The sequence below is a fragment of the Ochotona curzoniae genome, unplaced genomic scaffold (assembly GCF_017591425.1).
Source record: "Ochotona curzoniae isolate NIBS_2020 unplaced genomic scaffold, NIBS_Ocur_1.0 scaffold_3554, whole genome shotgun sequence".
Classification (NCBI taxonomy): Eukaryota; Metazoa; Chordata; class Mammalia; order Lagomorpha; family Ochotonidae; genus Ochotona; species Ochotona curzoniae.
In genome coordinates this window covers 713677-856801 of record NW_024467111.1, presented here as the reverse complement: position 1 = coordinate 856801, position 143125 = coordinate 713677, and the positions used below count along the sequence as shown (strand labels likewise).

Genomic DNA, 143125 nt, shown 5'->3' with positions numbered 1-143125 from the left:
AATAAAACCAGCACACTGACTCCCCCTTCATGTAGGAATTTATTCTGAAGATGTGTCTCCTGGGGCTTGTATTGTGGTGTTAGGCCATTGCCTGAAACACCAGCATCCCGTATCAGAACACCAGCCTAGTCCCTATTGCTCTGGTCCAGCTCCCTGCTAATGTGCCTGGGGAAGCAGCAAGGAGTGATTCAAGCACTTAGGTCTCCGCCTCCCACATACCTGCTTCTGGCTGTGGCCTGGTCGAGTCCTCACTGTTACAGGCATTTGCAGAGTAAGCTAGTGCTGAAAGACTGTGAGTGTGTGTGTGTGTGAAATCTTTAAAGACACACCTCAAAATAGAAACATTCTAACCCATTTCTCCATGGCTTTTAATTACAAAGGTATAGGACAAACCCTCAAGTGCATCTGTAGGATTCCAGCTATACACACTGAGCAGGGCTGCATGTATGGGACACCAGCTGCACACACTGCGCAGGGCCGCATGTATGGGACACCAGCTGCACACGCTGTGCAGGGCTGCATGTATGGGACACCAGCTGCATACACTGCACAGGGCTGCGTCCACAGGACACCAGCTGCATACACTGCACAGGGCTGCGTCCACAGGACACCAGCTGCATACACTGCACAGGGCCGCGTCAACAGGACACCAGCTGCATACACTGCGCAGGGCTGCATGTATGGGACACCAGCTGCATACACTGAGCAGGGCTGCGTCCACAGGACACCAGCTGCACACACTGCGCAGGGCTGCGTCCACAGGACACCAGCTGCATACACTGCGCAGGGCTGCATGTATGGGACACCAGCTGCATACACTGAGCAGGGCTGCATGTATGGGACACCAGCTGCACACACTGCGCAGGGCTGCGTCCACAGGACACCAGCTGCACACACTGCGCAGGGCTGCGTCCACAGGACACCAGCTACATACACCACAGTGTGTATGCTGGACAAGGCTGGAAGATTACTAGTGAGTAAGATTTTCAGAAACTTAGTTTTAGTGAGAAGAGCTAAGGTACACAGGAATCATATAAATAAGCAACGATTATTTGTCATAACACATGCAAAGGTTGTTTTACCAAAAAAAGAGACAAACAAACAAACAAAAGCAGACAGGTAAACCAGAAACCTGAGCGGTTCTCTGTGGTGCTGGATCCAGGAGGCCGACCCAGGGCAGGATGGGCTTGTAAGTAGAGCTTGTCATGGATGTGACCATTGGACACTGTAACATCCCACCTCTTCAACAAATGAAACACAAGAACACAGCATGCTGAACGAGACCCTGTGGTTGTCCTGGGCAGTGGCTGGGGTGAATTCTGAAAAGATGGGGTGTACTGTAGGGTGGAGAGGATGACTAAACACATGAGGGCTGTGGAAGCCCGGCTTTGGCAACAGAAAAAAGGAGATGTAAATACCAACTTTATGTCTTAAGACCAGAATTGGGTTCAGCCATGGGGTTGGGGCAAAAGCAGCTTCCTGCAATGTGGCAACGGTGGGGGGTTGCCCCAGTCAGGCTAGACCCAGTGCTGGGGACTCAGGCCATGGTCACTGCCACGACATGGTGACGGAGTCCTAGAGTTTGGGCTCTGTCTCCTGGCTGCCTGACAGAGAACTCTGGGGTTTTTAGGCTATGTAATTGCTACCTAGGAACATCCATGGATAAGACCAGTGTGAATGTAGGTGAGGGATAAATTCTGGGAGATTCTCAGCAATGGTGTCATGGAACTTTCGGGCAAGGGTGGGGATTGAGACCTGGTGGTTTGGATGAGAGAGTCCATAAGATCTATTTGGGCTAGATTGATTCACCAGCCCACATGGGAATTCTGAGATGCGCTGTTAGCATAGAGCACACTGACTGCTACACACCAGTCCACATGAAAACTATGGATGGGGAGTTGCCTGGCAGAGCTAAGCGTCAGTACCTGACTGAGTGGTGGAACAGGGGACAGGTCACACTTGGCAGGGTCAAGATACTAACAAGCTCGCAACAGAACTAGGTCCAGGGACAGACTCTGTGATGGAAGGGTGGGCCAAACCCTGTGGAAATACAAGTCCCATGGTTAGCTCATGAGCTGGGGTGGTGATGGGCTGAGCTGAGTGTGATCACGGAACCTGCCATCACTTACAGGTAAAGGAGCCGACAACAGTCTGGGCAGCACAAAGCAGCAGCACCCAAATGTGCATCCTAAAACAGGATGTGAGCAGGCTAGACTGCAACTGAAAAGAGGACTACCAGGCAGGGCCACGCAAACTTTAACTCACAAGGAAAAACAGAAATCAGGATGGAGCACAGGTCATGCCAAACGAGGCTCTTACACCAACTAATCTACATGAGCTAGGGATACTAGGCCACAGCTTCGAAGGCAAAGGCTGAAGTAGGTGAAGGCCTAAGCCAACTGGGTCAGAGCACCATGGCATGCATGTAATCTAGGGCTGGGGATAGACTTTGTTGGGAAGCTGTGAGAGTACACCCTTGCTAGATTGGGGTTCCCATGGGAGAGTTCGGGGCCAAAGTGGGGGCTGAGTTCTACTCTGGATATGGCTACAATCTGCCTTGGCACAAGTGTGAACTGGGGCTGGGCACACCGAGCTGGGCTAGTGGCCAGCACCATCTGGTGCTCTGGAGAACCTGGGTAGATGTAGGACGCACTCGGCTGGGTCTCTGTCCCTACTGAGCCATGTGTGAGCAGTGTCTGGGTATGGATGAGCTTTGGCTGGGGTGAAACATCCAATAGTAAGAACTGGAGTAGATTGAGGGCCAGCAAGGGAAGACCACTGTTCCTACCAGGGTGGGAGGTGGACTAAGCAGGGCTGGCCCATGGACCCACCAGTATGAGCAAGATCTAGTGTAAGGAGAGTTTCTGATGGAGGAGCTTGGGAAACTCCTCTATTGGGACGCAGTCTCTATAGATGAGTGCAAGGACCATGATAGGGAGCAACCCAGACCAGGTCAGAGAAAGATATCCACTGGCATACATTTGGCATAGGTCTGGGGCAGACCAGGCTGAACCAGTTCACATCACCCACTGGCAAATCCGAGCACCAGAATAGAGTGTGGGTCAGGCCAGGTTCAATCGTGACATAAACCAGTGTACATTACAGAATGCCAAGGTGGGGTGAGCCATACCAGATGTGGCTATAGCGCTCAAACAGCACACATGGAGGAAGGGGACACAGCCAGCAAGGGGGAATGTGGGCTCCCCTGCTGGACAACCACTCCCACTGGAGAGTGTGAGTTGGGATGAGGGCAGACCAGACCAGGCAGGGCTACAACACCTGTGGGCCTCATGTGAGCTAGATCAGGGAAGGGCTAGGTTGGGGTTCACTGTTCTGACTGGTGCAAGCAAAAATTAGAATGGTTGAGGTTTGGTTGGGCTTTGCCGCAGCATCAGCTGGCAGAGGCTGGCACTGAGGGCTAAATCTGCCGAGTTAAACTCCAGAACCACCTGGAGAGTGCATAATCCGGGAATGGCAGTGGCCTAGTAGGGAGATTGTGTGTGTGCTTCCCTCTTGGGTTACCAACTCCCACTGGAGAGCACGAAAACCAGGACAGGGGCAAGGGATGGCTAGACAGAAAGGCACTGCCAGTATGCGTGTGGGCTGGATAGTAGCGCTGGTGAGGCTGAACTAGCTTCAATGCCCACTGACATGTATGAAAGCTAAATGGGATGTGGGACACACTGAACAAGCCTGCTATACATACTGGAATGCATGGGAACCAGGGTAGGGGGCAGGCCTGGTGGGGGTTATGGGGAGTCGCCCCAACTAGGCTGCAGCTCCTACTGGTTTGCATGAGGGCTGAGTATGAAGTGGGCAGGATCAGGCTGGACTGCAACACACATCAGTTTGCGTGGAAGACAGGGCTGGAAACAGAACTGACCCAGCAATTGAAACGACCAGCATATGCATAAGCTGATTGGAGCCACAGACGGTGCCAGACCCTATACTGGCAAGCACACACAAGAATCAGGTGTGAGATCACCTCAAATGAAGTTTCTTTGGAGATCCCTCCAACTGAACTGCTGATCTCAGAACCCCAACCATGAAGAGACTATGTCAGCCAGTGGATTCTGAATAGATTTCATCGTGCTTGGAATGGTGAGACTGGCAGCGATTTAGAACTGTTGAACTATCAAAACTGCTTGAGCAGGACTCTCAGGGCATGCCTCACATCGGGGACCTGGGATGGATGGGAGGCTGGGTGGGTCTTCTCTCTTTGTTTCTCCCCTGAGCCCAGATACAGGGAAAAATCATGATACTAGTGTGGAAACATGGTCTCACTTTCCTGTAGCCCTTGACCCTTTGTACCCTAATCAACTATGTAAGATTATTAAAAAAAAAAAAAAGTCCAGATGTCTGTCTGGGACCACTGACAAAGTTCAGAGGCCATAATGCCAAGGGGGCAGTGGGCACACCCCAACCAGATTCCAGCTTTTATTTAACTAACATGTTCCCATTCATATATTTGCATTTCATTTAAAAGCCAGGCACAAGCTGATAAGGTTTAAGCAGAGCTAGGATGAAAACTCGAGAAGTCTTACATGGGATGCTGGCATCCAGGTAACTGCTCTGCTAACCCCTGGCTCAGCTCCTGGTTTCTACCCGGAAACCTGGCAGCCTAGACTTGTCGGAGCAAAGGCTGGCTGTAGCCCTGGGTACACACAGGAGAGGCCGCTAGAACGAGGCTCAGAGATGCATGGGGCCATGTTAGAGGACCAGCCTGAGACCAACATGCATGTCCACTTACCTCACTCAGCATAGGTGCTGCTCCCTGCAGCACCAGGGATGCTGAGGAGGTGGTGGGCAGCAGGAGACACAAACCAGGTCACAAAAGACCTGGCGCCCGCGGGGACTGAGGCCTCTGCATGGCATGGTCCCAGGGGCTGATCCCACCAGCCACAGCCAGCTGGTTGCTCTGGCAGATCCTCCCTCCGTGTGCTCACTGCCACCTGTCTGGTTGGTGCTGACACCTCCTCCCTGCTCCCTGTCTATCTGCCATCAGACATCAGGGTGTCCTTTCAGCACTCAAACTTCAAGCCTCCTGCCTGCAGCACCCAGATGACAACCCCGGCCCCTGAGAGCCACCTCCCACTCTGCTCCAACTGCTCCCTGCCACCTGCTGCTGGCTCAGACCTTATCCCTGAGCTGATAGTTCAGGACCAGCATAGGGCTCGTGGCCCTTGGCCCAGTCCTCCCTGCCTCCCCTTTTTCCTCCCAGAGCAGCCCCCCGGAGACTGTTTTTGTCAGCGCCCTCTGGCGCCCATCTGACGCAGGAAGCAGAGTGCCGTGGGCCAGCCAGGGGACCGCCCCAGGAAAGGGGGCTTGGCACCAGGGCGGTCCTACCGGTTTGGGCACTAGTGCTGTCACGGTTGGGGTATAAGCACAGTCCTGTCTGCTCTCCGGGCCTCCGTTACTGCACCTGTGGAATGGAGTGCAGCACCTGTCTGGCAAGTGGATAACCCAAGCAGCCCTGAGGCTTCGCATGGAGTCAAACTGACAACCCCTGTGGCTCCTGTCACGGGCTGGCCTGAGTCCCTTAGCACTCCCTAACGGGTCCTTTCCCCCACACTGAACACAGAGCAGCTCCTCTCCCCGAGGATCCCTCCAGGCCTCGCTCTCCCATCCAAACGCAGTGGTCCCCAGGCCTTGTCTGCTGTCATTGCCTGGAGACACACCCAGAGCCCCGGCAGCCGCAGCAGGCTCTTAAGGCGGCACCTGTCCACTCTGCAAATCCTGCAGCACCCCCGCGGACACGGACCTTTCTCTGCTTCAGAAGCATCCGAAGGTCAGCCCTGTTGTCCCCATTTCATAGACGGGTTGACTGAGGTCCTCACAGGGTGGAGGCTGGCGAGCGTAGGGGAGGGTGTGCACGCCGCAGAGCGGGTTCTCCCACCAGGACGGCCGGGGCGGGTGTGCCCTACGCGGGTCCCTTTCTCGCCACCCTGAGTGCCCGCGCCCAGGCTCGCTGACCCGGGCGCATGCGGACGCGCCCCCGCGCCTCAAGCAACCCTCTGCAGCCTGCCGCTCCCAGCCCGGCCGCACCGACCACAACCTGCCCTCGACCCCCGCCGGCGGGCCGGCCCGGGAGGCGGCCATCCGCGCGCACCTGCGCCCCGGTCCAGCCCGCGCGTCCCCGCCAGCGGCCCGCATGCCCGCACCTCCGCTCCCGCCCTGGCCGTCGCCCGCAGCCGCCCCAGCGCCAGGCGTGCTGCCCGGCTCGCGCCTCACTCACCGGCTCCCGGCGCGCCCGAGCTCCCGGCCCGGCCCATGGGCAGTGCCCGCCGCGCCCTGCGAGCCGCGGACCCGGGGCGCTGCCCGCCGCCCGTGCGCTGGCGGCCCCGAGGAGGCGGCGCGGCGCCCCCTGGCGGCCGCACGGGCGAGCGCAGGCGAGAGGGGCGCGGGGTGGAGCGCGCGGCCCTCGCTCTGCCCGCGCCTCGCATGTCCCGGCCCTGCTCTCCGGCCCCTGCGCCGCTCCCAGGCCTCCTGGTCAGGGCGTCCATCTCTGCTCTCAGGACCCTGTTCGCGGCTCGCCTCCCCTTGGCCATATTCCACAGGCCAGATCCTGGAGGACTCTGCACCGCGCTGCGCCCGCCCAAGTTCTCGCCTGGCTTGCAGGCCAGCCCTGCCTCTCTTCCTTAGATCCTGGCCACTGTGCTGAGGCTGGTCCATGCCTGGCGTCCTGAGGCCACAGGGTGGGCGTCCAGAGGATGGGGAAGGATGCAGACACGCACACATGCACAGAGACGCACACACAGACACAAGCCCACATGTACCGACACACAGACACACTGATACACACACAGAGCAACAGACTCATAAGTCCATAAAAGCACACGCAGAAACAAAGATGCATGCACATACTCGCAAAGCACACACAACATACTGACACATATGTACCATGATATACGATAAGAAATACATGCACACACAGACAGTGCACACATACATAACGACAGAGACCCATGTTCACACACACGCACATAGACACGTGTACAGAGAAGTGCACGGGAACACACAACACACACTGCCTGGAGTGGGGTTGGGCGCCACCCTGAAGTCATCAGGCTGCTAGGACAGCAAGGAGTGCTTGCTTGTAAAAAGGAGGGCCCGGTGGGTTGGCACAATGGCATAGTAGGCTAAGCTTCCACCTGCGGTGCTGGCATCCCATGTGGGTGCCAGTTCAGGTTCCAACTGCTCCACTTCCCATCCAGCTCCCTGCTTAAGGCCTTGGAAAGCAGTGGGAGATGACTCAAGCCCCTGGGCCCTTGCACCCATGTGGGAGACCTGGAAGAGCTCCTGATTTCAGCATCCATCCCTGGCTGCCACAGTCATTTTGTGGGTGAACCAGTAGATGGAAGAGCTCTCTCAGTGTCTCCTTCTCTCTATAAATCTACCTTTCAAATACAAACAAAAATAAACATTAAAAAAAAACCCTAGCAAAAAGAAGGGAGGAGGTCTGAGCAGGCCTGGCTGCACAATGCCAGCATCCCAGGAGCCCCAGCATAGCATCCCTGTCCTCCACCTGCTGGTGAGACACAGCAGGAAACCCCATCTAAAAAAGCCTGAGTACAGGAATAACTAGACCGGGTGCATACCCTTGCCTCCCAGAGCTCCAGGTCCCTCAGGGACAGAATGGTCCAGCAGCCCTCAGGAAAAGGCGTGTCTGCCCGTTGGCTCCCAGGAAGAGCCTGCAGGTGTGAACGCAGGCTGGGAGACAGCAGCTCTGCAGGCTGGGGTTGGGAGAACTCCAGGGCTGGGGCTGGAGTGGTTTGTGCCAAGCATGCTGAAGATGGGGCTGCCCTATGCATGCCCTGAGGGCTGGTATTAAGTCCAGCACAGCTAGGGAGACTGAGGCCCCAAAGGAACAGATAACCTGCCTGCAGCTCCCATGTGGGCTGGGCAGCTAGGCAGGGCCAGAGCTTGGGTGCAGGGCTGAGGATGGAGCAGACAGCTGCCTGTAGCAATCATGTGGGCTGGGTGGGCTAGGCTGGGTAGCAAGGCAGCCGCACCTTGGGACAAGCCAGTGCCACAGGCTGGCTCCAATGAGGAGGACTTTTGAAACCAGGCCTGTGACTCAGGTGCAGGGGAGGGGAGGGAGGCATAGAGGCAGCAGAGGCAGGGGGTGGAGGATGTCCCAGGAGACAGACACTCCAGGTTCAGACTCTGGGGTCCTGTTGTAGGGGTACATCCCCAGTCCTGCCTCCACAGTCCTGGCCCTCAGCTCAGTCCTGCGGTGTCTTGCGGGACTGCTGCTGTTCCCAGGAGAGAGGTGGCTGCAGAAGAACCCTCATATCCGCTGCCTATCCTCTGTGGACATGCTGGGGCTGGGGCAGTACCTCCCACTACCCCCGTCCACGCCATCCTTTCTCTGCGGAGCCCATTTCTCCTGGCCAGTGGTGGGAGCCTTTGAGCCATATCTCCAGTTAAAACTGGATCAGTGAGGCAAAGCTGGGGGTTGTGGCTCTCATTGCTCCACTGTCCTTGGGCCTGGACAGAGTTCTCCAAAGTCATCAAAAGGGCAAAGTGCCAAGGGTCATTGCATGGCCCTGGGATGAGGCATAGGACCATGCCTCATGGAAATGTGCCTTTCCACATTTGCACAGGATGCAGAGAAACACGGTGAGAATGGCCTCTGTGGACAGGGTGTGTGTGCAGCTGTGCTCAGTGCATGTGCATGCAGTGTGAACACAGGTACTGTATGGTGTATGTGTGATGTGTGCATGTGGAGTATGGGGACATGCTGTGATATGGTGTGAGTATGCATGGGCATGTACATGTGTGTGTGCGGTGTGAGTTTGCAGTGTAGGGGCATGTTGTGGTATGGAGGTGTATGTGAATGAGGGCACACATGGTGTGTGTGTGTGTGTGTGTGTGTGTGTGTGTGTGTGGAGTGTAGGAAGCATGTTGTGGGTATGGGGGTGTACAGGCTGTATGCAGTGTGCATGTGGAATGTACAGGCATTTTGTGGTATGGAGGCGTATGTACCTGGGGGTGTACATGGTGCACGTGCAGCTTGTGTGTGTGTGGAGTGTAGGAGGTGTGTACATGCAGTGTGCAGTGTGTGCCTGTAGTGTGTAGGGGGCATGTTGTGGTGTGTGTGTGTGTGTGTGCATGGCATCATACATGGTGTGTGTGTGTGGAGTGTAGGGGTGTGTTGTGGTACAGGGGTGTAAGTGCATGGGTGTGTACATTCTGTGCGTGCATGCAGAATATAGAGAGCATGTTGTGGTGTGTGTGTGTGCACGGCATCATACATGGTGTGTGTGTGTGGAGTGTAGGGGTGTGTTGTGGTACAGGGGTGTATGTGCATGGGTGTGTACATTCTGTGCATGCAAGCAGAAAGTAGAGAGCATGTTGTGGTGTGTGTGTGCATGACATCATGCATGACGTGTGAAGTGTGTGTGTGTGGATGACATCATGCATGACGTGTGAAGTGTGTGTGTGTGGAGTATAGGGGTCGTGTTGCCATCTGTAGGTGTATGTGCATGTTGTGTGCACGGTGAGTGTAGTGTGTACATTTTTCATGTAGGCAGTGTGCACATGGTGTGTGCACGTGTGGAGTGTAAGAGCATGTGTTGTGGTATGGGGCTGTATGTGCACGGAGGTGCATGTGGTATGCGTGGTGTGTCTAGAGTGTAGGGAAATGTGGTGTGTGTGCACACGTGGTATACATCGTGTGTTCGGTGTGTGGTATGCAATGTAGGTGGCATGTTGTATGGGTGTGAATGAGTATGGATGTGTGCATGTGTGTGGTGTGTGCATGTGGATTATAGAAGGTGTATTTATGGGTGTGTACATGGTATGTGCAGAATGCACGTCCATGGTGTGTAACATGTATGTGTGCAGTGTATATGGTGAGGTGAGTGGTGTCAGTGTGGTTTGTGTGTGGGAAGTGTGTGTAGTGTCATGTTCATGTGTGTGATGTGCATGGTGTGAGTGTGTGTGCAGTGGGTATATGCTTTGAGTGTGGGACTGTGTAGTATATTGTAGTGTATGTGCAGTGTGTATGTAGTGTGTGTGGTGTACACATGTGTTATAAGTGTGTAGTATATGTGTAGTATGAGCTGTGTGTGTGCTGTGTCTGTGGGTCTGAGGTAAGTGTCTGTATTATATGTAAGTGTGTGACAGATGTGTATGTATTGTGTGTTGTGTACATGCGTGCAATGGATGTGAGAGTGTGTAGTATGCATAGTGTGAGTATGTGTAGTGTGTGAGCAGCATGTATGTGGTGTGTGTGTGTGCTGTAGATGTGTGTGAAGTGTATGTAGTGTGTATGGTGTGAGTACTTGTGCTGTGTGGTGTGAAGGAGGTCTCGGGCTAGGGACCTCCAGAAGCAGTGCTGAATGGAGGCCTGGGAGAGAGCAGGGAGAGTGAAGTGGGGTGGGAGGCATGGCCTGCACAGGTGGCAGCTGGGGTGGGAAGCCCTCAGGAAAGGGTGCAGTGGGTGACTCAGCACTCCCCTGCTGGTCAGAGAAGGCACCCCTGCACTCCAGGGTTTGGGGAGCCTGCGAGAAGGCTGAGCAGACCGCTTGGGTGTGAGAAACTCCCAGAGGCGAGATGTGAGCTCCACCCAGCACACACCCCATTGGGCAGATCTCTATGTGGTGCCAAGCTTGCCTGTCCCAGTGCACATTTGGAATGCCTGGTGTTTTGCGGCCCCATGTTAAAGTGCTCTCGGTCCACTCCTTCCACAGACAACACTCTGCCACAGTGATGGTGAGCTGGAGGGACCTGCGGGGTGGCAGCATCTGATGCCCCAGCCTGAGTGGGGCTGCGGCTACTGTGTGTGCCCCGGCGGGCAGAGCCGCTCCTTCTGTCACTGCTCACTGGTGCCAGCAGCCCAGCTGTTCCGTGGTTCAAAACTGGGTTCAGAGGATCTGAAATCTGAAGGCATGTAAACACCTCTGAGACCTGCTCCAGGGTGGGCCTGAGTGAGCACAGAGGCCCCTCCTGCTGCCCTCCTGGCACCTGCCACATGCGGGCAGGTGTCCTGTCCTGGTTAACAGATGTCAGTGTGCGTGGGAAACTGCCTGGGGCACCTGGGGAAAACAGTGCCGAGGCCTCGCCACAGGGACTGAGAGGCTTCCGCTCTGTATCAGGTGGCAGGCGACAAAGATGCAGGCTGAGGGTGGGCAGACTCTTCAAGAAATACTGGGTCTTCCCTCCATGGCAAAGTAACCCTGCAGGCGTGGTGAAGGTAAGGGTCTTGGTGGGGAGAGGGGCCAGAGTTGTTCAGCTGAGCACAGTGAACTTGCATGGATCCTTAAAGGAGGAGGAGAGAGGCAGACGGCAGAGGTGGGGATGTGGTGGTGAAGGCAGGAAAAGACCTTGCAGGATGGGGTCATGAGCCAAAGGATGTAGGTAACCTTCAGAGACAGACACTCCCACAGACCCAAGAAGGCCCAGGGCTTGCAGGAAGCCTGTTGGGCTTCTGACCTATGGAAGGAAAATGGCAACACTGTGTCGTGTTGAGCCTCCATGTTTATGACAGCAGCTGCATGAAACTGATATGGCAGGCTGGAAAGGAGGCCAGGTAACTTGTAAAGGCAGCTGCCAGTGCCAGGGGTCAGAACCCAGCCGGCTTCGTGCCAGGCTCCCTGGCTGTGGCTGAGGCAGATGGGAGGCTGGACTGCTGCCTGCCACAGAATCACTGGCCCAGCTGGGAGGGAGAGTTGTGACAGCCTTGCTGTGTCCACATGTCTCGATGCCTGAAGCCCCTGTTGAGATCTCCCTCTTGAGTGCTGGTGGGGGATCAGGAATTTGAACCTTGGGGCAGGTGACTGTGTGGTTCTGAGCCCAGTCACAAGTGGGATCCAGCACTACTGCTTTCCCAGCTAGCCCAGGGACAAGTGTGTGTAAGCTGAGGGAGGGAGGCACCTGTGCTCTGTGGGGCGAAGATGAGGATGATCCACACAGAGTGGTGCCTGGGCACTCCAACACAAGTGTGTTCCTGTGGATGCTGCACACAAGGAAGTCAGAGGAAGACAGAGGCTAAGGAAGACAGAGGCTGTGGTAGGCAGCGGCGTCGGGTCCTGTAGGGGTCTCTGGGGGAACTGGTGAGTTTCTGTTGGGCACACATGGGCATGCATGCAAAAGAGAGGGCAGGGCAGGCGTGGAGAGGAGAAGCTGTGAGTGGACTGCCAATTCCTGGGCAGAGACAAGGCCTACTTCCCAGGCTGCCATGCAGCCCCTCGCACAGGATCCGTCGTGGCTTGGTGCTCCACTGCGGCTCTCCTAGAATTCTTCATTGGACCTAAACATGTTTTCCAAGTGCAAGGGCATGCGCCAGTGGCAAAGGCATCCCATCTGTACATCCACTGCCATTGCTGCCATCCCACGGCATTTAAGGGCTTGCCATGTGTCAGTGTGAGAGATTTCACATCCACTGATTTGCTCCCCAAATGCCCACTGCAGACGGGCTGAGTCAGGCCAGAGCAAGAGGCAGGAATTTCATCCAGGTGTTACATACGGGCACAGGGGGCAGTTACTTAAGCCACACTTGCTGTTTCCCAGGGTCTGCAGTAGGAGGAAACTGGAATTAGGAGCCCCAGTCCAGTCCTCCATGTGCGATGTGGGTATTTTGACAGGTGTCCTAATTCCCAGGCCAGAAACCCTCACCAATTTTTTCTTTTTGTTACTTCATAGTCAGAGAGAGGAACACAGAGAGAGAGAGAGAGAGAGAGAGAGAGAGAGAGAGAGAGAGAGAGAGAGAGAGAGAGAAAGAGAAAGAGAAAGAAAGAGAGAGAGAGAGGGAGAGAGACAGAAATCCTCCATCTATTGGTCTACTCTCCAAAAGACTGCAATGAGCAGGGCTGGGCCAGGCTAAAGCCAGGAGCATGGGACTCCATATGGTTAGCAGAGACCCAGGTTATTTTCTGCAAATTAACAGGAAGCTGGATCATATGTGAGGGGTCAGGTGAGGTAGCGTAGTGTCTAAAGTCCTCACCTTGCATGCTCCAGGATTCATATGGGCACCAGTTCTAATCCCGGCTGTCAACTTCCCATCCAGCTCCCTGCCTGTGGCCTGGGAAAGCAATCAAGGACAGCCCAAAGCCTTGGGACCCTGCACCCATGTTGGAGACCTGGAGGAATTTCCTGGCTCATGGCTTTAAATTGGCTCAGCTCTCCCCTTTGAAGCCTCTTGCGGAGTGAACCAGCGAATGGAAGCTCTTTATCTCTCTCTCCTCTCCATAAATCTGCCATTTCAATAAAAATAAATAAATCATTTTTAAGTGGAACAGCCAGAACATGAATTGAACTCATGTGGGATGCTAATATTGTAGGCATCTTGACCCACTGTGCCACAACACTGACCCCAACACCAGCTCAACTTTAAATGTCACCGTCATGAAGTCTGTAAAATGCCTTCTTCCTTGTCAGTCGGCCAAGCTGAGCAAGATGTCCCAGGATGCTGGGAAGGGAAGATGGTGTTGCCCCTGCAGATTCCTGGGTCCTACCATTTAGCAGAAGGCAGAGGGAGGCAGAATAGCTGTACAGCACTGCCACTCTCCCACGTAAGCCCTGCCCTCCCCTGTGGCTCTGGGCCCCAGTGCCTGTGCCCCTGACCTGGGCTGGAGGAGGAAGAGGCGACTTCCCCCAAAGGCATTTGCTGGGGTTCTGGGAATGTCCCACGGAGTCTAGGCAAGTGGGCTGGGAGGGCATTGTGACACAGCCCTGTGCCAGGGCAAGCCAGGTGCCAAGTGCCAATGTGGGCCGGGCTGGAGAGCAGCGCGGGAGGATGGGAGGGGTGGAATGCTTCTTGAGCCTGGTGAGATGGGAATCCGTCGGGGACCCCCTGCAGCAGCCATCAGGCCATCATCCCTGAGGACCATAGCCCTCCCTTCCATGTTTCGGGGCTGTGCCTGACCCCAGGAGGTTCTAGAAGCAGATGAGGGGAGACATCTTCTCCTCCCTGTTCTGATGACAACACTGTCAGGGTCTGACTTGGCCCACTGGGTTCTGCTAGCATAGCTGGAATGCTGCCACAGAGGCCCCCACCAGCCAACCTGGCTCCATCCCTGTGTGGGGCGCTCCTGGGGGTCGCTCAGACCCGGGCAAGCCCAGCTGTGTCCCTTCACTCGCTACCACCAGGGGGCGATTGCCTCCCTAGTTCAGTTTCTTCTGTTTTCTTCCTTGCTGAGTGAGTCTTTCCTCAAGATCTACTCAAACAAGTTCCTACTTGCCTAAGGACGACTTCTTTCCTTGAAATGCCCGGTTTCTGCTTTGCTGACTGGCCCCTTCCTTGAGGGCTGCCTCTCCCCGGGAGTGGAGACCGAGAAACACGCCTCCACCATGGATGTCTGTGAAGCGCGGAGCTTTCCTGTCCTTTGCCTGCGGCTTCCGCTGCGGCAAGAAGAAAGCAAGGGAGATGGAGCGTAGAAGCAAGAGGGGAAAGGGGAGCAGAGCCCATGGCTCCTTCTTTAGCCCCGGGGAAGGGAAATTAGGAGATCTAAGGCTGAATACAGCTGACAAGCGTTGCAGTGCGGCCCTGGTGGCTTCAGTTTATGCACCAAGACTGAGGTTTGGACTTAGATGGTGGTTTTCCATTTCCTGTGAGCGGTCAGAAAAGTCGTGAGGTCTGTCAAAGTTTTGCGTAGGCTGCAAAGTTGCTTCCTAGTGGTATCCCACAGGCCCTGGTGCCCACACACATTCAAACACCTTAGGCAGCCCTAAGGGCTCAGTTCAGCTATTTTCCTTTCGAAAGGATCCTGTAGATTCGTTTTGAGTATGGATTTGAGTATGGTATTCACTTTAATTTTGAAAACAGCACACAGGAAAATTGCATGAAATCAACATGTTATTTAACATTTAGGGGAGTTGTTTCGGTCAGCTCAGGGTGCCAGAACAGGATTCCCAAAGCTGGATAACACCAGCTCACCTCCGCAGATCTGCTGACGGGTGGTCTGGGGTCAGGGGTCCAGCATAGCAGGGCTGTGGGGAGGTCCCTCTCACTGTGTGCTCACAGGGACTCTTCTCACTGTGTGCTTGGATCTCCCAATCTCCCACTCTCCTCCTCCTCTTATCAAGCGACAGTCTCAGAAGCCTACCTCAAGACCTCATCTTTTAAATACCACCTGTTGGGGTAAGGATTTTGCAAGGACACAGTTCTGTCGGTAGCAGCAGACAGAAATATAAAACCTCTCCCACTGTTAGGTCAAGGAAAACAAGGTGTGGACAACTTGTGGTCCTCTGCTTTCATTTGGCAGTTAAAAGGCAGTCCAGGGTTCCTCCAACAACCAGAAACTTTGGAAAAATAACTGTTTACAATTGTATTTTCGGGGCCAGCACTGTGGCAGTGGGTAAAGAAGTCACCTGCAGAGTTCTCGTACGGGCTGCAGTTCTAGTCCCAGCTGCTCCACTTCCAATCCAGTTCCTTGCTAGTATTTCTGGGAAGGAAGCAGAGGACAGCTCAAATGCTTGGGGCCCTACACCTGTGAGGGAGACCTAGAAATGATGAATATTTGAGGGTACAGAGATCCTTACCCTAATTTGAATGTTATGCAATGTTCACATCAGAACATTACACGGTAGCTCACACATGTGCACCATTATTGCATGTCAGTTTAATAAAAGCATCTAGAATCTTTTCTTTACATTATCTTGATCTATGAGACATATGGAATTACAAGATAAAAAATCAAGGGTATAGGGCACCGGCGTTTGGCAGTTCACATGTTGCTTGGGACACTCACCTCTCATGCTGGATTTGAGTCCCAAGTCTGTTGCTGATTCCAACGCACTGTTCATGTACCCCTTGAGAGGAGTTAGTGAAGGCACGAGGATCTGGGTGCCTGTCATCTGCAAGGAAGACCTGGATGGAGTTCCTAGATGCTGGCTTCTGCCGGGACAAACCCTGGCTGTGTGGACATCGAAAGAGCAAACCAAATAAGGAAAATAAGCTGTACACCCGCTGTTTGGTCTCTCCCTTAAGGACCGGGGATCCTGGGAATTTAATCATTTCAGTGCAACCTGCTGTATGTTATTGAAGAGAATGAATGCCAGTGAAAAATCAGGGAACAAAAAGAAGTCAGAGCAGCCAGGTTGGGACTGTGAAGTGGATTCCTGATGATTTTTCCATTGAGATCCTGTTGGATGAGCGGAAGGAACAGCAGCATTGTGGTGGAGAAGGGCTGTCCTGGGAAGCTTTCACAGGTATTTTTCTGATAAAATATTGGCTAATTTCTCAAAATACTATCTTAATAAACAGGTGTTATAATGCTTTGTCTCCCCCAAAAGTCAACAAGCAAGCTACCTTGAACATCTGCCAACACCTATTGCCATGATCTTGGCTCTTGATCATTCCATGTTTCCTTTGCCTGGACTGCTCCCACCTAGTAGTCACTGATTGGATTGCGTTTTGTCTTCCAGGATTGTGCTAGTATAGTTATGGTCCACCTCCTGTTAGAATTCTTGGAAGATATACTTTAGACTCTATTTTTTTAAAAAAATATTTTTATTTTTTAAATTTTATTTTATTATTATTATTATTACCATCATCATCATTTTATGATACAGTTCCATAGGCCCTAGGATTTCCCTTATCTGCTACCCAAATCCCTCCCCCTCACTGAGTTCCCCTGTATCTTTACTATAGTACAGTTCTTCATACACAGTCATATGTCCATCATTGCGGGCATGGACAATAGCAGAGAGTCCAGCATCCTATTGTCAAGATATAGTAAACAGTTTCACTGGGAATCCATTTTTAGTCTGGAAGTAGAGTTGCATATTGCATTGTATGCTTGCATCTGGATATTATCCATTACACAGTTACTATACTTTACCTTAATTGAAAAGCAACAACACAAAATCAACAACAGGAGGAAAAATACAAATTTACAACACCATGAAGTTAAATACCATGTTACTAGATATGATAGTCTCCATTACACAGTTACTATACATCCCCTTAAAAGAAAAGCCACAAAACAGAATCAATAGCAAGAAAAAAAAGAAATTAACAACAGCATGAAGTTAAATAATATGCTGCTGAATGACTAACGTGCCGCCGAAGAAATGTAAAAGAAAATCAAGAACCTTCTTGAAGAAAATGATGCTACTGTATGATTTATGAGACAGTGAAGAATTTAATCAGAAGAAAGTGTTTTGAAGAGATTAAACTAACAAAAAAATCCATGAGATATAGTTTCCAGTGATCTATGTTAGTGACATATGTCTCCTGTAGGCAACAAATAGAGGGGTTTTGTTTTTTAATCCAGTCTACACATCAATGATATTTGATTGATGAGTTTAAGCCATTTACATTCAGGATTAATATGAATGGGTGGTAATTTGGTCCCATCATTTTAGCAATGGGTTGTTCATTGATTCAGTCTTCTGTTGTCATTTTACTGGAATGGTCTTCTCATTTACCTTTGGTTTTGGTGGGCACTATTCCTTTTCTCTGTCAAGAGAATATCTTTAAGTATCTTTTGTAGGGCAGGTTTGGAAGAGGCATATTCTTTTAACTTTACTGAGGAAGAAGTTTATTTCATTTTCAAAGACAAAGGAAAGTTTTACTGGGTACATTATCCTGGGCCGACAATTTTTTTTCTTTTAGAACCTGGAATGTCACTCCATTCTCTTCTGGCCTGTGGAGTTTCCTATGAGAGGTCTCCTGTGAGTTTAATTGGCATTCCTTTATATGTCAGTTGATTTTTTTTTTTCACGTGCACATTTAAGGATGTTTTCCTTATGTTCGATTGAAGAAAGCTTGATTATCTTGTGTCTTGGAGAAGATCCCTTTTGGTCAAGCCTGCTGGGAGTTCTGTGTCCCTGCTGGATGTTGTTTTCTAAGTATTTTTCCAGATTAGGCAAATTTTCCCTTATTATTTTATTAAACATATTTGTAAACCCAGTTTCTCTTTCTGCACCTTTTGGGAATCCCATAACTCATATTTGGCCTTTTAATAGTGTCCTTCAATTCTTGAATACTTTTTTTAGTTTGACCCAGCACTGCTTCCAGCTTTTTGCTTGTTTACCTCTGGTGATAGGAAATATCTTCTAATTCTGAGAGTCTTTCTTCTGTTATCCTTCATTCTATTTTGGAGACTCTCCATTGTACTTTTCATTTGCTCCACTGTATTCTTCATTTCTGATATATCAGCTTTCATTTGATTCATTTCCAGTGTGACATATTCCTTCAATTCCTTGAATGCCTGCTTTATGTGCTTCTCTTTGTTGATAAGAAGCTTTATGACAAGTGTTTCGAATTATGTATCCCCCATTTTCTTGATGTCTTCCTAGGTTAACTCTGATGTTGGCAAAGGGTTTTGCTCCTTTTCAGGGGAGTCTTCAGTGATATTCATGTCTTCTTTTGCTCTTGGTCATTGTTCTTCTGGTTATCAGATTCTTCTCCTTGGGGCAAGTTGTGTCACCCACAGGTCTACAATTCGATTTATTGCAGTTGGTACATGGCTCTTTGTTTGCAGTCACTTTGTGCTACTCCCTCCAGAAAGTTCCAGGTCTGGGATTTTTTTGTTAGATTTCCACCATGGTCTCCACAGCCCCAGTTCCTGCCTGACCCTCTCCACCTCCTGTGATACCCTGTGCTGAGGCTGCACTGTTTTCTGCACAACCTTTCTCCCACTTCCAGTTGGACCAGGTTCCAGGACTAGGGAGACACCAGGAGTCCTATATATCCAGGTCGTTGTTGGTGGTAATCTTGCCAGAACCTGTTGGCCATTAGGTATGAGGGCCACATGGACCTATTTTGACTGGCACAATGCCATAGTCAGTATTATTTTCCTGTGGGAGCAGTGTAATGCACCGAGGTCAGTGCAAGTGCAGCTCACTGCTGTCCCTGCAGTCTCAAAGTCCTTGCCACACTGTAGAAAATGGCACCTGCTGTGCCACCACTAGAGTTCTTGATCTGCTGGCCATCAGGACTGAGGGCCATCTGGACCTGTCTTGGGTGGAACCTGTAGAATGCCACACTGTTGCAGTTCACTGAGCCACAAGTGAATTCATTCCCAGCTCAGTGCATGTGCAGCCCTGTCCTATAGCCCTTGCCTCCATAAGCAAAATGGCGCCCGATACAGCTCTAGGAGGCAGACTGGGTTGTGAAATCTACCCTGTTTCCCACACTGCCCATCTGCGGCCTGCCATTCTGTCTTTGCTCCTGGTCAAATCAAACAGACCAGCAGGATGAGCAGTTCTTTGTCTGGGTTCACCTCCTGAGCTCACAGTGAACGACCCTTCCCACCTTGTTGCTGGTGGAGTTCCAGCTGCCAGTGGAGTTCAGATCACCACTTGCTGAATGCGCTGGTATATCAGTCATTGTAACATCACACCATTGTGTATGCTGCTTTCCTGTGTCTGTCAGTGTCCAGGTACCCCTCTGCTGTTGTTCTGTCCTCTTCTATTTCCTGGAATGTGCCCTCTCTGCTTCACACTGGCTAATGTTTCTCCGTCCATTTAAACATATCCTTACCCTATTCTGCCATCTTGATTCTCCAGAAGATCTTATTTTAAAAGCAGAATTACACAGACACACACACACACACACACACACACACACACACACACACACACATATACACAGAGAGAGAGAGAGAGAGAGAGAGAGAGAGAGAGAGAGAGAGAGAGAGAAACAGACAGACAGAGAAACAGAGACCTTACAACTGTTTATTCACAACCCAAATGGCCATGATGGCCAGGGTTCGGTCAGGTCCATGTCAGGAACCTAGACCTCCAGCAGAGTCTCCTGTTGGGTGGCAGGGGCTCAAGCATCCTCTGCTGCTTTTCCAAGTACATTAGTGGGGAGCTGGATTAGGAACTGAACAGGGACTTGAATGGGATACTGACATCACAGGAGGAAGTTTTACCTGCAATGATTCCTGGTCTTAGGCTTCAGGATGCTGATCACAGTTGCTTAAAATTCCATGGAAAGCCCTGCTGTTATTTGTTGATCTTGTTTAGCAATTTTTCTATGCAGCAAATAGAATATCACTCTGCTTTTCCAGTCAGAATTCTGTGAGCTGAAGCAAGGGAAACTTCTGTGGCATTGGTAGCCATTGTTTCCATTGTTAATAATCAACCCTCAACTGGAATGAACAAGATTAAAGTTTTCCTTGGAAATCAGTGTGGACAGTCTACGACTTCCAGATTCATCTTAAGTATCAGCTTGCATTCTTAAATAAAGATACCCATTTCTAAATGGTTGACTTTTAAAAAATTTTTAATAAATTTATTATATTTTTGATGATGTTTACATAGTTGAGAAGGATATATTCCCATGTGGACCACTGATTAGGGCGGGAATGGTCAAGGAATAGGGGAAAGTGAATGAGACAATTGCTTTCAGTTATTTTCTTCCCGTAACTGGGGAGAGAAGGGAGAAAAGGGAAGGGGGCTGCTTCCAGCAGCCTAACTGCATCAGTACCTGGGAATGTGGAATAGCCATTCAATGTCATCCTAAGGTCCCCATTGTGGAGCATGCTCCAAGGATTCTGCTCAAGTGGTTTCAATAGTTCTGATGTCCTGTTAATTTCATTACTCCAAGGATGAGGAAATCTTTTCAAGGTTCATCGGCTGACATCGTCCACCTTAGAGTCTCTACTTGCCCAGATACTTGCTGTCAATGATTGGCTGGGAGAGTTGTCCAATATGTTCTGCCCTCTAGCCTTTTCTATGGTACTAGATGTCCTCTACAGGCCTCAATGAGCTGTCATGTCCCCTATGAGCATCTGGGCATGCTGTCCACTACACAGGCTCCAGCAACTGAGAAGATCCAGTTCTGATACGTTCACTCCATGGTCAGACCAGAGATCCTGTGCTTTTCCCCATGGTTGGAGCTTTGAGACCAGCAGTACAGTTGGGCAGGGGCCCCCAAAGAAACCTCACTTGAAGTGACCCCAGACCTGAGTCCTGCATGTGCCAACCAGCGTGGGCTCCATCTCAGTCCATCACCCACTTTAGCCTACAAATACACTGGTGGTTGCAGTTGCTGGGTCAGTTCTTTCCCCAGCCCCATCTCGTATGCAAACCAACCGATGCTGTGGCCCAGCATAACCCTGCCTAATACACACTCAGTTCTCAAGCATGCCAGAGGGAACTGCAGCCCAGTCAGAGCAATCTCAATGATCCCAAACAGACCTGCCCCCAGCTTCAATTCTTGCACAGAAGATCTTGCTCTCTGTCTCTGCTCCTCTGTATATCTGTCTTTCCAATAAAAATAAATGCATCTTTAAAAGAAAGGAAATTGGAAAGTAGTGACCCCTGGAAGTGTGTGACTGAATGAGGTGATAGGAGGGCCTCCCACCTGGATCTGAGTGGGTGTTGCTTAAACATGTGTGTTCAGCATGCCAAAATCCAGTGAGGCATCCTCCAGTAAACTTGTTTCAAAATTTCTTTTTTAAAAAAGAAATCATTTGTTTTCTGTTGGAAAGGCAGATTTCAGGGAGAAGGAAAGACAGAGAAAGATCTTCCATCCACTGCTTCAAACCCCAAGTGGCCACAATTGCCGGAGTCGAGCTAAATCCTGGCCTTGTAAATGCAGGAATTACAAATGGTACCCTGGCTGCTCCACTTCCCATCCAGCTCCCTGCTTGTGGCCTGGGAAAGCAGTGGAGGACAGCCCAAAGCCTTGGGACCCTGCACTTGCATGAGAGACCTGGAAGCTCCTGGCTTCGGGTCAGCTCAGCTCTGCCCATTGTGGCCACTGGGCGAGTGATCTGACAGAGGAAGACCTTTCTCTCCGTTTCTCCTTCTCTTTGTACATCTGCCTTTCCAATAAAAATAAATAAATCTTAAAAAAAGAGATGAGACTATACGTGAGGGTCAGGGCCAGCAGGGAGCACAGGGACTGGTGAAGGGCCAACTTTCTTGATCACTCCAAGGATGATTTCAGGATCTGTTGCAGACATGGATAGGACAGGAGATCAGCTCTGAAGAGCACAGCTGGCCAGTTAGGGGCCTTTATGTCAAAAGTAGAGATGCGGGCTGGGGCACCAACATGCCCAGCAGGTATGTCATGTGTTGATTCCACACTTTGCCCAGGAAGGAGGTCTGGAGACAGTTCAGAATGGTAACACTGGGGGCTTGTTTGACATATAATGGGTGATTTCTGGGGGGCTTCTATGGACCAGACTACCATACCAGAAGGTAACTGGGGGAGATGGGATAGGGTGGATTAGATGGGGCTAACTGGAGGACCTCCCTAGGTCAGATCAAGCCACAATCTGGTGCATACAAAGGCCGGGGTTGGGAGAAGAACAGGCTGGGCTTGGCCTCAGCACCTGCCAGCTTGTGTGAAAATCAGAGCTGGAGTGGGCTGCACTGCAGCACCTGCTGACACGTATGGGATCTAGGGCTGGGAGTGGATCTGGTAAGGGAACTTTGGAGACTCCCCTGCTAGACTAAAACACCCACTGGGTCATGCAAGACCTGGGATTAGTTGTGGGGGCTTGGCTGCAGCACCCACTGGCACGTGCATAAATTAGGGCTGAGGCTGACCTGGTAGGGGTTATTCAGGGTCATCCTGACTAGGCTACAGTACCCACTGGTGTTTATGAGAGCCAGATCTCAGAAGGCTGGCCTGGACTAAGCAACAACACTGGCTGGTTTATATGAGAGTCAGAGCTGGGGTGGAACTGGCCTGCTGGCTGCACCACTGGTATCTGTGCTGGCTGGTGCAGGGGCAAGTTGGGCCAGCATACATGAGAGTCAGGTCTGAGACCTTCCAGGTGAGGTTTCTTAGGGGACTCCCAACTGAACTGCTATGCTTGGTTCCTGATCTCAGGGAAATTAGACATGTGGCCCAACCCTGGAGCATATGTTGCATGGGTGGGCCTCCTCACTTGACACCTGTACAATAGAGAAAGTACCAAGTGACGCATGAAAGACAGGACAGCCACCTCATCTAAGCCAACAGAGAACTCTGAGCACCTCTTCAAAGGATGGAAAGGACAGGTTGAACAACACTCCAGGCCAGGTTTAACAGCACGCACCTAGGGCTGTGCATACACTAATGTAGACATGGACCGCTAAGGCGCCTTCGAAAGAATCATCTCTGGTGTAAGGAAGTTGACAACTCCTCAGAACAATTAATGACTCAAGTAACACCCTCAGAACATTCTTCCTCTTTTTGGAGTCTCTAAGGCAAGATTGAACGACTGTCTTCATCCCCTTGAGTTGATGTAGACTTGACAGCAAGCAGTGGTGGAACTCCCTCACCTCCTCCCTGCTGGACACAGGAGGGGAAACTGAAACATTTATGTCATTCACCTTCTCACCCACCCCTACCCTCTCCATTGTAATCAGGGGCTCACATAGCTCTGTTACATAGTAAATTTACAATAAATATTAAAATTTTATAATAAATATTGAAATTATAAATATTACAATAAATAGCAATATTTGTAAAAGTTGGAAACAAGTTAATGATATTAAAAAAAAAGAGGAAACAGAATCCCACAAATCTTGCACTACCACTTGACTGCACACTGCTTTGAATGGGGCTACTAGAGGAAGGGTCGAGGTGTGGAGGCTGTCTCAGGGTCCCCAGGTATCAGGGGCTCCAGAGTGCAGAGCACGCTGGCCACGGGATGGGAGCTATGCCTGCTGCCAGAGGTCTCCTGCACCCCTGCTCACAGCAGGGGCATCCCTGGATCAGCAGGGTAGGACATGCAGGGGAGATTCCCACCCAGAGCACTGGCCCACCCGGAAGAGAGACCCTAGCTGCATGCAGACCCAACTGAATGTCTCTCACGGTGGTTTCGTGGCATCCCTTAAATGCATTCGTCCCCTAAGCTGAAGGTGAACCGACCAAACCTTTGAATAAACTGTCCTGATTTCAGAACACTGGGAGGTCAGATGAGCTAAGGAAAGCTCCTGGGAGCTGCCATACCCTGAGGGCATGTGCCCTGCAGGGAACTGGAACTGCGCATGTTCTCTTTTGCTCTAAGAGAATCTCTGAGCATCACTCCCAGCTGCACAGCTCCCAAACCACGGTGCTAGCACCTTCTTGGCTCATGAGAGGGCTGAGTGCCCTTCTCAAAGGGCAGGTGGAAATGTGTGTATGTCAGAAGTCCACACAGAACGGAGTGGAGGCTGACCTACTTGGTTGTGACCACTCCCTTGCTAATTGCTCCAGGCTTGTGAGTTAACTCACTCTGGGAGCCCTCATCTAGTCTTGACAGAGCTAATCCATAAAGATATGAATTCATTAGGATGCCTCCCGTGACTTCACCATCTTTTACTGTATCCCCTTATGCAGATCTCCCCCAGTGTGGCACACTGGGAACCAAGCTTCCAGCATGTAAACTTTTGGGGGCAAACTGCAGTCACAGCACGGCCTCCTGCCTGGTACCACCGGCTGGTTTCATGGAAGGTAAGGGGACAGTGAAGATGTGACAACAGCAGACCCACGGACACAGCTGGTCTTTGGCTGCATTCTGGCAGGAAGGCTCATGAGGTGGAGCTCGGGAAAAAGCAGGAAGGTGGAACCAATGAGAGGGCTGCCTGGAGTCACAGCTTTCCGACTTCCATGCACATAGCTTCTTACCAATCAGACTGACACAGTTTCGCTCAGCCTTGCATCCCTGTTTGCCCAAAGGCTATGGTGAGGGTGGAGATAAGAAGCAAAGCTGGCGGACACCTCCTGCTCCTCTCAATTGAAATAAAGGAGCTTGTGGAACCAGGGCTAGGTGCAAGACTTCTTCCTTTCTCAACACCAACCAGAGGGTAGAGCAGAGAATGCTGCTGAAGGGCTCTCGTGGTCTCCAACTGATCCCCTCTGGGGCCTCATGGCAGACTAACACACCGCTGACTGGGTGGGCCACACTGGTTGAACAGATGCCAGCACGTGACTGCTGGGCCTGTCCTAGGGCTGAGTGTGGCCATCCAGGCTGTGACTGACTCATCAGCATAGTGTTTCAAGAGTACCCAGTGAGCACCGATTCTTGGTGAAGGAGGACAAGGTGGGTACCAGTAACTGCATCTCTGCACCAGGGGTGTGGATGGGCTTCAGGGTCAGTGTGACAAGGCTGTAAGAGCCCAGGCATCCTGGCAGGGAGTCAGCTAATGGAAGGCACACTGCTCATGCTGTATCTGGAACTCTCTGCTTCTGGGCCTGCTCACAATTGGTGTCTGAATTGGTGTGGCTCTGAGACTTGTTGGAAGAGCTTGGGGGTTGGAGGTAGAGAAAGGGAGATGTGGGGCTGACCTCTGTAATGTAATAAAAATGCCTCTGAAGACTTGTTTTTACTTTATCCACAGGATGCGCCTGGGTCCTGTGAGTATAGGTAGTGGGAGGCAGGTATCAGCTCAAGTGGACAAGACGCCTTGTAGAGTCAGAACAATAGTTCAGTGGGAAGGGAATCTTTTTGGGAAAACCAACTGAGTGGATGGGTGAGGAGCAGGTGGTGTTTCCAGGTCAGGGGGCAGGAACTAGAGAGCCTCTCTGTCTACTCCCACTTCCTGCAGGTATAAACAAACTGGGCTTTACAGAGCACTGACGGACACTAAGGCAGGCTGGGCATTTGGGAAGGAGAACACACTTCTGGAGAACCAGCTATTTACTTCGGATCCAATTGAAAGAGAATCCACTGCAAGGCTCAGCACAACACTGCTTTGCAAGAGATGCGTGCAGTTCTGCGTTTGCCAAAGTCCCTGCCATCAGCCTGCAACCTGCCACACTTCACATTCATGAAGCAGGAGTGAGTGAGGGATGTGCTTCCTTGATACTAAGTCCTGTATTTTCTTCTTCACATTAAACAAGAGCTCTAACTGGCCTCATGTGTGTAGAATGAACAGCAAGGCATGGGACCTCCTGCAGCCTGCTGTCCCACCTCAGCACATGAAGCATCAAGATGCTGCAGTTCACATCTGCTGGGGCCCAGAGTCCTCTCACGGCTCTTCCTAGGGGAAGAGCATGCTGCCACCTGGCTTCTCAAAGGACGAAGGATGAGGTAGGCGAGAACTGTGTGGCAGACGGCCACTCAAATCTGACACTGGGCCAGAACGTCTTCTCCCTGGGGCTGCAGCCTTCTTGCTGTTGCACAGTGGGATTAGACAATGAGATTCCAAATTTCCCTTCCAACTCTGAGATGCCAAGGCCAGGAAACAAGTCACTCTCACTCACCATGCCTGTGAGCCTCCAGGCCTTGGCAGCAGGGTAAGACTGAGGCATGTGCTACCAGACGCCAGTGGCAGGGACACATGGCTAACCACTCTGTTATGTTGCTACTGATTTTGTTGCCAACATGGGGCAGGTGTTGTGACAAAGAGGGTAAGGCCATTGCCTGCAATGCAGGCCTCCCTATGGATGCTGGTCTGAGTTCTGGCTGCTCCATTTCTGATCTTGTTCCTTGCTACAGGCCTGGGATAAGCAATCAAGCGTGACCCAAGTACTTGGGAGCCCTGCATTCATGTGGGAGCTCTAGAAGCAGCTGTTGGCTCCTGGCTTCAGTCAGGCCCACTTCTAGCTAATGCAGTCATTTGGGAGTGAATCAGTACACAGAAACTCATTCTATCTTTCCCTTTATCTCTCCCTTTCAAACAAATAATCTTTTTTTTAAAGATTTATTTTTATTATTATTTTTTAAATTGGAAAAGCGGATATACAGAGAGGAGAGACAGAGAGGAAGATCTTCCGTCCCATGATTCACTCCCCAAGTGAGCGCAACGGCCGATGCTATGCTGGTCCAAAGCCAGGAGCCTCTTCCGGATCTCCCATGTGGGTGCAGGGTCCCAGAGCTTTGGGCCATCCTCGACTGCATTCCCAGGCCACAGGCAGGGAGCTGGAAGGGAAGCAGGGCTGCCGGGATAGAACCGGCACCCATATGGGATCCCGGGCGTGCAAGGCAAGGACCTTAACCACTTGCGCCACCGCGCCAGGCCCAAACAAATAATCTTAAAAATAAGATCTTATTGTCAAAGGTAACCCTATTCCTCATTCCTGTTAGCAGCCAAATTCTTTGAGACGATTTGACTACACAATCCTTTTTTAATATGTGGACCTTACCCCACTTGAGCTGTACTTTACCATTTCAGTGAACCAATAAACTATATGTTACTGCTGTCCATCGTGCAATGAGAGGCCCTGCAGTGGCCAGGACATGGCCTGGATGCTGAATGTCCGTCTACCAACGGTCTGAAGAGATGGCACCTGGGAGGAGGCCCCAGGTCACTGGAGCGTGCCCTGGAAGGTAGTTGTCTAAGCTTGGCTTGAGCCCAGTTCTCGCTGCTTCCTGGGTGGCCTGAGATCTTTTCTCTGCATACATGCTGCCATTGCCATCTGCGACCCTCAGCAGACCGTGGCGCTCCTCATTTTGGAACTGAGCCTCCAAGACTGTGATGAAGTTAACTGCCTCAGGTGTTTTGTCGTCAAAACTGAAATCTGACTAATATATGCACAGGGCTGATCAAAGAAATGGGGCGCAAATCAATAGCACTACCACTTCCCGTCTCTGAGGACCTGTCAGAACAGACGTGACACTCATCCCCCTGGAGAGAGGAGGCAGAGCCTTTGGGGGCCCTGTCTGTAGCTGTGGTTTGAAGCACTGGACTTGCCCAAGTGCCCTGGGAGCAGAGGTGCAGCACACAGAGACCCAGCACCTGACCGTTGCCAGGCTACCTGACACAAGGGAAGACGGCCTAAGGGGATTCTCCTGGCTGACCCACAGGGAAAAACAACTACACAGGAACTCTGGGAATTCAATTTTGTAATTTCCCAGTTTTGGAGTCAAAATTTACTGCCACTACTTTTGGAAACTTAAAATCCAGGAATCTGCAGAATATTTTCATTGTGAGAACAATTTTTTCCCTTTCAATTTGAAAACATGCACTGATACTGGCTGAAATCCTAACGCTCTGAGATCTGCCTGTTTTCATGTGAAACATGTAATCAAACACGGTGAAACAGGAATACAGTCATCACAGAAAAACACTAGACATCTTACGCATTTCTCTTTAAAATGTAGTCTGTATTATTTTCACCAATCAAAACACACAATATATTATAAAACATTAGGCAATGTTACTTCTGAGATACGCAGTCTGAAAGATCACACCTGTATTTACTATCATGTGAAATACCAGAGCAGTTACATTAGAAGTCAACCAGACGCACTCATACATCATTATCATGACTGAACACAGCATGAAATCCGGATTTCAACAGGATTCCACTCTGCTTCACACGTGGACGTGGGCGTCAAGCCGGTCCGTGGAGGGTGCTCGCCTCTCGGCACTGGAGCCCTGCGTGTCGTGTCCCCAGCAGGAGCAGAGCTTGGTCTCCACGGGCAGACCCAGAGCCCGGTCCACGTGGCACAGTACCTCCAGCCCGTTCCACTCTGGCAGAGCTCTGTCCACTCTCCGGAACCAGGCATGGGGAGGTACTCCTTTCCTTCTGGACTGAAAATGAAGCCAACAAAAGGAAAAAAAAAAAAAAACCTAGTCCAAATGCCAGGATAATAATAAATCACCTGGTTTATAAAAATACATGTCCAAAATAGTTACTTCCAGGGTTGTGTACAATATAAATTACAAAAATAAAATAGAAAAGATGAAAAAGTTGAGTCCATTTTCAGCTTTTTCTCCCACCTCAGTACTCGTAACGCACCAGGACCTTGGCAGGTCTCGGCTCAGAAGGGAGGACCCTGAAACTGGGTGAGGTATTTCTACAGAGCTCTGTGGCCTGTCCCGGTGCACGCTCTTTCACCTGATGGAAACCCCGCTTTGACCATCATGGTTCCACCCAGAGCAGTGGGGTCTGTGGACGGGGGGGCCACCATACTCTGCTTCCTGGGACCTTCCTGGTAGTGGGACCTGGAGGAGCTCACTGGCAGCCTATGGCAGCTGGCACATCTTTAACACTCTCCCTTTTCTTTGTATCTCCTTTAAAAGACAGATTTAGTAAAGTTTTTTTAAAAAAACGAATGTGAACTGGAGTGAAAGCCATTGTAAAGTGTTGACAGTGGCACTTTTCTCACCTAGACCCTTAGGTGTACAAGGCTAAATAATCCTAAGCCAAAGAACAGGTGTTTCTCCCTCAATTCAAGTCAGTACTTTGTCTTTGTACTTGAGAGTGTCTCAAAGACACCATAAAAACTAATTATCACCACGCCATTTTTGTTCATCATGGGTTCCAGTTTCCAGTGACACGACCAACCAAGAAGGTAATTGGTGTTGATACAATTATGTGTTTTAGACCCAGCATAAAGTTTCTTCCTCCTTTAGAATACATTCTCTAAGACACTGACCATATAGCTTCAAATAAGTGAATACAAGATAATGAATCAGTAATGAAATAAGCTTGGGGGAGACACACCATGAGCACAGGCAGCGGACGTGAGCACCCTGACTCCACTTCTGCAGTGACACTTTCTACTCAGGATTGCAGTGCACCTTGAAAACTTGACAAGTTGTCACATCTGAAAGCATCAATTTCAGGTGAGCAGTTTTGAAATCAGACAACATTCCATGCTAACCACTCCCCTGAGAGTTCATCCTTCACAGCCCTCTGAGGAACATTCTAGGACATTCACAGGTTTTCCTGCCAAAAGGCAGCAGCAGCAGCAGCACACAGAACTCCCAACTCAGCCCTGCCCCGCAACAGACCAAAGGGGTGTTCATCTAGCTTTTCCCAGCAAAGATGAAAATGCCCAGTAAGAATGCGGGGTTAGCAAAGGGAAAAGCCGCCTGGTGGGCTCACCTTCTCCACCCTGAGTGACGGAAGTGAGCCACTCAGGCCAGTCTCTGGCAAGTCAATGACCATAACAAATGTCAGCAATTGTTTTGCAACATTTTACTCTAACATTAGGCCATGGATTTAGGAGTTTGTCCCGTAGCGAGACAGGCGTCATATGCTTCATAAAGAAGATGAAGTTATAGGTAGCATTTTAAATTAATAGCAAGTCCAGAAAGACCAAGAAAAAAGAAGTAAGGCAGGCAGGACTTCAAAGGTAAATATGCAGTAAGCAGCACCAAATGAGAGAGAACTTGATCATGCATGAAAGCTGGCCATACAGTCATCCTAGGCTGGACAACATGGAGGAGACCGTGTGGCCAGGAAGTATCCTGGCTCTAGCAGCAAGACATCTCAGCCCAAAGCATCACAATCTAAGAAATGCTGTGTGTTTTGTTTATTAAATAGATTCCATTATAATATTTCTGAAATACAAAAGATAGAATAAATCATACCATAAAATAGGGTAAAATAAGGTAATATGGTGCCCAATTAATATGCACAAACTTATGATTCTTTTCTGGATAGACATCCAACTATTTAAGATCAAGAGATAATTCTAGAAATAGCACTACCTGGCAGATTATTTGGCAATTAGATACTGATTTCCAAAGTGCTAGACGGGCAGGTCAGGCAGGCATTTGTCATCACATGCACAGAAGACCCAACAGTTACGGATGAATGCCACCACTGTTACTTACACCTTAAAAAAAGTCAGCTAGTCTAATTGCTCACCTGAAATGATTCTGAACAAAATTTCTAAAACTGTGGCTTGTACTTTCTTCTTCAGACATGATCTGCTTCATTTTATAATCTAAGCAGGCAATCCTAGGAGAACTGAGTAGGGGCAAGACATTGTGTTTCTTACATGCAGAACACGGAGTTTTCCTATTTGGTTCCATCAACCCCCAAGCATCTGGGGCCCAGGAAGCAAGAGTCCCTTCACTGATGACAAGTTTAACATTCCAGCTTTCATCGACAACCTTCCAGGGGTCCTGTCGAGGCATCGAGACTGCTGTCTGTGTCTGAGGCCAGTGTCTGTTCAGTGGACATGGACGAGATGTCATTGATAGATGATGACTGAGAAGGAGTGGCGTTGCTACTTACTGCTGCATCTGTGCTAAGAAAACCAAACAGAATAAAATCTGAGGCACGACATTGTTGCAGGTCCAGGTGAACAGGTTACAGCCTTCCCTGGCTCTGTCTTCAGCAGTTCCCAACCAAACTATTATCACAAACAAGGAATTAGTCAATCGTACATTCTGAACTTTGCCTGGAGTCTTTCTTGGGGCCCAGAATCCGAAATACTCCCAATTCTTTTCCTTTTCTTGACAGTGGTTAAACACACACACACACACACACACACACACACACACACACACACACACACACACACACACGGCTTTCAAACAGTTCACTGAAAATATGTACCCGGGTCTCCCACAGGGGTACAGGGTCTCAAGGCTTTGGGCCGTCCTCCACTGTTTTTCCAGGCCATTAGCAGAGAGCTGGATAAAAAGTGGAGCATCTAGGTTGGTCCCCATATGGGATCCCTGCACATGCAAGGTGAGAACTTGAGCTACTAGGCTACCATGCCAGGCCCTAAATAAATCTTTTTTTAAAATCCATGTATAAATTAAAAAAAAAAATTTTAAAGACTTTTTTTTACTTATTTGAAAGAGAATTACAGAGAGGGCGAGATAGAAATGGCCACTGGTTTACACCCTGAACAGTTGTAATGGCCACAGCTGGGTCAGGCCAAAGCCAGGAGATAGGAATTTCTTTTGTGTCTCCCATGTGGATAGAAGGGGTCCAAAGACTTGGGCCATCTTTTGCTGCTTTTCCCAGGTCATTAGCAGGAAGCTGGACAGGAAGTGGAGCAGCCAGAACTCAAACTAGTACCCATGGGGGATGCTAGCACTGCAGGCAGCAGTTTTACTCACTACACCACAATGTTGGCCCCTGGATTTAAAAAAATGCACCAAAATAGACTTCTCTTGATTAGATTTTCTGTGAACTCTTTAAATTACCCTTGCATGTAGTCATGTATTATCAACCTTAAAACAAATCTGGTTTCAAATTGGAACAAGCATCAAGTGTTGTCACAAATTTCAATTAGAACATTAGTTTTCTTCTAAGGAAAAATGCATCAACAATCCAAAAAAAAAAAAACATAACAACATTTTATGGGTGCCATTATTGTGGTGTAGTAGGTGAACTCGCCACCTGTGAAACTGGCATCCCACATGGGAACCCGTTCCAATCCTGGCTGCTCTGCCTCTGATCCAGCTCCCTGCTAAGGAATCCAGGAAAGCAGCAAAGGATGCCTCAAGTACATGGGCCTCTGTGGCCTTGTGGGATACCTGGATGAAGCTTCTGGCTCCTGGCTTAGACCTGGTACAGGCTTGGCAGTTGCAACCATTTGGGGAGTAAACCAGGGAATGTAAGATCTCTGTCTCTCTCCCTCTCTGTCTCTCAAATAAATAAATCTTTCAAAAAACCTTCTGGGGCCCGGCACGGTGGCGCAAGTGGTTAAAGGTCCTCGCCTTGCACGCCCGGGATCCCATATGGGCGCCGGTTCTAATCCCGGCAGCCCCCCTTCCCTTCCAGCTCCCTGCCTGTGGCCCGGGAAAGCAGTCGAAGACGGCCCAAAGCTTTGGGACCCTGCACCCGCGTGGGAGACCTGGAAGAGGCTCCTGGCTTCGGATCGGCATAGTATCGGCCCGTTGCGCTCACTTGGGGAGTGAATCATCGGATGGAAGATCTTCCTCTCTGTCTCTCCTCTCTGTATATTTGCCTTTCCAAAAAAAAAAATAATAAAAATAAATCTTTAAAAAAAAAAAAACCTTCTGCCATAAAAACTGCATAGAAGCAAACAAAAAAAAAATCAGTGATGTTTTACACAAATATTTCATAAATCTGGAAAACACATACTTTAACTTTTTAAAGCTAACAAAGCCATCTTATTTCCTACTATTCATATTTCAGTTTGGTCTGAGCAACAGCTAAGCATCTAGTCTCCCAGAGCTGTGATAAATTAACAACAAACACAAATCTGTGCTGTAGTTACGTAATGTCTAGATGCATGTCATGTTGAATATAATATTCAGAAAAAGAAGAGAATTATACAGTAGGTACTGTGTGTGGAATGTGTATGTGGGATGTGTGGGTGTGTGGTGTGTGTGGGTGTAATTTTTTTTTTTAAAGATTTATTTTTATTATTTTGTTTATTGGAAAGGCGGATATACAGAGAGGAGAGACAGAGAGGAAGATCTTCCGTCTGATGATTCACTCCCCAAGTGAGCGCAACGGCCGATGCTATGCCGATGTGTGGGTGTAATTTTAAGAGGAGTGATAAAATACATAGAACTGAAGAGTTTCACTTAACCAACAGGTAAGAAAATACAGATGCTGGTAATGTCCCTAACAGAGGTCTCTGACACCACAGACATCATTAGGCTTCTACCACATAAAGAATTATATGTACTCTTTTATAAAAAGAAAGCCAACCTCCATTTCACCTAGACCTGCATTTTTTTTTAACTGGATGGGACCAGGACAAGGGGTTGTTCATGTTGCAATGCAGTTGGCATCAGTGGTGACAAAGGTTCAGTGCCTGGCACGTCAGCAACACTGTCAACACCACCACTGGGACAAGCCACAGGGAGACTTTCACACAAAGGGCCCCCAACGTGAAGTTGGCCATGTCAGCATGTGACCCAGGACTGCCAGGTGGAGACGCTGAGGGGCAAAGCAGGCACTACATCATCCAATGAGCAGAGCAATCACCAACCTGAAGGCTGATCTTTCACAACACCATTCTTGCTTCTCTCTTCCCAATCCATGACTTCTTTGTAAATTAGCTCTTCAAACAGAAATGCAGGTAGAAACGTGCCGTTAGAGCCTCTGCTCTGCAAACAGCTTCAAATGGACCAGCCCCACCCCAAGTGCTCAGAGTGAGTGCTTTTAGTGGTGAGAGACAGCTGACTCAGTGGTAGGGTCTACTCAGTCTGAAACATCCACTTACAGCCAGCCAAAGATGCGGAGGGTGGGTGCACAGGTGGGCAGGTGGTTGGGACGGGGCAGGGAAGGAGACAAGAGTGGCTCCAACAGACATGACTCTGTACATCAGTCTTTGCTTGGCTTTCACTTTCATTTTCTTCAGTGTTCATTGGTAAGAACTGTAAGCTACCAAGGAAGCTATCAGGAGTTTCTAAAATACTAGGATTTATGAACCGACATTAGCACATTGCAAGCATGTCCTGAGGCTTAGGTGTGTGGCTGTAGGCACTGCCTAGCCACGGGTGTACATGCAGGAAGCTGGCTCTATTTGCAGGGCACCATCAGTGCTTCCGTGAGCTGGTGTGAATGAAAACCTGTCAGTTGGCCTCCTCACCGATGCTTAGGCTGCTGTAGTGTATTAATCTTGCCTGATAACAATACCTATTTGCATTTTTTAAAATCTGGAACTTTCCCCAAACTAGACTAGACTCTTCTGTGCAGAGTTCACATGAGCCACAGTCACACTTCCCATGTCAGCTTACAAACTGGAGTTCCCTTCACAATTCTAACACACTATCAGATAAGTGTGATACCATCAACTGAGTTTAGTTTACGAAGTAGTATCTGGTGACTTAAAGGTAGGTGAGGAAGCCTGCATCTTTCACAGATGAAACAAGCAGTAACGAGGCCATGTGCGTTCCTGTCTTACCCTCATTCACTTCTGTGCGGTAACAAGAGTGGCCCGGGGGATCCTGCCCTTCCCAAAGGGAAATGCCCCATGGGGCAGAACATGTTGGGGTTTTACCTTTCCACTCCTCAATGGCATGTTCTCTTTCCTCCAGCTGGGCATCATAGATCTGAGGTGGTGGCTAAAAAGCAGATTACAGGTAAAGTCAGCTGTTCAGCGTGCTGAGGCATCAGCAAGAGGCAAAACACTTGGAAAACTTCTCTATGGTACAGGTTTCTTTTCATTAAAAGTTCTGAAAGTGTGATATCGTATCAGTTTCAGAATCAAAATAATTAAGGAAGAACACAGCCCAAATTGAGCTATTAATAATAATCCTCTTAGTGATGGCAGGACCTCAGGATGTCCTAACAGCCTCTTCTGGTCTAATGTCCCTGTGCTGGGAACTCTGGGAGAGGCAGCTGTCCCTTGGACTTTTCCTCCTGGTACAACTCCCAAGTCTAATATGCAACTCACAAACAGAATGTCCCCCAAGTCTGCTCATAAACCAGATTCTTTTCCTACAAACAAATTTAAAATGATGCTGAAATCCATGGGTCATACTTGACAGCACGCAGTTAGTTAAGATTGCTGCAGGGTTGTACTTTACTGACAACTAACGGTCACCCAGGCCAGTGCTGCCATGGACAATACACATGAGCACTACGCTTACGGAACTGTCCCAGCAGGGGGAATGGGGACATGGTTACCCATTTGACCTCCAGCAAATGACTCAGCCTTCCTGAAGAGGATATAACTTGAGGCCACACACAGGGTTGAGCACAGAAAAGATGCTGAACAAAGGACAGCTTTGATCAACTCTTGACCAAAACTCTTGCCACCTGTGATAGCACTACTGTGCAGTACACTGCCTGGTGACACGATGGTTGTCTGAGTTTGTGTTCATGTGTGCCTCCTCAACAGTGCACTGCCCAACAACCCTCTTTTCAGAACACAGCCCTGTTGCTAAGCACCCTGCATCAGAATTAGGGGGTCAGATGCCCACATTCATGAAGGCAATTCTGGCCCCACAAAAGAATGTTCTTATTCTGATGAGACTTGTCACTCTCAAGAGGTGGAAGATTGCAGTGAGTGAGAGGCCTGCATGCCCTCCCCAAGTCAACACTCACCGCTTCAGCCTCGGCAGGGTCGTACCAGACAGTGATGTACGGGTGGCGCAAAGCCTCGTCCACAGAGATCCGCTTGTCGGGGTCAATCACTAACATTTTTGATAACAGATCTCGTGCTTGACTCGCTAGGGTGAAAATAAAAAAAAGCACACAATGAAGAAATCAACACGATTGCACACTCGGAACAGACATATTAACTGAAGAAACAGGACAGAAACAGGACAGGCCCTAAAACTTAAGGAAAATCCAAGCAGCTATTGGGCTTTCTAATGTGTTTCTATGCCTCTGATGCTGTAAGGGGAGGAGGAACCTGTACCCCAAGACCAGTGTTTGCGGGGAGGCTGAGAAACCACGGCAGGGTGTGTGGCAAGAGCTCAGGTGACACTACCACGGGTGTGGGTTCGAAGTGTGAAATCAGAACAGACTTTTAAAACCACACATGAAACTCATATTCCCACAAGATAAACACTTCACCATGTGTCTGCTTGGCCTAGCTGTTGTGCAATATTAATAATACATTAAAAAATCTAGATATAAAATAGGAAAAAGCCAACAAGTTCATAATTAAAATATAGGGTCACCCAGGTTTTGGCAATTAAAATTCACAACTTGCATGGGTAAGGGAAAGCTGGCAGCTTCTCTGACTAACGCATTGTTTACTTTGCTGTGGATGAAAACAAATCTGCTTTTCCTGACACGGACATTTCATTGAAGGGCATTAGTGGATAGGGAAGGCCTTTTTACTGAACAACCATCACAGATTCTGACCCTACAATCTGGATTCCAATTTTATGTGTACTTGAAAGCGCTGTGGGTTTCCAGTGCTGTGATGGGTGGCTTCAGAAGCTTTCAGATGAGTGTGAACACTGGGGACAGCTCTGCCAGGTTGGCAGCCGTCTTTGCACAGTGCTTCATGTGCCCGGTTTCCAGCCCACATGTGACTCTCTTCTGGGGTGTCAGCTTATTTCACCTGCCAACATTCACTTTTGGAATGGACACACATGTACAAATGAAAGCTTTTCTTGGATTTCACATGCAAATTTAAGAAAAAGAGGTATCTTACTTTTTATTTTGTCTCGTTCTGATTCTGATGGGAATATCCAATCTGGAAAGAGTTCTTCAAACTTGATTCCAGGGTACTTTGGTCTGTTCTCCACATAATTCCTCACAGTTGGCTGAAGCTTCTTCATGAACTCTGCGGATGGTGTTCCTAGCTGCTCAATCACTTTGTTCCACTGATCAATATCTATGAGCTCTCTTCAGGAAAATACAACTGAAATGCTTCACATTCAAGTTACACTAAGTAGTACTATCTGAAGGAGTACTTAAATTACATTTACATCAACAAGGAACTAACAGGGCCACCCCACTGGGTCAGCAGAAGCACTTTAAATGGTGTTCAAATAAGGCTTGTTTCTAGGTTAAATTATTTTAAAATTCATCTATGCTATATATTCTTTTACATATTATCATCAGTTTGGTGAATCAGCACCACTATGTCTATATGCCTTTCCATTCTAGTTCAAAATAAACTTGTAACTAAGAGTACCTAAAGCAGAAATAAGTAAACACTTGACACTGAGATCAGTTTCTGGAATTTGAGGAAGATCTCAGCTCTCTGAAGTGGAGAACTCAGAGGCAATGGAGAGAATCTCGCTGACACCCTCAGTTGACAGCTGGGCCTTGGCCCCACGAGGACAATGAGAACAGCTGCAGGGCCAGCTCTGGCCTTGGGGAGTCCTCTGCCACATTCCTTCCTGTACCTGGCTGGGACAGAGCAAGTTGAGCTCTGAGAAGCCACTCTGTTTTACCTGGCTTTCACCCACCACACCCTCTGTGGGCAAGGCCTGGGCAGCCTGTCTACTTCCTTTCAAACTGCAGACTCAGCTACACACTGAGCATTCACAAGGAACACAGCGAGTTAGTGTGCCAAGAGGTCAGCTTCCCTACGTGTACTATGTAGATCTCGGCAGCTGTGCCTCTTTCACAGGGTGCCTGCAAAGCTTGGGATGGCCAGAATGGTGACCAAGGAAAGTGATACTGAAACTGTAAGCTATCAGAGGAAGCATGAGAATAGCAGTTAAAAAGTGACAGTGGTCTGTCTTAGAAATGAGCTCATGCTGCAGCGAGGTAGGTAGCCCAGGTGGGCTCAGGTGCCTGACCTCTGCTATTTCTGAATGGTGGGCTTCCAGGCTGTGCCGGGAATGGGCTCCAGGCATTCCCATCACTGGTGGATCCTCCTGACTTTTTTTCATACACATTACTGGATCAGAGGCATGCCTTCCTTCTGTCCTGTGGAAGCTAGTTTGCACCTTTCCCTCTCTCCTTAGCCGTTCCACACCTCTTCCCCACTCAGTCCCGGGCGTCCCTCAGACCTGCCCTGGGGAGCTGGCTGGGCGCAGCTCACCTCCCACCTCTCAGGCACCCCCGGCTCCTGCTTGCTATCACTACATCCTTTATCCCTCAGAGTTGTCTAGATTCTGGTATCTCTAGTTCTGTCTTAAACATATTCTTCTCAGGCTTTCTCCCTGACTCCAGGAAACCCAGGCCCATCAGGCTCACCAGAGCCACGGTCACATCCAGTGCTCACTTCCTGAGTGCTGGCTTGTTGATCCTCAGTGCTCCCCTCCTCTGTCTGCAGGCACTAGCTTCCAGCCTCATGGCTTCAAGGCTGTCGGCAGACTGATGACCCCACACTTCTCTCTTTACCTCTATCTCCTGAATTCCACACTTGAGTTTTCTAACAGAAATCTCAAAATCCTAGTGGACTCTGAGGGCTGCCCTCCTCACCAGCATGCCTGCAGCTTGGTGTGGCTCCCACATCCACTCTACCTCAGAACAAGGTGAGGCCTGGTCAGCTTAGGAGCCTAATGATGGCAGCTGACCGAGTGTCTGCTGGAGTAATGAATGCCAGGATGCAGGAGGGGAAGGACACTTGGACGAGCCCGGTGGACCTTCTGGGTATGCACAGACCCCACTGCAGTGTCATGCCAGGGCTCTGCTCCGTAAGAAACCCAAGGTTCCAAGCAGCGCTGGACTCCTCAGAATGTGCGCTGCCACCAGGGCTAAGTGTCCATGCTGGGGCACAGGAAACTGCAAGTAAGCCTTTGAGAACACTTGACTTAATTTCCGTAAGTTTCAATATGTATTTGAAAATTGTGAAATTTTCTTTAGAAAACAGGGTAGCTCTCTATGCGAGTTTTGATAATAACATTTCGTAATTTTATATAAAAAGCATTATTTACTGATGATGTGTTAAATGTGAAGGAGAAATTTCAGATCACTGATATGTACCAAAAAGAATGTATATTCTCCACTTTTGTACTTATTGAACATTCCTTAATTACTATAATAAAAAAGAGTATAAAGTGAGTAAGAATTAAGACAAACGAAGGAAGTTTAGTTTTAAATTACTAGCCTACTATAACTTTCCCCTTTTTAAACTGAGTTTACTTGATTTTTATTACAAAACAAATACTTATGGAAATTTTCCAGAAAATGTATTAGTACAAAACAAAATGCTATATTTATCTTCACATGTAATCTATGAGTAGGATATGGAAAATATAAAATAAATGCAATGTCAGCAATAAAAAATTTTTCATTCCAAGTTTGTGCTGTGAAGAATTCATAAGAAAATGACTTTCAAGATGAAAATCACTTTCAAGAAGTATATGTAAGCACTGACTACAGAGCTTGCCTTGTATTCAAAGCAGCCACACCTGCCAAGAGAAGTGCTACTTCAGCTTTCAGAGCGAAACAGAAAATCAAAACCAACAGAAACATGACGTGGTCAGAACACAGGTGGGAAAAGGGCTGGGAGCGAGGCATGCGAGGGAAGGATGCTGGACATGCAAGACGGATGCCTGGATGAGAAGGGGCTCTCCTGGCCTCTGTGTCGTCTGTTCTCCCTCGCGCATCACGAACACGACTTGCTGGCCGCAGTATGAGCTAATCTTTGCAGCTTGTATTGATTTAACTTTCCCAGCGTGTCACAACTAGTATTTCTATGAAGTATCAGCAGGATAACAAGCAAGTACTTAACACACTGTTTCTCCCCAAATTCCCATTTTAAGCTTTTCTTTCAGGTCTTAGGTAGTGTATTTCAGTTCTTACACTAGGGGAAAACCTTTTAATATGAACTGACAACTAAAAAATAGTCTGTTAAATGAAATCACGCAAGCATATTAACTCACTAGATAACACCTCTCCTAGTTAAACAAACGAAATGAACTAAATGAAACAGCATTTTCATTTTTAAGTATATGAATGTACATATCAGTGAATAATTTACTTTGCATAAATTTCCAGCTAGTTGAAACATAAAATTAGGATATAATATAAGTGGCTAACATAACTCTAAATCCAACAGAATCATCATAGGTAGTCAAGTGAAAAAGAAAACGCAAAGTGAAACCACTTGTTTTGTGACACTAATTTAGCAACATGCAGTCTGGAAGATGACATTTTTCTTTGGCGCACTCCTGTAAGCAGGTGAGACCACGCTGCCACTGGCATCTACACAAAGCATGGCCGGGGCCAGGGTCCCGGGAAGGATACGATCAGTGCCTTGGAAAATCACACAACCTTTCACCAGCTCTCCCATGATGCAACCCACTGACCAGATATCAACTGAAAATAAAATGAAATGACAAAATTATGATGTGCCATGAACAAAAACAAAGGTGAGGACGAGGAATTCTAACAGTGCACTAAACACACAGAAATGGGAAATCAACTGCTAGCTAAGGGTGAACTTTTCACACAATACGAATGATTGCTGACCTCTATTTTAGCCTTCAGTTTGCAGCAATCTGGGGTTTTAGTGTCAAAGATTCCAATACTTTACGGCTTAAAAAAAACTAAAACAAAAACCAGAAACAAGAGGTGCCTGTGAACAACAAAGCCTTGAGGGCCAGGAGCCCCCCGCCCAGGCTCCCTCCCGTGAAGGATACAGTCTCTTCCTGGGAACAGGACTTTATGGAGGACCATTTCTGCCATGATGCACCCGACAGACCAGATGTCCACTACCAAACACCAGGTGGTTACAAACCAGCGAGAGAGCCCGGTACCACTTTCCTCCAAACCCCCTCCCAGATGAGACAAGTCCCCTAGGGAGCTTTGATGAGATGTGGGCAATGTTTGGTGGGGCTAGTGTGCCAGTCTGGGCTTGGAAAAGCTGTGCCTGTGGCATACCCACTTCTACTGTGGGGACTCGACAGCACAGGCAGAGCTATGGAGAGGCTCCTGCCAGAGGAGGTGGGTTAGAATGAACTGGGTACCCGATCCTCTCACCAACCAGAGCACCTACACACACCCACAGCGAAACCCACTTCCACCGACCTGGCAAAACTTAGAGTCTGTTTTCTTTCTTTTCCTTTCTTTCTCCCCTCCCCTCCCCCCCACCAAACTTGCTCAAGTTTCAAAGAGCTCTGATACTACTAGAACAAGCTCAGTTTTGATGTTAAGAAAGCACCAAATTTTTACCTTAGAGAACGTGCTGCTTTATTCAAGTTCAAAACATCAATGAGATCAGTGGTGCTGGGGCTGAGGACAGCAAGCACCCTTACGGGAGATGCCCAGGGAAAGCGGAAGGCCCCAGCACTGGCCCTCCTTTGGACACGCTGACCTCAGCTGCATGCCCAGCGTCTGCACACATTTCTAGCAGCAGTTACACTAGTTAAGAAGTATAGAAGTAATTTCAACAGTGATTTTTTTAAAAATAAATGCTCTTATGCATCATCAATCTAAAATAAATGATTTCTCATCTATGGACCAGGAAAACATATATAACAGGGTACCCATATGTTTTACACAGTTTCAAGGAAAAACTGGTGGTATTCTAGTGCTATTTTTAAACATTAGCCTTTTATGGCCCCTTCTGTACCTACCATTCTCTTTGTAGCCCATACCCAGGATGACTTCAGGTGCCCGATAGTACCGTGTTACCACATAGGGGGTCATCATGAAGTTGGTACATGCTGTTCGGGCCAGGCCGAAATCAAGGATCTTAAGGGTGCAGTCTGATTTCACTACAATGTTGCTAGGCTTCAAGTCCTAGGATAGAAAGAGTTTAAATGAATAAAGTGAACTTCACATTGCGTGGGTTGGTGAAGTTAGTGCCTACGGAAGTGAATGAATGCAGGGAGAAGGGCAGAATTACACACAGGTTTGGGAATGATTTTGGAAAATTCTCTTGAACTGGAACTCATCAAAATCAGGCTCAGAAGGTCCGGAGTTCCCCTCATGTGGAATCCTCCACAGAACTGCACAGTCCAGCCAGGGGTCTCCCAAGCAGTCCTGTCTGGCCCTGGCATCCACCCCTCTCCTCTCCACCCTCCCAGCCTAGTTTGCCTTCAGTTCCTCCAACACAATTCCACAAATCCTCACACTCACTCCTAGGCCAGGGCAGCATGGACCAGTAGAAACAACGTTAACCTTATGTGTATAATCTAGATTTTTTATCAGTCATGTAGAAAAGAGTAAACAGAATTAGATGAAATTAAATTTAATAATTAACTATTTAACTCAATATATCCATCGCATTATCATTTTAAAGTGTAAGCAACACTGAATAATCAATCTGGTTGCTCCATAAAGTCCATTCTGTACTTTACAACTATGGCTTCAGCCCGTGTGCTCCAACAGTCACTCATGGTCATCACTCCAGACAGCACAGGCCCAGAATTTGTTGGCCTCCCTGTAATCTGAAAATGTTTCCTTGGAATGAACCTTTCCACTATCCTCCACTGACATCAAGAGCCTAACACATTGTGCAAGGGCCTTCCTTCATGTCAAATTCCACATTCCAGAACCTTCCTCAGCCCATAGGAGGTTGACTTTTGCCTGAGGACTACAAACTGACCTACAACTATCTTCTAGACAACCCCTATCTATTCTTTCTCAGATGCATCTCTGCAACATTAAATGGTAAGTCACTGCCACATGGAAGGACATAGGGAATTTTTAAATGTGAAGTTTCATGTTTTATAAAGCTAAGCAACTGAGTCCTAAACATCCCAGTTGCCGGGCCACAGACAGGCCTCAGACAGGCCACAGACAGGCCTCAGGCCTCAGACAGGCCTCAGACAGGCCACAGACAGGCCGCAGACAGACCATAGACAGGCCACAGACAGGCCACAGACAGGCCTCAGGCCTCAGATAGGCCGCAGATGGGCTGCAGGCCTCAGACAGGCTGCAGACAGGCCACAGATAGGCTGCAGACAGGCCACAGGCCACAGACAGGCCACAGACAGGCCTCAGGCCTCAGACAGGCCACAGACAGACCACAGACAGGCCGCAGGCCTCAGACAGGCCACAGACAGGCCACAGGCCTCAGACAGGCCACAGACAGACCACAGACAGGGCACAGGCCTCAGACAGGCCGCAGACAGACCACAGGCCACAGACAGACCACAGACAGGCCTCAGGCCTCAGACAGGCCACAGACAGACCATAGACAGGCCACAGACAGACCACAGACAGGCCTCAGGCCTCAGACAGGCCTCTGGCTTCAGACAGACCACAGACAGGCCGCAGATGGGCCGCAGGCCTCAGACAGGCCACAGACAGGCTGCAGACAGGCCACATGCCACAGACCGGCCTCAGGCCACAGACAGGCCACAGACAGGCCACAGACAGGCTGCAGACAGGCCACAGACAGGCCGCAGGCCTCAGACAGGCCACAGACAGGCCTCAGGCCTCAGACAGGCCACCAACAGGCCTCAGGCCACAGACAGGCTGCAGACAGGCCACAGATGGGTCGCAGGCCTCAGACAGGCCACAGACAGGCTGCAGACAGGCCTCAGGCCGCAGACAGGCCGCAGACAGGCCACAGACAGACCATAGACAGGCCACAGACAGGCTGCAGACAGGCCACAGACAGGCCACAGACAGGCTTCAAGCTCAGACAGACCTCAGACAGGCCTCTGACAGGTTAGACAGGCAGTCTCTGAAAGTCAGCCTCAGACAGGCCTCAGAGAAGCGGCAGACAAGCAGCCTCAGGCTGGAGACTGCCCATAGACATTCCTCAAAAATGAGGATAGCTGTGGGGATGCTATCAGGATAAACAGAAGGTGACTTAAAAATGTGCAGCCACAATGATGTCTCAAAACAGTTTATTCAGCATAATGTTTAAAAGTATAGCAAAGCCTGGTGTTGTGATACAGTGGGTTAAATTTCTGGCTGAAATGCTAGTATCTCATATGAGAGCCTGTTCAAATCCCCATTGCTCTGCTCGGACATCTGGTAAGGCAGTAATAGATAGCCCAATAGCTTGGCCCCTGTCTCTCACATGGGAGACCCAGACAGAGCTCCTAGTTCCTGGCTTCAGCCTGGGCTGCTGTGGCCATTTGGCGAGGGAATCAGCACTTGAAAGATCTCCCCCATCTCCCTCTGCACTCTCTCTCCACCTACCACTCCCTTCCTGAGACTCTGATCTTCAACTGAATAAGTAAATCATAAACAAAACAAAACAAAACAAAAAACCACACACACAAAAATACAACAGAAATCCTTGCCAGGTGCAGGAGAAGACCTCCTCCTGCCATCCCAGTCCTCCCAGGGCATGTACCCCTTGGTATCCATGGAAGGATTCCAGGACCACTCAGGGGTGGACACTCAATTCCTTACACAAAAAGGTGTGGTATTTCCATAGAAAACACACACAATCTTTTGCATGCTTTAAGTCACCTCTACATGACACATACTACCTAACATAGTGTAAATGCTTTGCAAATAGTTGCCACACTAAAATGTGCAGGGGAAGAGTGCAAAAGGAAAAAGTGTATACCTGTTCAGAACATGTTTTAAAAATCTTTAGTACAAGTCCGCAGAGGTAGAGATGGCTGTTCTTCACCACAGCAGCACCCAAGATCCAATCTGGTCTAGCACCAGCAGCACAGCTGCAGGACAGCAAAGGCCATTGCAGCAGGGCCGGTATAACTATGGAAGCTATCTCAGTGGCTTGATGACCTGAACCAATCAGAAATCACACCCACCTCAAGATACTGCCACTTGTCAAGACACTGTTTTCGTGGCCTGATATTGTTGGAACAACACACTTTACTGCCCTCTTTTGGAAAGCAGTGATAAAACTTGGGCCTGAATGTCTGCAACTGGGGTTCTCAATGAGTCAATGCCCATATCATGTCTGATGCCTGTCAATTCAAAGGGCATTAGAGGCCACAGGGACTCCTGAGAGCATTCCACACCCATGGACTCTGCCCAGCCTGTGCAATACAACTTTCCTGAACTCAATGAACCTTCAGAATCAACAAGGCAGGGTCAACGCAGTTCTCAAAACCTGAAAGCCATCAGGAAACAGAAAAGCAGGACACACCCACAAACACACATGCCCAAGCCTCATGGTTTAGGCTTGATCCACAAAACATGGTTGCAAGGGCATGGTGTTCCCAGGAGCAGCCAACAATGCCACCATAACACACCTGTGACCAAAACCAGACAGGAGTAGAGGGTCAGCAGGCGGAGGGTCTGCCATGACCACTGCAACCACTGCCTGCTCAACTCCCAGATCCAGCCTGGCTGAAGGAGGCAGGACCCTACACATGGTGACAGGTGTTTGCTGTCTGAACTGCCCCGGCTCTTCCATATAGAAACTTTGAGCTGCTTTTCCCAGAACTCTCTCACCTCTCAAGCCAAGATTACTCAACTGCCAAGCACATTTGTGCTGCCCTGTATAGCTGAGTGCACACTGGGGTGACTCATGGTGAATACCAGACTCAGCCCCTCAAAAAGGAGGTTTGGGCTACACAGCCTGCCTTGGCAGTGGCTGAGCACAGCTGCATGCCAGGGGACCTAAGCTTACTCCGCTAAGCCCACTTTCTAGACCTCTGCTAGGGAAGGTGAGGCCATGGGAACCATGGCAGAGCTGCCTTCTCAGCCCTGGGGAGCAGCAGAGCTGAGGGGAACCAGGACTGGGAAATTCACAGAGATGCACTCTGTGATCCCCTGCTACAGAACAGAAGGGACAGAGGGTCCTAAGGCAGCTTCTGAACGCATCACCCTGTCCACGCCATGGCCCCTCCTCCCATGGTGACTTGGCCGTGACTGAGCAGACAGGAGACAGAGCCCGCTGACAGGACCTTAGTCACCTCTACATGCTGTTCCCTCTCCCTCCCCTTACCCCAGGTGCTGGATCTGTGCTGCCCTGATGGAATTCCTACTCTTCTGACTTGCTCCCCCTTTTCCCTTTAGGCTTCTCCAGGAAACCCCTCCCTGTCTGATCCACAGTGGCTAAGCTCTTAAGTGGCAAGCCTATTCAATGAAGGAGGGAAGGCAACAGAGAAGTCAATGCCTTGGAGCAAAGCTTGGAATCCCAACCGTGCTGGCCCCCAACAGCCAGGAAGGTCCAGGAAGCAGACCACAGGTGGCTGTAGAAGGTGGAGTAAGGCAGGCAGCAAAACACAGAGACACTTCCCAGAGCCCCACCTCCACCCCAGGAATGGAGCCTCTGCTTGTTTCCAGATCTGGAGGATTAGATACAAGATCAGACGCGGAGGAGAGCATGGCCGAGACCCCACCTAAGACAGGACTGGGGAGCAGAAGTCTGTGTTCTACCACATGAGGATCCAGGCAACCCCATCCTCCCCCCGACCCTTCATCCTGTCCCTGGAGCAAGACTCCCAGGACATCTGTGGCCTCTGTGGCTCTGTCCATGCTCTGTCCATGTCAACACCGCCAGTGTCTTCTGTTTGTTTGTTTATACATCAGAGCTCAACTTTATTTTTCTATAATTCTGAGGGCCATCTGGACCTGTCTTGGGTGGAACCTGTAGAATGCCACACTGTTGCAGTTCACTGAGCCATAAGTGAATTCATTCCCAGCTCAGTGCATGTGCAGTCCTGTCCTATAGCCCTTGCCTCCTTAAACAAATGGCGCCCGATGCAGCTCTAGGAGGCAGACTGGGTTGTGAAATCTACCCTGTTTCCCACACTGCCCATCTGCGGCCTGCCATTCTGTCTTTGCTCCTGGTCAAATCAAACAGACCAGCAGGATGAGCAGTTCTTTGGGTTCACCTCCTGAGCTCACAGTGAACGACCCTTCCCACCTTGTTGCTGGTGGAGTTCCAGCTGCCAGTGGAGTTCAGATCACCACTTGCTGAATGCGCTGGTATATCAGTCATTGCAACATTACACCATTGTGTCTGCTGCTCTCCTGTGTCTGTCAGTGTCCAGGTACCCCTCTGCTGTTGTTCTGTCCTCTTCTATTTCCTGGAATGTGCCCTCTCTGCTTCACACTGGCTAATGTTTCTCTGTCCATTTAAACATATCCTTACCCTATTCTGCCATCTTGATTCTCTATGCCAGTGTCTTTTAATGCTGCCAGTTCGCACACCATTAATCACACACACACAGGTGTGGGAAAGACCTTGCATAGGATTGAGAATGGAACCCAGGGGAGAGAAAATCAACACAAGGTGTAACAAAACTTTTGGAAAAACAGATGGCCTCTGCATGGTGCCCGTGCACCTGGGCAGCAACACACAAGGAGGAGTGCATGGAGTGGCAGACTGAAGAACAGGCTGAGACAGAGAACATTCTCAGAGTTCCGCGAAATGTGCCTGCAAACTCCATGTTCCCAGGGATCAGGGCCAGCGATGGAAACAGTTGTCCACGTAAAGGCACAGCACTGTCACAGTTCATACTGCAGAGGACAAAATCACAACCAAAGTGACACAGGACATACACGAAGACTTAGCAAGCAACAAGACAGCAGTGGAAAGCTCCAGAGCCTACTGGATACCTTGCCACAGGTGTTCTCTGTTCACTGTGACTTTGAACTCACAGTTCTGAATCCAAACTGTTATTTATGTGAGAGGAAGAACAAAGTTTCAGGCACCTGTGGCCTCTGTATTTTAGGAAACTGTTCAAAGATGGGCTCCACCAAAACAGGGAGCCATGTGAGTGAAAGAGACAAAGGACAGTTAGGGTGTGGGAATTTGGCAAGGGAGGTGAGGGGTGCCTGGGGACATGTGGTGCCAAGAGGTCCAGGATGACATCTGCATCTGGCATGGGGGTGGCCCGTGCAGACAGGAGCTGGCCTGTGCAGCCAGGAGCAGGGTGGAGGCTCCAGGGGAGATATGCTGAGGAGAGATCTGGGTGCCTGCAGATGCCTGAGGTCAGAGGAGCAGGGAAGAACACAGAAAAACACTCCCCTAGCTAAAACCACATAGAAACTTCAAAGAGAAATGCACTATCTGCAGGGTAAGTCAGGAAAGGAGAAAAGTAATAAAAGCCAGGCATACACATACATCTTGGCTGTGCAGGACAGCTCCAGGGCCAGTGAGGACAGAAGGTACCCGTGTCAGGCGACTGTGCTGGGTGTAGGGCCCAGGGGAAAGGTGCCATGTGCTGAAGGTCTACAACTGCATCTTACGCCCAACATTCAGAACATGTGGGCAGAGAGACCTTAACATACCATTTCAAGAAGCACAAGTAAACATCAAAATCCAGAGGGATGAGGTAGAGATCTGTTCTTTACAGGCATGTGCAGTTGTGTCTTTTTGAAGATAAAAATCAACTCATCCAGCAAGTTACACAAAGACTATGTACAGAATGTTTTGAAAAGTATACGCGTTAAAGAGGACCTACTGCAGGTCTGAACAGCCACCGGAGCAGTGTCACTGCAGAGTCGGGGGGCGGAGGGGAAGACAGATACACCTAAACGCAGTCACGGCCACCCACCGCTGGTGACGCAGAACCACAGTCCTCTCCTTTCTTTTGTCAATTATATAAACTAAAGGATCGTGGGACTGTGGGTGAAACTATAACAAGCAAAACTGAAAGTGCGTATCTCAGTAGGCATGGCAGTGCTGACAAGGGAGAGAACTGCTGCACACACAATGGTTTGTACATGATTTACACATTATAATGGGTAAGTCTGGGCCCCTCTCCTGGGGCCATGGGCAGGGCTCGGTGGAGAAGGCAGAGCAGGCCCTCCCCTGCTTGCACCTGTGCACTGCTGAGACTTGGTACTTTGAGGAGGCAACAACGCAGAGGTGCGCAATGGAATCATTATCTCATGTCTCCAGGGGTTTCCAAGCACAGCTTTAAGCAAATTCAACATTTCTTTGGGCCCTATTCGCCTGCTGTGGTAGATGTCAAATACAGTCCCTGGGCTGTAGTGGTCAGTTACCATTAGGTATGCTCAGGGGATCAGTTCCAGGATCCTCTCCCGTCCCTAAGAAAGCTCAACCCTCACAAACAACGATGTGGCAGTAGGCATTGGAAGAACAATCAAGGCACCCGTATCCCATATGACAGAGTTCCTGGTGTCAATTCAGGGCATCACTTCTGATTCCACCTTCATGTTCACGTACATCCTGGGAGGCCAGGTACACGCAAAGTGCCTACCAGCACAGGAGACCCAAAATAAATTCCAGGCTTCTGGCTTTGACCTACCTCAGCCCTGACTGCTGTGGGCATGTGGGAGGGAGCTGGCAGACAGAGCTCTCAGTCTCATCTCTGCTTTCCAAATATATAAATAAAATAGTAAAGAAGTATGTAATCTTCCCTGTACTTTAAATATTGAACACATCATACATGCTATGTAAATAGTTTACTACACTGTATTGTTTTTGCTTTTTAAATATTTCCCACTAGAGGCTGGTTGAGTTTACGGATGGCAACCCATTAAGTAAGGAAACTGACGAGGCCCCACAAAAAAGGCCTGTGTGTGTACAAGGCCCCCAGGAGCAGAAACACATGGTTCCCCAACCTCTGTGTGCAAGAGGGAAAAAAAAAAGTGAGGCATATTGCTAGATGTGCCTTCTAAAATTAGGCCTAAAATGGAGGAAATTATACTGAAGCCTAAAAATTAGCAATTGCATTTTAGAGATATTAAGATTGTCTTAAGTTATGTAAAGGTCTGTAAAATTTTCAACAACAGAAGTAGAATGGCATGTTAGGAAATCTTTATGTTAAATAAGCTTAGTGTTACATACAATTTGCAGAGAATTTGCTTATGCAACATGCTGTTCTAAGTGACCACTAGGTGGCAGCAAAGGCTGTATTTGGTCACAAACCCAACGCTGAATCAGCCTGCCAGGTCTCAGCACAGACAGGCCTGCCCTGGGGTTGGCCTTGTGCCAGGGACCTACGCTCACATGCAGTGGTGTGGGTGCTGCCCATTGTGGGAGGCCTCTGTCCACGGGCTATGATGAACTGTACCTTTCCAGACACAAGCAGATCAGAAGGTATTACTGCTACTATCACAGCAAAAAACTGCTCACTCCCAGCCTCGTCTTGGCTACACAGAGATTTTAGTCCAGAAAAGTACTTACTGTTAGAACTTAAACTCTAAAAACAGTCTTTCAACAAGATCAGAACACTAACAATCTATGGAATGATGAGAGTATCTGATAAAATGCTGATATTCTCCTCTGGTCTCACTCAACATTTTAACGGATTTTTAAAAAGATTTATTTATTTTTATTATAAAGTCAGATGTACAGAGAGGAGGAAAGGCAGAATGGAAAGATCTTCCACGCAATGATTCACTCCCCAAGTGATTGCAATGGTAGGAGCTGAGCCGACCCAAAGCCAGGAGAGCCAGGAATTTCTTCCAGGTCTCCCACATGGGTACAGGGTCCCAAGGCTTTGGGCCATCCTGACTGCTTTCCCAGGCCACAAACAGGGAGTCAGATGGGAAGTGGGGCTGCTGGGATTAGAACCAGTGCCTATGTGGGATCCTAGCACGTTCAAGGTGAGGATTTTAGCTGCTAGGCAACCTCACCAGGCCATTAACTGATTTTTAAAAAAATATTCTATCATGAAGTTCTGCTTGCCCAGTGGTTCCAGTCAACCAGCTCAGAGGATCACTTAACTCCCTAGGTTTTAACGGTTACTTCCTGTCATTCAAATCCCAGGCTCAGGCAGTGCAGCAACTCCCCTGCTCCAGATGCTGACAGTTTCCAGACAGCCGGCTCCCTCAGGGAGGAGGGGGTGTGGGGGTCCTCATGATCCCAGAAACTCATGATGCAGTATAATTTAAGAGTTCTCAGGAAACTGCATCGCTTGAGATATGATTTCTGATTTTCTCCCAACTTAAATCTAAATTCCTTGCCAGTCAAAAACAAAACTTTAGGGGCAAGGTCTAGCTGTTAACTCTAGTTAAGAGAGCTTCATCCTCCGCTGCAGAACCTGGCTTCAGTTCCTGGCTCTGGTTCCACAGCTGCTGCGAGTGCAGACCCAGGGAGGCAGTAGTGGTGCTTCCGTGCCTGAGCTCCCACTAGAACTGGATTCAGCAACCCAGCTTAGGCCTGTCCGGCCTCCACCCTGGTCATGATGGGTATTTAAGTGAATCAGTAGATGGGCACTCCATTTCTATCTATCTCTAATAATTTTTTAATGGGATTTCAAACATGACAAAATATTAGTAGGAAGTAAATTTGGTTTAAATGGTACTTGAGAGCTCTGTCACATTCTTATAATTTTTCTACACTTGAAATTCAAAATGGAAAATTAACAAGCAAGAAGTATGACTGCAATCTAACGCTAAGCAGACAGCAAGAGCTGAGCTCCTCAACCCAGCACCTGAGGAGCTGAGGAGCCAGCACAGGCCTGCAAACCAGGTGCCCACAACTAGGTACTAATCAGAATATTTCCAAGCACAGCAGGGTCCCCTTGTTACCTGGATTTTCAGCACTGACACATTTTTAAGAAAACATTATATCCTTTTGTATCTAAAGGATTATGAAGCCAATGGATCTTGAATTTACCCTGTGAATGATCCCAGCAGAGTGCAGATGTTTGATGCCACAAAGCATCTGGTAAAGCAGGTAGGACATTCTCTCATGGTCCAACTCCATGTGAATCACCTGACATAAGTTAGCATCCATTAATTCCATCACCAGATACCTGCGCAACAAGGAAACAGTTGTGAACCACAAAATTCCCAGAATGTTAATAAAACAACAATAGTTACAATCACTACACTGCAAAAAAAGATAACTTTAGTTTCTCTAGACTTATACAAGGTATCTGGAAAAGAAACAAATTTGCAACAGAACTTTGTGAAATTTTCCCTAAGAACATACAATGAGCTAACTTACCCAAGGTCTTGCAAGCTAAAAACAATTTTGATATCATGGTAAACAGGGTTTCCCACACTCAAGCTGTCCTTCCTAGACCTTGCTGTCCCAAGGGGCTCCTGGTAACAAATGCACTGCTCTGCAGGGGAGGATGGTAACAGGCAGAATGTGCAGCCGTGGGGGGCTGTGAAACGTGGGAAATCTCCATACCATCATTCAATTTTGTAGTTGTGAAACTACAAACCTGCTCTAAAAACTGAAGTCTGATCTTTACAGAGCATACATCAGCAAAAGAAAACTTCTGACCTCACTTCCCCACCAGTTATCACCCCATTTTCTAGCTCCGTTTGAAAGCAAAGCTCCCCAGATGTGTCTGGACTCAACACCTCAAGCCTTGCTTCCTTTTTCTTCTGAATGCCGCTTGCTCAGGCTGTGCTCCCACACTGTGCTGAACTCCCCTCTTTGAGGCCACTGATGCCTTCCACAGGGGGCTTCTCAACTGCAATCACCATGTGAGCTGCTTTCTTTTCATTGATCTGTATGTGTACCAACTGATTCCAGCTCTCTGGGGAACCCTCACATGCTTCCATATTTAAACATGCAGCCTGGCTCCTGACTCCCACTGGCCCAGCCTGACTTTTAGTCTGTGGGCTCCTGGAGCCTGAACCTCTGTCTTGATTGTGTTTGTTGCCTGTCTCCCCAACATGCCTAGCAGATTCTAACAGGGAGTCTGCAATTCTTTCTTAAAGATTTATTTTTATTATTTTTTTATTGGAAAGGCGAATATACAGAGAGGAGAGACAGAGAGGAAGATCTTCCGTCCGATGATTCACTCCCCAAGTGAGCACAACGGGCCGATGCTATGCCAATCTGAAGCCAGGAGCCTCTTCCGGGTCTCCCACGCGGGTGCAGGTTCCCAAAGCTTTGGGCCATCCTCGACTGCTTTCCCGGGCCACAGGCAGGGAGCTGGAAGGGAAGGGGGGCTGCCGGGATTAGAACCAGCGCCCATATGGGATCCCGGGCGTGCAAGGCGAGGACCTTTAACCACTTGCGCCACCGCGCCGGGCCTGAGTCTGCAATTCTTAAAATCAAAGGGATGCTTGCCTGTGTTGGCCAGTACCATGGTCAATCCAAGAATGGAAGACGTTTTACTGGTTGGATATACCAATAAACTCTGTATTTTGTCTTACAGTCAGTGAGGTAACTCCATTGAAGACTCTGGAACATATTACTCAATTATATCATTTCGAATAATTCCTATGAAAGCATAAAGGTCACCATCTTGGCTCTCAGGGCCAAGAGAAAGGATTCCTGCTACTCTGGAGAATTATTTCCAGTGAAGCAGATAATCCTGTTACTCCTCTCGTTAGATCTTCCTGTTGTTCTAACTAAAATATATGAGAAAAACTACAGAAGACTACTTCTGTTTATGGTTTGGAGGTTCACGGCCCAAAGTCAGGGACCCACTGTTTCAGGCAGCTCTGAGCCAGGGAGCAGCCACCAGGGCAGGTCAGGGACCCACCTGCTCAGGCAGTGCTGAGCCAGTGAGCAGCCACCAGGCCACGTCAGGGACCCACCTGCTCAGGCAGCGCTGAGCCAGGGAGCAGCCACCAGGCCACGTCAGGGACCCACCTGCTCAGGCAGCGCTGAGCCAGGGAGCAGCCACCAGGCCCCCCTCGCAGAGGCTATACCCCAACAACCTAGTGTGATTTGCTTCCTGTCTACTGGCCCACCTTCAGACCCCGTGATGTGATTAAGTTCCATCTTTTACTCACTCACAGACAAATCAGAAGGTCAAGATTTTAACACATGAACCTTGGGAGGACATTCAAATTATTTTTGAAACTGTAACACCCTCAAGGCACAAATAACTATAAATATCCAATTTTTCAAATATTTCTTTCACAAAGAAAAGTGTCTATATAATTAAAATGTACTGTCACCTACAGTTCCTTCTTTTTCCTAAATTTGGTGTTTTTGATGCATAGTGCATTACTGAATAAAGTGGTACTTACACATCTTGAAATTCTTCTAGAGTTTTTTGTGGTGTAAATACATTTAACAAACTAATTATCTGAAAAGAAAAGATAAATTATATCTCAGTATGTCAGACGACTCTGCTTGATTATAAAAAATTAAGCTTGGCATTAGGATATATTAAAGCTGGGAAAACAAAGTAGAACTCTGTGTTTCCTTTTACGATTTTTATTGCTTTTACCAAAACATTTTCTTACATACCTTTTGAAAACAATTATACATCAACTGAAAACACTTTCATTGAAAGTACTTTTAATCAAATCACTTGTGTATATCTCTAGTAATTTAGATTATTATTGCTGAATTCAAACATGAGAATACTTCAAAAAGTTCATGGAACATAGAAATAAAAGATTCTATTTTGGTATAAAATTTTTGAAATCCATGCATCTTTTTATAAACTTAATTTTACATAAATTTTTTGAAGACCCTCTATTACGCAAGGAATTCAATATTTTCCTTGTAGCAAAATCAACTTATCTTTTAATTCCAGTTTCCACCAATTTGCTGAAGTGGTCTTATATAAAATGTCTTCTGGGAGAAATTATGGGTTGAAAAATGATAAGCCATACATCAATTCAGAAGACCTAAATACTATGTACAAACTCCTACAACTTCTGCATTACAAAGACTAAGCTCAAATGTCTCATAACTTCATAGATTTACTTACAGAGGGCAACAGAGCTGGCCCCAGCACAGGCTCCGTCTGGCTGCTGACAATGAGTCCACTCTCCTAAGCACACACACACCCTCAGCCCCTTCAAATGATGAAGGGAAAGACCAACATTGAGTACGCTCTGTGACCAGCTGCTCACAGCAAAAAAACTACAAAACTACCTTCTCACTGCTATCGCCATCCCAAGATAAACTCAAAACAGAACACAGACTTAAATCTAAAGCATTAAGCTACAGAATATTGACTATGAAAAAACATGAACACAATCCTAATAAATAAAAGCCTCTTCTAGCCATGGCAGGAAATCAAAGAGATTTTACATTAAACAAAACTAAAAATAACCTTTTAAAAAAAAACAGTGTGGCAGAAACTACATACATAATGTGTAATGTAAAAAAAAAAAAGAGGCATCATGAGTTTTAAAATCTAAAATCTGTAAATGATTAAGAATGAGACTGACAATCCAAGAGAAAAATGGACAAAAGGTATGAAAAGCAAATTCTCAATAAATTACTACTAAGCGTCTGGAAAGAAATCAACCTCACAAGTATCATTTGCCATCTATCAGGTTCGTAAAAAATTTTTTAAAAATCAATAATATGCAGTACAAGGAAATCTTTTATGAAAGAGAGCCTCAGATACTCTTAATGGAAGTGTGAAACGGACAGCTTTGCTTAAGTCACTTTGTCAGCATATATTAAAACCAGTCGGTGCCTGCCCGCTGACCCAGCAATCTTGAGACAAGCGTGAATTTCTGTACTGTTCATTACAGTATTAGCCAGAACAGAGATAAAATGAACAAATCTACTGAACAGCAGAAGATTTAATAGTCAGTCATGTGCATGCTACGCTGCTACCTAGAACTGCTTCGCTGTGATGATCAGAGCACAGGCATACAGCAGACATCCTCCTGTGCCACGGGAAGGACCCTGGGACTGAGCTCACTGAGACACCACTGCAAGCGAGCATAAGAACACTACCAACACGGCCATGCCAGTGATGCGTGGGTGGTGGGTTCTGAGATTTTTCTTCTTTCTTGTTTATATGGCTTGAGTGTTTTAAAAAAATAATCACATCTTCTAGAGACTTGAAAAAAAATTTAAGAAATGTAAAATGTTAAAACTATACCACAGACTCAAAATAAGCAATAGTTTTGTATTTAATATCCCTTTACCAGGAAGATTCAGCAGAAAGGTAAAAACAAAGGGAATGGGCTTAGTGTAACCTCAAATCTGTTTTCTCTTCCTAAAAGGGATCCCATGGGTTGACCTTGGGAGTCCCTTCCAGTTTCATGGTTTCAACCCCAGTGATGCTCACAGACACCAGCAGGGACATATAGGATGCTTCGCTAGGGCTTCAATCCCAAGAACATATTGCTTCTCTTAAAATTCACTGCTTTCATTTCTGTGGAGATGCACAGTACAGCAATCCATAATGCCACACCAGAAAAGAATGTGTATTTATAACTGAAATGTCTGTAAGGAAAAAAGCTACCAAATAATATTCTCTCTCTCTCACACACACACACACACACACACAAATGTTGCTCCTGCTCCTGTGAAGAGAACCAGAAAGTGAACTCCAAATGGATACAGGATGAACTGGCCTTTCCTTCAGCCGGGAGACCTGGACTCCTGTGTGGATCACGACGCCTCAGTAACATCCACTGTGCCAAGGCCAACGAAGACTTCCATCAGTAAAACAATTGTTTTACTAGTCATTTCAGGATCAGTTTGCCTTGCGTCTGAATTCAGACCATCTCCAAACACGTTTGAAAACCGTTATCACCGACAACATCAAAGCATGCAGAGGAACTTACGTTTTTATGATTGACACACTTTAATAGGACAAGTTCTCGGTAAGCTCTCTTTGCATGAGTTTGATTCTGAAAAGGACGGCTTAATTTCTTGACTGCAACATTTATCCCAAGAACTGTATCAAAAGCAGCACTACAAATTAGGAAACAGAATAAGCAAGCTATTAGAACGGTCCTGGAGAAAACAGAAATGCAGAATATACATTCAGTGAATGTTTTCTGAAGCACAAGGGGTTCTCCTCTACAGGTAGAGAGCGTGGAATCGGCTGAGTAAGACTATGGGACAGGCTAAGTCCTTGCAGAGACAACGACCCTGGTGCAGCAGCACACCCCTTGTGCACAGGGATCTTTAACACATTTAACTCCCACCCTGTTAACTGAGATTAGCATTTCTGAGCTAGGTAATTTCAAACAAAGCATGTAAGGCTGGTCAAGACAGAAAATCTTCAGTTTAAACATGTCCATAAGTTGAATAAACAAAGTCCCCATCATCACAGATTAGAGATAAAAATGCAGTTTGAAATACCATAGCTGAGGAAATGCCCAGGGCCCTGGTGATGAGGGGCTGGTCTGCTCCGGACCCGGCATGTCTCCCAGGCTTCAGCCTGGAACAGGAGGGGCCACAGGAGCCAGTTATGTCACCGACCTGGTGGGATTCCAGCTGACCAATGGCATACCTGAATGGACATTCCTTACATAGTTGGGGCACAGACAGCCCCTCTGGCTGCCCATGTGTCTAGAGGGGTATACAACTCCTCCACACTTATCTCAGTTGCCCTTTTCGCCTCCCTCTTCCTTCCCCTCTGAGCGAAGGGGGCCCAGGAGCGGATTTTCCAATAAAGCTTCCATTACAGCTTTGAACAACTTGCCGATATTATTCCACCAGCGGGCGGGCGGTTGGTGGTCATCATCTAACAATCTCGTTCATGAGAAGATAATCCTGAGTCTGACAGTGCTTTCCCAGTCAAAAAGATTTAGAGTAAAAGCCAGAATCTCAGCCCGTGACAAGTCCTCACGATACCAAACGCCCGAGGTAAGCAGCGGTTATCTGTGAAATCCCTGAAGGGACAAGAGAGTCCAAAAGCTGGATTTCAGGGTCTCTCAATTCCTTCTGGATGGGCGCTCACTTTCCTCCAGGAAACAGACATGAAAACCTGCCCAGCCGGATCGCATGCTTCCTTTGTCTGTTCCTCAGGGGTTCACAGTGGCTGAAGGCCACCTCCGAATCTACAGGCCATTTAAAATCAGCCTTCACTTAATTAGTGTCTGGGTTCCTGGGGTCACTTCCTAACGCCAAAGAATCAACAGCTTTTGCTTTACTTAGTTTCTTCCTTTATTGACTTCAGAAGTTAGCTGCTTACTCTCAAATATGGAAAGTGAGGAATAAACCATTTAAAATTCTCAACACCTCTCAATTTTCTGTTCTCACATTCTTCAGGTTTTCTTCACAGTTTTCAACAGCATGCCTAAAGCTTCTCTTTGCATCAGTGTTCAGAGGAATCCCCTGCCACCCCAGCAGCAAACCAAGACTCTTACTGTCACCCTTCCGCTCTCAATCTCCTCTTTTCCTCCATATCTCTGTCTCAGATAGTCAAGTATGAGAACCCGTTTATTTTGTATTTATTATTCGGTCTTTTGTGTTTTTTTCAGGGATGTGTGTTTGAACGCCGAAAACCATGAGACAGAGAAAGCATGTACGTGAGAGACAGCGAGCACAAACACATTACTGCCTTCACTGTTTGCAACACTGGGGCGCCTTCTCCATGCCAGACAGCCTGCGCTGCCACTCTCCTAGGAGGAGACTACCGCCAGCAGCAACAGCAAATGGAATCTCTTTGATTACATTCTAGCATTGCTCAACATCACGTCTTTCAGAAAAAAAAAGAAAAAATTATTTATTTCTTTGATTTGAAAAGTCATAGTTCCAGACAGAGGGACAGAAACACAAGATCTTCCATCTACCGGCCCACTCCCCAAATAGCCACAACAGCCAGAGCTGAGTTACGCTGAAGCCCAAATCCAGAAGTTTCACTGGGGTCTCCCATGTTAGCGGCAAGGGTCCAAGCATGAGGGCCATCCTCTTGCAAACCTTTTCCCTGGGGCTCTCCAAGCCCACGACACAGCTATTACCTGGGATTCTTCCCACTGGCCTTGGCTTCATGTGAACATGTCCGGTTATTATTTTCCTGAACAGTGGGGGTGCATTCTCCAGGAATCCCTTAAGAAAAAGTTGAAGCTTCTATTCTCACCATAAATGGACAGTTTGTCTTGTGGGGGGAAAGGCCCTGCCCCACTGAGCATGGGTCCAGTGCAAGTCATACTTTACTTTCATTTCACTCCTCAGCCCCAGGCCTGATCACGCAGAGCCAAAGTCCTCTCCCACTCTCAAATAAACACTGGTGCTCCTTACACACTATGCTCAGGTCACTTCTGACTTTCACGATAGCCCCTTTCTTACTTTTTCCAACCAAAATGCATTCTTGAGTTCCCATAGTTTTTGCATGGTTTCTGAGATTTCCTGTATCTGGTGTCTTTTGCCAGACACTATGAGGGGTACCCACTGTTGTTGCATGAGGCTCCGTGATTCTTTGCACAGACCACAGACACTGACTGGCATTTTGATTGCTTTTAGTGTTTAGGTGATTATAAAAATCACTGTCATAAATGTTCTACTAGCTCTATGTCCCCAGGCAGGTAGGTTCTCATGGATACACAGCTCGTACCAGGAACCCACGCATTCTATTTTATTAGGTGTCCAACTGTTCCAAACTGGTTCATTCCGTTTCTAAATTCACCAGCAGTGCTTATGGAGGCCACATCCTTCTAAGGGCCATGTCACATCCTTACCAACACTTACCAACCAGCGAGAGTGATTTCACATCCTCACTAATACTTGGCATTGTTAAGTTGAGCTTTTAACTGCTGTACTACACACACATCTACAGTTCATTGTGGTTTTAGTCTTTATTTCCTTAAAGAATAATGACATTGAACACCTTTTCTTATGTTCACTTGCTATTTGTATCCTCTTTTGCGATGAAGTACTTTCTATATGACATTGAATCTTTATCTTACTGGAGTTCTTCATATATGTTGCATAAATGTATAAGTCAATTAATTTTTAATTTATGGATTTATTTAGTTGAAAGCAGAATCACATAGAGATAGAGAAACCCTCCATCTGCTGGCTCACCCCCGCAAATGGCTGAAACAGAAAGGTCTGGGTCAGGCAAAAGTCAGAAGCCACACACTGTACCTGGATCTTCATCATGCGTGGCAGGGATTGAAATACTTGGGCCATCACCTACGGACTTCCCAGGGGCATCAGCAGTAAGCTGGATCCAAAGTAGAGCAGCCAGGTTTGAACTGGCACACCGAGATGCCAGCACTGAAAGGGGCAGCTTAACCCGCTGTGCCACAACTCTGGCTACTATATAAGTCATATGCTTGGTCTTTTGTTTCTTCATGACAGTCTTTTTATAATTTTAAATAAATAGGCAAACTTACTCTTAAGATAATGGTATCACTCTATTATGATGAAGATCTTTTCTATCCTGTTTAAAGTCCTTCCTTACCTCCAAAATCATAAAGTCTTCTATACTATTTTCAACAGGTTTTCTCTACACATCTCTACACATTTGGAGGAGGTTAGCTGAGACTGCTTTGTGCATAAAATGTGGGACTGGGTCCGATTTCGCCTTTTCCCATGTGAATGCTCCCCCACCACTCTGTAAGGCTCCTAAGGCTCGGACTTGAGTTAGGAGCCCTCAAGGGCCCATGTGTTAAAGGTTTGGTCCCCAAAGTGGCATTGCTGGAAAGTGTTGCAATCTTTATGAGCAGGACCCAGCAGCCATTCCTTAGCTGACTGGGTATGTATGCCAAGGGGTGACCTCCCAAGTTCTCAGAAAAGGGTGTTAAAGAAAGCCTGCACTGAGTTTACCCAGCCCTCCCTGCTTCCTGGCCACCACGTGATTCTTCCTTTGTGCAAGCTCTGCCCCTGCTGTGTACTGCCTCGCAGGAACCAAACCAGCAAGGGCTGCCTGGTCTCAGACCTGAACTGCCCCAACTGTGAAATGACTCTATCATTTATCTTTACCAAGCTAGTAGCCTCAGGTTTTCCGTTGTAGTTACAAAAAAACTAACACAAGGCCACCTCTATCTAAAATCATAAGCTCATCCCAAGTATGTGGTTGTGTGTGTGACTTTCCTGGATTGCACCAGTCTGCTGCCTCTCCCTGCACCCACACACATCTTTATTAGCAAGGTTTGGATAATTCTTCACATCCTGGAAGATGGCAGCATTACTGTGCTTGCCACAGCCCCAAGAGCATCAATGGTGATTTTAAAACATGACAATAATCAAAGGAACTTCCATTCAGATTAAGTGTAAAATAGCAATATTTTAATAAGAAATTATATAAAAGCCCTATTTTGTTATCAAAATAGTATCTAGTCCATTACTGAGCTTATTTTAGGGAAAGTAAGTTATTCTATTTTATTTTATTTGTAAATGGCAATGTGCCATTACCAGATTATTTTCCAGTCCTACAGGTGGACACAACAGAGGAAGAAAGGCTAATTTCACTTATACTTTCTCAATTAGAAATCTGAGAAAATATCATAAGGTCAAATATCAGTTACAATTATTAAAATTAACCTCAACACAATAATTGTCTTGAAATACATACAGTTGAGAACCTTCAAACTGGTATTTAATGAGTATTTATTTACTTATTATTTCCAAGATTGTAAACAAAGGTTAGGTCAGAATCCGGTCACACCAAAAAAGTCCTGGACAAGCCTTCTGCAGAATGAGCAATGAGTGCCAGAAGTGGGCTTTGCTTCTAGACCTACCCCAAGTTCCCACCAGACAGAAAAGGTTAGAGACATTTCCTAGTTTGAACCGGCCATGGACTTTAAAAGCTCCTCTTTGCACAATGGCTTTGAGTACTCACACAACACGTCTTCACCTACAAGAGGGCACCACCACTGTTTCAGATACAAACCAGGTGTTCCCTCCACACAGCCCATCTTTCTTTTAGCTCCAGGGCCTTTACCCACTTGAGACGAAGAGGTACCTGTTCCCTGATCACCACCTCTACAGCAGACACCAACTGAAGCCACTGGTGAAGGTGGTCTAAGCTCAATATCCCCATGGGAAAATATAAACTCCCCTATCAACACACCCGAATTCTCCTTCACCTTTAGTCCTGCTGCCCACCGGCTGTGAACAGCACATGTCAAGATTCATCATCATCTTCTTTCAGAGGCAAAGGTAAAAGGGATAAAAAGCTTAGAGACATGTTGATAACTGCAGTCTAGAAAAGGCATGAAAACTTTACCCGTAGCTGGCCAGTGACTTTGCGGCAGCTGGCTGTCTTACCATGTAAGTTACAAAGGGTCAGGGTCAGAGTAACGGCTCTGATGTCTGGGCTGGACACATGGCTGAACTGAGACACCAGGGAGAGATAGCCAGCCCAACCCCTCACACATCCCTTCCTGGCTAATTCATGGAGTGACAATGTCATTGACTGGCCTCACCCTGACAGTGAACGGCAAAGGCACTGCAATGCTGGTGCCTAGAAATGAATAAGAGTGATTGGGAATAAAAGGGGAGGGGTGACTATGATGAAGAAATGAAATAAAACTCCAAATTTCTGTTATAACTCTGTTATAATTTTATTATACCTATTACTCAGAAATCATAATGGCAACCAGGAATGAAAAGAAAATAAAGAAACAAAGAAACAGACAAAGCAAAACTGTATCCTATTTAAATTTATGCAACCTTCTAAGAATGTGAGTTGTCTCCTATATAACCTGACTACTTTTAACTAGAACAAGAGGTCGAGTCAATGTAGCTTATAAGCCTTTATCAGAGCTTTTTTTTTTAATCATCAGTGTTTCTAAATTCTGATACAGTTTTATGAAAAAATTCAATGCATGCTATTAAACAGGCCACACTTACCAAACAATTCCTTGAGCTCCAGAACCAATTGGTTTCAACTGCTGGTAACGTTTTAGGACAGTGAAGGTTGAGTCTGCCACTTGCACGCTGTAAAACTGACCGTCACATTTACTGTCACTCATGATGTAGTGTCATACAGTGTTCCCAAGTGCTGGCACCGTTGTCAGGTTCCTTAAACAAGAAATGAGATGAATACACATTCTTACGAAATTATACATACATCCCTCACTTAACAGTCTGAAACTTATTAGCCCATGAGACAGTGTGACTGTAAGTGAATAAAAGTTCAGTTCGGCTATATTCTGACCTTAAAGAAAACACACAAAAACATGCAGAGATGTTTCACCAGTACACAGCCATTGTAAACAGAAGGAGTTTCGAGGCCTTGCAAGATCCCATCAATAGATTGGATTAGAAAAGAATCTCTACATTTTGTCATAATCCTGATAGTGGCAGGGTGAACCTTAGCAGTTTTACTGCCTGTGGGCCTACTTTCTGCCTGGTGTCTAGACCAAAGATGGGGCATTGTTTCTATAACTAGCAACAAGAAGCAAACGGACAAGCTTTTTACTGCATCCAGATCTTTCCCAAGTGATAAACCAGAAAGCATACTTCACCAGCCACAGTGACAGGCCTCCAGAGCACTGGTGACACTGGTGTGCTGTGCACAACCGTGGATGTGCACCTGTTTCAAAGGAGAGTTCAGACTGGCAGAGAACAGCAGTCAACATGGACACTGTGATGTTTATTCACCTATGCACAAACTGGGAGCCTCCCAAGAGGCATTTCTGTGCTTTAGGCAGGAGCACAATTTCATACAGAAAAGAAGCAGAAAGGAACAGGGGGTCAGCTACATTTCCTTGGTTTCCTGGCTTTTGCCTGATGACACTTATTTAACTGTGGGTCTGTTAAAAAATATTAAAAACAAAAAAGAATAAAATCATGCAGGCAATTGTTCTATGCTGTAAAAACACAAAATCTATACTTTATTTTACAAGTCCATCAAACTCCTTCCTTTTTCCTATTGTCTATATAATGTGTACTTAATGAATCATAGTGGTGATTTCTATTTAAATTCCATGCTGTCTAGGACTTCTCTTAAACATGAAGGTAAACTGATTTAATAAGCAGCCTCAATAAAAATTTCAAGTCAAAATAATAACTGTTCCAAGTAATCACTGCTGCTTGCTCTGTCACTGTGCTCAGGTAAGTGGCTGAACTGCAAGTTGTACTCAGCCAGCAGCTACTGGAGCCTCTGGCCAGGGTGTCCCTCTAGGGATGTCACACCCACGAGATGCTGGCCAGTGTGACTGCTCACCCAAGCTGATCACTCCTGTTGCTCTGGAGCGGCTGATGACTGCCAGGCCACCCTGTCCTGGAGGGGACTCAGGGCTGCCCAAGGCCAGCAGGGGACTGCCCGGCCAGGCCACCCTGTCCTAAACAGGACTCAGCAGCTCTAGGACAAGCAGGTCTGATTGCTCACCATGCTCATCACATGGCAAGGACATAGACGAGCATGCAACAATCTCTGCCAATCTGATTTGTACTACAACATTTAATAACTCCCACAACACTGCCCATGGAACTGACACCTGAAGAAACAACCTTTCTGAAATTGTATTAATGTAAACAAATGTCATATACTTCATATATAGCTTTTAAGATTATGATTCTTCCAACCCTACCCTTTTACCTTTCCTCCTCCTTCCCTATTTGTTAAAATTTTTACAATGATACACTTTCAGTATATTTTATAATCACACACTTAATCCTGCACTAAATAAAAATTCAACAAGCAGTAAGTAGGAAAACCACTGGGACAGCCTTCACTACAGATCCACTCACTGCCTGTCAGAGACTGAAACAGTTCAACTCGACATGCCTGATGCACTTGTCCCTCAGAGTGGTAAAAGGTAAGAAGCCATGAGCAGCCGGGAGCCAACCGTGAAGTGACAGACAAGCCATGAACACCTAGGAGTCAATCTTGAAGTAACAGATAAGGCACCACGTGGGGGAGAAGTGCAAGGACCAAGTATTTCATGTGTATAATCGGGGAAGGGCCATAAGTAAAATGTAAATGGAGAAGGCAGCATCCACCCTGCTCTGCTGGAGCCGCACAGTAGACACAGGCCTCAAACTGCTCATGTAGTCAGTCTGGGGTTCCACTGGATGCAAGAGCGACAGGACTGGACACATTTAGCAACAAGGTATAGGGCAGGCACCCACAGCAACCAATACCACAGGGGAGCTGCTCCTTCGCTAGCTATAAATATGGTACCTGCTGCAGACAGGGTCCATGCCAGAATCCTGGGCCTGCCCTGGGAGCATTTTCAAAGTCCAGGCAGTGGGCACACTCAGGAGGAGCCATGAAATAAGTAGGGTCCTAATCCCAGGTGCAGGACAAGAAACTGCATGGACAGAGACGTGGAGGCGCATCCTGACAGCAATGAGTCATATGAGATCTGCTGCAGCCAGATGGTGGGGCAGTATGCCACAGGAGCAAAAAGGAGGCCAGATCTCCATAGGCTGTGGAGGTCATCAAAGCGCCAGAGGCACACAATCAGCTAGCTTTTCACACATAGTTCTGGGGAGGTTGAGATGGGATAGATTAGAGAGGCCAGGACTGAAAAGAAGGTCCACGTGATAATCGCAGGAGGGTGACAGGCAAAAAAGTAATGAAAAGCATGAATTCAAAGCAGGATGCGTGTGACCTGCTGGACTGGAGGTGAAGAGGATGAGGCTGCAAGAGGCAGGCGGCACAGGCCGTAGGTTTCCATTGTCTTTGGCTAGTGTGTGCCATGCACACTGCTGACGACCTCCACAATCTGTTCTTCCTTGCTCACTTCAGTGACAGAAGCCTCCTGTCCCTGCGGAATATGAGTCTGGCAGCCGTCCTGGTAGCCAGGTACAGCCAGATGACCAATTCTGGCCAACAGGAAGAGCAAGATGATGGAGGCAACATCTGGGTCAGTTTTTAGAGAAAGTTACCTGCACTCCCATCTACTCCTCCTCCGGCTGTCAGGTGCCCACCAGCTCATTCCTGAATGACCTGGGGGTACAGAGCTGCCCCCACGCTGGGACCAGCACCTGTCAACTTCAACCTTCAGAGCACTGCTGGACTCCACCACAGCTGCTAGCAGCCTAACTGACCTGTTGACAGGCCACCTGCTGTGAATTTCACAAGCACATTCAATCACAATGGCTTGTTGAGAAATGAATACAATTTTACCTCAGGACTTAAAATAATTTCAAAATTACGTTGCCCTTATTAGAGTAAAAAATGTCAGATAAGAGGGAATGTGTCAAAGCCACCCTCCCTAATCAGTTTAGGCGTCATCACAACAGATCAGAGGACCTTGTGGCTGCCTAGGAAAGCATGGGGGCATGGCGCAATGGCCTAGTGCCAGGATCTCATATGGCACAGGTTCTAACCCCGGTGGCTCCACTTCCCATCCAGCTCCCTGCTCGTGGGCTGGGAAAGCAGTCGAGGACAGCCCAAAGCCTTGGGTTTCTGTGTGGAAGGCCTAGAGGAAGTTCCTGGATCCGGGCTTCGGATCAGTGCAGCACTGGCCGTTGTGGTCACTTGGGGAGTCAATCATTGGACGGAAGATATTCCTCTCTGTCTCTCCTCCTCTCTGTATATCTGACTTTGCAATAAAAATAAACAAATCTTTAAAAAAAAAAAGCATGGGATGTAGTTCTGGACAAATAAACTTTGTCAGGGTTATTATCAAAACACATCAACTGGGACTGGGAAAGCAAACATGCTTACAAACCGGCAAGTCTGAGCATTCTTCACTCAACTGCATTGGTAACACGAGGCACTGACTGCCTCCACTGCCCTCACAGGTGGGTGCTGCAGCCCCACCACTTAGTCCTGGTCAGTGCCCACTGTGCTGTACTACACCACAGCTTTGGCAGGTCTCCTCTCCCTAGGTCAAGAGCCCCCCAAAAGCATGGAGGCAAAAGTATGAGCAAGGGCAGGGAGAGAACGGTATAGAAGAAGGCTTCTTGGGGGAGGCTAGTCTGGAGCTCAAAGCATGAGGAAGCAAGTGCTTTCACACAGGCTGGCAAGAACTGTGAACTGCTAAAACACACTGGGGAAAGAAGAAGAGCAACAGCTAACAAAAACACAGGAGTCCTTGCCTGAAAACTACAAATCTACAAGTGGACCTCAGAAGTACATGTCATGCACCTTCAAGGATGTCCATGCAAGGATGCTTATAGTACTCCTCTTAACAGCCCAAAACTGTAACAATCAAACACATATCCTGGGTCAGCTGATAAGATGATGGAAGGCAATATAAATGTGCTAAAGTCATTAAATAAAGTGCAGAAATCCTGCAGGCTCATCTTGGAGGATAGTTGAGATGCATAAAAGAGAGAAGGCAAGTTGTGAAACAGTGTATACAACAATTCCAGTTTACCTAAAAAATCCCCACACAGGGCCCGGCGGTGTGGCCTAACGGCTAAAGTCCTCACCTTGAACGGGCCGGGATCCCATATGGGCACCGGTTCTAATTCCGGCAGCTCCACTTCCCATCCAGCTCCCTGCTTGTTGACTGGGAAAGCAGTCGAGGACGGCCCAAAGCTTTGGGACTCTGCACCTGTGTGGGAGACCCAGAAGAAGTTCCTGGATCCTGGCTTCAGATCGGCATAGCATCGGCCATTGCACTCACTTGGGGAGTGAATCATTGGACAGAAGATCTTCCTCTCTGTCTCTCCTCCTCTCTGTATATCTGACTTTCCAATAAATAAATAAATCTTCTAAAAATAAATAAATAGTTTAAAAATACCCACACAGCCTATGTCAGGAAGCCCAGAGAAACAGCAGGAAACGAGAAACTTTCACTCTTCCTAATGTCACTTTCTGTTCCATTTTTTTTAAGCTATACACATATTTCATATTCAAAAACAAAACAAAACAAAAAAAGGACTAAAAGGTGTTCATGAAAGCTGCTGGACTACAGTTATTACTGAAAGCTCAGAATGCCCATTCTAACCAGCTGTACAGAGGCAGCCTTGGAGATGGGCCAGGCCCAGAGGCCACATCTACGGACACTCCTGTAATGAGTTGGGAGCAAGGCTACTATCTCTCCTCTGCAAATGAGGACACAGACACTTGGAGACAGGGAAGTCACGCACATTCCCAGCACAGCTCAGGTGTGAGCGAAGGGACGTCTGACCACAAGATCCACGTTTCCCTCCTATCTACTGTATTCAGGAGGCAAAAGCTGTGTCTGAGAGCCAGGCAGCAGCAAGAGGGACCCAGGCCTTCACATTTAGCCCCTGGTTTCCCACTACCGGAACACTGCTGCTTCTGACATAGGTGGCAGTCACAGCAGCCCTCAGAACACTGAGGACGCACAGCACTGGATTAACCCAAGAACTGAGGGCAAACGCTGAATTTCAGAATCAGTACTTGCTGCTCAAAATTTTAATTTAATTCTTCCACTGTCCTACTTTAGTTCTTATGAAAAATAGCTCAGCACAACTTACTATCTTTTTGACAGTCTTTATAAAGCCTCTTAGGACCATCCCTTGGAACAGCAGTCCTTAAAGCCACAGCATTTTTTGCAAGGCAGAAAATCAAGTGGCATTTGGTTATAGCCTCACCCATTGCTTACTGTAAGGATCCAGTGCGATTCCGCCCTGCAGCCCTGCTTACAGGAACCTGCCTTCTTGTTATGACCCCCTGGTCTTGCTCTCCACACTCCACAGGGGGGAAACAGAGATGCTTTCCTAGCAATGACTGTATAAATGACCACTGCACTCTAGAACGGGAGTTACATAACTGTCACAGCAGCTCTGTACCAGGCCCTTCAGTGGGCCAATGCACAGCCACACCAAGGGAAACTGCCACCCATAAACACACACACCTCAATGGCAATCAACAGCCCTGTGTCTGCAAATTCAACCAATGGCGGATCAAAACAGAGCTTCAGAAACAGTGTACTGAACACGGACAGAATTTTCTTGTCATCATTCTATTTATACGACACACTGTATTGCGTATTCCACATCATCTGGAGATGAGCTGAAGTATACCAGTATGAAATATACCAGTATGAGACGCAGGTTCTAGCAAATGCTACGTCATTCTGTATAGGAGACCTGAGCGTCTGGGGATTTTAGAATCTGACGGTGGGGAGAAGGGGGAGCAGGGAGCAGTACCTAGAACCAACCCCCTGGGGATATTGAAGAACGATTGTATTTAAAAAAAAGCTCATCTCAAAGTTGCATACTGGATAGTCCCATGTATCCAATACTCTTGAAATGACAAAATTAAAATACACAGAAGAGATGAGTGGTTGTCAGGGGTTGAACATGGTGAGGGCATAGAGATGGAGGGGCTACAAGGAGTGGCACAAATGAGATCTCTGAGAACAGTTCTGTCTTGATTATGGTGGTCACATGAATCCCTGCAGCTGATGGCAGTAGACTGTACACAGCCAATTTCCTGCTGTTTGATATCCACTGCTGTGAGGTAATTATGCAACCAGGGTGGAAACTGGGCAAAGGGCACCTGGAACTTCTCCGTACTGTCTCTGCAACTTCTCACGAATCTCTACTTCAACATGGAGAAATTTAAACAGAGAAAGATTTGCTGAAAATATGTAATGATCACACCATTCTCCAGATTCCTTCAGGATGGCTGGAATCCTTATCAGCACAGCATGGGTGATGGTGGGCCCTATGACCCACTCTTAGCCAATGTTAACCACCTGGGAGCAGCAGATATGCCTAGCTGTGGGACACCTGCAGGCCTCTGCCCAAGCTGCTCCATCTGCTTGACAGGACTGCCCATCTCTCTCTTCTTCATAACGTTCATTATCCCTTCAAATCTAGTTCAAGCACCTGCCACTCTTGTATTTCCTTCCATAGCCTTACCCTTCATGGCAACCTGTCCCCTTCCCTACCCTGTCTGATACTTTTGCTTTGGTTTGTTGTTTTTGTACTACCAGTATAAGTTTACTTCTACTCTTGTGACCCCATTCACTGTTTGTTCAAAGATAAAATTATGAAGGAAAATAAATGTGTTTGGGCAGCATAAGGCAGAAGCTAAAATTAGGATTCAAGAGTCAGATCCCCTGTGAAAGTGCTACTGATCTCAGTGAGCAAGCGCAGGTGACTGTGAAGTGGGATGGACATGAATCTCCGGCCACCTCCAAAGAGAAGGGGGCAGCTCACCTCAGGACGTGCCCTGGCACAGCCGTACACCCTGAATCTGACCAAGCCTCCGATAGATTCAACTACTTACTTTCAAGAAACAGAGAAACAAGTTAAACTGCAGACACAAACTGGTATAATTTCAGCTACAGAACAGCTGATTCAACAAATAAATTACAAAAAACAGAAACAGGGGAATTTAGATGACAAGAACACTTATGGGACTGGTGTGCACTAGCAAGTAGAGGTGCTGTAACATGGCATCCCATACCGATGCTGATTCATATCCCAGCCTCTCCACTTGTCCCGGTCCAGCTTGTTAACACTGTAGGAAAAGCAGTTGAGGGTGGCCCAAATGATTGGGTCCTTGTCGCCCATGTGGGAGATCCCAATGAAGCTCTTGGCTTCGGCTTGGCCCAGTGCTGGCCATGGCAGCCATCTGGGAAGGGAACCAGCAGATGGAAGACCTTGTCTCTCCCTCTAGCTCTGTAACTCTAACATGCAAAAAAACAAATAAATATTAAAAAAATAAAGACACCTACAAGATTTATCAACCAGTCCCAACACAAGCAATAACATGGATCCACTGTCAAACCATTATAGAAACCGCAAAACACATAGGACATTCTAAAATTATAATACTAAAACTGGCTATTTCATAATATTAAAAATTACTGATTTCTGAATTTAAATGGGTAAGGTGTTTTCCTTAAGATTTATTTACTTGCAAGTCAGAATTGCAGAGAGAGGGGACAAGGGATACAGATTGGTCACCTGCTGGTACTCTCCAGATGGTTGAAACAGCCAGGCATGGGCCAGGCTGAATTCAGGAGTCTCATCCAGCTCTCCCATGTGGATGCCAGGCGTCCAAGCACTTGAACCATCTTCTGCTGCATTCCCAGGCCATGAGCAGAGAGCTGGATGGGAATTAGAACAGCTGGAACGAGAACTGGCACCCATACAGGGTGCTGGTGTCACAGGCAAGGGCTTTATTCTCCACGTCGCAGTGCCGGTTGGAGTCTGTATCTCTTAGCAACATGCAAGTACACAATGAAAAATTCATGGGTGATATAACACTGAAGATTTATTTGAAAGTAATATGGGTGGTACGTCGTTCAATGAAGCCTAATGAGCCAGAGTTTGTAACACCTAAAGCTGGACACTGCTCTATTAGAAAGTCTCTATCTCAGTTAAAACTGAGACGGATGTTGGAAATTGTTCATACTATCACAAAAGGCCAAGTACAAATGATTAAGAATTAATGATTAAGGATATATATGTAAAATGGCATGTGTTTACTAAGTGTGAAGTATATATTTACACCAAAAATGGTTGCCCAAAAGCCAAATCAGCAGTCTTTTAAAAAAAAAATCTGATTTTTATGTCACCTGAGACATCACGAAAGCAGCTAGCTACTCGCTATCAATTGCTCTGTCTGGTACCTTTTTTAATGCAGAGACCTTTTTTTTCGGTTGAAAAACAAAAACTCAAGTGTATTCTTCATCATTTATTTTATGGGGACCAAACAAAAATATTATCTTCTTTCAGTAAATTAAAATACCAGGGCCCTGAAAATTAAAATCTCAGGAAAATCAAAACTTTCCAGAGAAGATTATGTCAAAATAGGCCTACTTTAGCTCCACAGACTGCTTTTGAAAGGAAGGAAAAAGGTAGGGTAAATGGAGTAAAACATGAAGCAGCATGGGCAGTGTTGCTTGAGAACAAATTAGAAGCTGGTAGACAGCACTCAGGACTGAGGGCCTGGGCTGAGTGTCCCCCAGGAGACAGCCACTGGGAGCCACTGGAGCCTGGGTGCAGGCAGCGCCACTCCTCCCTGGCAAGCAGGGAGCCTCCCCTGGCCCCAGGCTACCATTCTTCCTCCCGCCCAGGGAGGCCTGCATCACATGCCCATGGCCAGTATTTAGCAATCAGGAGGAGTCCTGGCTCCTCTCAGAAACAGCGGTGCTCTTTCTCAAGAGCCCCACATTCCACGCTAACACACCTGGCCCTGTGGCTGACTCCAACTTCACTCCTGGTAAAGCTCCTTTCCTCACTCTGCCTTCCACACTTCCCCCTGCCTGGCAAGCTCCATTGGGACATGCCATGGCACAGCCCCTCCCAATGTCCCACATCATTCACTGTCCAGGAACGGTGTGTCCAGGCATTTTTTGGGGGGCTCTTGGGCCCTCTGCAGGGAGCGGAAGTTTGAAGGGACCCTGTGGGTCTCTCCCAGCAGAAGCATGACCTAGATAACAAGAATTCAGTGGATGTCTCCTGAACCAGTGGATGTCTCTGAAGAGGTCATCAGAGTCAAACCATTATGAAAACGTAAGATTAGATACCATAGCTTGTTCTGATAATGACCAAATAAAGAGGCCAAGGCCATTAAGATGTTCTACAAAATGAGAACAAGCTGACAAGTTTCCCACAGTGCTTGGAAGTCACAAAAGGAACAGGTGAAGCAGACACAAAAGGCAGGTACATTCCTTGCATCATTCATTCATTCATTCACTGAGCTGAGACTCAAATACTTCCTGTATGCTTTCCACAGGCATGAGCAGACACCAAAGGACACATCATACAATTACATGTTTCCAGAAAGCTACAGGTCAGTGTGTGTATGAGTGTGTGTGTTTTGGGGGGAGGGGGGAGGAGTGGCAGAAAATAAGGGCAAATACACAGCTTCAACCAAGAGCTAGAAAGAACATAAAACATGGAAACAGAATGATCCCTAAAGAGGGAGGCCAGGAAGGAGCGGACAAGGTAAACACGAGAGGTAACAGGTGCAAAGTCCGGGGCACACGGATTCCGCCAAGTTCCCGGCTGGCAAGCCCCTGAGTGGGACGCGGGAGCAGGGAGCGCACGGGATAAGAGTTGTTGTGGTGGGCAGGTGAGCAGGGCCTGTCTGTCTGGCCGGGCACCGGAGCAGGCAGTGACGAGGCTCAGGACCGGTGGGAGGGGGCTCACCAACCAGGGACGGGATCTGGCCCAATTTCCCACAAATGCGCACAGACGCGCGCGCCCGCCTGCCAACAGCCCAGTGCTTCAGCGCAGACGCGGCCTCACTTCCCCGAGGGGCGGCCAGCGCCTCTGTCCCAGGCCGCGGGGACCAGCCTCGGGCTTCCGAGCACCGGGGCCATAGCGCAGCGCTGACGGCGGGAGCGCACGGACCCCGCGGGGCCACGCTGGGGACAGGGCCCCGTGGCCCCACGCCGCGGGCACGACCGGGGGGCGGCGATTGCGGCAGTCCAGGGCAGGGGCGGCGGCCGCCACCGCCGACTTCCCACAGCTCCCGCCGCTCGCACACCCGGACCGGCGACCCCGCGCCCACCCCGCGCCCCGCGCCCCTCCGCCGCTCCTCCGCGGCGCCCGACCCCCGCACCCCCGCCAGGCCTAGCCAGCCCGCCGGGCTCACCTCGCCTCCCAGCCGCCGCGCCGCAAGGAAAAGGGCGGGCCGGAGGACTGGCGGCGCTGCGCGCTGGCCACTCCCGACTCTGCGGCCCCGGCCCGGCTGGCCGCCCCGCGCCGCTGCCACCGCCGCAGTGGGAGTGAGGGGCGCGGGGCGCTGCGACCCTTCCGGTCGGCTCCTCTCCGCTCAGCCGCCGCCGCCGCGGCGCCCGGCCTGACCGATGGGCGAGTCCGCCAATGAGCGCGCGGAGAGCCGGGCGGGAGCGGCCAATCGCGCTCTGGGGCGGGCCGCTGTCGGCAGCCTCGGGCGGGGCCAGGCCGACGTCTGCGGGGTCCCGCTGGCGGGGCCGGCGGAGGCTGGAGATGCGGGCTCGGCGCAGACGCTCGGGCAACACCGTCCGCCTAGGGCGCGGAACGGGCAAGGCCGAAGCCCGGCGTCCCAGCACCGCGGCTCGACGCGTTGGGGCCGTGTCGGGGTGCGGCCAAAAAGCAGGTGGCAAGGTGCAAAGAGACGACCATGCGGATGCCATGGTGTTCCCGGCGGCCAGGGACGGCAGGCAGTGTGCTTGTTGGCAGTGGTCAAGTCGCTGACCCAGAGCCCTAGTGGGGCACCGCAGGACCGGATAAGCACAGCTGGAATAAGGGGGCGGAGGCGGGACACAGATTGGGGAAAGGAGGGGGGCGTTGGACTTGGGGCGCTGCAAGAGTTGGGGCCGTGACTGACGGATGCTGAGTGCCAGGAGAACCGGGACTCCGCGGATGGGGAGGTGCGGGATTGGTGGGTGGGGCAGGGGAGAAGCTAACTTGTGTGACCCAGGTGCAAAAGGTGCTAAATAGCTGGGCTAGGCTTCGTAAGAGGGGTTGGGTAGGGAGCCTGATGCAGCCGTGGTGGCCTCCCATGACCACCAGAGGGAGTTTTGTAAGATTGGATATTGGGATTGTAGCTCCTGAAGGTGGCCGTCATTGAAATGGGGCTCACCTGGTGGATGGACACGTGCCCTGGGTTGGGAAGTGGTGGTGTCCATATGCACTAGGTTTTAGCAGTCACCTCTGGAGCCAACGTGTAACCCAAGTCTACTGTGTGTGTATACACAGGCTTTCTGTATCACAGAAAAGAGTTTTCTGTAAGGGCTGTGGTTGACTCTTGGTTTGTGGAGTACCATGGCCGTTTGTGGACACTGAGCTGGTGTGATAGGGTGGGGAGGGCCGCTGGCCTCTGCATGGGCAAGGCATCAAAACTGGTAATGCCAGACAGCAAGTGAGATGTGACCCAGCAGGACCTGCACATGCATGTTAGTGACAACCGTCCCTGATGCCAGCTGGGGACAGGCAGAGCAGGACTCCTGGGCGTGTGCAGGAGAGTGCTGAGCCGAGGGGCACTTGGGTCTAAGGGCTGCAAAGCAAGGAGCCATGTGCCTCAGGTTCAGGAATCTGCGAGTCACCTGGCGGCCTGAGCTCAAGGGCCGATTGGCACTGCTGCCTGCCGGCACAAGGGCTCACTTACCACCACTGGGTCTTGTCTAACCCAGTAGCATTTTGTTTTCTTTTAACCATGTTCCTTGGTTATACCTTGGTTTCTCTCAGAATACATTTTTGGACTTTCACTATTTAAAAAAATTACTTGCTTACTCTGTTTTCTTTTAAAAATTGACTTAGTTTCCAACATGTAAAATTTAGAAAGTTTTGCTTTGAAAAAAAAAAAAAGTCTCAGTTGTTGACTTCTCTTGAGATCTGCATCTCCAGGAAGTAGTTAATCTCCTGGAGCTGAGTGACAGCTGTACCTGTACGCAAGGCCCCCAGCTCAGCTCCGCACCACACCTGGCCACAGCTTCAGCAGTCTCTTGTCTGCTGCTCTTTAGGGCATAGCCTAGCCGTGGAAGTCAGGGGCTGCTTAGGAAGTGATGAGAGTCAATGTTTTTTTGTGTTTGTTTTTGTTTTTTTCAAAAAGATGCATAAAAGGGCATGCAGTGTTTGGGGGGTGGGGCATGTGGGGAACTTTGTATTGTAAAGGCCCTCATGATAGAAGTTGGGCATCAAGAGGAAGGAAGTGATTTTAAAACTGTTTCAATACTTCAGGGAAAAGATGGATCCATATCATGCGCAGCTCCCACCACACACCTGCTGGGAGAGCTGTGCTACATGTAGATGACAGCCGTGAGGTAGGGTATACGAGGCCCCTCCTGTAGTGCTGGTGGGAAAGCAAGTGGCAGGATTCAGCATACGCCCTCTGCCGTCAGCCAGCAGAGCCTCTCCTGGGTGCTTATCCAAGCACCTGTCCACACACATGAATGCTGGTGGCAACTGTATTCAGGACAGTCAAGAATGAGAGAGAACCCGTGTGTCCACAGTCAGTGAGTGGAGAGGTGTCCTGGAGCAGCCACACTGTGGGGCATTAGCTGGCCACAGACAGCACTGGTCTGCAGCTGACAGGTGCACAGTGTGGGTCAGCTGTACAGACACTGCTGAGGGAGAGGAATCATGCATGAGCCAAACCCTCTGCAATCACAAAATTTGAAGGTAGTTGCCAGTGGAAAAGTGGAGCAAAAAGGGATGGCTACAAGGGGTGATGAGGAAGGTTTGGGGCTGGGAATAGAGTCTATACTTCCATCATGGTGGTGGTCATTTGGCTGTGTATTCATCAGTCGCCTAAAAAAGGTGACTTGTAAGTGGATATCAGTTAGGCTGCAACAAATCTGATACAGAGAAAGAAAGGCAGGTGGCTGTATGGTATAGCAGATGAAGCTAACACTTGGGATGCTCATATCTCATGTGGAGTGCTGGGTTTGAGTCCCAGCAGCTTCTACTTCTGATCTAGCTTCCTGTTAACACATTGTGCCATTACGGTGGCTCAAGCGTTTGTGCCTCTTCCACACGCGTGGGAGACCCCATGGGTCTCAACCTGGCCTAGCCCTGGCTGTTGTCAGCATTTAGGGAGCAAGCCAGTAGATGAAGCGAAACAAAATGGTCTCAGCTTTCTCTTTATTTTCTTGTTGAAAATAAACAAAATACTTAAAAGTACAAAAAAAAAAAACACCCACAATTAAGTTATAGAATTGTCAGGTCTTAGTGAGGGAGGACTAGCTTCTGGCTTGACTTTTGCAGTAGAACACTCTGCCCTTGGCTTTATCCCCCTCCTTACTCCAAGAGAAGCCCTTTCTAACCTGCATCCCAGCTACCTTCAGCTCAGTAGCCCCTGGCTATATTCAGGGAACTATGCTTGCCTTCCTGAGACTCTCTGGCTCTGTCCCTGCCCTATCTCTCAGCTCCAATCACTCGTCAGTGTCATCATTAGCCTTTTCTAAGGCCAGGGGTGGGTTTTCTGTCAGCATCAGGCTATTTGTGTCACCACCATGCTAGTGGTTTCCCATGGTTTCAGTCTGGCCCACCCTTGACCAGCCTGGATTCCAATCTGCTTCTCCTCTTAGTATTGTGCCCTGAGTGAGGAATCCATTCTCTCCCGTGAGCCTCAGCTGTGTGGGGAGCAGCATGGGACCCGTCCAGGACTTGGGAGGTTCCAAGAGCAAGGATAGAAGCAGAGTGCTGAACAGAGTCTGTATGTGCAGGGAGAGCGCAGACTGTGCTAGCCACTGCCCCGCTCCCGTGGCCCACCACTATCCCATTTCTCCAACACCTGCCAGGACCAGAGATGCACTAGGGATGTAAGTCAGGTTATTCCAGAAGCTGTCCTACCCTTACACCAGGTCCGGATGTGTCTGCCACTGGGGGAAAGCAAGGTGGAGCTAGCCTTGAGCTTCAGGCCTTTGCAGCGGCTGCCACATTGCCTTGGTCTATATCCTGCTGCCATACAGACACCACAGACTGAGTACATGGTAACCAATGGAAATTTGTTTCACTCTGCTCTGGAGGTTCAATTCTGAGGTCAAAGGGTCCCCTTCTGCCTGGCTGCTAGGCCATCCCCAGTGCAGGGCCTGAGATGGTACGTGTGCAAGGGGACAAATTCGTTCTTCTGATAGGAACTCACTGCCTTGGTGATGGCATCAGAGCCCTGCCGACCTAACACCCTTGGAGGGCTTCTAGCACTGTGGTAGGGTGGAGCAAGTTTCTTGCACATGAATTTGGGATATTTAGCCTGCAGCAGCCTCCTTCTTCTCGTGGTCCACCTTCCTCCAGTGTTATATTTGGCTCTTGCTTCCTTTAAGGGGCAGAGGATGGTCCTCTGTCCCTAAGCCCAAAACCCACAGCGAGGACTCTGGTGGTCTCTTGGGCACTGAGATTCACGGGAGGACGTGGTGGGAGAAAGGACAGGATCAACCAGGAGAGGTATTGACCTGTGGCTTTTCCTCTGGTGGTGATAAGAGGGGCCTTTCAAGCTGGGCCCCACCTGAGGATTCAGGTGCGGAGTGGAAACAGGGCTCTGTGGGAGCTGGGAATCTGAACCCCAAGGGCCCTCAGCCTTCTTCCTCCAGGGTCTCGAGAGCCCTGGCCCCCAGGCCCTTCCTCTGAGGCATGGCATTAGAAAGATCTCTTCTGGAAATGTGATCCCTACTAAAGGCAAGGCCTGATACCATCATCCTTTCACCTTGTGGCTCCCTCCTGTCATATGCTCATAATGTAATCAGTCCACCTGGAATTCAGGCAGATTGTATGACAGAGAAAACATTGTGGGAGATCACCCCTGGATCTCTGCCTGCCTAGACCATGTGGGAGGCAATGGGCACACGGGACACTGTGTCCCCAGGGCAACCCCTGCCAGGAGTCTCAGCTAACGAAGACCCCAGTATGGCCTGCTCACTGGGCATGCAGCAAGAGCAATGGGGCTGCACCCCAGTCTCTCTTCTCTGTCTCTTTAGTGAACTGTGCTAAGACTTTCTTGGTAAACAACTCTAGGAAAACACATGTTACATTCATCCTGCTTTTCAGCAGGTAAGAAGTTTGCCCTGAGACACAGCTCCCTGTGCTACCTGACCTGTGTTACCTAACTTCATCAGAGGGTCCAGACAGACATATCTATTAGCCAGTCACAATGTCATTGTTGGGTGAAAGTACCGTTGGGATTGCCCTTCTGCATGCCCCTTCTCTTGAATAAGCTTGTGACTTTTCTCAGATAAATGGACATCCCTCCCCACCAGTTTGTCTGCAGTGTTTCTGCTCCACAGGGACACTGTAGCCTCACCCCCTGGAGGTCTTGGGGATTGCTGAATAGAAGACCCCCAAGAAAGAATGATCTGATGGGAAACTGAAGCCTGTCTGAAGGAGACAGGGACTGTGTAGAGAGGGAAATTTCAGAAGGAAAAGCCACATTCTTGAAGCAAGGACCTCTGATAGAAAGATCTGGCATGAGCAGCTCTGTGCCCGTAGTCGGCTGGGCTGTCCCAAGGCAGTGACATCTGGTGGTATTAATTACACCCAGAGCCCTTGGCTCCTAATGCTGCCACCTGACATCCTTGCCAACAAGGCTGATCCTAGGGTCAGGGCATGTTGAAGTGCAAGTAAGGCAGCACACACACGCAGGGGACAATGTGGCTTGTACTGTGGCACAGAGGGTTAAACCACTGCCTGTAATGCCAGTATCCTGGGTGAGTGCTGATTCAAGTCCCATGTACTCCCCTTTCTGCTCAGCTCCCTCCTAATGCACCTAGGAAAGCAGCAGAGGATGGCCTCAGTGCTTGCACCCCTGGACTTCAGTGGGAGCCCTGCATGCAATTCCAGGCTCCTGACTTTGGCTTGGTCCAGCCCTGACCATTGAGGCCATTTGAGGAGTGGACCAATAGGTGAATTCCTCTCTCTCTCTCTCTCTCTCCCTGACTTTGCCTCTCTATTAACTGTATAAACACACACACACACACACACACACACACACACACACACACACACAGTGATGGGGACATGGTTAAGAGACAGGCTAGAGCCAACTGAGAGTTCTGAGAATTCCCAATGGTCATAGCTCGGGCTTTTTGAGCAACAAAATAGCAACAAGTAAGGTTGTGACTTAAAGTGTAGATAACACTCATGAGTTCAGGCTATTGGGAATAAGTTATTAACTATAAATAAATAAATAGGGAACAGTCGGTGAACTTGCGCAGAACTCACAGGTTCTGTAGAGATGCCCCTCTAGGAGTGGGCTGAAGCGGGGGTGGGGGGCAGATCTTCCTTTGAGATGTGCTGGATGGAGATGAGGCCCACCCTGGGGACCCCCATCACACACTGTCCATCAGAGGTAAAGTCACCATTCGATGAGCCCATGTTGATCCCATTCACCCTGAATGTGAAGTTGTGAGAATGATTCTTCCCTTTGAGGTCTTTCTCTCCCTAAAACCCCTAACCTCCTCTAACCACAAGGAAAGCACCAGACAAACCCCAATTGATGGACATTCTGTAAAGTACCTTACTGGTATTTTTCAAAATAGTCACAAGTCTGAAAAGTGGTCATAACCAAGAGAAACCTAAGGAGATGTGCAAGGTGGCCTGCAAATAGAAAAGGGACCCCAGGGGCCGGCATTGTGATGCAGAGAGCTGAGCAGTGGCTGGCAATGTCAGCATCCCTTAGCTGAGTGCTGGCATGAGTCCTGACTGCTCTGCTCTGACCCAGCTCTCTGCTAATGAAAAGAAAGTAATGGAAGATGACCCAAGTACTTGAGGCCTTGCCAGCCATGTGGGATACCCAGAGGGAGCACAGGGTCCCTGGCTTTGCCATGGACCAGCTGTGGCGTATGGGGAGTGAACCAGCCAATGAAAGATCTCTTTGTCTGTCTCATTGTGTGTGTGTCGCTCTTTCCATTAAATATATAAATATTTTAAAAAGGAAAAAGGATATTAGATTAAAAAGTATGGGTAGAGATTTTAGTTCAATAACAGTATGCTAAAACATATAGGTTTATGTATTCAGAGTAAAAATGATGTCTTGGAAATGAAATCATATTAACAGAAATCATGTTAGTGGTAGATAAGTTCAGAGAGAAAACGGAAGAAAATCTCCAGCTGTTGGAGCAGAAGGACAACAGGCTGGAGAAGAGAATGGTGGAAATCAGTAACTTCAGCCTCTGATCCAGAGGCGTTTCAGAGAGACAGAGAGGGATGCGCACATATTCTGCAGGACAGCTTCCCTGCACTGAGGACATGAGTTAGCCGACCGCTCCGCATGCAAGGAAGGAGCCTGGGATGTTTCAGAGCTCCGCCAGCAAAAGGAAGAAACAGTCGCTGGCAAAGACACACTCAAGTGACTCTGGATTCCCCCACAGCAGTCGTGGAGAGCAGCTTTGAAACACCCGAGGCCACGCATGTGCTCTGATCTAACATTCTGTACCTTGATAGCATCAGCTCAGGGTGAGTGAGAGAGCATCATTCCCAGGCTTGCAAAGCCTCAAAAAATCCCTCCTTCTGTGGTCTGATGTTTCTGTCTCCTGAAACATCCTCTCCCCAATTTGACAGTGTTGGGATGCGGGATTTTAGGTGCTTAGGGTATGGGGGCAGCCCTTTACGCTCTTCTACAAGGGTGCCGGGATAGACAGACATGGTGAGAAGCCTGCCATGTGTGGCCTGGGAAGCAGTCCTCCCCTGACATCACACTGCAGCTCCTGGGCTCCAGCCACCAAGAAACAGATTTATGCTTTGTGTAAGTCCTCTGGTTAATGGTGCTGCAGCTTCCTGGCTCTAGCCACCAAGGAGCGGATTTCTGCTTTCTGTAAGCTCTCTGGTTAGTGGTGCTGACACTTATCATAGAACACTTCCTGTCTTGGTCTATTTCCTGTTGCTGTGACTGAATACCACAGATTAGATAACTTGCAAGAAGAGGTGTATGGGGCTAAGTTCAAGATCACATGGCTGCCACTGGTGAGGTTCTTCTTGCTGGTAGAGCCCATAGATGAGGCCTAGGGCAGGTGGGGGGCACTACATGGCTTCACCTAGGCCTCTCCTCCTCTTAGATACTGTCCCATTGGATTGGAGTCCCACTATGTACCTCCTTTAACTTTGGTCACTATCCAAAGGCCCCACTTCCAAATACTGCACATGGGACAGGTTTCTACTCTCAAGGTGGGCTTTTTCCCTGAGTGGTCAACATCAGTGTCCTGTAGCACATTATCTAGGTTTGACACCTGGCTCTCGCTCCAGATTCCAGTTTCCTGCTAATATCAATCCGCAGAAGTAGCACTGCTGGCTCAAGTATTTGGGTCCAGCCACCCCCATGTGATGCCTGGACTAAGTGTCCAGCTATCCCAGCTTTGGCCTCAACCCAGCCTGGGTCAGTGTTAGACCTTGTAGAATGAACTAGTATACTGGTGCTCCTTTAAAAAAAAAAAACAGTTACTTATTTTTATTGGAAAGTCATATATACAGAGAGGAGAAGAGACAGAGAGGAAGATCTTCCATCTTATGATTCACTCCCCAAGTGTCCACAACAGCTGGAGTTGAGTTGATCTCAAACTAGGAGCCCGGAGTCTCCTCCGGGTCTCCCATGCAGCACAGGGTCTCAAAGCTTTGGGCCATCCTCGAGCGCTTCCCCAGACCACAAGCAGGAAGCTGGATGGGAAGCAGGGCTGTCAGGACATGAACCAGCACCCATATGGGATCTTGACAGATGCAAAGTGAGAACTTTAGTCACTAGGCTATTGTGCTGGGCTCTGGGAGCTCCTTTTCTGTGCCTCTGTCTCTATTTCTGCCTCTCAATAATTTCTAGAAAATATCTACCCTCTTTGCACCTCACTATTGGGATAAGTTTCAGGGAGTTTGTAGAGCACGTTCATAGCACAGTACCTCACAAGATCCTTTCTCAGGAAGGACGTGAGCCAGCAAACAGGAAAGGACCTGTTGGAGAAGGACATATTTCACAAGGAACAGAAACGACTAGGGCATCCCCTGGAGGCTGATGAGGAATGGTCCCACCGGGTGTCAAGGTAGCTGTTTCTCAGGTCATCTCCCAGAACTCACGTCCCTTGGGCCAGAGTAATAGGGAGAGCCCAGGCCTGTCCTTTGCTGGTAAGGGGCTCTCTCCCTTGCTCTGTGGATGACTCATAGCTTTCAACTCCCACAGAGCCACAGGTCAGCCACTGGGTGTTGGAGGCACAAGGCACAGGGCTGCTCTCTCCCTCTGGCCGTACTGCATACTCAGTACTTGGGGCTCATCTCAGCTCTGCAAGATGCTCACCTGCTCTCAGCCCTGTGCTTCTCAAGACTCTCATGATGTAGAAATGACCTCATCAACTCCCAGAGAAGGGAGTCTCTTGGGCATGGTCACAAGAGACAAGAGACTCCTCCCAAGGGGCCATGCCCAAGAGACTCCTCCCCTCCAGGAGTGCCCTCTCCTTTTATCACACTCTCTATCCTGTGGAATGCTCCTCATTTTCTTTCTGGAGGCACACAGGTCACATGGAATTGACAAAGCCAGTGGTCACTAATCGTATTAGTCTGTTCTGTGTTACCATAGCAAATTACTGGAGACTGGTTAACTTTATAGAGAAAAGAAGCTGTCTAGCATTGTTCTGGAGGTGTAATGTTGAGGGCCACATGTGATGGTGACTGCCGTATCAGTCAAGTAGCAAAGCAGCATAGACATCACATACAAGAGTCGGAGACTGCACACAGACATACGTGTGTGTGTGCCCTCTCTCCCTTGCCTTATAAAGTCACCAGTATTCAGCATTCCTCCTAAACACCCCAAAGCCCCAACTTGCACCACTGGAGTCAGACTGAAGTTTCCTCCTTCTTATGTATTTAACCCTGAGGACAGAATTTCACCACAGGAACTCTTGGGGAGCCCCTCCAACTGTAGCCCACACAAGCAGAGTGGCTCCTGCCACACACAGCTGAGCTCCTACCCAGTCCTCAACATCCACAGCACATAGGAAGTGTGAGAATAACAGAACCCAATACGCAAGACACACACACAAAATTGCACTGTCTTTTTTGTCTTAAAATTGCATAGTACTTTGATTGTACACGCTTTTAGAGAGAGCAAGGAAGCAGGAATGGGATAGCTTAGGCTGTTTTACATGGGTGGGGCGTAGGGTTGGGCTTCAAAGGAGTGAGGATCAGATTGAATACAAGTTGGAGAGCTCGACTGTGGCTGAAAAAAAAGATGCTGGAGGGAGCTGAGATTCAACCTGTACAGGCAGCATGGAGGGGCTTTGCTGATGTCAGCATGGGATGCAGCCCAGGGAGGGAGGGAAATCCAAGTCCAGAGGGCCAACGCTTTGTGCTCAATTTTGAGTTGAGTACCCCACCAGGGGTGAGCCCCGAGAGACGCATGCAGGGTGTCACCATGGCTACAGAACGCCACATACTAGAAAAATAACTTAAAGGCTATACAATCACCATTATAAATATTTTGTCTTTTAAAACTAACTAGTGTAAGTTTAAAAAGGTTCACAGTTACTCTAAAGAGAGCTGCATCTCTATTGCACAGTAGTGGAAAAGTCTGCCCTGTCCCCTTCTCCACCAACGTCGGCAGGACACAGAGGGACCGGATTTGCTATAAGCAAAGCACTTGGGTACAAGGCACATTGAAGCCCGAGATCTGCCAGAACGCCTGGGGCAGGAAGTGTGCCCACTTCTCCCCCATGTGACTGCCCTGCTGTCGGGAGCAGGTTTGAACTGGACAACAGGTGGCAGTGGTCTCATCCAGGTCTCATTCTCATTCAACTGTCACAGATTTGGCCAGATTCCTGGGGAAGTCAACCTGCAAGAAAGGAAAGGTTGCTGTGAGGACCACCATGTTCCGGGTCACTACCACGAGATCTGCAGCAGGTGCACTTTCCTCACTCCAATGCTTCTCCCAACTAGAAAAGGTTTAATTCTACCCATCAGCAGCTTCCAACCTAAAATTGTAAGGAAACTTCTATTTCTTTGCACAATGAATCATGTCTTCATACACAATGCTGGTGAGATTGCAAATGAGGTTTTTTTCTGGAACATAACTTGCTAATGTGAAAAGCCTGAGAATATTGAATTTTTTTTGGTAGACTAAGAACAAAGCTTAAATGTGACACACAAGGACCTTCACTGCAGCATTTTTAAAAAATACTTATTTTACTTGAAAATCAGTTACAGAGAGATGTGGGGTAGAGAGACAGAGAGAGATGTTCTATTCTCTGGCCCACCCCCCAAATAGCCACAATGGCCAGAGCTGGGCCAAACTATAGCTGGGAGCTAGGAGCTTCCTCAGTCTCTCTCATCTGGGTGCAAGCGTCCAAGGCCTTAGACCATCCTCTGCTGACTTCCAGGCCACTAGCATGGAGGTGGATCAAAAATGAGGCAGCCAGGACTAGAACTGGCACTATATGGGATGCTGGCACCTATATGGGATGCTGGAGGATTAGCTTGCTACCCCATTGTGCCAGCCCTGGTAAAGTTTTGCCTGAATGCAAAAATTGAAAACAATGCAAATAATAGAAGGCTGACTAAGTAATTGTTAGGAAAACTGTTTAAGATTGTTCTGGCATATTAGGCAATGATTAATGTTGTAAATGGGGCCAGTGTTGTGCAGGTACAGCAGGTACAGCTGTCACCTGAGACACTGGCATCCCATAGGGGTATTGGTTCATATTCTAGACGCTCAATTAGGTGGGTACAAGCCACCCATGTGGGAGACGTGGATTGAGTTCCTAGCTCCAGTCAATGTTGGCACTAGGGGAATGGACCAGTGAATGGAAGTGCTTTGTCTCTGTCTTTCCACCTCTCCCAATAAATAAATAGATAGACGGATAGAAGAAACCTCAACTAAAGCTTAAAAAATGAACTTTAAATGAAGTGGCTTCTGTGATTGATCACTGTGGATCAGTATTTTATGAACAGAAGGGGCACTCTGTGCTGGTTGAGGGAGTGTGGAGACGTACGTCGTATCCTCGGAGGACAGCCAGGTGGAAGGATAGCAGCTGCAGTGGAATCACGCTGAGGATGCCCTGGAGGCAGTCCACTGTGTGGGGCAGCTCGATGGTCTTATATGCAAACTTGGAGCTTTCCGTGTCGTCCTTGCAGCACAGGATGATCGGACGGCCCTAAGGCAGAGAAGCAGCATCATTACCCAGATGCCAACCTGCCTACACAGCGGAGGATATGGAATCAACATGACCCCAAGGGGCACAGTGACTGTGAGTGTGCAGGACCAGATAAGGGGCAATGTGTCTGACATGGTTCTTCCCATTCGCCAGTCCTGTGACATCACTCGATGCCTGGCTGTTCCGTGGCTTCCTGTGTGTCTTGCAGAGGGCAGGGATGACCCACTCCTAATTCTACTGGGGCTGGTAGCGAGTGATGGAAAACACCCCACAACAGCAGCAAACCAACAGAGATGGGTTTCTGATTGGTGCCTCAAGGACAATAAAAGGTGTGGGAAGCCTATCCAAAGATGTGACATCTGGTGGAGACCCAAGTGAGCAGGTACCACTCTCTGAAACTTTGTTGGCAGGACGATCCAAGGCAGAGGCAGGCATGGCTGGGAAACAGAGGGTATACGGCTGTGCCTAGAACCCTGTGAGACAGCAGGAAGGGTCTCCTTGAGGCAGGCTGCTGTGGTCTGTGGGGCTGTGGGGAGCTGCCCAGGAGAGCTCAGCAGGGGAGTGACATGGCTCTACTTTGCATGGTGCCTCTCACTCTTGTGTTGGGGTCATCTGTTTGCCCTCACCCTCCTCTGAGTTCATGACCTGTGTCAGGGTGGAACCACAGGGCTCTGCCCTCCTGCTCTGGGCAGCTGCTGACAAAGCTCTGGGTCCCACATGGGCCTCAGTCCTCAGACTTTTCCACACGATCCAGGTGCCCCTGTCACTCTCAGTGGGTCCTCTAGGCAACACCTGAGGTTATATGAAGGAGGTGATTCAGAGAGGCCAGATACAAGCTCAGGATGGGGCTGACTAAGCGAGGAAGAAAAGATGCTGCACAAGAAGGTTGGGCTTTGAAGCTGCTAAGGTCAGAGAGGGCTGGAGACAGAGCTCAGTCCCATGGCATGTGGTCAGTCAATCATGCCTACTTAACAAAGCCCCGGCAGAAATACTGGATGCTGAGGCTGGAAGCTCTGGCCAACGCCCTGGTGAAATACTCTTTGTGACTGGGCAGGCTGGAGTCAAGGGTAACCTGGGACTCCCACACCTGGATTATTCTTTGGGCTGGTTCTGATTGTATACTTTATACTAAGACCATAATAGGAAACATAAGGCCCTCCATATGTATAGACTTCACAATCGTTGCCCCAAAATAAAATCGTTTCATTGCACTTTTCTGTTGTTTTCAGGAGTTACAGAAGTTGTTCTAGACATGAGTGAACCTGCGGATCATGGGTCCTGTGGAAGGCAGCAAGGGTCCCAGCCCAGCAGAGCGCGCTCACCTGGCGAGCTGTGACCTGCTGCAGTGCGTTCTGGCACTTGGCGAAGCACGGATCCTTCATGATGAGCATGATGACGGGCATCTGCTTGTCAATCAGCGCCAGGGGCCCATGCTTCAGCTCCCCAGCCAGGATGCCTTCCGAGTGCATGTAGGTTATCTCTTTAATTTTCTGGGGAAACAAGAGGTGGGCTCATGTCACCTTGGTCAGACGAGGGGATGGAGAGGAGGCGGGGAGAGGGATACATGGAGTGGCTGGTAGTGCTGAGGGTCAGACGGGAACCATCCAGAGCCCGTCGCACAGCGTCTCTGTCACTAGCCCAGCCCTGCAGCTCCATGCCCGGCACCAGCCCTGCTGCCTCCATCCCCACTGCCAGCCACATGGCCTCTCCTCAGTTATCCCTTACAATGACACCATTATCTTCTGCCTAGACAGGCCGTTATCAAGCATTTCACTAATCACATCCCCAGTCTAAGTCCCTGGAGCAAGTATCTCCTAAGGCTGCTGTGGCTGACCTGGAAGAAAAATCACACTCCATGGGCTGTCAGTAGAGTTTCTTCTATGTTCAGTCACTTCTGAATCTAGGTCACTGGACTGGTCAGTGTTCACTGGGGCCAGGGAAATGCTGGAGGCTGTTCCCCCAGGGATCACACAGAGGGGCCATTGACCAGTGCCCGCAGCAGTCTCCACACATCTTTCTTATGGCTGAATGTGCATCTTTCACCAGCATGCTCAGACACTGCAGCTGAGCCCCGGCTTGGTGCAGAGCTCTTGGGACTGACACCGCCCAGGGCTTGCTCATCTGTTTCCCTGGCACATCCTTATTAAAGTTTTTGGAATCTTCAAAGGGACAAATTCTTTTTTGTGATAATAACCGACTGACAGTTGGCAAAATCCTGGGTAGCTCCACGATGGGGAATAGACACCAAAACAAACGATGCAGGGTTAAATTGTTGGGGCTTACAGCCACACCCATCAGTCTCCAAAAGGCAGAAGGGCTGAGCTCACCTTCAATGGTCAATGATGCAAACAGACATGCCTAAGAAATGTGGCTTAGAGATGAGACCCAGGAGAGTTAAACCTTGAAGGTTCTGGAGAGTGATGTACCCAGAGAAGGCACAGGGGCCTCTCATGCCTCCTCCTAACACCTTGCCCTGAATATCCCCTACTCTGCTGTTCATCTGTATCCTCCATAAACCCCTTGGTAACAGGCAGGTCAATACAAGCAGCACCAAACGTGGAGGCTGGAGCTCACTGGTCTCAGACAGGGAATGTGGCAATGGTGGGGAAGGTGCTAAGGACTCCCTGCCTCACCTGCGGGAGGGGGAACACACTGGCCTTGTCTCTACTGTCTCCCCTTCACTGTGACTGAGTGTCCTCACCCAGTTACAAGCTGACAGAAAGCCCAGAGCAGATCTACTCGGGCTCCACAGAGCTCTCTGGCCACCCTCTTGGCAGCACGTTGCTCCTGCTCTACTAGCTTTTAGTTACACTAGCGTGGCTCTCCACTGCCTCGGGAGGGGAAGATGGGGATGGCAAAGCAGGAAGACCCCTATTTGAAAGACAGGGCCTTCGAGTTTCACCCTGCAGGGTTGCAGGGTGGGGAAAAAGAGCACAACCGCCACCCTGCCATTCCAGTCTGCCTTCATCCCCCACACTGGTGTGCAGGTCCTGTCTGTGGTCTCAAACATGGCTCTCCACTTTCAGGAGATCTGGGGCACAGAATGTGGATGCTCACTGTTGGGCCCCCAGAAGGTGCTCCTGAGCAGTGATGGTACCTGGCAGGGCTTGCATGCCTTGGGAGATCCACCCATACATGTCCCTGCTGGATTGGGCGATGCCTGGAAACAGGCACCTACTTCACTTTTCCCTGCATCCCAAGAGGCAGAACAGCTTCAGCACAGGATCAGCGATCAAAGACTCCTCGAACTCTCTACCCCAGCCCAGGGCCCACCCTCCTTTCAGCTGGTTTCTCAGGATGACTCCTATGCCTGCTTTCATGGTGCTTGGGGGAGAGGGGCTGATTCGTGGGTAATGGGGTGGGGTGGGGTGGGAAGAGGGGTGCTCACCAAGGCTCCTTCCAGGCATGTGGCATAGTTGTAGCCTCGCCCCATCACCAGCAGCGATCTCTGTGTGTACAGCTCCAGGGCCAGATCATGGATCTTCTCATCCAGAGACAGCACTTCCTTGATCAGCTCTGAGTCATGCACAGAGCAGAGGTAGAAAGTAAGGAGCTAGCATTATGGTGCAGCCGGTGAAGCTGCTGTCCTAATGCTGGTATCCCATATGGGAACTGGTTTAAGTCCTAACTGCTCTACTTTCAACCCAGCCCTCCTGGTAATTAACTGGGAAAGCAGTGGAAGATGGTCCAGGTCCTTGGGCCCCTGCCACCCTGAGTGAGATCTGGATGGAATTCCAGGCTCCTGGTTTAGTCTTGGCTCAGCTCTGGCCACTGCACTCATTTGGAGAGTGAATCAGCTGCCAGAAAATCTCTCTTCCTGCTTTTTACGTAAATAAAAGAAACCTCTAAATCTAGATAAATAAATAAGATGCTGGCATTATGGCATAGAAGGTTCAGCATCAGTCTAGGATGCTGGCATCCCAAATAGGTGCCAGTTTGAGTCCCAGCTGCTCCACTTCTGATTTAGCGCCCCACTAATGTACCTGGGAAGCAGCAGAAGACAGCTAACATGCCTGGGTCCCTATCCAGAGCATCTCTGGGCTCCAGGCTTCAACCTTGCCAAGCACTGGCCAGAGCAGCTATTTGAGGAGTGAGTCAGCAGATGGAAGATCTCTCTCTCTTCCTTTCTCTAACATCCTGTCTTTCAAATAAGTAAAAATAAATCTTAAAAAATAATATTAATAGGGCCCAGCGTGGTGGTGCAAGTGGTTAAGGTCCTCGCCTTGCACACCCTGGGATCCCATATGGGCGCCGGTTCTATCCCAGCAGCCCCGCTTCCCTTCCAGCTCCCTGCCTGTGGCCTGGGAAAGCAGTCGAGGACTGCCCAAAGCTTTGGGACCCTGCACCCGCGTGGGAAACCCGGAAGAGGCTCCTGGCTTCGGATCGGCATAGTATCGGCCGTTGCGCTCACTTGGGAAGTGAATCATCGGAAGGAAGATCTTCCTCTCTGTCTCTCCTCTCTGTATATCCGCCTTTCCAATAAATAAATAAATAATAAAAATAAAAACCTTAAAAAATAATATTAATAAAATGGTATATCAGACAAGAGTTTTAAAAATACAGTAATGCTTCATTATCTGTTTTGTTTTTCTTTCATCTTATTTGAAAGGCAGACAGAGATCTTCCATCTGCTGGTCACTTCCCAAAGGGCCCCCAGTAGTTCATGGCTGGGCCAGGTTGAAGCCAGCAGCTCTTGTCACTTGTGATGTCTGGGGACAAAGCCAGCAGGAAATGGTACAAACAGCAATTCGCAGACTTTTTGACCTCAAGATTCCCTGACACCTTTGCAAATTATTCCAAATCCCTAAGTGCCCTGTTGTTGTGGTTTACATGTACCAGATCAGAAAACACCACAAGGAAATTTTAAAATCTTAACTCACTCACTGGAAACAGTAATAAACCCATTCCATTAATGTGTTTAAAAAAACAGTGAGGCACCCAGTGCTGTAGCCTAGTGGTTAAAGTCCTTGCCATGAACGTTCCAGAATCTCATATGGGCACTGGTTCTAATCCCAGCAGCTCCACTTCCCATCCAGCTTCCTGTTTGTGGCCTGGGAAAGCAGTTGAGGATGGCCCAAAGCCTTGGAACCCTGCACCCACGTGGGAGACCTGGAAGAAGCTCCTGGCTCCTGGCTTTGGATTGATTCAGCTGTAGCCGTTGAGGCCGCTTGGGGAATGAACCATTGGATGGAAGATATTCCTCTTTGTCTCTCCTCCTCTCTGTATATCTGCCTTTCTAATAAAAATAAAATAAATCTTTAAAAAAATTAGTGAGAAGAGTGACATTGCTACATTTTACATTTTTGCACATATCTGTTCTGCATCCAATCTGCTATACTATATTCTTATTGTTGAAGTATAGGAACAAAAATCTGGCCTTGAAGAGATGCACAGTTGAAAATTGGAGGGGCATTTTAAAACAGCACAGTAATAATTTCAAATACTTCTCTTTTATATTATGTCAAATTCAAGTTTTGGCAGTTTCATAAAAGGGTAACTGCAAAACTGACGTGTAAAATCAATTAACTTCTATTTCGCTACTTTAAAATTCAACAGTCTGTCTTGTACCTCAAATCGATTGGTTCATTTTTTTTTGCATGATTTTGTAGCATCAGGCATTGGACAGAAAGCTATGTAAATGGTGCAAAAATGGTCATGTTTCAGCATAAAAAATCACCATGATTTAACCAGAGAAATCTTTAAATACTGGGAAGTGGTCAAGTTCATGGGAGTAGATATACGGTCTCAAGTTTTGGCTGAAACTTGAAGTCTATCATTGGTGATAAAATACTCTCAGCTGTTTTACTTGAAGTGTCAGATTAGCTTAAGCAATTTTTTTAAAAATCACTTATTGGCAAAGGAGAGAGGGAGAGAGAGAGGGAGAGAGAGTTAGCGCGTACATGCTATCATCTGGTGCACTCCCTCAATGCCCCCAACGGTTGGGGCTTGGCCGGGGCCACAGTCAGAAGCCAGAACTTAATTCAGGACTCTCACACGAGCGGCCATCGCTGCTATCTCTCAGGGACTGCATCAGTGGGAAGCTGGAGTCAGGAGCTGAACTCCTGTGTGGGACCTCAGCATCTCAGCTGCTAGATGAAACCCTGCTCATTTCCCAGTGAAGGTCGGCCACACCCCAGTCAGCCTGCCACTCACTCTGAGGTCACAAGGACAGGGAGGCAGCCATGGAGGGGAGAGGAGAAGGGGTCAGAGACTGCAAGGGCCCAGCAAGGAGAATGAGTCTCCACCTCGGCACAGACAGAGGGATTGTCTGTGTGCGTTTAGGAGGTGGTGGAAGGCTGTGGAAGAGAGTGGACAGGAACGGGTAATGAATTTGCAAACACAGAAAAGTTGACTTCTGAGACGCACCAGGCAAAGTTCTCAGGCCCCGGATAATCTCCTGTCTCCTGCCCTGGAGGGAAATCCGGTCTTCGGACATCATCAAACCAAACATCACCAGGGAGATGAACTGGCTCGTGTAGGCCTGTGGACCAGGAAGCAGTGGGCAGAGAAGGGAGGCAGATGTCACACACAACATGAAGGAAAAATAGAGATGCTGCTGGCAGCATGGGTGTCATTGCAAGCCCTTCTTCCACTCACAGGGAGCAGAGGGCTGGCTGCAGGCTCCCACACCAGCTCTCACCCCAGGCTCCCACCTTGGTGCTTGCCACGCCAATCTCTGGGCCTGCATTGATGTGGACGCCACAGTCGGTCTCTCGTGAGATGGAGCTGCCCACGGTGTTGGTGATGCCCACGGTCAGGGCGCGACGGTCCTTACAGTAACGCAGTGCCAGGAGTGTGTCTGCAGTCTCACCTGCCATATAAGCAGCGGGGAGAGAGGCTTTCCAGTGCGTGTTTACCAGGCTAAGCCCTGTCCTCCTGCCCCCAGCTCCTACATGGAACTTGCTGCTCCATTTCAGAAGTGCAAGAATGGACCCCAAAGTGCGTTTGTCAGGTCTGGTTCAAAAAGAAACACTTCTGGTAGCCTCCCAACGTGAACTCAGGCTGTTTGTGTGGCAAAGTCACTGAAGCAGGCTCATGCATAAGCCAGGAAACCTCCCCATGTTCCTGGGGCTTCAAGGACTAGTGTGTGAGTCGGACTCTAACGTGTTCACCTGCTGACACCCTGCTCCAAATGCTGAGTTAGTGCAAGGATGGCACAGGACATGCTAGGTTAGGGGACTGCCCTACACCTCACCAAGCAGGGTCTCTCCACACCTCACTCTGCACAATAAACCTTTCCCCCCACCAAAGTTATTGTCAACTTAGAATCTCAATACTTTTTCCACTTGATTAAGTCTGGCAATTAGTGTCCATTAGTGCCTGGTCCCCAAAGTCCTAGACTTGGAAAGACAGGAGGAAGGAAAAGCTGTGGAGCATGGGAGAGGCCAGGGGACCGGGGTCCCCAGCCTGATACCAGCACTGTCTGACCTGGCTGTCCTCCCACTAAGATAGAACAGTAACTGATGGCTCAGTAGGCCAGGTGATATGATGCTCAAGGAAGTGTGCTGCATGTGGTAGTGCACAGAGAACTCGACAGGATGGAGGGCCACAAAGGCACATGGCACCCAGCAGAGAACCTTCAGGGAAATGAACACAAGCCTGGTTGCAGGGATCTCTTACCTGACTGACTGATGAAAAAGCAAACATCATCCCTGAACACAGGCGTGTTCCTGTCCAGGAAATCACTAGCGAGTTCAACCATCACAGGGAGCTCCGTCAGTTCCTCCAGAACTTGCCGCGTCTGAGGCCAACAAGAATGCAGACTCAAGTTAGTCACAGGTGCCACAAGGACTGGGGACAGTGCATGACATGGCACTCTGCTGCCTGGGTGGTAAGAGGGCTGCATTAACCAACTGGTCACTTGTGGAAAACAGGGTTCAGTGCCAGTTCTCACAATGGCTCCTGGGAGTGAGTGCAAAGGTTTGGCCAAAATGAGAAGGCCAAGACTACAAGAACAGTGAAGACCTGGGACTCATCGTAGGCAGCACTCTCAGAGGGTCCAGCATATTGCACTTACCGCCACAGCAGCGTGGTAGCTGGTGCCACAGCCAATCACAATGAGCCGTCGGCATCGTCGGATCTCCTTCAAGTGGTCCTTCAAGCCACCCAGGAGCACTGCAGGACACACAGCACAGCATTAGTGCTGGGACACGGTATCTACACTATCATCTGTACAGGGCACAGCATAGCCTTAAGCAATGAGGTTAAGGGCTGGGTAGACAGGTGGATGGGTGAGGGCAGAAGTGTAGCAGCAAGCTCTTGTTCCATAGCCTGCTCCCTGGGTCTTTGTGTGGCTGAAGGAGGATAAGTGTAGTAGTACTAAGCCAGCATTTATATATCAAAACCCCAGACCTTTGCTCAATAACTTGGTTGGGTGGGTCTCAGTCCTCTCCCTGGGGGTAGGTTAGGGATCTTATCTGCTCTTCACTAGGGGTGCCATTAGGAATCCGTGGGAGGAATTTTCAGAATCCCACACCCTTAAAAAGTCCTCCATCCAACTGGACATGCCAGACTGGAAGGAGAGGGCTCAGACTCATAAACACTCTGAAGTGAAGGCAGCCTGGCTTCTCACTTCTTTTCTGATATGTCCACCCAGCCTATCAGGTATACTTCTTTTCACTAAACTTTACTTCTGTATGCACTGGCCCTCCTATGGCAGTGTCTTTGTCATCCATGAGACAACAAACGTACACAACTAGGAACAGTGACCATCTCTTGCTTCAAGTTTACCTGTGTTGGCTTCAAAATTCACCCGACCTCTCATAGTATTGAAAACTGATTCCGGCTGTTCAAAGATCTCCTTCTGCATGAATGCACTGAAGTTACCTGGTCAATACCAAGAAGATGGGTTAGTTTCCATCTGGTGATATTTCAATCAGGAGTGGTGACAGGTGGCAAATTTGAAGGACATCTCCTGGGACTGTGCTGCCTGACACTTTGGGGGCAAGTCCAAGGAAGCAGGTCAGGCCCTCCGATGTACACTGCAGTCCCTGCAGCTTGAGGAAGGAGGATGTGAGCTGTTAGAATGAGAATGAGGCTTGTCTCACAAGCTTATGTGCAGTGGCAGGAATATAGAGGTTTACTTTCCAAAAGTTTCCCTTCTCCAACTCGCCTACTTTGGGATATTCAAATCAAGCAAGCCCAAAGAAACAAGCAATTGTCTTTAAACAAACATGTTTATAAGCTTGTGTAACACACAGAATCCTTTTCAGTCAACATGTGGGTTTCCAGGGCTCTGCTCTAAATGGGACTTCAGTAATGTCAGAGACCATGGCCTACAGGATGCTTGAGCCACTGACCCAGATGCTGCATCTGAGGCTTGAGACTTGAGGGCAGTGCTTGTCAGCATACATACAGTGCTGAGGCCACACATGGCCAGCATTTCCTGTCTTCTGCGTGCAACACAGCACTTGTAGAGAGCCATGGAGCAAAGAGAGTGGGTGAGAAGATGGCCATTGTGGGTATGCATGCTGGGGACAGCCAGAGCAGATAAAAAATCAGGGAAAGGCAGCTCCTTGCAGGGTGACGTCTAAGTGGGAGCCCATGGTCAAACGAGCCAATGCCGTGGTATTAGTAGGTATAGGAGCCCCAGTTGGGAGATAGCCAGGCTGCATGGGCAGGACACAGTACGCAAAGAGGTGCATCTGATGGAGCCAAGTTGAGCATGGGTGGGGTTGGGTGAGCTTGGGGTCTGCAGCAGGGAGACTGGATTTTACTCTAGGGTCAAGGGAAACCATTGGAGGGCTTTTGGCACTAGTATGGTAACAGAACTTAAAAGTCCATTCAGGCTTTCCAGTGGGGCAGAGTTGGAAGGGAACCGGTGGGGGTGTAAGCACATAGACTCTCCATCTGGGTTATGTATTCTGTAAACTTCATAATGGAAGGGAAATGATACCTGGGCCACAGGTATGGGTTCCAGGGAGTCAGATCATCATGATTGGAGAGGTCAAACCCCCTGTGGATTTGCCAGATTTCTCATATGCCCTCAATTCTGTGAGGCACACCTGCCATCCCATGTATGGCCATGGTAGGCAGAAGGGCTGTGGTACCGACAGGAGAAGAACGCAGGGCCACCCCTCACCAAGGGCCACAGTGTCTGCTCTACACAGACTCTTGAGGACACCTGCCTTTCATAATCTGCTGTAATTCCATCTGCAAGGTCTGGATGGCTCGAGAGGGGTCATCACTGGCTGAGCGCTTGACCCGGTGAATAGAGAGTTTTCCATCAGCCACCGCTGCAATATCGTCATCCTCAAGGAAGATCACCCTGTTGGTGTGCTCTATGATGGCGCTGGGCCAGGGGAGGAGAACACAGTTACGACGTGGTGATTGTTTGCTGTCTCCAAACATGCATTCGATGTCAGAGGCATTTCAGAGAGTATAGTAACACCATCCCAAAAGCATTTATCCCCCTTCTCCACACTCCCTCCACTCCCCTCCAAGATATCCTGAAGCCAGCCAGACACAGAATCATTTCTTCTGTAAATAGCTCAGCTTCTACCCCTAAAAGATGAGGACTACTTTGTGCCTATTTCAACACCATTATCCTTTCTAAAATTAGAAAAGAGCTATGGCTCTTGCTCCTTGCTGAACCCTGAGAAGACAACTCTAAAGGCAGCTGAAGGCAATGCAGCAGTGTTTAGACCGATTCTGTGACCTCAGTCAAGAAGATCCCCAGGTGGCTCACCTGGCATCGGAGGCAAAGAAGAATTCCACAGCCTTGTCACCCACAGCGTGAAGGCATGTGGAGCTGTCCAGCCTCCGGGTCCTGGCTTTGCAGGTGCTATTCACGTTCTCGATAGTGCCTAGCAGAAGAAGCAGTGATTCAAATCCCAGCAACAGCCTGCTTTGCTTCGCATGTGGCCAGGAGCCCGTCTCCCTTTTGAATATATGTGGGGGAGACTGCCATTTTTAGTGCTAGCCGTGTCAGCCAAATCCTGTAAAAGCTCCCCAAATAGCACAGTTGCCACTCCCTGTAAGAGCATTTGAAATGGCTGCAGCGTGAGCGCAATGCAAACAGACACAAACCAAAGAAACTCTCACATCAGTACACACAGTTGCCGCTATACTGTGCTTTCCAATTTTGTACATAGTTGAAAATATCCAAGATGAAATTTTTAAAAATGCAGCCTAGATGAAGTTGCCTGATATTCTTTCAGATCCAGAGTTATGGCCCAGCGGGGCCACAGGAAACTGTGTCCTTGCCTCAGAGGGGAGCTGACTGGAAGACACCCATTCGAGTCCTTAGTGAGAGACTTACATGTCCTGTAGAGGATGGGGACCTGCTCGGTGGACAGTTTGTACTTGCTCCGCACCCCGATGAGCAGTGGGCTGCCCCTCCTGTAGGAAGATGGAGCAAGTCATCCATGCCTTTGGACACTCAGGACTGGACATTACCTGGCATTCCCAAAACAAGCCTTACTCTTATAGCTGGGAACAGCTTTTTCACAACTGTCGGGGTAGACGCTGTAACCATGGGAGGATGCTCTCAAGGGCAGGAATGACAGTCTAGCATGGGAATTCCAAATCACTAACAGCCTCACCAGATGTCCAGCCAACCTGGTGACCAGTCCCATCCCCATTCAGGATCCCAGAGAGAGGTACTCATCCAATTCACACTCGTCTACCTAGAGATGCCTTCTTGCCTAGCTCTGTCACTCCCTAGAACTTGAGTGGCCTTGGAACTTGGCCTTCTGAACTTGTGGACTCTATATCCAAGGATTAAACCAACAACAGATCAAAACACTTAGAAAAAACAAAGTTCAGAAACGAACAGAAAGCAAAACTTAGTTTGCTGTGCCTGGACATCTGAAACCCACATGAATGAAATGATGTGTATGCACTGGATTTATCATGACAATCTAGAGAGGTTTTCAAATCTACAGCAGGGGTCAGGTGTTCGCCCAGGGCTTCTTGTCGGAGTACTTGGGTTACATTCTTGATTCTAACTCACTCTAACTCCCTGCTGACACAGCACTGATGCCTCAAATCACTGGTCCCTGGCATCCACATGGATGACCTAGATTGAGTTCCTGGCTCTTAGCTTGGGCTCTGGTCCAGCCCTGGCCATTGTGGACATGTTAGGAAAGAATCAGTTTAGATGAGAGTGCTCTCGCTCTCTCTCTCTCCAATAAGTAAATACTTTATAGCATTCAGGAGGATGTGTGTAGGTGTTGTGCAAACATTATGTCAACAAAGAGAAGGAACTAGAGCATCATTAGGTTTTTGCTGCTCTAGAACCAATCCCCTACAGATGCCAAGGCATCCTCTGATTTGTGGGCTGCTTCAGGCCATTTCCAGGTGGATTCATTACTGCCCAAGTGACACCTCCTAGATGGAGTACAAGGTGGCCTTTGTCATAAAGGCAATCTTGGAGACTCTTGCAGCCAGGCTGCAGAGGGGCTCTAACTAAAGCCTCCTCTCCAAGGTCCCCCAGCCAACAGCTTCCACACATCCTGAGAGAACCTCCCAGAAAGTGCTTCAGGACACTTTTGGTTTACTACTGCTAGTGGTTAGTGTGTCTAGAACACTATTACATGAGTTCCAATGGCACATTGCCTCCAAAGTCTAATTTTTCACTATCCTTAAAAATAGAGCATGCAAAGCTAATTTACAATGGGCATGCATAGAAGCAAAGAAAAATTCAATTTCCTGGTCTCTCTTTAAACACAATTAGAGCTCCCAGCCTCACTGACTGCACAGACAGTGGGGCACAGGTGCAGGTGTCCTTTAAGACAGCAAATAGCTTGCATGTGCTAGAAGCCACACCTCTCCCTATGCCTCAAGTTGAGTGGCTGCATCCTATTTATTTATTTGACACTGAAAATATCAGTGTATTGTGTCTCACCTCGTGGCAACGGCTTCTCCAGGGTAGTGAATGCTCTTGAAAACCAGTGCAAATGCCCCTTCCTGAAAACACACAAGAGAGCCAAAGATCATTTCCTCTTGCCAGCCAAGCCAGTGGCCTGTACCAGAGGCTGCTCTGCTTGGCCCCTCTGCTTTGCAGGCAGACCTGGAATCAAGTTAGGTAGTGAATGCAGGAACAGCAGGTGCAGGGTGATGATAAAGGAAAGCTGCACAGATGGTAGGCATCATAATAAGGTACCAAAGATCAGGAATTGTGAGTTTCAGACTGAGCCACCTAAATCCCATCTTCTCAGTCCCACAAGGAGCCTCGTCAGAGACCCAGCTCTGTGATGAGCTGGTGCAATCACAGGAAATGAGAATTGAGGGAGGATGCTCCGCCTTGCGCCTCAGCACAGCACCTGCTCAGGCACCACAGGGCTAATTCGTGAACTGTGCTTTGCCTAACATGGAGCTGCGGGCTCTGCCTCTCTCAGCTGGGAAATGTCTTTAGCTTTCTTTGTGCCATCTGTGCATGGAGGTGAGAACGGTTCTACCTGTATGACTTCTGGGGTGGCAATAAGCCAATGTTCAGAACAATGCCTGGTACACACAAAATCCAAGATAAGACTAAACGGTTTTCACTGTGATTCTTAAGGACCAGTTGTCATTATCTGTATGTAACTCAACCTGTTGGCTGGTGCAAAGAAACAGCTAGAATTTAGCTCTCCTAACTCCACACACCAAAGTAACATTTTTGGTGCAAAGATTTTCTCTATATTCTCTCCACCATGTGCTAATTCCCTATGTCCCTTGTTGATATCAGTTATACACACCCAGCTATAAACCCAAATTTTCATGTGAATCCCTCAAGCTGTGGAACCCTGGCCCTCTATTCCAACATGTCAAATCCAGGTTGCAACTCAGCTGCATAGCCTGGGGTTCTCATACTGCATGCCCTGCTCCTCAAACATCCCAGAACGAGAGAGCTGCAGACAGACCCTGAGCAACTCACTGTCCTCCTTGCTGCTTGGTAAACAAGGAAGGAGGAGGGAACACAAAAACATTTCCCAGTCTCCACCCCTAAGAGCTCTGTGCTGCTTCTGGGAAGCCAAATGCCATTAAGGGGGAGGAACTTCCCAAATGGAAAAGAAGATGTTCTGTGGTGCGGTACCAAATGGGTTGACTGTATTTAATATCAGAAATTACACTGTACATTAAGAGCAGCCTGCCTTGCAGCCAATCAGGGATGGAAACTGTCTGGAAAAGAGGTTACATGGCTGCAGGCATGCACTATGCAGTCAGACCTAGAGTGGTGATGAGCACGCCCAGTCTCTGTTTTCTTGTCATTATCCCCATTTGCAGCTCCATACCTATTCACACAGCACTTACATTGTATTCAGGACTAGCAAAGATCTAGGGATGATCTAAAATACACAGGAGGATGTGCAGTGCAGATGCTACCCCATTACATATAAGGGACTGAGGCATCAAAGGCTGTGGAGGCTATAGGGAGTGGGGCGGTGCTGAAACCAGTCCCCGAAAGAATAAATGTATGAAATGGGCTCTTATTTATATAGCATCTAAATTTGGGATTTCCCCAACTGGAGGTCACTAGGTGAAGGGTTTGCAGTAGTCTGACTTTACGACTCACCCCACAGTGACATACAGTAAACCTCGACATGGCGCCTACAGCAGCTGCTGAGCGGAATGTCCAGAATGCTCAGTCCTGAGCACTGTTTCCAGGGGGAACTGTTCCACAGCTGTGCTGCCAGGGAGGATGGGCTCTGGAACCTTACCCTCCTCCTCTCTGACCCAAACTGGGTCTGTGTCTACCTCCTGCTCTGCCCAAGAGGAGCCTGCCCTAAGGCAATCCCCTCTGCACAGACTGCCTGTTGGGTTCAGCCCTTTGGGCATTACCAGCTTGTTCTCTCTCTCTTTTTTTTTTTTGTTATATTTGTTTTTTATTGTTGCTTACATTATATTATGTAGTACAGTTTTATAGGCGCTGGGGATCCCCCCCACCCCTCCCATACCCCTCCCCCCATGGTGGATTCCTCCACCTTGTTGCATAACCATAGTTCAAGTTCAGTTGAGATTCATTGCTTGCAAACACATGCCTAGCATAAAGTTCAGCGTCTTATTGTCCAGATAAGTTCAGTGGCCTCTTGGGGAGACCTTCTATGGTCTGAAGATAGGTCTAACAGAGTAAAGATCCAGTCAGTTAAAAGCCCCCACAAGGCCTCAGTATCATTATACAACATTATGGAATTAATTGACATAGTATTGGGTAAACAATATGTTAAAAATAATGCAAGTTCCATTCTTCGAAACATCTGGGTTGAGACAGTATCAATGACAGGTTCAAAAAATAACAAACAACCAAACAAAAAATTACAGGTTAAATCAAGGCAAACATGTGGTATCTAATCTTTTGGGATTCGCTCATTTCCCTTAGCATTATAGTTTCCAGTTGTGCCCATTTAGCCACAAAGAACTGCATTTTGTTTTTTTTAATAGCTGAGTAGTATTCCATGGAGTAGATGAACCAAAGCTTTCTTATCCAATCTTCTGCGCTTGTTCTCTCTTGGACATCTCTTCAGCCTGTAGATGAGCTTTGATGTCTTCTGACACAAAACCACAAGCCTTTCCTGCCACCAAGCCTTGTACCCTTTCAAATACCTCATAAATCTGCACCTGCCACCTCTACCTCTTCGTGTTTCTAATTCCACTTAGCAGTGGTGGGCATAGCATCACTATGACCAATAATTGCTTTATCAATGAAAGAGGAAAGACTATAATTGCATGTCTCCAACATCAGTTAAATTCATTGTATATGTAACCATGAGCACAACTCAACTGAAAAGATGACAACATGAATTGCCAGGGCCACATTCACATGTGATGTTGGCAGATGGCAAAGCCGGTCAGAGGGGCACAGATGAAGCAAGGCACTTTTTATCTGACATGTGCAACCTGAAGCACAGAACCTTGCTGCAGTTACAGGGACATCACACCTTATTATAGATGAGCCACTTTCACTCTAAGTGCTTTGTGCAAAACTGCCCAATGAGTGCACTTTAAACAGATGGGTCATGAAACTCACCAACTGCTGGATGACTCTCTCAACCAGTGTTGAGAACGTAATGTCCTCTGTTTCTCTGTTGTCAAACACGTATTTAATCAGCTTGGCGATGGTCTCTGTGTCTGTTTCTGACTCAAATTCATATCCTTTGCTTTCCTGGAACATGCGGACAGACATCGTGTCAGATAGTAGTCATTGTGCAATGATGGCTGGGCCAACTCCCTTTATTCCCTGATGATTTGACCTTGGAGTGACTTGAGGCGGGGCTGAGGGAAACCGAGAAGTGGTGAAAAGTGTTTGCCAGAATCACAGCCAAACACTTCTGAGTCATCCCAGAATTCCCTGAGATCATCCTGCCTCATGGCCTGTCCCGGCCATTAATCTGGACATTGCAAAATCACCACACTCAAAATGATAAAATATGTTGAGTCAAACCCACCCACATCTCCACCAACACCGCACACCCTTCGCCACACCAGACGTTCACGGTCTGCCTTCCCATCCCATGTTCCACAGGCGTGTGAGTCCAAGTGCACTATAGTGTGGCTAGTGGAACAAAATGAGTTTCCTGAGATTCTGATTTTGTGAACTCCCAGTAGGCCCCAGTGGGGACCACGAGCACCCCGCTGGCTCCGTGTGGTGGCAGAGCTTGGGAATGCTGAGGTGTGACAGCCTGGGTTTCGCCCAGTTCCTGGGAGTGTTTCTGAGAGGGATGAGCTGTTTGTAAAGTGTCTGGGGAAAGCCAACACCAAGCAGCCAAGGTGTCTCCACCCAGAGGGAAGACTCTTACCAGAAACTTCCGCAGATCTTTGTAATTTGTGATGATACCATTGTGGATGACAACAAATTCTGAAAAAAAACAGTTTGAGGAAGATGCTAGTAAGAAATGAAGGTCAAGTGTTAGGCAAAGAAAAATGAATGGAAGGCTTGACACCACTCCTGCAAAGAGTGCTGGTCCAGTTTGGTGTGCAGTGACTGGAGACTGAGGACTACAATTTAAACCCAAGGAAATCCACCTTTCTGGTTCAGAAGCATGCATTCCAATCAGATGGTGAAGCGAGCACTTGTGCAGAGTCTACAATATTGTTAAACAGGCCTTGATAGTTCTGTTATTTCAGGCATTACCTTTAGTTTGGGGGCTCAAAGAGGTCACCAAGACATGGTCTGCAGGTGTGTCTTAGCTGCAAGAGCACTGGACTGTAGTAACACTTGAGTCCTATCATTTTGGTGAGTTTAGCATTGTTTCACTTTAAAATCCTGGAACTTCTTTCTAGGTGGAAGATCCAAACACTCTGGCATCCTTGGGCCACCCACAGCCCTGTATGGCCATGGGGATATCTGTTGTGGCTTCTGTTGCCTTCCCCAGCACTAACCACAGCCCATCTATTGACAGACCCTAGGAACACAGTGTGTATGACTGCCTCAGTCACCACTGGGTTTTCCCAACAAGGAGCTGGGCAGTGAATTGAGGGAAGGGTTCCTCCCTTGCCCTCCCATCTGCATGGCAGAAGAGTCCTGCTGCCTTTTGGTCATTGCACTGAGCAGTGTGAGATGGATGTTCTCTGCAAACATTGATCTTCAGTGATCCTTTGCATCATCAAGTTTCCCTTCAGTTCCGGAAAGATCTCTCCCACTAGATCTTTTAAAGCCCTTTTCTATTACTGCTCTTCTTTATTATCACCACAACTTTCTATTTGATTGGGAAAAAAAAAATCCCACAAACTATTTATGAGAGCACTTTAAAAAGACTCATGGGAACAATCAATGGGTGAGTTTATCAGGGCCAGGCATTTGACCCAGCAGTTAGAACGCCAGTTGGACTGTCTGCACCCCACATGGGAACACTTGGGTTTAAGTCAGCCTCCAGATCCTTGCTCCAGTTTTCTGCTAATGCAGACCCTGGAAGGCAGCAGCACAGGCTTCCTGCCAAGCAATAGGAGACCAGGATTGAGTTCCTGGCTCCTGCTCAGCAACGGCTGTTCCGGTCTATCTGGAAGTGAGCCAGCAGCTGGGGGCACTCTCTTTTCTCATCCTTCACCCTCCCTCTTTCTCTCACAAACATTCTGTCTCTCAAATAAATTCTTCAGGTTTATTCTGGAGGCCCAATGCAGTAGTCTAGCAGCTAAAGTCCTCACCTCGCATGTGTCTGTATCCCATGTGGGTGCCGGTTCTAATCCCTGCGGTCCCACTTCCCATCCAGCTCCCTGCTTGTGGCCTGGGAAAACAGTCAAGGATGGCCCAGGGCCTTGGGACCCTACACCTGTGTGGGAGACCCAGAGGAGACTCCGGCTTTGGATCGAGGAAGCTCGTAGTTGTGGCCACTTAGGGAGTGAGTCATCGGATGGGGGATCTTTCTCTGTCTCTCCTCTTCTCTGTGTATCTGACTTTGCAATAAAAATAAATAAATCTTTTAAAGTTTATTCTGGTGCAAAGTGGTCTGAAGTCCATGTAGAGGTTTTTGATATATCCATTGCCTGAGCTTACTAAAGATTCGTCATATGCAAGGCTCATGTTTTGCACCAAAATAAATGTCTTCCAATTCCATTTTTCATGAACCTTTGAGGTTATGCAAAAAAAAAAAAAACAAAAAACAGGGACGCCCAGTTCCCAGAGGTATGCCAGCCGCAGCCCCTCTAACAGCACTGTAGCCTTGCATTTTCATTTTCTTGACACGTATTGCAACATTGCTCCTTAACACTATTTCCTTAACTCTGTCCTACTTTCTTTCACAAAGTATGTCATCTTAATCATTAATTTGCTTCCTGGAATCCATGTTTTCTCTGCAAAATCTCCTGTGTTCAGCTTCCCTCTGTGTGCAACTGCTAGGCACGACTTTGTTAAAAGGATGCTCTTGGGCTATACTCAATACACTGTTAAAGACCCTTGCTAGATTTTGTGTATTACCATGTTGTTTTCAATTACTCATTCTGAGTCAGGGCAGGAGTTTCCAAGTTTGGGTGTGGAAAGGTCTCCTCAGAGCCTCCCTGTTCTGGGGACAGAGTCATTTTACTTCATCTTATCACTTGCTGAGCAAGGGGCTGAAGCTGGAGCTGGCAACAGCTCAGGATACAGTGCTTTCTGGGGCAGCGCTGCTGATTTGGGGCTGGGTCACATGAGCCTGCTGGATTGTCAACCCATGGACTGTGCTACCTTCCTCCTAAATATGGAGTACCTGTCTCAGGACACCCTATGCCTGAAGGCAAAAGTCAGACCCAAGAGACAATTCCTAGCAAAAATCTCACTACCCAAAGACCCTACCTACGTAGACACAGGTGCAGATCTGGAGATCTGGTTCACAGATGCTGAGCAGGGAGAATGGGACTCTCCTCCCTTTCCCAGTCAAGCCAAGCAGGGAGGCTGCTCTATCCTGCACTTTGTGTGGGAGGTGTTGGCACCACCGACCTGTGTGGGAGAAGGACACTGTACAGGGACCTGAGGCTGCTTCCTGTGACCTCTTTTCCCATAGACTTCCTGTATGGGACTTGTTGAGTATGCCAGCAAGTGCCCATGGATATGGCCCTGGCAACTGCAAGGATGCATGTCATCTCCATTCTACTACGGGGCTTAGCAAGGACTTGCACCATGCTAGAATGTCTTGAAGTGAGGGCTCCAGTTGATTCCACAGACTGTTTTCTCTAGCTTGGTGTTGTGGTGCAGCTGGTTAAGCCTCATCTTGAGACACCAGCATCCTACATCAGAGAGCCAGTTCTGCTTCCCATCCACGTTTCTGCTAATGTATCGAACTCAGCTGGGTCTCTGCCACCCTATGGAACAGCTGGATGGAGTGCTGGGTTCCTGGCTGCAGCCTGTCCCAGCTCTGGCTTGACGGTTATCTGCGGGTGAACCAGCAGGGGTTCTGGCTGGGATGTAGGACTGGAAATGCAGAATGAGGCCATACTACGTACCATTGCCTTTGTCTGAGCGCTGTGGGTGGCTGTTGACAGCGTTGGGGACCCCATGGGTAGCCCATCGTGTGTGAGCAATGCCAAAATGCGTCTCAAACTCCACCTTCAAGTCCATGCTGTCTTGCTCTATGTAGGAGAAAAATTAATCAGAAGCAGCCACAGAGGACTACTATGGTGGAAGCAGGGTCACTGCCACAGACCATGCACGCTGGTCATGGTGTATGTGAGTGTGGAGGGGAACTCTGCCAGACCCACTCATGCCACAGTTCTGAGAGTTATTCTGTGGCTGAGATCACTTCTTAACCAAAATAAACCTACTGAAAAAAGAAAAAAGAGGTCCCATTTCTATCAATAGAAAGCAGCATCATTCGCCAAAGGAATTAAAATACATACATTAATTACTGTGTCGTCTTTTTAAAAAAACTTCTCCAGATGCTACTGCCTAAAATAAACCACCCCACACTCTGAGCACGCCGTCCTCCTTCTCCAGAGCCCAGCCTGCAGGAGCCGGGTGCATGCATGCATGGTCTCAGCGCCAGGGACCTGCCCACTTACTGTATAGCTCCTCATCCAGGGCCTTGACCTTCCCCCTCTTCTTTACCAGCTGGATGTGTCTTTCTTTGGCTTCGTGATTGTTTCCATCAATTGCTACACCTGGAGTTTAAAATGTTATTTTTTTACAATGGCATTGAGGTCCCACCTCACACCCTTCATTAGCAGGTTCCACCCATTGGGAGGGGCCCCTGTGCTATTCATCTGTGGCAGGTGTCTCAGGTGTGCAGACCTGAGACCTCACAGCCACACATCTGACACACACATAGTAACAGGACAAAGGTACCATGGGGGAACTGGCAGACTCCTGCTATCTGCCGGCACCATGGGCCTGGTCAACCTGCTATCCGCCGGTACCATGGGCCTGGTCAACCTGCTATCCGTGGGCACCAGAGGTCTGGTCACCCTGCTGTCTGTTGGCCCCAGGGTCCTGGTCACCCTGCTGTTTGTGGATACCAGGGGTCTGGTCACTCTGCTGTCTGCTGGCACCAGAGGCCTGGTCATCTTGCTGTGCCACATGTTGCTCACCAGTGAGGGAACATGCCAGGAGTAAAGCAAAGTCAACACTGTTACAAGCACAGTGCCTTGCTGGACAGACCACCCTGAGGCTCTGCTGCTGCCTTCCTTATTGTGCTAGACCTTAACCATTCATATTTGTTCTAACTACAGACAACAATTTTCCGGCACCCAGCCTGTGGGTGGCACCCACCTCTGGGCAAGCTGCATGACTAACCTGTACTGCCATATTGTCTGGGTGTGCTGTCTGGAGTGATCTGCCCTGGGATGAAAATGCCCTCGGATGCATTTCCAGAATACACCACAATGGGCAGCCACCAGGATTGGATGTAGGCCTTGAGGCATGGCTGTGCGTGGCACGTGGGCCCGGACCCAGGGTCGCAGCCTCTGTAGCAAGGTTCTAACAAGGTACACAATGAGCAGGAAGCTTCCTAGAAGAGTAGAACGCATTTTTGTGCACACTGCTATGGTGCAAGGCCCCTATGCTTCCTGGAGCTGTGAGCTGCCTCACCTTCCCTCTGCAGGCTGCTTTACTGCATATGCACCTGCTTGTGATTGGAGGAGGAGCCTCAGAGACAGCCATCCAGGGTGAAGGTGTACAGCCACTTAGATAGTTAAAAGGGCCTGGAATTTGGATGTGCAAGGATAAAACTGTAGAAGTATGGAACCACGATTGGATAAAAACAAAACTGTGCAACCCTCAGACATGGAGCCTCTTTTATTAAAGTCATGTTTCTGAGGTGTGACAGACACACAGATACACACATGCCATGCCTGCCCAGCTTGCTGGGCTTGGACAGGGCACCCAGAAGAATATTGTTGCAATTTATGCTGTGAACCCAACCATCACTTCCAAGAGCTCCTTCTCCTGTCTTTCCAGGCAGGCCACTACACAGCAGAGCAGTGGTAAGGTCAGGCACAACTGTCTCTAGAGTTGCTTGCCCTGTATAACTGAAACTTGGTGCTCTTTGATAAACACCTTTCTGCTTCTCACTGGGTGGTACTTGTAGTGTAGTTTTTCCTCCTTTTTATGCCTTCCTATCATCTTCCACCAGAATTATTTTGGCTGCTTTTCTGCAGTGTTATTTTCATATTGCACCAGGAAGTGGTCAGGTAGTACAAGCCCTGCTGGGATGAAGCCGGGGGTGAGGAGGGCTGTGAGGACGGCTGCAGAGAGGGCTGTGGAGCCCCTGCCCACAGGCCATTTGCCGCCCTACCTGCTGAGTCATAGCCCCTGTACTCCAGCCTCTGCAGGCCCTTGATGAGGGTTTCAAAAATCTCCTTCCTTGTCCGGGGAACTCTGTAGTTCATGTAGGCGAAGATTCCTGTTCAAAGAGAGGTGGGGGTGAAGACATGTTAAGGAAACACTTGTGGGCACATGACACGTGTGGGGGCATGGCAGGGTGGTAGGCATTGAGAACCTGGCTGCACTGGATGTCAGTGTCTGGTATCACAGTGCCTGGGCATGGTTCTGACTCTGTCAGCTTCCTGCTGTGCACACTCTGTGAGGCAGCAAGTGGTTCAAGTACCTGGTCCCTGCCACCCCGATGGGAGACCCAGACAGAGTCTCTTGTTCTTGGCTTTGGCCTGGCCCACTCCTCATTACTGTGGGAATTTGTGAGGTGTGGGAGAGGGAGGTGTGAACCAGTGGAGGAAAGGTGTCTCTTTCTCATTGCATTGAATAAGCAAGTTAAAATTTAAAATCTAAAGAGCTTATGAGGGAGTCATTTAGCTTAGTGATTATGACCCAGTCAGGATGTGTGTGTCCCACACTGGAGCACCTGGGTTCAAGCTCTGGCTCTGGATCCTGGCTAATGCAGTTGCTGGTGGGCAGCAGTGATGATTCAAGCAGGTGTCATCCACAGAGGACTTCCTTCACTCCAAGTCCCCTGCCTACCAGCACTCCAATCCCTTCTCACCTGCATCCGGCATCCTCTCTCCCTGTAGTACCTGCTTACCTCAGAGCCCAGCTCCAAGCCCAGCTCCTGGCCCCTGTAAAAGTGCTCCCTACCTAGGACAGCCCAATTCCCAGAGCCCAGCTCCATGCCCAGCTCCTAGACCCTGCAGCAGTGCTCCCTGATCCCAGTCTTATGTCAGGAAACATTACTTTCCCTGGCAGATATGGGCTTGTATTCTTATCTTTGCACATGGTCCTGGACCCCTGCAAATGTACACAATGGAATGACTGTGAATCTATAGCTAATAGAGGAAACAACAGAATGGAAGGTGATGGGGCTTCAGGCATATTCATATTGACTGTCTTGAAACAGAACACCACAGAGAAGCAACAAAAACCTATTTCTTGTAGTGCCAAAGGCTGGGTAGTTCAAGATCAAGGGGCCAGCAGATTTGCATATAGGCAGGCTTGCCTCCTCATCATCTCTAATGTCATCATATGGTATAGGAGATGAGGGCTTTCTTCTCTCGTTCTCTCCAAGACTAATAGAAAAAAAAAAAAAGAGAAAGCTTTCATTCACTAGTTCATGCCAAAAATTCTTACAATGGCCAGGGCTGGGGGTGGGGAGGACTGGGAGAGGAAGTGCCAGGATCCAGAAGCCCAATCTAGGTCTCCACCATGGGTGGCAGGAACCCAACTTCTTGAGCTGTCACCTGAAATCTCCCAGAATTGAGGCTGGTGGGAAGCTGGGGTGAGGAGTCAGAGCCAGGTCCCAAGTCCAGTGGCATAAGCAAATGCCAGGCCACTCCTGCACTCCATCTTTCATTTTTACAAAGGCACTTCGTCCCTGTGATTTAATCACTCCCCAAGAGTTGAGCACTGTTTTTCAGGAATGAACCTCACAGGACCCCTTGCCTGTAGGTAACACTAGGCCACCTGTAACATCTGTGCCCACTGACATCACACTCAAGTCAGCAGGACAGAGCTGAATGAATGATCAGACTTCAGTGACACAAATGTCACGGTAGCAGTAAATGAGATTCCTTAGCACAAAGATTTAATCAACACTCATTGACACACACTCAGTCCAGAAATCTGCCACCAAGTTAAATGGTATTCTGACTTATATCCAGCATTCTTGCACACTGGGAATTACTTGTGCACATGTATTAAGGTACAGAGTTTCTATATAAACACATGCACACTGTTATTTCTCAGCAGTGACAGCCAGTTCTCTTTCAAAAATGGCCAAAGGGCAATTTTGGCAGCAAGCTATTTTCATCTTCCTTGCTGAGTCTGGGTCAGGTAAGAGGCATTGAGTCAAAGGGCCGTGTGTGCAGCTCAGGCCACAGCCCAGTGGGGCCAAGGAGCTCCCCACCCAGGAGGCGCCTGCTAAACATCTGTGGTGCCAGGAGCTCAAGCTTGCACTCTACATTTCAAACCAGAAAAACATCTGACCATGCAAGGTGTCTTTTGTTACCTTACTTTTTTTTTTTAAGATAGCTACCTTTTAATGTCAACACCAAAAAATATTTTTCCTGTATCCATATACTTTTATTTTACAATTTTTTATTTTTCATGATAATTACATAGTTGATTAGGATGGAAAGGATTGAGGGTTAGGGATAAATAGGTAAAATCATTATTTCCAAGTTTGCTATTTCTCCTTTTTGTTTCTAGGGGAAGGGGAGAGATAAAGGAAGCCACATCCAACTTCCCAAATGTCCCAGTACCCAGGGATGGGAAATGGGAATCACCAACCAATATCCACCCAGGGTCCAGGTGTGTACATGTTCTGAGGGTTCTGCCCAAGTGGTTTGGATAATTCTGAAATGCTGTCGATTTCACTGATCCAAGGATGAAGTAGCTCTCCCAATGTCCATTAGCTGACATGCTCAACCTCAAATCTCCATTCATCCAGACTGTTGCTGTCTTCATTTGGCTGGGGTGCTGTTCCAATTTGCTCTGTTTACCTTCTTCTGCGATGGTACCAAATGGGCTACCATACTGGCCAGGTATATCAGGGTCTGTGTCCACTGCTCTACCTTTTTCATTGAGGAGGGAATATTGTTGCAGGCGAGTCCAAGGACCTGGGCCACACAACCTGAGCTGAATCCCCAGGGCTCACGAATCTAGCACACACCTTGCAGGTAGGCCAAGAGACCTGGGCCAGGCAACCAGAGCCCCAGTGGATCCCTACCCCGGGGGGTTTATGAACACGGCACCCATCTCACAGGTGGGCACAGGAGCCCAGATCAGGTGGCCTGAGTCCTGCTGGATCCCCCACCTCCGGGACTCAAGAATCCAGCACCCACTTCACAGACAGACCAAGAGACCCAGGCTAGGTTCCCCAAGCCCCACTGGGTCCCCACCCCCCATTGCTCATTAATCTGGTATCCACTGACCCCAGGTTGGCATGGCTCGTCTCACCTCAGCATTCACTATCACTGTTCTGGCACTAATGTGAACTGGCTGGTATTGCAGCCTGACCTGGCTCCACTTGCTCCCTGTACTGGTTCTCAGATCTGCCAGTGGGTATTACAAATTGGCCAAGACTGGTCTGTCCCCAGACCTGACCCACATGTATGCTGGAGGGCACTGTAACCTGACGTGGTCTGGCCCACTCCTTGCCTTTACACTGTAACCTGATGTGGTCTGGCCTACTCCTTGCATTCACCTATAGGGACTTCGTCCCGACACAGGAGTTTCTTAAGCTCCTGTACTAGGTCTCCTCCCAGGGGCTGCTTTCGAGCATACCAGTGGGTCATTTTGGCCCAGGTTGACTTTGTCCCCCTCCTGTCCTGGCAGGAACAGTGGTCTTGCTCAACTGACCCAAACCCATTCTTGTTTTCTCTGTTGGGTGCTGAAGCACAGCAATACATGGTCCATGCCCAGACACAGCTTTCACGGGTTCAGCAGGAGTCAAGACCTAGCCTAGCCCATTCTACACCCCTCCTGGCTCTCATGAGTACCAGTCAGTGCTGGAGTCTCGCCCATTCTGCTGGTCCCCAGGCTCAGTCCCCATTCACACCAATGGAGGCTATAGTGATGTCCAGCCCAGCCCACTGCCCCCAGTCTGGCTCTCATCTTCACCAGCAGGAACCAAACCTAGTTTGGGCATCCCCTTAGCTCCCCAGGCAGGCCTGTTCCAATCTGTAGTTCTTGGACATGCCAGTGGAGATTGCAGTTCCACGGGGGTGAGCTCACATCTCCCCCCCAAATTTTGCTACCAGCCAACTCTCTCTGGAAGGTCCCAGATGGTTGATGGTCTTGTATTTTGGCCTGATGCTTAAAGGCCCTCCTGTCCCTCCTTCCAAACCACTTGGTCTGAGCCTCTCTTTCACATCCATGGAAGTTCCTCAGCAGCAATTCCACATCTGGGCATGACTCACAGGTCATCAATTACCACTACCTGTACGATCACCCTTTGGCCTGAAAATCCATACCTCTAAGCCCTAAGAGTGTGCCACTGTGTGGCCCAAGGGCCTACCTACCCAAAGGAGCCACGTGGCCTGGCTGAACACACCTGTGGTGGTCAAAAAACTTTCAAGCTGGGGTAATCCTAAAGGCCCACCGAGTCTCCCTTCCCCAGGGACCCATCTCACTTGGCTATCTGCACCTGTGCTGGTCAACATTAAAAATTTTTATGGCTTTCCTTAGATATGTCATGTAGCATCTCTCCCTCAAAGGATGTGATTCTACGATTTTCCACATTTTCACAGAGCTGTGCAGCCATCACCATGGCCTATATTTAAGTAAAACTTTCACAATTCTAATTTTTCCGCAAATCATTAGAAGGTTCTCTGAGGGTAGACAGACAAATCCCAGTTAATAAAAAGACCACTTCCAGCCCCCAACTACAGGAGACAGGTATACAAAGGGTGACATCACTCAACAGTTGGTGTTGGTGTCCTGGAACATCCTAGAATTACACATGCGCCTCAGCAAGAGGAGCTGACAGACACTGCAGGTGACACAAATGCTCAGAAGAGTAGTTATGTCAATTCCAAAAAGATTTCAAATCTCCATTTTTAAAAGATTTACTTATTTTTATTTGAAGTTCAGAGTTACAGAGAGGGAAAGAGAGACAAACAGACATACACACAGAAAGAGACAGAGATATCTTTCATCTGCTGGTTCATTCCCCAGATTGTTAAAATAGCCACAGCTGAGCCAATCCAAAGCCAGGAGCCAGGTGCTTCTTCCAAGGTTCCCATATGGATACAGGGCCCAAGTACTTGGGCCACCCTCCACTGCTTCCTCAGTCCATAAGCAGGGACTTGGATGGGAAGTAGAGCAGCCAAGACTCAAATCAGTGCCCATGAGAGATGTGGTACCACAGGTGGAAGCTTAGCCTACACCATGGAGCCAGCTCCTAAATCTCCAACTCTTAAGCAAATACCTTGCATTCAATGCATGTCTGGCATGTACGTGTTGCTGGGCCTGTCTGAGCCTCAGGCCCACATGAGTGCCTTGAGTGGAGCAGGATTGCCACCAGAACCACTGGTGAGCTGGGCCCTTTAGAGGGTACTTTGCTTAGGACCACCCACTGTGTGTACCTCACAGCCGGAAGGCCTGGGGGCCCCCTGGGCACAGCCGGGTGATGAATGCAGTGGGTTGAGCTGGCAGAATGTTTCAGGTCTTTGCACAAGAAAACATAAATCTAGTTTTCAACATGAAAATCTCTTGCATTTATTCAGTACTTTCTTTCATTAATGAGGTACTCTGTGTTTGCAGCTCATCTCTCTGCACTCCATCGAACCGAAGTGAACAAAACAGCGTCTGCATTGTGCTCTTATTTCAGACACAGAGTAAACTAAAATGAAGCTGCTTTCTCAGGAATTCCTCTTGCTATTCATGTCAGATTACTTTTGGACTCTCTCCCATCCATAAATACAAGAATCTGCATCTTAAACTATGGGACCAGTCATCAGACAGTTGGCCAGTAAGTGATGGTTTAAATTCACGCACCCTTTTCAGATGGCAATTTGGCAATTGTTCATAACTTTAAAAATCTACACATCTGTTGACCATTGCTGACGCACTTCCAGAAACACATTCAGCAGGCATCTTTGACAAGAGGTCTCTGTGCCCTTATGAGGACAGCTGCTCCGTGATTGGCCAGCAGGGACCAGGTAAGAGACAGGGTAGCCTAACAGCAGGGCCTGTGGCAGGAGCACAAGGAAGGAAGTGAAGCTGTGCATTCTCTTGGAAAACAACGTAAATCATATCATGTTTTCTGCCCAGGGCCCAGAACAGCCTTCCCTACCTGGCTCCAACCTTGTGCAATCTACCCCACCTCTTCTGCCAATACTGCCATATGGTGTATAGAGCCTGGGTCCCAGTCACTTTCCGGGATCCCCCCAAATCAAATCCCACAGGACCCTCTGCCCTTCCATCCCAAATGAAAAAAAATCATTTTTTTCTCCTGTCTCAACACCCCCCATTTACTTTTTTCCATCCCTTTTCAACAGCTGTCACTCTGTGCAGACTTCCTGCCATTCACTGGCCCCACTTGCAAGGCAGGTAATGGTATTTTTAAGAGAACCAGGAACAGGGCAGTAAAATGGTACCAGGTCCTGTTTGCCTTTCCCACAGAGTCAAAAGAAAATCTCTGAATATGCTGGATGTCTCATTAAGGCCTACAAAGTTGAGAAGTGGTTCCACTGGCAATGCTGGAATGACCAAGGGTGGTAGAGTGGCCATGGAAAACGCAGGTGTCTGCAGTGGCTGCACTCGGTTCCTGCAGAGGCCACAGAGGACTGGGGTTAGAGGCCAGGGTGGTAGATGCAGAAGGCCTGGAAGAGCAGACTTCAGCAGGTCTGTAAGCTCTTTGAAAGAAAAGGAGCAACCTCAGCATAGAGGGTCCTGGGTTCCTCCCATGGACAGGAGACATGCTGGCTTGGAACAGGGCTGTTGTACCTCCCCCACTCAACCAGATACCCTCTGCTCACACTGCCACCTGGCTCCCACAGTTTGCACTTGGCTTTTCAGGGTCCCACTCTTAAAACAGGAGGATAGGGCCCGGCGCGGTGGCGCAAGTGGTTAAAGGTCCTTGCCTTGCACGCCCGGGATCCCATATGGGCGCCGGTTCTAATCCCGGCAGCCCCGCTTCCCTTCCAGCTCCCCGCCTGTGGCCTGGGAAAGCAGTCGAGGACAGCCCAAAGCTTTGGGAACCTGCACCCGCGTGGGAGACCCGGAAGAGGCTCCTGGCTTCAGATCGGCATAGTATCGGCCCGTTGCGCTCACTTGGGGAGTGAATCATCGGATGGAAGATCTTCCTCTCTGTCTCTCCTCTCTGTATATCCGCCTTTCCAATGAAAAAATAATAAAAATAAATCTTTAAAAAAAAAAAAACAGGAGGATAGGGTGAATGAGAGGGAGTGAGACTATGACGCATATCAGGAGCATCCCGCTGAGCCTGAGAGGAACCTGTGGCTGCTGCCCCATCTCATCTTGAATCTGAGGTTCTTGGCACTCTTTTTATGGGACTGAGCAGTCACATGGTGACCAAAGATAAAAGCAGGGGCCTTAGAAGCTCAGGGCTCAGACAGTAAGCGACAAAAAATTATAGCGACCAGCTGGGCGGGTGCACTGGCCTTTTTATTCCAAGAACCTAATATAGATTAGGCCATGATGACTTCCAGTCTGCGAAGGTGAGGAGGACTATTCCCACAGAGATGAGAAGCAGTAGAGGTTCCTGGAGGCACCTGTATGGGCTCCACAGACTAGTTCTTACATACAGGCCCCTGGGGACCCTGCGGGCCTGGCCAAGAGCCCTCAACGTCTGTCTGGCCCCTCTAGAGACAGCTGCATCCTGTCCAGTTAAAGCCACATACCCTTCTGGAACCCAGGATATAACAGTGGCCTGTGCTTCCTACAGCTCTACTTTGAACAAATAGTTCCTGGTGTCCTGGTCATTCCAGGATTTCATTAAGAACCAAGTAGTGATATGTACTCTCGATTTCATTAAGAGTTGTAAGAAAAAAAAATCCAAGCCTGGTGTCATCTGACATTGGTTGTAAGTGAAGCCATTTTTTTCTTTTCAGGAAGAAACATCTCCTTTGAAGATTAAAAAGAGGCAGATGACTAAACTAGTAGATTGCCTTGACACCAAACTATCTTCAGAAACTGCAAACTCAAACTCATCTCTCACTATAAGTTACTTTGATGAAAACAAAACAATGCTATGAAACAACTTCCAGGTGTCTGACCTTGGGAAACCTGAAAGATAAGGTTAAGGAAGGAGGAGGAGCCCCTGCAACTCCTCCATCTGGCAGTGCCCACCACAGTCCTGTAGGAAGGGCCATTAAGCTCGGACTGCTAGCACCACACCCCAAAGCCAGCTGCACCCACATCTCCCCAGCTTCGCACTGGGGCACCTCACACTGGTGTGGCGAGGGTGTCTGCGCTGCGGAAGCCGGCAAGGCAGGGAGCCTGCTGCCAACCTGAGTCAGCGCCTAACTGAGCACAAGTCCAGTGAGGCCTCAAGGGCTGGGAATGAACTGCCTCACCAGCCCCAGTACACACAGAGAAGCTGCCTCCCCCTCCCCCACCCCCAGGGGGCTAGGAGCTGCAGTGTTACAGACAGGAAGCAGGTAGCACACCTGATGGGGTTTGGATAATTGCCAGAATGGGGACAGTGAGCCCTCAAGACAGAGGCAAGCTTCCTGCAGGCAGAGGAGAGATCCTCTGAAAGCTTTATTTATTCTATGCACAGAGGTGGACTCCTATGTGTGTCCCTGGTCATCTCGGATTGTGGGGGGGGATACAAGCCATGCTTTCTCTTCCAACGGGACACTGAGGGAGTGGGTTTTTAACTGAGCCAGAACTCACTGTTGACTGCACTGGGGCCACTCTGAGGGGGCTGGGATTGGGAGACTTGGGTCTATGCATAAGAGGAAGAGGGAGACTGATGTGATGTTCCCTATCAAGACTTGAGTGTCTGGGACTCACTGGTCTATCTGGAGAGCAGGCACCTGAAAGCAGGGTGAGTAACAGCCACCAAGGGTTCAGGTCCCAGTTCCTAGACTCTCTAAATGCTATCTTATGTGGAGAAGGCCTTGGTAAGGATCTTGAGACCAACAGTCTAAGTCTTTGTTAGAGGATGGAAGAGGGAGCGATGACACGGATGAGGAGGAGGGTGAGGGGACTACAGAGGCTGTGACTGCTGTGCAGGAAATAAGCACCAGCCCAGCATGCTGGCTGTCCTCTCCTCTCAGTTGCTGGGGCTCACTCTCGATCCCAGGCCCCTGTGGGCCCCTCCTTGCTGCTGGAGGGCCAGCTCTCCGCTCTCTCTGAGCTGGAGACAACAGGTGACCCTGACAAGTGAGGCAGTCATGATGCTGCTGGGAGAACCGGGAAGCATGGGTCCATCGCCCTTGTGGGAAGAGGGGCTCCAGGGTGCTCATCCTTGGATTTGTTTCAGGATAAGCCCCAACTCCCACCTACTTTCATTTGGTAACATCTTTTCAAACACGTACATCCTATGCCCCAAATGGAAAGCTGTCAGCCTGCCTGGCTTGTCCTTGTTCTGGGGAGGCAGAGCCTCAACATCTTCCTGCCGTGGCAGCTTTTACTGCTGGCCAGCGGTCAGTCCCAAATTGGGCCTCAGTTCTTTGAGGGGAGGCCCACCTCCACAAAGCCCCAGAACCCCGCAGGGCTTGGAGGCTGTGGGGCCTCTCTGTAAACATCTAGCAGGGGCTGCAAGAAGAAAGTAGAGAAGCAAAGAAGGAAGGGACGGATGAAGGAAGAAAATATTGTAAGCTCTCCATGGGCAGAGTCAGCGGCATTTTTTGCAATTTTTGAAAGCTTAAATGAATTCATTACAAAAGAAAGCATGCACAGAAGGAAAATGTAGACCATGATCTCTCATACAGCCAAAGTGGGTGTTGATCCCAGTCTGCTGCTGCCCAGACTGGCTTCCCATGGGCCAAAGGTGCCTGCGGAGCGTCAGAGAGGTCTTAGACTCAGTGGTGCCCAATGTAGACATTCTCCCGCTGTACTTGAAAAGGAAATCTGTCTGCAAGGCAGGAATGCCAGGGACTCCCTGCCCAGCTGCACCGCCACTCCTTTCATCAGCAAGGATCAACCTTGGGGAAATGAATTCTAAGCTGGTCCCTGAGTGGGCACCCACTGAGGCCATGCTGCTTGGGAGCCCTGGGTGTCCTTTGAGATCTTAAGTCCCTATCTACATACAATTGGGAATCAATACCACAAGATGCTGGGACACAGGCTGGTTTACCCTCTAAAGCCCAACTTTTCCCCAGCTGACAACACATGTGCACCTCTCCTTCCCCCCTAAGGAAAGACTTGGGGCTTCTGAGTGTGGGCAGAAACAGAGCCCCTCACTGCTCAGGGAGACACTGGAGAAGCCAGGCACCATAGGAAGCAGGGTGGCACATGGGGAGGTACTGAGGATGGGGCTAAGGTGGGTTAGGGAGAGCCTCCTGGCTCAAGAGCACAAACCCAGAGGCCTTGAAGGCAATGGCCAGGGGCTGGGACCCTGAAGAGCTTGGAGACCCCCTGGCCACATCTGTCCCCAGCATGGCCCAAGGCAACCCTCCATATAAGGAGCCCTGTGGATTCAGGAATTTATTCAGATGCTTGCTCCTCATGGGTGAGGCAGCACCCCAACGCTGCCCACTCCTCCTCTGTCTGGGTGTTTCTGGGGCGGTGGGCAGCTGGCCTCTAAAACAAGGGCTGTATAGACCTCAGCCGGGGCTCAGCACCACGGGCTCGCCCCACCCCGCAGCCCTGGGCAAAGTCAGAGAGAGGCCTTTCATGGCTTCAAAAGTTCCACCAGGGTCTCCAGCCACGGGAGGCTGGAATGGGTAACCGAATCCTACTCCAGGAAAAAAAAAAAAAAAAACAGTGACCTTTTGTCCCAGCCTAAGTTCCCGGCGCTATCCCCGCCGGCCAGCGGAGGCAGCCAGGCCAAGAGGGAAGCAACTGCAGATGTGTGCCCCAGGACACCTCCGCGAGAGAGCAAGCAAGCAAGCCAGTGAGCACAGCCTGGAGGGGCGGCACCCGGCGGCCGGCCCGCGCGGGCCGTGGGCTCCTTGCTGCTCCGGTCTCACCCAAACCTCAAGCACAGCCCTTCGCCTCACCGGCGCTGCAGCACCCAACACATCCTCCCAAGGACACACATTCCTTCTGGGGTTACGGGGCGGCCTCTCGGGGGCGGTGGGCGCGGCGGGCTGAGGCGCCGGGATGCGCGAGCCTGCGGGTGACTGCCTTTGTGGCCGACAGCGGAGTGGAAAGCGCCCTCCCTGGACCTGGGGGCGCAGACTCGGCGGCGCACTAGGCTCCAGACCCAGACCTCTGAGGGTGGGCGAGGCGGGGTGGGGTCCTCCTCTCGATGTCAGGGGGCCAGAGTCAGGGATCAGCTTCCCAAGTTCCTGAGAACCCCCCACGCGGCGGCTGGGGAGCAGGTAGGCCCGGACGGTATAACTCCCACGGTCGAGGGCTGAGCACACCCGTGCCCCTATCCAGGTGACTCGTACTGGACTCCCGGGCCGCGACGCGGGCGCGGCACTTACCGCACATGGTGGCTGCTGCTCTGAGGTCGGCTCGCTCCTGACACTCCGGGATCTCCGTGCGCGCCTCGAGCCCCGCGGGTTCGAGCTCCCGCCACCGGCCCCCGGGCCCCTTATAGACCCGAGTATCCTGGGAGGGGTGGGACCGGGGCGGGGCCTCCTCCCCTGGCTACTCCCCATTGGCCTCCGGTTGTCGTGACAACGGCGGGGCCTGGGCCGCCGGAGTCAAGGAAGTGTGCGAGGGGCGGCTCCTAGACGCGGGTCCAAGCTGGCGCGAGGGCGTGGGGCGGCGTCTGGGGTGGGGGAATCTGCCATCGGGGAAGGGGAGCAAACGGCCTGGATCCAGGCACTGGCTAACCCCTTACTGAACCTTGGGGATGAGGCTGATCACTCCGTGCCTCAGTTTCCTCTCTGTAAAACGGGGTTCATAAAGGAATCTGCCTCCCAGGCGGGCGTGACACTGTTCACGGGCTTCGGATTTCAGAAATCTGTATCGAGAGCTGATTCGGTGGAAACCCTTCCCGAACACGGACTCCAGTAGGCGTAAAATTCCAGCCCCTAACCTGCCAGGAAAGAACCTCCAAGGAAACAGGGAACTCTTGCAGATGGCAAGTACAGTGCCAAAACTGGGCAGTAGGGCAACGGTAGACGCCAGCACCCGCACCTGCCACATGCCCAGACTTGGGGGCGTGCTCCCCAGCTGGGACCCAGGGGCCCCCATCCACCCAGAGCGCAGAGCTGCACACAGCTGGTCCGGCCAGGCCAGCAGCCAGCGAGTGAGTCCGGGTGAGTCACTGGGACAGCCAAACGCCCCCGCCCTGCTTCCTTGCTGTCCCCTCCCTGCTGCGCCCAGGGTCCACAGTCTCTGGAGGAGGGTCACGAGAACTGGCCCAACATTTATGCACTTTAAAGTCATCTGATGCTTTTCCCCCTTAAAACAAACAAACAAACAAACAAACTGAAATTCTAAACAAATCTTCCCCCGGTAGTTAGACAAGAAAATGAGCTCTTGAATGTCTTGCGGAGACTGTTTCTCATCATCTCCAGCTCTCCAGGCCCTGGAAGGAGGTCTCCATGGATCCCCGAGGTTCTTCCTGAAAAGGAGAGGTTCTGGCTGAACTGTGGGCCTGGGAAACAGAGTTGAGTGTAGTGCCCCCTCACCTTATACTGCACAGTAATATTCATTTACTTGGTTTTTCATTCCTATATGTCCACTTTATGCTGGTCCTGGTGCAAGGGACTTGATGATGAATGGGAACCAATGCAGGCTGTAGCCTCCTGACAGAGATGTAGGGAAGCAGACCCTAACCCTGTGGACCGTTCTGAGTGAACTGTGAGGAGGGGAAGGTGCCAGGTCACCAGATGAAGTTTAGGCTAGAGAAGGAAGAGTGAGGCAGGCAGTTGGCTCAGCTTCCACTGCTGGTCTGTGAGAGGCTGGCACCTGCTGCCACTAATGGGAAGATGGGGAGCTCAGCAGGTTCCTTTGAATACACCAAGACACTGGCATCTCTGGGGCCATGGCAAGATCCAAACATGCCCTCCTTCCTCCACCCGCCTCGGGACACTCAGAGTCCCACAGTGGAGAGACATGAAGGAATACTGTCATCATTAGGGAGGGGACCAACTTCTTGAGAATCCACTCAGAGGTTTGAGGTCTGAGTCAGGCCTTGTCACTGCTAGAAGTCTCTGGTCATAGCACTGATTTGAGAAATAAACAGGTGTCCAGTGCCCAGCCCTTGCCATCCAGCCCAAGGACAGCAGAAAAGATAAGCTTACTCCTTACTAGGTGGTGAAGCCTGACAGAGCATCATTTGCCTGACGATGCTGGGAGAATTTTGCTCATCATGGGGGGCGGGATGGGGAGAGGCTGACTGATTGTGGAATGATCTAGAGCAATGTGAGTTCTTAGGAGGAGAAAGATATGTGTCACTGAAGCTGCTGACAGGTCTAAAGTCAAGATCTATCCTTGGTCATATCAGGATCAGGGGACTAGTAAGCAGGCAGTGGGTGGCCCCAACCTGCAAGGTCCCATTGATTGGAGGAAGCACCCCTTCCTGCTCTCTGCTTTGCCTAGGACCAGTCCTGATGCAGCCCAGGAGACATCTCGAATGTGGTGAGATGAAGACCACCTGCCAAGGTTACATGGTAGGGGACTGGCGTTGATGGCACAGTGGGTTAAGCTGCATCCCACATCAGAGTACTCAAATATTCTGCTTGTGATCCAGCTCCCTGCTGATGCATCTGGGAAAACAGCAGGAAAACATTCTGATACTTGCCTTTCAAATAAATAAATAAGCAAGTAAATCTTATTCTTTTTTAAGTTGCGCAGCAAGGAGAGGGGGGCTGAGCTGCATCAGGAAGCCCAGGTGTGAATGCTTCCAGAAGAACCCTGCAACTGTGCTTAGAGGAGGGTGAGCCTGGCTGGCTGGTGCTGCAACCCCAGAGGAAATGGCTGGAGCTGAACCTACCCCCATGTGCCTGGTATCTATCACCCAGGATGATGTGCACAGCTGGCTCCAGCCCTACTTTTCAGGAGTGTTTGTGAGAATCTCAGCTGCAGTTGTGGTTCCTCCACCTACCCAACATAGCACACAGAACTCGTCATAGATGAGTGGTTGACTCGTGGATCTGGCCTATGTTAAACAACTCAGGAATCTAATAAGTCCAACATGCACAGCTGGGCAGAGTCCCTTGGCTGTCCTGGTGGACACGAAATGAGCCCTGTTCAACTATTTTCCCCTGTGACATTTCATCAAGGGTCTGGGGAAGGTCACAGGGTCCCTGCTGTGCAGAGGGCAACCCTCTAACCCTGCGAGACATCCTGGATAAATTGTCATCAAAGCTTTCAGGACCCTACCTGTCTGAGTTCTGCTGGATTCCAGTTGAGCTGTGACCACAGGGAAGCCTAGTATGATCATGTGTCTTTCTACCCCTCAGGATACAGCAATGTCAGGCAGAGCTGTGGTTGCCTAAAGACCCAGCCCAGTCTGGGGCCACAAAGTACAGGTGGCCCAGGCACTGAGGGCAGCAGTGGAACTCTGCATTGGATCATTCCAGGTTAGGGTGTTCTGAAATGCCTGTGTATGGTGCCCACCAAGGGCAGCATGTGGGGCTGGGGAGCCTAGGTCATTTCTAACCTCAGATTCCAGGGAAGGATCAGGCAAGCAGCTATAAGTGACTGGTCAGGAAGTCGCACAGCCTACCCTGAACCCCTCTAAGGGTCTGAGAAAGCTTAGAGTAGGGAGGAATGGATGGGGCCCCAAAGGCTCACAGGGTCTGAGGGGCTGTTCTGGGGCCAAAGTTCCAGGACAGCTGGAAATAAAGAGCTGGACCGGCCATTGAAGCAGGAATCCTTCCACTATGTGAGAGCCTGGGGAGGGGAGACTCACTTAGGGTCATCCAGAGGCTTGGTGGGGAGGCAAACAGCAGTCACAGAGGTCATGTTTGTACCCACAAGAGGGCTCTAGCGGTGGACCTTGCTCCTGCTCCCTGGGATTCAGGCAGGAGTCCCAAGATGTCGAGTACAGGATATGATCACAAGCCTCCTCTTAGGGTCCGGGGAGATCCCTGCTCATTTTATCTGTCTGAGCTCATGCATTCTTTCATGACTGTAGGCTAACTTCAAAAAAAGAGTAGTTTGCATGTTTATTTAACACCTTTTTCTTAAAGAGGAAATGCATGATCATTTTAATGAATACAAAACAGAAAATGGGTTTTTGTTTGTTTGTTTTTAAGATATATTTACTTATTTGAGAGACAACTCATAGAGAGGGAGGTAGAAACAGAGATCTTGCATCTCTGCTGGTTCACTCCCCAAATCACCGCAGCCAGAGTTGGGCTGGTCTGAAGCTGTGGGCCAGGACTTTATTCTGGGTCTCCCATGTGTATACACAGACACCCAAGCACTTGGGCCAGCCTTTACTGCTTTCCCAGACCATAAGCAGGGAGCTGGATCAGAAGTGGAGCATCCAGGACAGGAAGCAGTACCCATATGGGACACCTGTACCACATTTGGTGGCTTAGTGGCTATACCATGGTACTAGACCTTGGCAGAGGTTTTTTTTAAGGGTTAACTTCTGCCACCAGTTTACATTCTCTAAATGTTATTGTCTGTGGTATAATCATGATTTAAACAACAGCATTTTGGGCTGATTGTGTAGCTAGTGAAGCCTTATCTCATATCAGAATGCTGGGTGGAGTCCTGGTTGCCTGGTTTCCAGATCAGCTTCCCTGAGATTTCCTGGGAAGATTGGCCAAGTGCTTGGGCCTCTGCCATCTGCATGGGAGACCAAGATGGAGCTCCTGGATCCTGACTGCTGGCTTCCACTTGGCATAGACCTGGCTGTTGCAGTCATTTTGAAGGTGAACTAGTAGACAAAGGATCTGTCTTTCCCTCCTCTCTCTCTGTGGCTGTGCTCCCCTCCCCCACTGTATCTTTTTAATAAATCGACTTTTAGAACAAAAACATGGTCACATGCAAACATTGTTTTGTAGCTGAAGTCAGACCTAGAAAGAAGTTGAAATTCGGCTCATTCAGTTCAAAGTTAGGATCTGGCCCAGAACACTGACGCCTGGATGAACCCAGGAAAGACGGGCCATCCACTTGCCCTTCTTGTTGAGGAAAGGGTAGGAGTCCTTGTGTCATGGGCTGTGTCTGCTGTGGCACCAAGCCCTGGCTGTGAACAGTGGTGACTGGCAGTGACTGGCTGGCCCAGCCTACTTTGGGCTATGCTGCTTGGTTCTCTGGCTAAGATAGGAGGGTAATGCTGAGGTCTGAATTCTTTCTGTGTGCTCTCAAAACTCCTCTGTTGAAATTTTTGCCCACAATGTGAAGGTACTTTGGGGTGTGTGTGACTCAGTTATGAGGGAGAAGCCCTGCTGAAGAGGATAATTGCCCTTATAAAAGGGCTCCCGGACAGTGGCCTCCACACTTCTACCATGAGAAGAGGCATCATCTCTGGATTAGGAAGTAAGCCCTGGCCAACACAGAGCCTCTGATGCTGTGACCCCGGATTCTGCAGTCCCTGGAGCTATGTGTTGTTAAACAGCAGCCCCACTGACCTATGACAGCTGATGTTGGTAAGATATGCCCTCCTGCTCCTGCAGGGCAGACAAGCCCATGCCGTGCAAGGCTGCAAAGTGTCTCAGGGCGTCACATTGACGTACCGCTAGAGAAAGTAAAGCATTGTTTCTCTATCTTACATTGGACACATCCATGTGCCTGCCCTGTGCCGGGCTGGGAGATAGACAAAGAGGAGACCAATTCAGGGTGTGGCCGAATTAGGAATTCCACAGGCAGAAGGGGCGGGGAAAGGACAAGGAAGGCAGAGAGCAGTGCTGCAAAGACCCAGGGGTGGAGAAATGTTGATCCTCTACACCGTGTCCAGGACCAAGTGACCCCTAGGGTCCAAGCAGGTAGCATAAATGTGGATGATGAGTGGGAAGCGAGACAGGAAGGAGTACTGAATCTGTGGCAGCTGGGGTCCTGTACCCTGTTTAGGGTCCTTCCTGGTACCTACTCTCCCTCTTAATAAAAAACAAGGGCATGAGGCTGGCAGGGAGCAGAGGCTGGTCAGGGGAGTCTCTCCTTAATTATTCATGCTTTGTTGGAGTGTCTGTTTCTGAACAGACCTCCCCTGTAAGGCCAATACAGGGTCCTGGGGAGCTCTGGCCTGGACGGCTGCAGGGAGAAGCCTCTCCCTTGGCTGGGGCACTCTCATGCTAGAGTCTGGGCAGAGAGCAATGTGACCTGTGCTGGAGAACGGGGGTGCTGACCCAGCAGAGTGGACTCTGAGCTCTTTCAGTCAGAGTTGAGGCTTCCCAAGTCCTGTGTGGCTCTCTGTGGCATGCTCTTCAGCGTGCACTATCCTTTAAAAATACAAAAGCCATTCTTGGGCTGCATGTGTAGGCCAGGAAGAGGGCTGGCCTTGAGGACTATGGCTTGCTGATCCTGAATGGAAGAGAACTGACAATCCTGGTCCCACTCACAGAGGCAACAGTTGCCTGACAGTAAAATGTGGCTGGGTCTTCCCTACTGTGGCTCTTGGCTCCTGGCTCCTGGCTCCTGGCTCCTGGCTCCTGGCTCCTGGCTCCTGGCTCCTGGCTCCTGGCTCCTGGCTGGAGGCCGGGCCTACCTGCCTGGCCTAGTGGGCAGTTCTGTGGAATACTGGAATCCTCCAGATTCCTCTGGGCAGGCCAAGAGGGGCTCCTCGCAAGAAGCACTAACATGCCTTCTGAGTCATTCCTTCCTGGCAGGCATGGAGAGTGGAGGTTTGGGACTATGGACTCTGCTGGTGTTTCCTCCATCAGACAGCAGTTGGGGTGGGCGCTTACTGGACGGGGCGACAGAGGGCATCCCAGAGCCAGGGCCAGCACAGCCCCCAGGGACACTGAACCACTCCCTGCCTTGCACATGACCATGTTTATTGAGACAGCTAAACCAGAGGCCCTGCCAAGACCTGAGATGCCAGAAAGACAGCCTGTCTGGTGCTTTCTGTCTGCGTAGGCAGTGATACTTTCTGGAGTTTGCAGTAGACAGAAAGGACATTTGTCCTTATCTCTTGGATTTACTCTGTGGCATCTCAGCCTGTTGGTTCATATGGGATGCCTTGGCCTCCTGGCTGCTGGATTTACCTTGGACTGACACTGAGGACATTGTATTCTAAACACAGGGGATTGGCGCTGGAATGGGGAGGCCCCTCCAGGCTGCTGTGACCGAAGAGGGTCATCTCAGAGGTGTTTTGCTGGACCCTCAGGCAGAGGGTCTTCTTTCTCATGAAGCTAAAAATTTATTAGAATATATGATTGGAGGTCTTCCTTGTAGGGTTCCAACTTGACCCCCAAGCAGAGGAAGTCCAAAAGTGGGGATCTATGAAAGAAAGCAGTCATTTACCCTGGCCCAGCCTTTCCTGCAGTTATGCTGGTCAGAACAAATGGCTCCTTTGACTTACCTGTTAAGATTGATTATCCAGGGAGTATGGCATTGGCTGCCCCTTGGCTGGTCCCTGGCTGGGCCCTGGCTGCTCCCTGGCTGTGCTCTGGCTGGGCCCTGGCTGCCCACTGACTGGGCACTGGAGGCACTCTGGCTGGGCCCTACCTGCCCCTTGCTGGGCACTGGCTGCCTTCTGCACTTTGGCTGGGCACTGGTTGGGCACTGGCTGCCTTCTGGCTGGACTCTGGCTGTATTCTGGTTGGGCACTGACTGCCCTTTGGTTGGGCACTGGCTGCCTTTTGCCACTGTCTGTTGTCAGCTGGACAGCACTGTTAGGTCTTCCAGGCAGCTTGCCTGTCACTGAGGCCACACATATTGCATTGTGGGGCATGTGTCTTTCCTGTGTTCTTCTAAGACCCAGTCTCTTTGAAATTCCTCAAAGTCTCTCATGGTGCTGGTAGCCCTACCACCTGTTTTATGTGACCTGTGTGCTGATGGTTGCAATGACTCTGTATTCCCTGGAGAGCTGAGTGGACATTTCAATTCTGGGAGTTCCAGTTAACTAGAGCATAAGGATATCCTGGTACTTGCCTGACATTCGTCCTATCTCCTGTGCTTCAGTAACGACACTGTTAGCAGAATGGAGATCTCCCTCCAGCCTGGGCTGTATGCCAAGGGAACCTAAATACCTTTGGGAAGGTGAACACTGCTTGCCTGACACTGAGTGGCCAGTAAAAGCCAACTTTGCTGCCTGCTGGTGTGGCAGCCTTTGCCTGCTGTCTGAAACAACCCAAACTGTCTGCACAGCACAGCTTTCTTCCCTTAGAAATGTTTTCACTTCTTTTCCTCAATGAAGTTATCTCTACAACATCTTCATAACCTTTTCCAGTAAGTACACACACATCTGTGTTTTGTAATTAAAAATTTTAAACATGAGGGATTTTCAAAATTGTTCTTAGGAAATGCATACTATGAAAAGCTGTGTGAGCATCCCCAGCACTCACAAGGGCTGAGACTGGGTAGTGGACTATGATGGAAGGGCCCTAGCACTCACTGGTACATGTGAGATCCGGGTTTGAGAGCAAGCCTCGTAGAGTAACTTGGGGAAATTACCTACAAGGCTATAGCTCCCACTGGTGAATATGGGTGTTGGGGTAGAGTGTGGCCTGGACCAGGCAGGGCCACACTTGTCAGTAGGGCTGGTTGGCAAGGGTGGACCAGGTAAGGTCAGACCAAATCACAACACACACTGGTACATGTGAGCACCAGGACAGGGTGCAGGCCATACTGGGCTAGGCTTACATATTTGCTTGTTTGCATGAGAGCTGAGAATGGGGGCAGATTGGCCAGGGCTAGGCTGCAGCGCCCATCAGAAAAAGTTGGGATTGGGGGCAGGCCAGGCTAGGTCAGGCTGCAACATTCAATGGTAAAGGCCAAGATGAGAGATGGCCCATGCCGGGCTGGTTCAGAGCCATCACCAGCATAGGCAAGATCTGTGGCCGGGAACAAACCTGGTCAGGAAGCTAAGGGGATGCCCACACTGGGGCTGCAGTTTCCCCTGGTGAGTACAAGAGCTGGAATGTGGACAGCAAACTGGACTGGACATAACTGAAGTATAACTTGGCATTGATGTAGACTGGGTATGGGGTGTGCCAGACTGGGCTAGGCTCTAGCACTTACTGGTGTTCACAAGAATCTGAGTGGATGTAGGACAGGCTGGATTAGGTCTCAGCACCTGCTGAATCATGTGAGAGCCATATCTGGAGGTGGGTCAAGCATGGCTGGGTTATAGCACCCACTGATAAAAGCTGGAATGGGTGTTGGCTGGTCAGGCAAGGCTACAATACTTGCCAGTAAATGATGGGATAGGAAGTAAACCAAGTCAGGCTGGGCTAAGCACCCACTGGTATGCATGAGATGAGTGACTGGGAGTTGGCCTGATAAAGGAGCTTGGAGAACTCTGTCAGGATGCAGTCCCTGCTGGTGGACACAAGAACTGAGTCTGGGAACAGCCCAGACCAGGCCAGGTTACAGCACCTGCCAGTATATGTGTGGGTCAGGTCTGGGGATGGGCACACATAGTCTGGGTCAGTTCATACCATCGTGGCAGATGTGAGAACCAAGATGGGATGTAGGCCAGGCCAGGTTAAGCCTCAACGTGAGCCAGTTCACATTAGAGCTCGGACTAAGGGCTTGCTGGGTTGGGTTAGGCTACAGTACCCACCAACACGAGCTGAAATGGAGGGCAAGCTAGACTGAGCCAGCCTGCAGAACCTGCCAGTGAATGTTGAAATGAGATGGACCATGCCAGATGGGGCAGCAGCACCTAGCAGCACATGCAAGACACTGGGGGGTGGGCCAAGCCCAGTAAGAGGGCTATGGAAGCTCCTCTGCTGGGCCACTGCTCCAGTTGGTGAGCGTGAGAGCTGGGGCTTGGGGCAGACCAGGCTGGGCAGGGCTACAAAGCCTGTTGGGCTGCATGTGAGCTGGGTTTTGGCGGAGGCAGGGGAGAGCCAGGCTAGGCCAAGTAATTGTGTGCACTGGTGCATGGTTGAGCCAGAATAAGCACAAGCTGCTCCGGCTTTGCCACAGCATCAGCTAGCAAGTCTTGGGAATGGGGGATGGTCCTGTCAAGCTAGATTAGAGTACCACCTGGAAATTTGGGGCTGGGAGTGGGCCTAGTGGGGAAAATGTAGGGACCCCTCTGATGGGTTGCAACCCTCAATGGTGAGCATGAGAATCAGGGCTGGGGGTGCTCCTAACTGGACAGGCAGTAAAACCTGCCAGCATAAGAGTGGGCTGGATAGTGAGATCACTTGGGCTGAGCTGGCTGCAACAACCATTGGTGTGTACAAAACCTAATGGGATGTGGGACAGACCAGACCAGTCTGTTGTGCATTCCAGCATGCACAGGAACGAGGGCTACAGGTGGGTCGCTTCAACTAGGCTGCAGTTCTCATTGGTGTGTGTGAGGGCTGAAGATGTGATGGGCAGGGTTAGACTGGGCCACAGCATCCACTGGTTTATGTGTTAGATGCAACTGAGGACAGAGCTGATTGGGCAACTGCAACCATCATTTTCATCTTAATAAACCATTGTGTGTGTAGACTGATGTGAGTGACAGCACAAGAACAGGAGTCAGATCTAGGGCCATGTCAGATGAGATTTCTTTAGGGATTCCTCCGACTGGACAGCTGAACTCAAAACTCCAACAACAGGGTGAAAAATCACAGGATCTGTGGTCTGATCATGGAATGTACATGTTAGAGCTGGGCTTCCCTTGGTTGCTGCAGCCTGTGCAGTGGACAGCATGCCCAGATGCTCATGGGGGCCATGACAACTCACTGAGGCCTGAGAAGATGGCTACTACCATAGCAGAGGATGGACAGCAGAACAAAGTAGACAACTCTCCCAACTGAGCTTTGACAGCAAGCATCTGGGTGAGTGGAGAATAAAAGTGCACTTGCTGCTCTTCCCATCCAGCTCTATACCTATGGCCTGGACAAGCAGCAGAGGATGGTGCAAAGCCTTGGGACCCTGCACCTTTAAGGGAGACCCGGAAGAAGCTCCTGGCTCCTGGCTTCAGATTGGCTCAGCTCTGCCTGTTGTGGTTACTTGGGGAGTGAACCAGTACAGTTGGAAGATCTTTGTCTCCATCTCTTCTTCTCTCTATAAATCTGCCTTTCTGATAAAAATAAATCTTTCAAAAACTTAAACAAGCTTGTCTCACCTACCCCTGTAGTCCTTATCTCATTGGCATTGCTGGAACAAATCTTGATGTAATTTGATTCCTCATATTTCATTTTATGGATTTTCAGATGAAGACTCTTAGGATCACAACACCAGTACCACACCAAACAAAATTAACAGTTGCACATCATACGGCCCGATACTGACTCCATATTCAAATATACTGTCTTATGGGTATCTTTTCACGGTTTGTGGGTTAAATCAGACACAAAGAACATTTACTGTGGCCAAGGCAGGATGTCTTTAAGATTTTCAAAACACAGACTCCATAAAGATGTTCACTACTTCTGCTTTGTCATTTGCTGTCCCCAACTTGGGATGATCTGACAGCAGCAAATATTTCTCTTCCAGGAAAAGCCTAGGTCCCTGGGTCTGCATGAACACCTGCTTCCTGCCCAGCTCATGAGTAGATCCTGAGACTGCTGGAAAGCATCCAGACATGAAGCCAGGGAAGAACAGGGTTGCCAGTGCCAGCCAGGGCAGCTGCAGGGGTGGTGTGAGCTTAGCTTGAAGCTGGCTATCTAGGGTGGTGCCTGGGTTCCCTGTAGCCTCAAGCCAGGCCTTTGTCCATCCCATATAATGGATAGAGTAAGCACTGCCCAAGGTGTGAAAACATAAACAGCTAGTATAAACATCAAAGATAAACAACATCCAATGGGTGAATGGTCGCATCAACAGAACCTACCCATGGGGACCTGCCGGTCACCCAGATCAAAAAGTCCAGCAGTGAAGAGGCTACCCATGGGTGGGACCTGGGATAAAGGTAGGCTGTCCAGACAACTGCAGGGGTCTTAACGTCTGTGAGCAGAAGCGAGTGTAGGGTGTTTGTACTAAAAAGCTCTTTGTGGTGGTAGGGGGTTGGGATAGTAGGCTCAGTGCAGGGTGGAAGGAAAGATGTGTGGAGGGGGCTTGAGGAAGGGGCAGGGCAGTAGCTCTGGGATCTTGGAGGCGGTGTGGAGGCAGAGATACCTGGCCTAGCCCACCATGTGAGCAACTTAGGGCACCAGGAGAACCATGTGCTGGTACTGTAACATGAGAAGGTAGCAGGCAGGAGCCAGCACAGTGGCACATGTAGACTAACCTTCTGCCTGTGGCTCCAGCATTTCATATGGGCGCTGCTGGCTCAAGTTCTGGCTGCTCAACTTCCCAGTCCAGCTATCTCCTAATGGCCTAGGAAAGCAACAGAGAGTGGCTCAAGTCCTTGGGCCCCTTTACCCACATGGAAGATCCAGAAGAAATTCCTGGCTCCCAACTTCTAGACATTATGTCATTTGCAGAGTGAATCAGTGGATGGAAGGTCTGTGCCTCTTGTGCTGTCTATAACTCTTTCAAGTTAAAGTAAAAATAAATCTTTAAAAGAGAGACATCAGGTAGAGGTGTCACCTGGGCCTTGCTGGGCATGAGTCTGAGGCCAACACAGGGAATGTGCAAGAAACCTGGGTGCCTGGAAGGCAGTGGGAGGGGTGACAGGCTAAGTGAGCTGCAGTGGGAGGCCTGGTGTGGTTTCTGGGCCCGCTCTTGATGGCTGGACTTTCCAGTGGCTTGGAGGCGGTGCAAAGAAAGCCATGCTCTCAGTGAGTTTTGAGAGCAGAGGAGAAGGGCACTCTGTCAACCACAGAGCCTGAGTGGTTGCTCTGAAGACAGCAGGCAGTCATGCTGGGGTGAGACCAGAGAGGGCTCAAGGGCTGCAGCCAGGAGCAGTGGGCCCTGGGAGTGGAGGACACACTGCCTTCTGGTGCCCAGGAGCTGAGCCCCAGCAGCTCTGGCCAAGTTCATGGGTGGGGGCTCCAACAAGGGGAAGGGAGCCTGGCCAGGACACTATCCAAGGACAGGCACAGAGTCCCATTTGTGGGCACCACCTGGAGCCTTAATTATTTTCTTTTAGCAGCACAGCTGGGAAACAGATGACTTCAGCCCCATGAACGGGTGTCACCCCCTCTGTCACCCCTCCCAGCCAGGGTTGTCCTATGGCTGGCAGATGAAGATGAGCTGTGTGTTCTGAGGCTGTTGAGAGTGACTGCGTCAGAGCAGGGTGGGGCTGCGGGACCCGAGGTGTTCTGCACCCAGTGGGAGAAGGGCTTGAAAGGCTTGGCGCCTAGTGTTCTGGCCCAGGAACCTGCTGTGTCATGCTCTGCACTTCTTCATGGCCCTGCTAACTCCTAGCTTTTCCAGAGGTGTCCAGAACACTCCGAGTGTGTTCTGTGTGAACAAGGGGCAAATTCCAGGGTGGGGAAGAGGCAAGGAGAACTCAACCTGTACGTACAATTCCTTGAGAGCAGAGTGGGTGAGGTCACTGCTCCTGCACTTCCTGGGGATCCTGTGGGGGTCACCTCCACTCTGCTCACAGCTCCCTCTGGGAAGAACCAGACTACATGCCCAGGCCCTCGCTCACTGACCATGTTGGAGGGAGGTGCCGGCAGTGGGGCCCATGTTGCATGGGGTGGCTTGTCTGTGTCTCCCTAACTGCACAGTCTCCTTCCTCCTCTGTTGCCTGCTGAGAATATGCAAAGCTAGAGCCCAGGCCGCAAAGCCTTGGCCTAGAAGCTCGTCCTGCAATAAGCAGGCATCTCTGCTGAACTCCTAGGTGCAGACTTCACAGCCTGTGCCCTGGTTGGTCTCCTGGCAGGGAGGCAGTTCATTTCAGCAGTTCTGTGCCACCCCAAACTCCTCATTCCTGAGCCTCTGGGAAGACTTCAGCTGCCTCCCATGTTACATGGGAACATTAGCTGAGCTCAGGGACTGCTAAGAAACATTCATAAAACTGCAGGAGAGATTCAAACGTTTCAGAAAGTAGAAACTGTGCAAGAACACCACTCTGATAAGAGCAAGAATTCAAAAAATCTCCTTGAAGAAGAAAAGTAAAATCTTTTGAAATAACACTACCTAGCAGAAGAGGGCATTAGAACCAAAATTATACAAAAATGTGCCCATCAGATCCGGGAGGCATACAAGATGGTATTCAGATATACGCTTGCAGCCTTATAAATGTCTCTTTCAAAATCCTAGTAGGGCTTTTTTCCTGCTATTTTGCTCACTGATACATCTCATTGGCCTAAAACCAAGAAAACAGGTGCTGGGAGAAGGGCAGAAATGTGAGAAAAGAAGAGGAAGCTACTGGGAACTTAAAGGTAGGAAATCTTGGGGCCAGACTAGATAAGGGACAATGTGGCTGATACCAGCTGCATCATATGGACAAACAGCAAGAGTTTCTTGCCAGATGTGGGACCTGCTCTGGGTGGAGTCACATGGTGCTCCTCCATCTGTGTGTGACTTCATCCACATGGCCACAGATGGAAGGATTTTCTCTTTTAAGGAAAGCTCAAGAGGAGACTCTACTAAGGTGTGGGAAGGGATAGGACAGCCCTGGGGGAGAGTGCAAGGCCTCTTCTGTAGGGACAGGAGCAGTGCGCATGACCAGAGACCAGGGAAAACAAGGGCCCTTGTGGCAGAGGCACATGGGCAGCCTCGGGTGATCCTGCCAGGAGAGGGCAAGGGGAATAAACACCCAAAACGCCTGCCCTCCTCAGAGGGAAGCTGGAAACCTTACCACAGATGGGACTCAAGAGTGCCTCTCCAGGGCTGAGTGGAGTCACCAATGCTGCTTGATGTTGTAGGCAGACAGGGAGGGTATGGACTCCAAGGCAGTGGCAGTGGTCATCAGAACACAAGAACTGTTTTGTTTGCCTTGAATTGATGCTCACAGCTACCTTCTATTTAGGGGAAATGAATCTAGCTTTATATTTAACTTAGAGATGCAATATTGCACTTTAAAACAAGGTTATATAAATGAAAGCAGGGAGGACTTTTTTTTTTTAAACAAATCCAAGTGGTAGGATAAACATGGCAGATGTTGCTCACGACAGGCCTGTTGGACTCGATGTGGGGCACACTGGCTGTGTCTTCCCCTAATGCTCCCCAAAGCAGTGAGCTGCCTGCTGTGGCCATGACAGTCACTGTAAAGCAGGTGACTCAGCACGGCATGCATCTCTTCTCTTGCTCCTAGGGGTCAGAAACCCAATACACAGCACTGCACTTCCTCTGTTGGGATGGAACATCTTTTCGCATTCTCTCACTCTGAGCATTCTGCAGCCCGTGACTGTGGCACCTGCACCTGTGCCTCTGTCTCATGTGGCATCTCTTTTTCTTGTCTCCCTCCTCTGCCTGTTTCTTGTAAGGATGGATGTTTGATTTTAGGACTGGCAGGATGAACCCAGGCTCTCATTGCCAGGTCCTTTCCTCTTTACACCTGTAGGGAATCTCTTTCCAAACAAGGTCACTTTCACAGATTCAGATGGACCGCTGTTTTACAGAGAGTGGCTTCATCTACTTTCTGTAGCTATCGCTTTGGGTGGCACCATCCATCAAGAACAAAGGGCTATTGGGTTCAGGACTTTGAAGTCTGAAGTCTGAGAAACTGAAGACAGAGAAGCTGCTTCTGCTGCGGTCCACGTTGGGTCATAATGTGGGAGAGGCTGAAAAGGAAGATTTAGAATAGAGAAATTTAGCTTGCTTCTTTGCCTTCTGTACTTTACTTGTCTTACTTGCTGAGAATAGCTGAATAGGATGTCTTTGGTAAATGATTAGGCTCAATTGGGATTCAGGATACAAAATTTAACAGTAGACCTGAGATAAGTATCTCAGGAGGAATCAAGGTAAAATAGTGAGGAACCGAAAAGTCCCCGACTTCTTGGAGGAGGCTCCAAAGGTCTGAGAAAAGTAAACTTGGTCTGAAAAAAAGCAAACTCACGGAAAATTGTGACAAAGAACTAAAAGAAACAGCAGTCTTATGATATAATGGTCAGGAAAAAACAGCCCCTAACTTTATTGTTTTATGATTCTATTTGTACCTATTAGTAAGCTATTTTTCAAAATGCTGTGTAAGTGATTTTGGGCTACAAAAGACAGGTGATGTAGCGACTTGGTACGGATGTGCCACCCTCCTGCGTGAGGAACTGGCCTCCGTCCCAGTGCACTGGCATCTGAATAAATCCTCCTGCTTTTGCATCAAGCCTCGTCTTCGTTGATCATTGGGGAGACTCACTTTCTCGAGAGTCGGTAAGGCTGTCCTCACTTCGCGCGGCCTTACAAGGCGTCACTGTCCAGGCAGATGTTCCAGCTTGGGTCTCCTCTCCTTGCAAAGGCCCTGTCACTTTGTGTGGGAGATTGCCCTTGGATCTCTGCCTAATTTTGTCTATGTCGGAGGTCATGAAAACTATGTCCCTGGCGGAACCCCCTGGCAACGAACGGTCTTGGCACACTGAGACCTCAACCTGACCTGATCACTGGCTATACAGGCAAGAGTGGTGGGCTGCACCCAAGTCTCTCTGTTCTTGGATGAGCTGTGCTGGGACTTCCTTGATAAGCAATGATGGGAAGTCAGGTGTGGTCTACATTACCTGCCAGTTCAGTGTTGTACATGACTCACAGCCACGTGTGGTGAATGTGACCTGAGGCATACTTGTCAGCCCTGTGTGTTGTACATGACTGCTATATGCCTCGAGGGTCCAGAGAGATGGACCTGCCTTCAAGCCAATTACAGGGCCAATGTTGGGTGGGAGGGCTGTCAGGAGATGCCGTTCTGCTTTTTCTCTTTCTTATTTAGTGGTTCTTGCAGCTAAGAAATGCTGTTGCTTCACCCCCTTGTCACTTTAAGAAACTCTCAAGAGCTTTGGATTACAGCTGCATCTTTTTAGCCTCTCAATTTACACCTTAATTTAACCTTAATCTCTGCACAATGGTCACATCTCCAACACTGCTGAAGTGTTATTTTTATTGGAAAGGTGGATAGACAGAGAGGAAGATCGTCCGTCCAATGATTCACTCCCCAAGTGAGCACAATAGCCGATGCTATGCCGATCCGAAGCCAGGAACCTCTTTTGGGTCTCCCTCGCGGGTGCAGGGTCCCAAAGCTTTGGTCCATCCTTGACTGCTTTCCCGGGCCACAGGCAGGGAGCTGGGTGGGAAGTGGAGCTGCCGGGATTAGAACCGGCGCCCATATGGGATCCCAGGTGTGCAAGGTGAGGACCTTAACCACTGTGCCACTGTGCTGGGCCAGAAGTTTCCAATCTCTTAACACCTCAAAGTGTGAATCAAATGTCAAGATGAGGGCTGGCATTGTAATGAATAGGTCAAGCTGGCACTTGCAACACTGGCATACCATATGGACAGCAGTTCAAGTCCCAGCTGCTCCACTTCCAGTCCAGCTCCCTGCTAATGCTTCTGAAAAAGCAGCAGAATGTAACCAGGTGCTTGGCCTTCTGTACCCACGTGCGAGACCTGGATTCCTAGCTGTTGGCTTTCACTTGGCTCTGCTCCAGCCATTGTAGCCATCTGGTGAATGAGCTAGTAGATAGACAATCTCTTCCTCTCTTTTTGTAAATAAGCTTTTGAAGAAGGGAGAACTGTCAAGATGAGTTTTGGTGGTGATGATCACACCAAGGCAGGGGTCTTCATTAACTGCCACGTGTTCCCCACACAAAGCCTCAGATTTTAAGATTTCTGCCCAGTGCCTTCTCCCACCACTGAACCACAAGGAGGGAACATGCCAGTCCCTTCCCTCTACTTTTTTTCAAACAACCCATTCTCAGGGAACAGATCTCTCTTTGGGACCATCACCCTTCTAACACCCTTCTGGTCATCACCTCACTGTCGCCCTCTAGAATACACCTTACCTCTGAAACATGTGCTGCCTTGCAACATCATCACACTGGAGACCACACCTTCCACAGCAGTAAGAAAGGGCAGATGACCTGTTCTTGCATTTAAGTACCAGAATAGTTTCTTTGCATGCTTTTAAGTCAGACTGTAAATAACCCAATCAAAGGCCTAACTTTTCACATTTACATATAAAAGAAAATATATATTTATTTACTACAGAGTGAGAACACTCCCATTTGTTGGTTCACTCCTCATGTGCCTATAACAGCCAGGGGCCAAGGCTAGGAACCCGGGACTAATCCAGCATGGGTGGCAAGGACCCAGGCAGCTAAGCCAGAGCATCTGCTACTTTTCAGGGTGCACATTAGCAGTGAGTTGAAATCGGGAGTAGAGCCAGGCTCAAGCCCCATCACTCTGGACCAGGACGTGGATGTTCCAACTGACTCCATCACCACTGGACCAGGGACCTTTATTGAGACTTACCTTTTAAATGGATTTTCTGTTTTGTATTTTTGAAATGAAGCTGTGACTCATTGCAGTTAATGAAAACAACACAGTAGGACTTGAGCAGGTCACTTAGTAAGGCCCTTTGCCACTGCTTCCCTCTGTATCCCTGTCTGCAGGGCACTGCCAGAAGCCAGAGCTCCCAGAACCCTAAGGCCCTTAAGTGTTATGTATAGGAGGCTGCCTGAAGCCAGCCTCCCCAACCACACAAGGGTGAACACAGAGACTAGTCCCTGAAATGGAAATGGTGCCTGGCTGAGAGCTCTCTGCTCTTCCCTTCCCATCTGTGAAGTTCTCAGCTGGGCCAAGTCCCTCCCTTCCAGCCCTTGCCCTTCTCCTGAAAGAAGAAAGGGGACTTTGTTCAAGCACATTGGAGCACCTGCATCCTATGCCCATGGACTTGAACAGGAAGGCACCGGAAAGGCCTTCCTCTGGGGAGTGGGAGCAAGGAGCTGCCAAGAATGCTCAGGGATGTGGGCCAGCACCTTGAGGGCAGCTGTCTGAGAGTGGGACTTCCTGGGGAGTCCAGGCATCTACTTCCTCCTGCTGGGCTGGCCTTCCCCTGCTGTCTGTAGAAGCACATTAAGGCTACTAAGCCCTCCTTATCTTTTATTTTATTGTTAAAGATTTATGTCTTTCTAAAGGAAGACTTACTGAGAGAATGAGAAACAGAGAAAGAGCTTCTGTCTGCTAGTTCACTCCCTAAGTCAGAGCTGGGCTGATCCAAGGCCAGGAGCCAGGAGCTTCTTCCAGGTCTCCCACACAGATACAGGCTCCTAAGGCTTTGGGCCATCCTTTACTGCTTTCTCAGGCCACAAGCAGGGCTGCTGGGATGGGAAATGGTGAAGCCAGCACACAAATATTCACCCACATGGGATTCTAGTGAATTCAAGGTGAGCATTTAGCCACTGGGACACCTAGCTTAGCCCCTTCCTATCCTTTGTGCCAGGATTTGGGGAGCCTGAGGCCAGAGGGCTCAGGCAGCGGCAGTCCCCAGCTTGTGACTTTGCACAGGGGTATTTTCTTCTCAACTGTGTCTTTCCATCTGTGAAATGGGCTAACAGTAGCCATGGCCGGGCTTGGAAGTTTTTAGCAGAAGCAGAGGCTGCTGCCATTTGTGCCCTGTTAAGAAGGCAAACAGAACTGAGGAAGGAGTTTGAAAGGGTTCCCAGGGCTTGCCTCAGGCAGGAGCCAGGCAAGATGGGGCATGAGACTAAGAGGGAAGGCAGGAAGCTGAATTCATACAGATGATGGAAGAGGGGGATGGTGGCAGAGGGGGATGATGGGAGAGGCAAGAAGTTACCCCATAGGGGCCAGTGTGGGGGTAGGGCGATATCTGTGATGAGGAACCCTGAAGTCACCTGGAGCTGGACAAGGTCACTGTCCCCATCATAGATGATGACATTGAGGCTCAGACAGGTTAAGGGCATCCAGGACAGTCCCAGAACGGCCAGCAGCACCCTGGGCTGTTCCCACTGAAGCCCCACTGGGTGTCCCTTACACTCTCTGGTCCTCCTTGTCCCTCTATGTGAGGACACAGAGATGTGACCAAGGTGACCCAGGGCTCCCTCATCACAGCTGTCTCTCCGTCGGCCCCTGCTGGGCCTGGGCAGCTCCCCTCCCTCACTGCACAGATGTGAGCATCTGTCCCAGCATCTGCTCCCCCTCTCAGCTCCCTGCCCTCACTCTCACATTGCCTATCCCTCCCACATCCCCAGCTGGTGCCTTCCCAGGGCCAGGACTGGGGACTCCTTCAGGCCCCTTTCTCTGGCTCTGGTTGCGCTCCCTGCTGGGTGCAGACAACAGAGGCCCACTGTCCGGTAATGATTTCCAGACACAGCTTGAGGCCCAGTTGAGTGGCCAAGCAAGCAGGGCCAGCAGGCTTAAGGGAGGGGACCACCACTGAAGGGGGACAGGGCCTGAATGAATGAAGGGAAATAGGGCCTACATGGGTGAAGGGAGACAGGGCCTCTGGGGAGGGAGATCAAGCTGCATGGCCCAGAGCCACTGGCAGGACATCACTGAAGGAAACATGGAGAGGGAAGAATTGGGTTCTTGGTGATAGGGTCTGAATGGCTTCAATGAGCCTGTCCTGGACTTCAGTGCATACTTAAATGCATTCCATTTGCTATTTCTGTCAGTTTGGACATTTAAAGGTTCTTCTTGGAGAGGACCTTGCCTCCCCAGGCCAGATGAATGTGGTCTACAGTGGAATGGGAAGAATGCAGCAGCTCTCACCCAGGGGAGAGCCACTGCTCCCGGGAGCCACAGAGCGCCTCCACCAGAATGGGGCAATGTCTCTGGGAGAGTGGGATCTGAGGTGAAGGAAGACTGTTGAACATTGGATGCAAGACACAGGAGACTAGAACAGCTCGTGTGGTCAGCCTGTTTCCTGGGCTCACCGGCTCTGCCCGCAGACAGCCAAGGTCAGGGCCTTCTGTCACGCCAGCCTCTCTGACATGAGGTTGGGCTTTGCAGAGCTGGAGACACTGGTCTTGGCTCAAGGCCTAGCCGATCCGGATCTCAGCACGGGGAGGCTGGGTCTTGATTGGAAAACATCTGTAATCTTTAGGTCCTCGGAAGGCTTGTTTTCCAGTATCCAGGGGGACCTTGCCGAGACGTTCAGGTGTCCTGGACAACAGGCCTCTGAGCCAACACAGCTAATGCCACAAGTGTCCTCGTGTGGGCCGTGTGGTTAGACTGCAGGCCCTGAACTCCCCTGCAACTCCTCTTACTTGTTCTTGGGGCTAGTCTGTAGCAGAGCACCGTGGCTATGGTCAGCAAGCTGGCTTCCTAGTTGGGAATTACATTCGGGAACTGTTGATGGCTTGAAGCAGACAGGAATGCCGGGAAAGCTCGTGCTCACGCAGTCTGGGCCATGCCAACCACAGCCAGGTCCTCCCCTCCTATCTTCCTACTGCACCCTTCTAAGTGTGCAACACCCATCTTGAAGGTTGCAAAGATGGCTGCTAAGCCTCTGGCCATCACATCCAGCGTATAGACTAAAATAGAAAGGCAAGAAAGATAAACAATAAAAATTAAAATGAAACAAAACCAGGCTTTAAAAAAAGATTTGTTCATTTTTATTGGAAAGGCAGATATACAGAGAAGAGGAGAGACAAAAAGGAAGATCTTACATCCATTGATTCACTCCCCAAGTAACCACAATGGCCAGAGCTGTGTTGATCCAAAGCCAGGAGTTTCTTTCAGGTCTCCCATGCAGGTGCAGGGTCCCAAGGCTTTGGGCCATGTTCAACTGCTTTCCCAGGCCACAAGCAGGAAGCTGGATGGGAAGTGGGGCTGCCAGGACATGAAACAGTGCCTATATGGAATCCAGGTACATGCAAGGTGGGATTTTAGCCACTATGCTATGGTGCCGGGGCCAGGTTGATAATTTTTTTTTTTTAGCAATTTATTGGAGAGGCTGAGATATAGCTCTCTGTTTGTTGGTCCACTCCTCTAATGCCAGCAATGGCTAGTGCTGGGCCAAGGTCAACATTGGGAGCCAGGAATGCAATCCAGGTCTCCCACGTGGGTACTGGAACACTATCACTTGACATACTACTGCTACCTCCCGGGGCATGCAGGGGCAGGAAGCTAGAGGTCAAACCCAGGGATTCCAGTGTGAATGCAGGCATTCTAACCACTAGGCTGAACACCCATTCCTAATGAGAGGATTTAAGGTAGCTGAAATACATTTTTTGAGTTAATGTTTTATGTCAAAAAACTAGAGATGAAAATAACAACTGTAAGGAGTTATTCGAATATCCCACCCTGGGCCTGGAGCCATTCTTTTTTCCTCACAGCTCACGAAATTCGCGCCAGTCTAGCCATCCACCAATTAGACGTAACCTGGTATTCCACCTGAGAATCCCGCCCCCAATCTTCGAGCCCTTTCCCCAACTCCGCCGAATCACCAATCATCCCTAGGCATTCACCTGCAGTTGCCAATCCCCCTGGGACCTGCCCTCAATCCCTCCCAATTCCCACCCCGACACCTGGCAGACAAAAAGGGCCCCAGGTGTGGCTCTGTCTCTTTTTTGCTCTTTCTCTTTCTCTTCTCTCTCCTCCTTCCTGCCTCTCTTCCCCCCTTCCCCCACCCATTCCTCTTTTTCTACCTCGCTGGAATAAACCTCCTAAGATACTTCCTTGGGTCTGGTGTTTTCAGCTCACGGTAAAGAACCAGGTTGTGGGACTTAGCTGTGTGTAAAATATCGTAATATCCTAAGAACTAGAACTCAAACTGTTTTAAATAACTGACAACAATAGCAAAAAAAAAAAAAATTCACAGAAACTACAGAATCTTAGGGAAGCAAGCATTTAAGCTAACACCTGGGATACCAGTGTCCCATATTGGAGAGCCTGGATTGGATTCCAGTTCTGGCTCCTGACTCCAGTTCTCTGCTGTTGCAGATCCTCAGAGGCAGTGATCATAGTTTAAATACTAGTGTTCCTGCCACCGTGTGTGAGATCTGGATGGTACCCTGACTCCTGGCATTAGGCCTGGTCACCGTGTGTGAGATCTGGATGGTACCCTGACTCCTGGCATTAGGCCTGGCCACTGTGTTTGAGATCTGGATGGTACCCTGACTCCCGGCATTAGGCCTGGCCACCGTGTGTGAGATCTGGATGGTACCCTGACTCCTGGCATTAGGCCTGGCCACCATGCGTATTGGAGGAGTATGCTTTCTCCCTAGTAAATAGTGAGCTTTCAAATTGCTTATTTAAAATATTAGGAATAATTTTCAAAGAAACATCAGAAACTACAACACATGAGAAATTTTGAGACTGAGTGGAAACAGTCAAAATAGAAGTTGAGCAGGTGGAGAAAAAATACATTTTTGGATGGAAAATATAATATAAACACACTGTTTTCCTCAAATTCGAATTTAGATGCTATGCACTTTGGATTTTGGTGAGTAAGAGGAGAGAGGTAGAGAGAAAATGGGAAGCAGGGCAAAGTGATTTATAATTTCATAGCAATGGGGATGTGTGAGGTGCAGCTGGTTTTGCTGCCAACACTCCGTATCAGAGCACCAGTTTGAGTCATAGATGTTTTGCTTCTGTGAGCTGGGAAGCTCACACTTGGGAAAGCAGTGGAGGATGGCTGAACTACTTGAGCCCCTTCAACCACAGGGGAGACCTGGAAAAAGCTCCTGGCTTTTGGCTTCATCCTGGCCTAGCCCAGGCTGTTGCTGTCAAATGGAGGGTGAACCAACCCAAAGGAAGATCTCTCTTACTCTGTCACTGTGCCTTTTGATAATAATAATTAACAAACCAAAGAAATTCTATAACAAAGCAATTATGTAAGGAAATTATTAAAGTAAAACTGGGCTCATGGACTTGAATTGTCTCAATGCAAAGCTGTATGAATTCACAGTGTGTGTTTTATTGTCTGGCACAGCAGGTGTCGTCTTCCTGTGGGCATCCAGAGCTATTAAGACCCACAGGTACTTACAGGACCAACTTCCAGGTCTGTCCCTGGCAGACTGGGAGGCCCTGCCTGAGTCAGGAAAGCTGTCAGTGGTCGCCAGGAGAATCCCAGTGGCATTAACCAAGGAACTGACATTTGGGTGTCTCCCACACACAGGGGTACCCCTGCCAGAAGGACACTGCTGAAGCCGTAGAAGAGAGACCCAAGATGTTTGAGCGGAGATGGCCATCCTCAAGTAAGCTGCTCTGGGATGGGAAGAGAACTAAACAAGGACCATGTTTCCAGGGGAATTCCTAGGCAAGAAGTGAAAAAAAATAACAAACAAACAAACCAACAACAACAACACAAGCGAAACAAACGACTCCAAGGACAAGAAGAGAGAAGATAGAGCCACAGCAGCAGTCAGCAGGGTCCTGCTGCCAGCTGCTGGCTATGTGCCACTATCCTACCATGCAGTCAGCTGCTGGCTGTTCCTCTGGGGAGCTAGCTGGGTTCAGAGCAGCCAGCGGGGTCATGCTCTGCCAGCTGCTGGCTTTGTGCCTCTGTCTTACCAGCTCACAGCAGGAACACACCACCGTCTGAACTACCTGCTTTCCGTCTCTTGAAACTCACGTCTTCCACAGTAAAACCTCCTGTATACCTGAAAGTCACTCTGTAGGACTGCAGCAGGATTCAGTTCATGTATTCCTAGGACTAGGGCTGTTGGTGTTATAAACCACCACACCAGTGGGACTCTCCTTGCAGGGCCCGAGGAAGAGTCCATCCGTATCACACACTGATGCAGTAGTGCTATAAGCTGTGTCATCAGTCAGTCACCTGCATCTCCTTCAGCACCAAGAGCAAGGCCTTGGCTATCACATTCACCGAGGAGACTGACATTGAACTCTATGTGAGCACTCCCTATGTTAAAACCACACTCTATCCCTACTAGCTCCATCAGAATGCATTGCTATATCATTTATAAACATAGATGACACTGGTTAAGACAAAAGAAATCGCTCAGAAACTACACTCCTGGGCTCACCTACAAAGCCAAAGCAGCCAACCTGCTGAGAGCCGTGCTTCAGCTAAGCCTTGGATTCTTTTACACTAAAACTTGCTCCATAAAGAAGAATTGCATATGCCAGATGGGAAAACATCAGCGTAGGGACAGAGAGGACATGAAGGGGCAAGGGAGCGTGATGCCTGCAGAACCAAATCCTGAGCTGAAGGAAACCTGTGACCTGACAGACACAGAATACAAAGTAAGAACTGTAAGGAAATTTGGTGAGATTCCAGAGAATACAGACAGAGTCAAGAAATGAGGAAACTGATGAGTGGCATGAATGAATATTTCATTGAAGAGACAGAACCCATTTAGAAGAACCAAATAGAAATTTTGGACATAAAATCTTCAATCAGTGAATAAAAAACATGATTGAGAGCTTTAACAGTAGAATAGACTAAGTGGAGGTAACAATTTTTAACATCGGGGACAAGGCTTTTAAAATAACATAGTTCCAAAAGTAAAGAGAAAAGAATGAGGAAAATCTACTATAATACTAGCTTTCTTCCCACTCCTCCAGGTCCTGGGAGTAGGAAGAATGTGGTGCAGAGCGGGGAGGGAGGCGGCCGACCCATTTCCCGTTGCAAGTACCCACTGGAGTTCATGTGTGCAGCCCATTGGTGGTGGTCCTACAGAGGGGGCAGTCACCACAGCTGGAGTGAAGAGGTGAGATAAAAGAAGGGGCTGCTGCCTCACCTCTGGGTGCGTCCTTTGTGCCAGTGGGTCCATTGGCTGTAATCACACATCAGTTATTATTGGTCTTACACACGTCTTAGCTTGCTCTGGCTGCTGTAACAAATGACCACGGTCTCAACAACCTGAAGTAGAAATGTGTTCCCTCAT

General features: G+C 49.2%; 2 protein-coding genes across 10 annotated transcripts; both read right to left on the bottom strand.

Annotated features, from left to right (window-relative positions):
• Positions 1 to 27918: 27918 nt before the first annotated feature.
• Positions 27919 to 72814, bottom strand: MAPK9 (mitogen-activated protein kinase 9). Of its 8 annotated transcripts, none has more exons than XM_040964451.1 (13): positions 72682 to 72814; positions 62097 to 62267; positions 56132 to 56261; positions 53615 to 53673; positions 51288 to 51426; positions 41440 to 41605; positions 40504 to 40575; positions 36612 to 36794; positions 35549 to 35673; positions 34500 to 34563; positions 33486 to 33557; positions 30676 to 30807; positions 27919 to 28794 (listed from the first exon to the last, which is right to left on the bottom strand). In XM_040964451.1, exons 2-13 carry the CDS (start codon positions 62216 to 62218, stop codon positions 28784 to 28786), a joined length of 1275 nt encoding a protein of 424 aa, XP_040820385.1. In that variant the 5' UTR covers positions 62219 to 62267; positions 72682 to 72814; the 3' UTR covers positions 27919 to 28783. The 8 variants fall into 8 exon arrangements, 7 of the variants coding, with proteins under 7 accessions (XP_040820385.1, XP_040820386.1, XP_040820387.1 ...); XM_040964452.1 differs by lacking the exons at positions 40504 to 40575; positions 72682 to 72814 and adding exons at positions 40109 to 40180; positions 64194 to 64197; positions 71988 to 71998 and having other exon boundaries at positions 27919 to 30807; XM_040964453.1 differs by lacking the exon at positions 40504 to 40575 and adding an exon at positions 40109 to 40180 and having other exon boundaries at positions 27919 to 30812; positions 33482 to 33557.
• A 9671-nt stretch (positions 72815 to 82485) lies between these two features.
• Positions 82486 to 117978, bottom strand: GFPT2 (glutamine-fructose-6-phosphate transaminase 2). Of its 2 annotated transcripts, XM_040964466.1 has the most exons (19): positions 117965 to 117978; positions 106744 to 106851; positions 105014 to 105112; positions 104459 to 104584; positions 101344 to 101402; positions 100575 to 100709; positions 97473 to 97534; positions 95886 to 95965; positions 95313 to 95430; positions 94753 to 94916; positions 93356 to 93451; positions 92643 to 92740; positions 92246 to 92366; positions 91279 to 91436; positions 90992 to 91106; positions 88014 to 88141; positions 85948 to 86115; positions 84464 to 84625; positions 82486 to 83307 (listed from the first exon to the last, which is right to left on the bottom strand). In XM_040964466.1, the coding sequence occupies exons 1-19, from the start codon at positions 117969 to 117971 to the stop codon at positions 83263 to 83265; spliced, it is 2049 nt and encodes a 682-aa protein (XP_040820400.1). In that variant the 5' UTR covers positions 117972 to 117978; the 3' UTR covers positions 82486 to 83262. The 2 variants fall into 2 exon arrangements, with proteins under 2 accessions (XP_040820400.1, XP_040820401.1); XM_040964467.1 differs by lacking the exons at positions 84464 to 84625; positions 117965 to 117978 and having other exon boundaries at positions 106744 to 106845.
• Positions 117979 to 143125: the final 25147 nt, after the last annotated feature.

Excerpts from the sequence above, each read along its gene's own strand:
- GFPT2 (XM_040964466.1), bottom strand. Across the intron at positions 91,437-92,245 it reads CTTTTTCATCAGTCAGTCAG|GTGAGACTGCAGACACACTC; the intron begins GTAAGAGATCCC and ends CTTATATGGCAG. Across the intron at positions 91,107-91,278 it reads TTGGCGTGGCAAGCACCAAG|GCCTACACGAGCCAGTTCAT; the intron begins GTGGGAGCCTGG and ends CCTGGTCCACAG.
- MAPK9 (XM_040964453.1), bottom strand. The coding sequence starts at position 62,218 with ATGAGTGACAGTAAATGTGACGGTCAGTTTTACAGCGTGCAAGTGGCA. Across the intron at positions 51,427-53,614 it reads CTAGAAGAATTTCAAGATGT|GTATCTGGTGATGGAATTAA; the intron begins GTAAGTACCACT and ends CTTGTTGCGCAG. Across the intron at positions 35,674-36,611 it reads AGAACGAGACAAAATAAAAA|CGAGTCAAGCACGAGATCTG; the intron begins GTAAGATACCTC and ends TTTTCACCCTAG.